Below are 113,453 nucleotides of genomic sequence, written 5' to 3'. Positions count from 1 at the left end.
AAGGCGTGGGGGGGTGAGGAGGGGGACAGGAGAGGGGGAAAAGAAGGACAAAGAAGAAGGGGAAGAGCAGACAGAAAAGGCGAAAAGGAAAGAAGACCTCAGAGGGTGGGGAAAAGCAAGGCTCCTGGGCGGCCCCGGGCAGGGAAGGGGCGGGCGGCGCGCCGAGGAGGGGAGAGCGGCCGCCCTATAAGAGGCACTGCGGGCGGGGGCGCCCGGCAGCGGCAGCGGGGCCGGATCGGGGTCGGGAGTGGGGCCGGAGGGGTGCGCGGAGGAGGAGGAGGAGGAGGAGGCGGCGGCGGCTCCCTCGGGACCGACGGCGGCTGCCGGCCGGGGAGGTAGGAGGTGGTGGAGCCTTGCGGGACGGGGGGGACGCGTCGCGGGCGACTGACGGGGAGGCTTCCCTCTTGTCCCCGCTCCGCCCGGAGCAAGCGGCACAAAGCGAGAGGAAAAAAAAAAAACGAGTAGGATGGTTGGGGTGGGGTTTTTTTATTGTTTTGGTTGGGGGGGGAGGGGGTATATTGTTTTGAGGGTTTTTTTTTTTCGTCTTCCGACGTGGTGGCACTCGCTGTGCCCAGCGTGTCGGGAGCGCGGCTCGGAGGATGGTTTTTCGGCGTAGCGGCGGATCGGAAGGGGGCTGATAGTGCATGTGTGCGAGTTGTGTGTGCTTTTTTTTTTTTGCCTTTTCTTTTTCTTTTTTTTTTTTTTTTTTTTTTTAATAGTTACATTATTTCAGCTTATCCTGAGCCAGGCGACTCTGACTTGGCAGCACTCGTTCACCTTACTGCCGCCTCTCCCTGCCCCGGTGGGCTCTAGAAGATAACGGGAGGGTTTTCATCCCCTTCACCCCTACGTGAATCCTATAAAGTCGCGGGGGTGGGATAAGGGGACGGCCGTGGGATGAGGGGGCGTGTAAAAATAAAAAAAAATATCTATCTGGCCGCCTTTACGATGGGCAGGAGGCTCAGTTGCATGCAACAAATCATGCTGCTGCGTGCCAGACTGTTGTGAAGTCTGGACTGTTACACTGCAATCTATTATCAGGCTGTTGTTACAAAAGACTGGAGCTGCACGGCAGCCCAGATGCTTAAAACGTGCCTGGAAAGATACTCTGATTCTAAATTCAAAGCTCATATTAAACGTCATTTTTGCTTGTTTTTAACCAGGGGTGCCCCATCTCCCCCAGCTGTTGACCTTGGATATATTAAAGGCTGTACAAATAACATATTTGAAGGATATGGATTGACACATTAAAATTTATTTTGGAGGTGCTTTTGGAAATGAGTTGGTGCTTGTACTGCAGAAAACAGCAGTGTCTTGGGGATGTTCCATTGACAACAGATGGTCAAGCCTGCTGTCGAAAGGCTATTGTAATTGAGCAGTCTTGCTCAGTTTTGAAAGGGGGTCATGGTAGTAAACATTCTGTGCAAATGCTTTTTGTTCCTCGCCCTTGTGGCACAGCTTGCCTCCCTAACAAGTGGGAATGGCAGTGTATGCTCAGACTTTCCCGTAACACAAATCAGTGTGTGATGCCCCAGCTGGCCATTAAGCTAAATGAGTAGTACCTGGGACTCTGCGGTGTCTTACTGATGTAATAGATAAAAATAGTGTTGGTGGGTCTTCACGGTTCATTGTGCAAATTTAAAGTTCAGTTTATGTAAGAGTTGTGTGATAGAGTCTGTATCTGGTATGGTCTGGACAAGTAAGGAGTTTGATGCCTTCACTCATGACATGGAGCACCTTGTTTCCCATGTAATCATAATTTGGTAAGGCTGATTATGGTAAAAATTAAAGTCAGCTCTTAACAAAAAAAGTGTGGGTCACATGAAACACAAGTGTTGCATGATAGAATTTAAGTTGAAACTGTGAAGTTGAGAATACTTAGCATGAAATAATAAAGTTTGATTTTTTTTTTTTTTTTTTTTAATGCTCGCTTTAGGTGTTCTGAGGTGTTACCAGCTGGCCTCTGGACTGCAAGAGATGACAACTTGCTGTAATTTGGGGTTAGAATGGGATAATTCAACAGCTAGCCCAAACTATTCACAATAACTGTCCCCTGACAAGTTGCTGCAGAAGGACACGTAGCTGTGTGATAGGTGAAATAAACACCTTGGGTGCAGCTATATATAAGGTTCTGGCATTTCCAGGAGTCATGGTAGTCTTTTGGATGTTTGTTCAAAATTTCTTCTGAATAGAGCTGCTTAGCAGTGCAAGCAGGTAATCGAATGTTTCTTAATGGTCTCTTCATTGAGGCACATTTATAAATCAGTTTGCCACAGGCAACGGCTGGCAAACCTTTTTTGTACTGCTAAATATTTTTCAAACCCAAGTCTCATTCAGTGGTGTGATCAGAGGCTTGATCTGGCACCAAATTCAGCATGTACCATCATGGTGTATATAAAGAGTAGCTCCTGGTCAAATGCTGAACTACAGAAGATGGAACACCATGAGCTTAAAAAAGGGTCAGTGAACTTATTTTGGCCTTTGTTCCTGGAGTGGCCTTTTTTGTAGCATTCCTTAGGCTAAACTTCTCCCTGACTGTGTGCAGGTAGACCAGGCTTCTGTGATTCAGGAATAAGCCTTAGTGGCTTTGGGAAAGTGACGGCAGGTCTTCTGTGCAGGATCTGGGTTGGAGCATTCTCACCTGTTAATCAAGTGTAATACATTTCAGAAAGCAAGTCCTCCCTTGCCTTCACCTCTGCAAGCCTGGTATCTCACCAACGAGTTCACCTGGCAGAATTAGACCCACAGAGACAGAGCAGGAGGAGGATTGGTACTAACTCATGCATCTGTGGCTAAATATGATCAGCTCTGCTAGTGTTTATTATGTGCATTGCACCATGCAGGCACAATATTTCTTAGGGTGTGGTTTCTTCAGAACTTTAATCCAGAGTAATTGAAGGTTACCAGTGAACTAGTACTGGACCTGCTTTATTTTCCCTGGTCTGCTTGCTCTTTTTTTCTCTCCCCGTCTATTTCATCCTTTGTGCTGGCACTGGAGTTCACCAGCTCAGGGTGAGTAATTGAGAACAAACTCTTCTTTTTGTTTGGTGATTTTTTTTTATTTTTTTTTTTTTTTTTACCCCAGCATCCTGTGCTCAACATCTTCTCATGGCTTTGTGAGCACTGGCTGCACAAAGATGATGACAGAAGAGGAGCAGAAAGGGAACCAGACTACCACTTTGTTTAAGAAACCTTGAAGCAAGCACCCATGATGTTTATATAGATCTTCTAGGCTGGGCAACACACCAAATCTTGGAATGAGTCCAGAGGCCATGGCTGACTAAACACCAGCATGTTTTGATTAGGCTGGTTATTCCTGATGATTCCTGTGAGAGGGGCTAGAGTAAGAACCTAATGTTTAGTAAAATACATTTCATACATAAAATATATTTTTCTTGATCATCAGAGGCTGCTAGGGACTCTGCCCACTTTCTCCATGTCTGATGTGTTAGAAATTCACTCTCTCTGTGATTATCTCATATTTATGCCAGCTGAGGATTTTAATTATGAATAGTTGAAAGTGTTTTGTGTAATTGATGAGCATGCACGTCTGCAGTTACTTGTATTATGAGTATAGATAAAAAATACTGTGGTCAGACTCTGCTTCTAGTGTTCAAAAGATGATCACCACGAAAAAAAAAAGCTTCACATTCTGAAGCTGCATGTTTTGCTTCTGTTGATTGTACAAAATCATACAGATCCACTCAGAAGAACTACCATGACTAAAACTACTGAATGGACTACCTGGCATACACTGTTTTCTTTTTTTTAAAATTGGTGGCAGCAAAGCTAGTCCTGTCTTTTTTAGCATTTGTAGTTGGGAGGAAAAGCATGTGAGCTCGCCTCAGACTGGGAGCAAGACAGAGTAGGATGGAAAACTGTTGATGCAGCCTTCCTGACACAGCAGGCTAACATGGTAGGAAAAATGGGAGCATTCAGGTCTTTATTCATTGGGTTATTAGCAAAAAAGCTTAATCATAGATAATAAAGATGCCTGTTGGTTTGAATGGCATAAATATTCACATACAAGCTGACCTTTTTCCTCTTCTGTTATTTTCTGGAGGAGTGTTGCCTAGCAGAGCTCTGTCTTATTCAGTGAGATTGGTTTGTCTTATGCTGACTTTGTTAGAGAACAATTGGAGTTAGGCAGAAAAAGGAGAGCAAAAGAGCCTTTACAGGACTGTTCTGGTTTGGGCTAGATAGCAAGGTTATTCTCTGTGAAAGAACAAAGTCCAAGCCTTTGACCGCACAGTTCAGAGATAATTCTGGGGATCTGGTTTCCTTTGTAGCAAATTTAGCCAGGGCTGTGTGGAGGATAGAGGTGGCCAAAACCTGTTACCACTCTGCTTGCTTGACTCTCTGAAACACTTTGCAGTTTTCCTAGCCCAGTTCCAAGTGGAATGGTTATTCCTGGGAGCAAGCAAGCAAACCGTGCAACAGATATTTATTAGTGCAGTAGTTTGTTGTCAGCTTAGTAAAATTCAAAATTAAGCCATGTGGAAGGTCTCAGAGCAGCAGTTCTGGTGGTGTAGGTGACAAGAGCAGGGCTGGGGACCAGGAGAACCTGGATCTCAGCACCTGTACCCATCTTTTAATGACTTGATTAATTTCCTCTTATCTGCTTTCAGCATTATTATAATAATGACATGACCAAAGTTTATACTCTCTATGGTAGAAGTGAAAGCATGTTTGTTTTTTTTTTTTTTCCTCACCAGCAGCAGGTAACACTTCTTAAAGACTATGGGCCTAAAGACTATGGGCCGTGTTGCTAATGTCAGCAACCTGAGTTTAAGTCCAAGGTTTTCAGAGGTATGACTGCTTTTACAGGTGGATTTTTTGTGCCTTAAAAAGAAACAAGCAAGTTACCATAAGTGTTCTTTTTGGCTGAGAGCTGTATTTATGAGGAATATATTGATATTTTGGGGATCTATTGGTGGGGTTTTTTTCTCTTCCCCTTATCTTAATTATGCTCCCATAACAAGAATTTGGCTATGACTGACAGTAAAAGCAGAGTATGGACCAAATTTGGATGGATTAAAAAAACTCCAGACTCTCCTCATCCAAACAATAAAGCAGCACTGACTTTTTCTGAGTGCAGATACATGGACATTTCATTCTGGTTCAGTACAGGAGTCAAAATTCAAAACCTACTCCTCCCCTGAATGCAGTGTTCCTATTTAATAAACTAAATTGATCCCTCAATTGTATTTTTGTTCTACCAAAGGTGCTTTTAATCTAATTTATTTGTTTTAAAGTATTTTAGATATTTAATTATTCTTTACCTTATTAAATCAGAGTAGCAATTCTTACTGCGTTGTTTCCCAGCTCTCTCAAACTTGTATTTAAATATTCATTGTAAAGTAAGCAAAAGGAGTTTTTCCTACTGTCTTTGGAGAGATCTGGACTTGCTTCCTTCTTCTAGCAAACTGATACCATCACCTGTACACCCTCTGTTTTCAGGCTTTTTCAGATGTTATTTTTCCCAGTACTTTTTTCATTCTCCTGATTGCCAAGTCTCCCTGTTCTTGTGACATAGTCTTAATATTCCACATCACTATACGTATCCTCCCAGTTGTGTTTATATATAAACCCAGACACAATTGCAAAACTGGGTTGTCTGACGGAGTGTGCTTTGGTTCCAGTGGAACTTTCCCAGCACAGTTAATGATATTTAAACTCAACATAAAAAAATATATTTTGAATCCTATATCCATTTAAAAACTTGCAAAGCTTCTTTTTGCTCACCTAGCTCTCCTGCAAGGTTATTGCTTTTTCCTTTAGCATTTCATGCTACTTCTGCACTTGCTTGAAGTGTTTTCTGTTCAAGCCATTTGGCTGAAATTTAGTTGAACACCTCTGTGCTTGGTCCGTTGAACCTTTTGGAGAAAACTGATGGAACTCTGTCCTGAACCTTTCTGCGTCTTGAAACGTACCTTAGGACACGAACAAATTCTGTCATCCTTCTTTCCTGGATATGTGTGTGCATGATGTTAAATTAGGCGTGCACTAGCCTGCTTTGTGTGCCTGCTAAGTGCCATGCTGGCCCTGGGGACTGAAGCTCCAGCAGCGGGGTATGGGCTGTACGGCTGGAGCTGGAGAATAGAAAGTGTGTGGAACAGCTGTTTGCTCAGTGGATCAGGCAAAACGGGAAGATTGGCACACACTTCCTGGCAGTGTGCCCAGCTAACTGCACTGTGCCACACCTGACCCAGCAGGTATTCAGGCTGCCTTATCATGTGCCCGCTATTTTCATATTCTTCTATGAATAACTTTGGAGATAAGTGGTTATTAAAGTCTGCATGGGTTGCCGAGATTGATCAGAAATTCGTTCCTTGTCATAGCTGACACTCACTGCTTTTGAAAGTACTTGGACATCTCTTTATCACTTCAATGAATTACCAGCTTCTGTATCAGCACTGTTGGATGGTAGCCATGTGGGAGCCGAGGTCCTGTTGTGGCCCTATCTGTTGTAGGCTTTGTAGACTCAAACTCTGCTCAAGCTGACAGTGGCTGCTAAATACTGACTTTGCCAGTTTATTGCTTTCTTTTGTCAGTGTCATTTCCTTGCATTGTGCTAGAGGCTTTTTCTTGGCTGCTGTTTTTCTGCATCGTGCAGGGTTATTTTTGTTTCATTTGCTGTTACTTAAAGCTGGGGCACAGATATCAGTGCAGCTGTGTAGATATCCAGCTTAACAGACAGCTTATTCTTTATGCTTATGAATCTCAAGGGCACCACTGGGATGTTTATGACATGATAGGCCGTGTTGTTTTCTGCTCTGTTACTGAATACATGCACTGGTTTTTGGCATGATGTTCCCAAATAGCAAAGGTGGAAAGGAAAGTAACGGTACAACTTCTTTTGATGTTACGGGACAGGCATACATCTCAAACTGCAGCTTAATCTTGTACTGGACACAGTTTGTGTCCTTCTCTTCTCCTGAGATGAAAGGAACAAGTTACAAACACGAGATGCAGGACAAGACACTCCTTTCCAAAACAATCCTAAAGAATGTGATGGGAAAGCTGCAAGGCTTGATATCTTTGCTCAGTAGAAGATAGAAGTGATGCTCCAGCGACTCTGCAGTAGGATGGTGGAGCACCTGTCAGCATTGCACTCTGTTAAACCAGATCTGTGGCTGATTAGTGTAAATGACTCAGTGACCAGGAAGGGGTGTGGAAGGGGTGGTGGTCAAAAGTGTTTCTGTCCTAACTGCCATCCGAGCTTGTGGATTTCTTTTGGGAAAAGCTGCTTTCTTGGGAAAGCTGTGCCTTCCTTTTCCCCTTTGAGGTTGCTGCCAAGCAGAAAAGTACCTTTTGCAATGTGAAATTCTTTACCCTTTCTCCTAGTTGCAGATGTAATGTCCTTAAACAGGATGTGCCAACAGCTGGAAAAAGTGACTGAGGCTGTGTAACACAGCTTTTTGCAGAGTGTGTACTGACAATACTATACTTACTCAGAGATCAAAGCTTAATGGCATGAATTGTGCTCAGATGTCGCAATTATTGTTTTAGCAGGATGTTCTGTTATTTCTAAAGCCCACTAGAAAAGAGCCATTCTTTGAGAGCCCAGGGAAAAAAAAAATCATCTGCTAATATGGACTATGGATTTTTGGACATTGGCCGTGATAAAGTAAATCACATTTTGTGTTTGTTTTTGCCAAGGAATGGACTAGATTTTTGCCTTTTTATTTTTTTTTTCCCTCCCGTGGGGAAAGTAGAGGACATTCAGTGTAATGTTTAAAGTTGAAATGCTTCACGTATTTCACAACCTTCCAATTTTTTTAGCTATTTGAAGCTATTTTTTTTTTTTTTTTGGTAAAATAGATGACTGGATTTCATCTTGCGTCTTATACTTGACACTTAAGCAATTCCTCTTGCCTAAGTGCATGCCACGTTCCCTTGCATGTGCATTCCTTTAGGTCAGTCCAGCTGTGGTGCATGCAAACTAGACACCTTCCATTGCATTGGAGCTGTGCTTGTTTTCATCGACGAGCCTTTTAAGCGTGCTAGAAGTAATGAGAACCAGCTGTTTTGGTGATTCTGGGAAGCTGAGCTGTGACAGGTTCTTCAGAATGACTTGGCATGTTGTGTCAAAAGGAAACGTTATAAAACAGCAGCCGTTTTTGAAAATATGTATCCATGTAAATGTGTAAGGAGGCACTGAGGACTCTGGAAAATGTAGTCAGGCCTGTATTTATGGAGTACTTTAACTGGTGCTGACTCTGGAGGGAATTGTCCCATATGGCTTGTTTCTGACTGGTAAGGGTAGGCCCACCAGTGTCCCAGAAATACATCTTGGGAGTTTGGCTTTGACAGGAGAGGCAGGTTAAGTACTCTGAAGAGTTTAGGGCCAGGAATGTCAGTGCTCGTTGTGTTAAATCTAGGCGAGGTCTTTCAAAATTATCATCTGCTCATGTGTTCATAGTAGAGCATTCAAAAGGGCTCAGCACACAAAATACTGACTTGTGAAAAATCAGTTCTCTCAGTTCTCATGCCAAGGCTAAATACCTTTAGAAACCACTTGCCATTTTGCGTAAAGAGTTGGGAAGTCAGGTTTCTGCTCCTAACGTGACATTATGTTAAGCCCAAGTCTTGTCTGAGCGAGATCTAAGCTCACTTCAATGTGTAGTACCTCATGCAGCAAACGGAACCCAATATAGGGCTTGGTTTTTGTCACTAGTTGCTTTGGTAACAGCAGTTCAAGCAGGTTGTGAATAGGTATTTTATTGTCAGCCTGTTGCTAAAATTATTTCTTTTCCACTGATTGCCTCCAATTTTCTGTGAGGTTGGAGCCCCCTTAAATAATACAGTAATTTACTTAGTGTTTTATAGCTGTGTGCTTGCTGCCTTAAGGATCCAGTGGATGAGTGGGAGGCTCTTTGTCTTGGACCAGAGGTGGCAGGTCGCTGGAGGTGTTCCATGAGACTCTTCCATCAGCTTCCTGATATTTTGGCTTTATTCTTTAAATTGTGGTTTTACAAAATTTTACAGGCTCCTCAAGGAGGGAAAATGAGTTCAACTGGTGGTGAATTATCACAAAGATGGATCCTTAAAATTGTGCCTGTCATACAAATCACTGTTATTTAGAGGGCTGATGTGGCTGGCCATGTTGAAAGCAATATATTAGTTGCCTTCAGTATTGGTAAGCACTGGAGAACAAGGCCAGTTTACTACCTAACCTAAGAGTGGGTAGTCAGTGTGTGAACTGAAGTAAACTAGTAGGGGATCTTGCCAAGAATTGCCACTAAAATGCTGTTGTTTGTTGTCCTAATTCTTGCCTGCTGACCCAGAAGCTCTCCAATCACATTCTTAGGGACAAGGAGTTGGTGTAAACTCTGTGACATGACCTAGGTGATTTTTGAAGAGGAAAGCACTTCTCTGTGAATGACTCTTTAAACGGAATAGGAAACTTTGTGTCCTGTATTCGTTTGGCAAATAGGAGAGAAATGTCCTCTGTGGGGAGATTATGAAAGACCTGCTTTTAGTGTTTGTGTGGCTCCACTGATAATGATCCTGTGTCCCAGGCAGAAGGCTCTAGGTTCAAAGCTCAAACCTCCACTGCTGATCCTGCATTGGTTGTGATTGCTACAGAGTCCAGCCGTGCTTAACCCAGGAGATGGACGTGTGAGATCTGCAGGTTTTATTCTAATCTCTGCTTTTGTGTGCTTGTGGCCCCAGGTGAGTTGCTTGAACTCTGTGCTGCTGATGCTTTATATGGCACCTCTTTGTAACCTAGTTCAGGCTCTTTGGCTTAAAACATTAAAAGGTCAATACTGTCATTTATATAAAACTATCATTATTTAGGTGGCAGTTTCCCCTCTTTCTGAGAGCCCCAGTAGGTGCTGTTAAGCTTTTTGACTGCTCAAAAGTTTTAGAGATGGGAATGTCAGATTTGTCCCTTTGGGTTTTGCAAGCTTTGTGTGAGTTTTGATCATGATGGACATTACTTCTGGTTCTTTATGCATTTCCTTTTTTTTCCTATGGATATTAGCTCCAACTAGATGATTAGCAGCAGGATAAAAAATTATTTGCATTTATCCACAGCTGCTCTTTATCTGGCCTAATCTTAACAGAATCTGGATTAATACTGTTTTTTCCTCTTCCTTTAGTCTCATTTGAAGTTGCATCTATGCAAAGTACTTTCTGGGAATTGAGGAAGTAACAATGAAAACACCTTCCCAATACTTATGCCTTGAGAGCTTTTTATGGCCTTGCACAGTTTTAAGTTCTACAAAGTGGATGCAGTTGTGTAAGAGTAAGTCTCTTGGTTACAGCTGCCATGCTGGAAGAAGGGAAATCCTGGTGTTTGGCAGAGAAGTGGCCAAGACACTAGACCTTGATTTGGGAGACGGGGGTTTGATTCTGGACTCTTGGCTTAATCTGTACCTCTGTTACACTAATCCCCATCCAGGCTGCTAGTTCCTTTGGTGATTTGTCTTATGAGAGTCAGAATGTCAGTTCATAAGGGAGACACTTCCATCCTGTCTTTGTGTGTACAGCCCTTGTGGGGACCTGATCTCAACTGATGGCATATGGGTCACTGGGCTTTGCAGAATTCACATGGCTCATGATCCTGTTTCCTTCACAAAACAGCCTGACACTACCTAAAAGAAATTGAATGATAAGACATCTATCAGCATTCACAAAGAGGACTGTATTTCTGCTGAAGTATGATGTTTGTGCCTTAGTTGCTTCTTTTCTTTGAAAGTGGGTCTCATTAGACAAGATCTGTTGGAGTTAAGCAGATGTACAACTTTTTGTCTGGGGCAGAAAGCCTGAAGTGCCAGATCATGTCTACTTGTGGCAGAGGAAAGCACTGGCTCTAGGAGCTCAAACCCGTGCTGTGTCCAGCAAATAATACCTATTTTGCCCTCATAAAGGCAAAAATCATATGTAGGCATCAGATTGGCACTCTCCATGGCCGCTTGATCTGTGGAGAGTTGCCAGTGGTGGTAGTTTCTGTGATGTGGAAAATCTGAGAGGACAGAGGCTGCTAACTGATTTCACAGAGGCCACTGAACCTTCTTCAACTAATAAAAGCTTTTTAGCTCTGCTGACAAGGACTTAGTTAAAGTTGTCCATAGTCTCTTGCCAGAATCATGAAATGTTCCAGTCTCAAAGTTTAAGTTCATTTTGTTCCCTCTTGAAATAATGATTTTTTTTAAAAAAAATTTTTTTTCTCCAGGGGAAAGAGTTTTTTGCCCCCCCTCCCCCCTCCAAGAAAGCAAACAGCTGCATTGTTTGCAGAAAGCTGCTTTTGAAGGCCATTTTATGTTTACTTAGTACGGACACCAGGCATGGGGGTGGAGAACGGATTCTCTGCCACTTGAGGTTTTTCCTCTCTAAATCTACAGCTGTAAAAATACATTTCTTTGTATTTAAGGTGGATTAGATCTGGAGACTGTTGGTATAGCAGCTAATGGACTTTTCCACAGCCATTGTATTTCTAAGTGGTGGATGGCACTGCTCTAGAAATAAAGGGTTGGCCAAAGACTGTGTTTCTCTGTCATTGTTTTCAGAGGTTGCCCTGTAGCCTAACTTTCTTTTGAGAGCAATTTTCTGAATTGCACACTGAGTTGAAATAGGTCTGGAGGCTGTGCAGGTTTTTTGCAGCAGGGCAAAATGTCGTGTGCAGGGAGTCTTCTGCAAAGGCAGACCATGGGACAAGTGTGTGGAATCATTGCTTTAATTGTGCCAGTCTGTGTTGTACTGTGGTACTTTACACCACAGAAAACTAATGCTGTGGGGATGATTTTTTGAAGCTTTTCTTACCTTAGACAGAAACAGTATTTCTGCTTCAGATAGTTCTGGGTGAGCGTCAGGAGTGATCACTGATAGTTACTGTTAGCTCAAAATTTTATGTAGGTGAGGCACAAAAGAATGAACTGGAAACAAGCTGTGTTTTGGCACTGCAGTGCTAATTGGCAAGTTGGATTTCCCAGCTGTGTTGAACTTATCAGGCTGGTCTGAAACTGAGATAAAGATGGACTTCAGCTCTAACTGAGCTGGAAGTGTTGAGTCTATCGCTTTTTTCTGCATTTCTGTCTTACAGTTCTTGCCTGTTGTGAGCTGGATGAACATCTGAAAGGTTGCTAACCCATTTTGCTCTGATATTCTTAGTTTGCAGAGCGCTTTCTGATGGATTAGTAATTCAGCAGACCTAGTTAACTTGTGTCAGCAGTGAACCAAATATGTCAGCCTTTGTGGATGAAAATCAGAGGCGGCCCTAGGCATTAACAAACCTGTGTTACCCAGTTTGTAACAGGTACTGGGGCACACAGTGTCATTGCAGCTGTCATCCAGCATGGCTGGAAGAAGAACTGGATATGCTTCAGGTTCAGGTGTTGTGCTCTTGGTGGTTAGTCCAGTGTTAGGCTCCATGGCCTGGTTTAATGCAGGGACTTAACTGGTGTGCCTCCAACTGGGCAGTCCTTAAAAGTCAGTATTTTTACATCATATGAAACCTATATCCAGGGAAACTGGTCTTATTTGAAGGCCAGGACATATGCTTTGTTCCCAGTAAAGTCTAGCCCAACTCCAGAGAGCTGAAGTTCAAGCAGAGGCGGCACAGCTGAGTCTTCCTGGCTGTGCAGGCTTCTGCTCATCAGCTGAGACAAGCTGATTGATCAAATACTTGCCCTCTCTCACTGCAGTCTGCTAGTGTGATGGGAATGCTACAACCTCTATAAAGCAGTATTTCCGTGTTCTGGATCCCGTGGGCTGACTGCGAGGGATAAATATTTGGATTTTCACTGATAGACTGCCCTGACATTTGCTCAAACGTCCCACAGACCACTTCAACTTTTATTTTGCCTCTGTGCAGAGTATTAAGGTGCAGGAGTAGGGCCTAGTTCCACTGAGGAGAATGCCAAAGGCCTCTTTGACTCCCAGTGGGATCCTTCTCGTACTCTTCCTGTGGCACGTCATACGCAGGGATTTTGGTGTTTATCTTCAGTTGTTGGAAAGCATTGGAAGTCAGCTTATTGCAGAGAGTTAACAATATTGGGGGGCTGGGGTTGAAATATAGAGTGGGTACTCTGAAACACTCTTCTGAAGATTAAAAAAACCCCCTGTTACATAAATACCACTGATTGTAGAAGGCCGTACAGTGGCTTCCTGTCCTCTACTCCTGTATGCCAAACTTTTGCAGTGGCCACAGGATCAGATTCAGGAAGAAAGGATTATGTTTCGTGGCATGTTGGACAGCACAGCAAACCAGTACCAGCACCCTTGTGGAAAATACTTGAAAAGATTAATTCTCCCAGTGTTTTGTAAAGTGATTTTGCACCAAGTTAGTGGTTGCAGCGTGCCTGTGTACTATGTGAGTAGCAATCCAGGTTTCTCAGTAGTGTGAGTAAAAGTGTTGCCAAATCCCCCAAATCCTAAGCAGAAATGGGACAGTGGAGGAGGTACAAAGAAGAGGTGATAATATTCCCCGCTTAGTTCTGTTGCTAGGTTACATGTTAATTGCAGCTTGAAATGTGTAGTACTGACATGCAGAGGAGGTGCTGCAGCCCTTCCAAACCTGTAAGCAAAGGTGTGCTTTGGGTCCACGAGCATGTGTGCAGTCATCACCAGCCGGGGTTTGTCCTCTGAGATTTCCCCACAAAGAGCAGGGTCTTTTTCCCTGCTGTGGCCTGTCAAGTGCCTCACTCTAAGCATGTCTGAGAATTCTATCAGCCAGATGTGCATGCAGCTGGAACGTGTTACTGTCAGGGTGCTCCAGCCAGCAGCAAGCACTGTGCAGGGAAGGATGGCTCTCCTGCCAGATTAGTTTTGGGCATCCCTCTGTGAAGAAGCATCTGTAGAGGTCATGTCAGTGAGTTACAGCAGCACGTAGCAGAAGTTAATGAGCCCATGCTGACTGTACACTCAGCTGCCTGTGTGCTGACATGAGGTTCGATTTGTAGGGTTTTGTAGGCATCTGTTATTGTTCTTTGGTTCTCTGTGCTGGCATTAGGAAGCACAGTTGTCTTGTTGTGATACTATAGTGTAATTATCTGTAGAACTCAGTGTAATGGGTTTAATTTATTTTGTTAGTCATGTTAAGGAAATATTTTTGTGACACAGGCCTGTATTATTAAGGGAAGTTTTCATCCCACAAGTCATTGTAATAATGGAATTTACTTTTGGATGAGACTTAAAGATCACAAATTGTTCATCAAAGCTCACATCCAGAATTGCCATTTAACATATAATCTTAACTCCAGTGTGGGGCTGGTCAGAGCATTTCCCGAGGAAGTGTTACGTTCCTAGTACATTTATGAACTTTGGGAACCTTCTCAAAGCAGTTTGCAGTCAGGGAGGCAACTCTGAATCATAGCACTAGGGTACTGGTATGTGGGACACCAAAATCAAAAGCATGTGTGTTCCCAGTTTAACAGGTGTTTGAAGGAATGATTCTCTTGCTGTGTTTTTGGATCAGCCGCTAGTTGTCTTGTTAACACAGAGTCTGTCAACAGAGTATATTCAGGCACATAAATCAGAATTAATTTAATGTGGATTAACTGAATTCTCGTGTGAACACTTACTCAGAATTAAACTACTCTTGATTTGAAGTGGTCTTAAACTCAGAAGTAAATTAAACTATACCAAAATGATTCTGGAAAGAAAGGTTTAATGACATTTAACTAATGTATTATAAGCTCACCTTTCCGTATGATTGAGTTTTCCTGGAAGGCTGTGTACCCAAGCCTATACCATGCTATTATTAATAGCTACCAAAGAGATTAATGTATTTTTTAACCCTTTATACTCTCATACTCTAACAAGATGCATGCTTAATGCACCTAATTCTCAGTAGTGCTGGAGGCCAGGTGTTCGCAAAACCTGAACGCTGACTCAACAGCAATTTTCCATTCATTTTATCCAGATATTAACAAGTCTGGGGTCATTCTTAGTCAATTATCTTCGAGGAAATGAACATTTCTGCCTTGCTTGTTAAATGCAAAACACTTTCTCCTACAAGTGGTGGTGTTGGCTGGACTTCAAAACAAAGGCTTTGCTAATTTGGCAGCAGGCTTTTCACCATTATAAAAGTAAATATGGAAAGAAGCATTTAGAAAAAGGGTTGAAATGTATGATTCTATCTCATTCAGAGGGGTCTTTAACTCAGCTTTCAAATAGTAGTATTTTTCTTATTCTGGGCTATTCTTGCTTTTGGAATTCTTGGGGCAGAAGAGAAGAAAATTGTCTTGCAGAGTGGTGCTTTGGAGCTCTGAGGTAAGAGACAGCATGTCTAGATCTAAGCCTACTGAGACCCATGAGATTTGGCTGGAGTGCATGGGATAAGAAGGCAGCAGGGAGTGCCATGTGGGGGCTCCAAGGTCACAGAGTGCAGCCTCTTGTCTTTCCCTGTCTTGTTGCCTTTTCTCTTGTGACTCCCTTTCAGCGTTTTTCCTGTTTTTGTTTTCTATCCTTAGTTAATGCCTGGCCACAAACATCTGTGCTGTGTACTGCTGCTGCTGCACAAAGGAAGCTTCTAGGCTTTACTTAGGGAAGATGGCTTTCTGGACGCAGCTGGGATTGCTGCTATGGAAGAACTTCACCTACAGAAGAAGACAGACTGTAAGTATTAACCAAAGGGTGTTTTGAGACCTTAAGCTGTAGCCTTTTAGCTTACTTTTCAAGCAAAATGGGGAAACATCCTGTGTCTTACTTACTGTCTTTCCTCTGGTGGTCCCTGGCTGAGCAAACTGGCTTTGGAAAGACCCAGTTCAAACTGAAGAGAGTGACGGGTGTACAAAAACCAGAGGGCTTGAAGGAGCTCAAGACTTCTGTCCTGAATTCCAGTGTGGGAGAGTGTTGGAGTACTGAACCACTCATGTCAGATCAGGCAGAGAGGGTATATGACTGCTGTGTGCAGCAAGGAAGATGTGAAATAAAAACCTGTGCTGTGACCCACTCCACTCTGGGTGAGGCTGTGGGGATGTGCCGATGAGTCTAAAAGCTTTGGAATATTGCAAGCTGCAACAACAGCAACAAAATTCTGCCACTTCTTAATGGCAGAAATGGTGGAGACAATAGCAGGCATCTCCACTCACTTTTTAACCAGGGAGAGAATCCCAAACCCGTTATGTAACTTTACAACAGGAGAAATAGATTGAGTCAGTGGCATGAAGCATGTTCTTGTATTGGCATGGGGATAAGCCTAGGCAACTGATATTTTTCTACTAAGGTGTGTTCTGAGTCGTTTTAAGTGCTAGCCTCACCATCTGTTAACTGTGTGGAAATGTACCTGTTCAGATAGGCAGTACCTAAGAAGAGCTTCTCCTTGCAATAACAAGGGCACTGGAATGTGAATCCAGCATGGTGTTCTTAAAATTCTTTTGCCTTTAGGTTAATGAGACCTCATAGAATGCTGTAACTCTTGCAGATAGCTAAAAGCCAGAGAAGACATGCTACTGGACATAGGCACTTAGGGAATAGTTGTGTTGGATAAGGGCATGTCCTGTGCAATAGGCTTGTTCAGAGGATCCAGAATGTTAGATCTGACCTTGAGGAGACATGAGTAGGGAACGTGAAAGGAACATGAGGCACTGAGGTGGTGAGTGGAAAAGTGGTCTCTCTGATAAGCTTTCTGAACCCTCCAAATGTCAGGGTGCTTGCCAGCTGGTTGGGTTGGGTTGTTTTAGAAACTCAGTGTCACAAGGGAGGGGAAGCTATCATATTCACCACTGGGGACAGTGACAGTCCTGAAAGCCTTCACTCAGGTGTCTGAGGCTTGTTTTTATTGGACTTGTGGGGTCATTTTAGTACTGGAATTAGTCCATTCTTAAATAAAACAAAGGTGCCTCGTGGCATCTTTGACTTTTCCTGTATACCTCTGTGGTTAGAGAGCTGACAGTGAGGACAAAGTTTTTGTTTTGCGTGTTTTTTCCCTTGCTTCACAAGTCTTGATCTCCCAGGACAGAACTGCCTCCCCAGAGAGGTCATGGACCATATCATCTGCAAGGATGAGGTTATCTGCTCTCTGGATGCCTGGGCTGGCATCCTGACCTTGTGAACAGCCTCTTAGTTTATAAAAAAGTTACAAATGAGCTGGGGAAAGCAGTCTGGAAATTTGCTATAGCCCCTTAAGATTGGCTCTTCTCAGCTATTGCCTATGTAACCTAGGCTCTTGGAGCTAAAAACATCCTTCCTCCCTTACTACTAGGGGTCTTACTCTTGACTCCTCCAAAGCTGCCTTTTGAATGTAGGGGAACTCTAGGATGTTGTGGGATTTTTCTGGAGCAATGCTTAAACCAGGAGGATATTTCAGAGGAGCTGAGTTTTACACTGAGGATGATGGCTTTTTTTTGTGTCAGGATCTTCTGAAAATAATAGAATCACAGAATCATTAAGGTTGGGAAAGACCTCCAAGATCATCAAGTTCAGCCTTTGGCCAAATACCACCATGCCAACTAAACTATAGCGCCAAGTGCCACGTCCAGTCATTTCTTGAACTCCTCCAGGGACAGTGACTTCACCACCTCCCTGGGCAGCCCGTTCCAGTGCATGACCACCCTTTCAGTGAAAAAATTATTCCTGATGTCCAACCTGACCCCTAGCACAGCTTGAGACTATGTCCTCTTGTCCTCTTGCTAGTTTCTTGGGAGAGGAGAACAACCTCCATCTTGCTACAACCTTCTCTCACATAGTTGTAAAGAGCAGATAAGTTCTCCCCGAGCCTCCTTTTCTCCAGGCTAAATAGCCCCAGTGTTGCATCAGGTTTGAAGGTTTCTTGAAGAGGTCTGAGTTTAGCGTGGATGCCATGTCAAAGTAGGTGTAGGCTAGCTTACTGGGCAGCAGAGATGCATTTGTGTCCTTTGGTGATGCCACAAAAGCGCATCAGAATGGCTAACCATTCCGGATCTGCTCAGCTGTGTCTTGGTACCTTCCAGCAGCTTCGGTACCAGTTTCCCATCAAGTACCCCAGAGGGCCTGAAACTCTATTCCACCCTGCTGCTATTAGTAATTTCACAATGAAGGTCTAGGACGTGGCTTGTTTTCTTGGGATTCCTCGTATTTGTGGGGTTTTCTCATTAACAGTTCCCATTTGAGCTTTACCTGAAAATGTCAGGAGGGGAAGGCCACTTAACAGGAAATTGCAGAAAAGCAGCAGAACACCTCTTCTCGCCGTGCTATTGTGATGTCTGCACAGTTGTTCATCTGTTTGTTTTCCTGTTAGGACACCATTGTCCTTGAGCTGAGTGTGCTGATGAAGGCTCTCTCTCATTTGTACTTAGTGAAGATGTAGCCCAAAAGTGGTTTGATCCTTGCTCTTCTTCCCACACGCTAGCCTTGGCTTCCCCCTGAGCCCCCTTGTTGGCTGCTGTGAGTTTGGGCTGCATTGCGAAAGCTGGGTTCAAAGCTCAGCCTGACGTGTGCAGTTCAAGTGTTACTTTGTACTGGATAACTTCCAGCACCGCCGGAGTGGGGGGAGGGAGTCTACAGGGGGTGGGAGAGAGAGGAAAGAAAAATCGTGTTCAGGGATCGTTGTTTTAAAAACATTTCTCTCCCTGCTTTTTTTTGCAAATGAGGGGACACCCCAAACTTGCATGGAAAGACTGGTCAGCTGCTGGTAGCTCCCTGCATTTGAAACTGGACCATAAAGGTGGCGAGGGGGGTTGGCAGTAAATGGGGTCATAGCTTAGTTCTTGCTCAACAGATTTCCTGTTGACACAGTGTAGAGCTCAATATTTGATGGCATCCTGCATCATCAGGCAACTGGTATAAATTTGGTGTGCTTCAGGGATTAGCCTCGGTAAAATAAGGAGCAGTTTGTTCTTGGCTGAGTGTTGCTGCTGAATTCACCTGCTATGTGCAAATGGGATGTTCCTCCTTCAGCTCCCAATGGAGCAGGGATAACAGAGGGGTTGGGTGCTTGAAGATTGATTTCAGTATTAACCAGGATTCTCTAGTAGTTGCAGCACAAAAGTCGGTGAGGAGGCTTGGCTTTTCACTATCTGCTTAGTGTGAACATCAGTGAGATATGTCCCCTTTAGTATCTTCGTGTCCTCATCTGCAAAGGCCACAGTAGATGAAAAGTGCTGTCACAGCAAGATCAGGAAGGAACCTGCTGACTTTTGCAAGCAAAGGAAGGTAATTCGGTTTTTGTTCAACAGCACAAAAGGCTGGACAAGGAGTCTCTGAGATGCTGCTGACACTCTGAGCTTGGCTCTGTGCAAGCCTCTGGTGCAGCAGTTGCCAGCTCCTTGTCATTAAGTAGCACTTTGGTCTCTGCCATGATGCAGCAGCCTTCAGCTGTAGAGGTGCAACTTGGTCAGTCCAAGCTGCATCCCTCCTTTCTCTGTCCTCTCTGAACCTGCCAGGTTAGGCTTGTTGTGTGTGGGGAGGCACACAGCCCTGAGCATGCAGCCCACATGTGGTTACCTTCGTGACTCTGTAGTTACCCATAACCAGGCAGGCAGCAGGAGCTGCGTGTATGGGTGGCCAGTTCCCCCTTCAGCAGCAGGGCCATTTGGGCACTACTGTCCCACCCCTGTGTGGTGTGGCTGAGGTTGGTACTTCTCTGAGCAAGCCAGGGCTTGAACCCAAGGGCAGTATTTTCTCACTGGTTCTGTAGCAGTTGCAGGGCTGAGAGAGGCTCTCTGGCTTCATTGGTCACCCCCAGAAGCCCCCAAAAGCCCAGCTGACACTGCCCTTCCCCAAACAGTGTAGTGGCAGTTGCTTGGGGTACACGCTGCTCACCTACAGCCAGGGTGGCAGAGGGCTCTCACTTGTGCCAGGGCGTGGCCATTGATGCTGGTGGGCTTGTCTTGGTTTCACAGCCACCCTTCTGTCAAGAGGAGGAAAAGTCCTGCTATGCCATCCTGGAAGCAGCTTTAAGGGGATCCTGAAAACAGAAGGCGTAGACAAGTTGTCAGTGCCCTAGCTCTGAGCATCTTTGATCTCTGGGGGCCAGAGCACTGTTTAATGCGGAACAAATCAGGCTGTCCATGTTAAGGGCTGAGTGTGTGCTGCCACTACATTGCATATTGTAATAGGACAGACCAAGGATGCTGAGTCATCTTTCTGGCACCTTTGTTAGTGTGGTCTCTTTCTTATCCAGTAGTCATACAGTGTGTGCATGAAAATAACAGATCACAGAATATTTTGAGTTCAGATGAGCCACAGGGATCATCAAGTCCAAGCCTTAAGCGAATGGCCCATACGGGGATAGAATCTGCAACATTGTGATACTAGTACCATGCTCTAACCAATTGAGCTAATCTCAAGGTCCAGTGGGTAACAATATCTCAAAATTATCTTGCAGAGACTGGTGCTGTTATCAGGAGTGCCTGGGAGACTCTGATGCTCAATTTTTGCCTTTCAGATAGAGTTGCTGTTTGGTTTGATGTTAGCCCTCAAGGGTATCTATGAAAAGCTATCCTACGTAGTTTCCTCTGCTGGATCAAGTGGCCTTTGTTTGAATGGTCTGTTTTTACAATGTGAGCTTATTTTGAGGTACAGTAGTCACCTAGAAGCCTCACCTCAATGTTTGCATGGAGTGCCTTGTGCTGAGTGCCAAGAGTCCAATTTTAGCTGTTAATGATGGAACATGGGAAAACATGTTTGTGTGGGGGATTCTGTCTCCTACTGGAGTGCAGGTCTGGCTCTTAAGGAGAATAATGTAGACCTCTTATTAGAAAAGACTGAGTTTTCCAGGAGAGAAAAGGAAAAGAATTTTCTTTACTTGACCAAGAAAACACTGTTTTCCTACTTCCAATGACTGAAAAGTGAAAGAAGTGGCAGCATAAAAAGCTTTTGGTTTTTCCTTGTCTCGTGGCTTTCTGAAAATCCATGTTTGGGCAGTCTTTATGGAGTGGGAAAAGATGGGTGTGGCTGGGGAAGCTCAAGTCTGGGAAGCCTCAGCTTGTATCTCAGAAGCTCTAGGCCGAAGAGTTGCTTTGTCCACGTGGTTCTGTGGGATGTGACACATCTCAGTGAATTTTTCTGCACTTCAATTCTCTGTTTAAGAAATGCTATGCACTTAATATCAGGCCTTTCTTTTCCTTGTCCAGTTCCTCTAAATTACTGAGTTATTCCTTTATTTACCTGACACTCCCTGCCTGTCTGTAGATAACCTGGACCAGTGGGTGCCTACCTTGGGCAACAAAGGTACATACATTAGGACAAAACAATAACTAGATATGAGCTTAAGTTTAATAGTTTTTCTTTCCTGATACCAATATACTTCTGCAGCACTGAAAGATTTGGCATAGCTGTGCATCAGCACAGTTTCCATGCCTGATGTGTTAAGAGTAGAAGCTTGGTGGTTTATTATGAGAAGGGCATATAAGTACCTCCCACTACCTCAAAATTATGAGGCAAAAAATTTAGCTTATTGCTGGGAAGATTCATTGGAAAGTTTTTTTCAGTCAGGGGACAAAAAGAACTATAAAAAGAAGCCAAAAATAGCCCTTAAACCATATATCTAGTTTAGTCCAATAACGGCACGTTTTAATGAGAAAAGCCTGTAATTCTTTGCAGATTATCCTCTGATGCTGGAGGAACAAACTTCTTGATCCTGGAATGCATAGGCAAATCAAAATGAGACAGTGCTCACAAAACTATTCTGGCTTACAAGTGGACTGTCCTGGAACCTCTGTTCTGACCTGTCTTTTGAATATGATGTCTTAATACTCTGTCTTTATTGTTTCCAGTTCCAGCTGCTGATCGAAGTTGCCTGGCCCCTGTTTATCTTCTTCATCCTGATCTCTGTAAGACTTTCATATCCGCCCTACGAGCAGCATGAATGTAAGTACCAAACACAGCAGCTGCACCCAGAATGGCTGTTGTTTCATGGCTAGAAGGTAATAATAATGCAGCTGGAAAGATGCAAAGAGCAGTGATTCTCTACTTCAGTTGGAAATCCGTAGGGAGGTCTTAATAGCTCCTTTGCTTCCCCCTCGAGGACTGCAGTGTCTTCTGACATGTTAATGTTGCTCCAGGACTGTACTTTGCTGCTCTTTTTCTTTCTGTTTCTTGTTTTTTCCATTTATAATGAATTACCTGAGAATTTGCTGTAGAACTGTGACTAATCTGTAAAACCCACACAGAACACAAATCTTATTTTTCACTGTTGATCTGTATGTGACTTAGCATGAAAGAATGCAGTGTTCTGATCTCTAAGAAAGCAATCTCATTTCCAGGCAGTAATGTGCATTAATGTATTATAAAAAGCACAAGTGCAATTCCGTTCCATCTAACCATTAGGGTGTCAGCTCTGCATTTAGCAGATTCAGCAGTCACACATTGCTGAGGAAAAGTTGTTCTACTTTTTTCTTTATACCATAAATGGACACAATTCTGCTTTTCTTTCAAAGGATGCTTGTTCTTTATAAATGACAATCTGTAGGCTTATTTGGTTGGCATTTGATTTAGGAAGCACGACTTGTTTATTAGGAACATGCTTTGTTCTACTGTGTTTGGTGACAGCTTCATACTGCAATTAGCTGACTCTGGAAGAGCTCTTTGTTTATCTTTCCTTGGCCTGATTGCTGCAAGGTAAGGTTTAAGGGTCAGCAAAACATGTTTCTGAAGGGCACTCTGAAGCATTTTGTTCTTAAAACAGGGCATTTTGTGCTGTTTGCTAGATGTTCAAGCTAGTAAGGGTCCTTTTAAAGCTGAGGTGTTAGTGTGTGCAGTTTCCCATTACACTTCAGGCTCTGCTGGTCCCATGTACTGCCTAACTCACTTTCTTCAGTGCTCAGCAGGGTAATTGAACCTTCCCTAAATTAAATCTCATACTTTATGTAACATTTGAATTGCCTCTTCTGACTGAATGTTACAGTGACATTAGGAGAGGTACCTGTAATATAGACAAGAAGCTGAAGAGAAGCAATAAGCAGTCTACTCAGCTGGTATAAAAAACTAGCAGCTTTGATAGTAGTTCATTTCAACTGTGGCAGTGCTGTATATAAACTCAAACCTAGCAAGAGCTGCAATTTCACAGAGCTATTTAGATTGATCTTGTTAGTCCCCTTGTAAATCATTTGCTCTGGCACCCTGGTGTCACAAGCAGAGTTTTGAGTCTTCCACCTGCACCCCTTTTTCCTTCCCATTTATGCTGAGTGTTATTGCTTTGTCTGCTTTCTTAGTGTCCCCAGGAATTGTAGAGTATAGGACATCTAGTAACTTTTTAATTAACTTTTATGATTAACTCCTCTTCATTTTTCTAAAAGGTTCTGTGAATAGGTTTCTAAATTACATTTTTGGCATCTGGATTGGTTTCACTGAACATTCACTCATATGCTGACAAATGTGGATGTGTTGTTGTAAAATAAAACAATTTTTGCTGAACTGTGAGCAGAGATAGAAAGAAGCTTTGGGTTTGTGGCAAACTCTTTGGCAACTCTGTGGATGCCTTAAGGGAAGTAAGATTGTTATCTGTAGTAGCAGTGCTGTATGCTGTTATGAAATCACTTGAGGTAATGCCTGGTGATAACAGTAACAGAGCTGCATGCAAGTGCTTTGTAGCCTCCAGATAGCCTCAGTATTTTAATGGTAGTCTTTTCCAACAAACAAGTAAAATTTTCAGTTTTCTTTTCCTATTTGAGAAGAACCAAGGATTGGACTTGTTATCTTCTCAGGATTTCTTATTTCTAGCAGCTTGGCTTAGTGTGAGGAACTTTGAAGACATGGGGGAAAATTTTGCTAACTTTGAACTGATAGTTATGTGGCTTTCACCAGATCAGTCAGAGAAGATCTCTCTTAGATTGCTATTGAGCCAGATTGCTGACTTGTGTCTTCTAGAGCTTTTCTGTTCCTGTCACCCCTTAAGGTATTCAAAATGCACTTTACTGGGGGCAGGCAGAGGGAAACTGACAACAAGGGACTTTAATCTCTACTGAAAAGCTAGGTGTTTGAAGCAATGTAATTGAAAATGGTGTGCTGTTGCACTGTGTTTCCTGTGTAACATGTGATTTAAAACTGGCAGATTCCTGCTTTACTCTTGGAGAAACTGCTGTCACATGCATCACTATGTGTAAAAAGTTGCCATAAGCTCTTGTGCACCATTTCTTTCCATATTGCTCTTAATAGTTTCTTGGAGTTCTTAACCATGTAAAATGAAAGGCATGGAGGAGAGAGAAGGTGATTCTCCGGGAAATTTTACAAAAAAGGTTCTGAAAGTCTTAGCTGTTTTTTTTTGTCCCTCCCACCTCCCAAGCCCCTCAGCCAAGAAGAACAAAAAACCAAAACGAAACAAAAGCCAGAGAGCTCAGGTAAACAGCTCTTCTATTTTAAACAGAGAACTAGGAACAAGAACTCTCTGAGTACTGGAAAAAATGAACTTTCGATTCCTCCACCTTTCTCCTGGACAGAGTCCTTGGCTTTCTCCCAGGAGGGCTGATAATACTCCCATCTTTCTTCAGCCATGTACATTAATCAGCCTTGCTGTAATTCAGCAGCTTTGATACTTCTTCCTCCTGGGGCTTTGGTACCTCCATTGATGCTGTGGGGGTAGGGAGCCAACCCCCTGAGTGATCAAGGCACGCTGGGAGGACGAGATGGGCACCGGAGAGGAGAATGTGCAGCTCATCATCAGAGTCTTGAGCTTTGAGATACTGAGGAAGGGGATAGCCTTCCTCCAGGCTTCCCTCCCTAGTGTGGGGGTGAGGAAGGGAGCTCCTGGCAGAAAGTAGCTGGACAGCTCATCTAAGGTGCAGGATTATACAAGGGAAGCCTTTCTTCCCCTTCAATGGTGGGTGAGGGACTCGCAGGTACCTGAGCCACATACTGCTGGAGATCTGCCATGAGTAGGGTATTACTGCTTTGTGCTTAAACAGGCTGTAAACTCTGGCCTATGACTTCAGTAGTTCTGTAGTAGAAAGATTCAGAAAGATTGAGCAGAAAGATTTGCAATATGGCAGGCAGATGGCTAAACATTTTAGAGACTCTAAAAGTTTTAAGACTATTTGAGAGTCAAGCCAATATGGGACATGCTTATCTCAGGGAAACAGTGTAGGCACCCACCCTTTGTTTGGTCTTTACTGTGTGTGTAATTGGAGTGAGCAGATTTTGAAAACCAAAAGTACTGAATAGAAATACTGTGGATCTTCAGAACCTAGACCCTGGCTATGGCTGTCCCTGTGGCCTCAAACCAAATCCTTGTGTTAGTTAAGGCTGTAAATCCAGAGCAGCATGGCTGGTTTGGAAGCATGTATGCATGCATGAGCTCACCACTGCCAGTCTTTGAAGTTTCCTGTTGTTAGGCATTAATCAGCAAGAAGTACTTTATTCCCATCAGCATGGCCAAAAACAATGCTGCACAGCTGAGAGCAGCGAAGAGCTTCTCCTACAGGTTTAACAAGGTTTTGTTTTTCAGCTGAGGAGGCTAGAGAAGTGTGGAGAACCTAACATGAGCTCAGCCCTTCTTAGTGTTGGCTGCTCTGCTCTCTCGTGAGCACTTTGGGACAATAACCAGCACAGAGTTATCACTGCCCTTCAGATTCAATGGTGTGTAGCAGAGGCTTGTATCGTGTGTTTGTTTCCTAACTCCCCTGCTTCTGTTCTAGGTCATTTTCCAAATAAAGCTATGCCTTCAGCAGGCACCTTGCCATGGATACAGGGGATCATCTGCAATGCCAACAACCCTTGTTTCCGCTACCCGACTCCTGGGGAATCCCCTGGTATTGTTGGAAACTTCAATGCCTCCATGTGAGTCTCTCTGCTTTTGCCTCAACTCTGTTCTTGGGGGGAACATAATGTAAAGGGATATTTGGAAGTCACCAACTAGTTGTAAAACCATACAATATCAAGGGTTTTGCAGTTTCTACCACCACTGAAGTACCAAATTCTTCAGCTACCAAGTTCAGAGGGACTAGCAGACAGCTGGTAGGTGTGCAGTATCTTCAAGTCCAAGCAGTTGAAGCTCTTGGTGAATGAAAAGCTCTGCCTTGATGAGAACTGAGTCCATTTGCTTATTGGGACTCAGAATTTGGCCCATAAAAAGGTACTGCTTTTTAAGATGCTCTTTTTTTCAGAGCATCTCTTTCCCTGGTTAATGAACCTCTGAACAATGCAGAGTAAGAGGTAGTTGAAGGACAGGTCTGGGGGATACTCCCTGGCATTTGTCATTTATTACTGGCTAATGTGAAACAGAGTTTATGGCCAGCTTCCCTATACCTTGTCTTACTTTCTACATTAATACTGTCAGGTGAGTTAGGCTTGATGCAGAGTATAATGTGTCTGCAACCTGGAGAAACATTTGAAAGGAGCAAGGACATACTTAAATTATTGTGCTTCCGAGGAGTAGTTTGCAGGCAGCAGGAGTCCCTCTCTATCCCAGTCTTAAAAATGCTTTAAAATGCATGGATGTTCCCAATGTAACTTAGTTTGACCTTCCTTCAGCAGACATCTTTTATTAGGGTCCTTGGATTGTCCTAGTGGAGACAGGGTTTTTTGTGCTGGAGTGGCATAACTGAAAAAGACTATAAAGTTTGGAATTGGTATGTAAAACTGTGTCTGTGGATGCTGGCTCACAGAGCTGATGACTGCTGCGTGTTTTTCTCTTTTCCCATCCCCAGTGTCTCCCGCCTGTTCTCAGATGCCAAGAGGTTACTGTTGTACAGCCAACAGGACACAAGTATAAAGGATGTCCAGAAGGTCCTGGGAAAACTACGCAAGTTGGGAAACTCCTCTGGCTTAGGTAAGAGAATGGCAAAAAAGAACCACCTACATCTGGCACTTCTGGTCTGGTTAATTCTGCATGTGTGTAAATTTCAGAAAGGTACCGTAATGGGAATGTGCATGATTACAACTTACAGCTCATCAAACCCTTTCCAATCCTGTAGAAGTACCTTAAGCTTCTCCTGTGTCAGAGAGGTTTGTATGCTCCTTAGCTTATTTGGTGGAAGTGAAAAGGGATGGTGTGCAATGCCAAGAACAGCAGCTGTTCTGGATGTGAAATTAAAATCCTCAACACACTGAAGTTAGTCAAAATGCTGGCTTTCTCAAGGAGAACAAGTAGTGTTTCTTTTGTGAAAGTTATGTTGATATTTTGTCAAGCAGTGCACACACAATGTAGCTGCAGTTTAGTGTCCTAACCCCTGAGCTCCAGAGGGAAGTGTGCTGGAAGAACACAGATGATGTTGGCCTCCAGTTTACAAACTTGAAGCTGGTTATTGTCTGACAAAGAAGTATCCATTTCCCTTCTTGTATTTTGTTTTGGAGGGGTTTTTTTTGTTTCTATATGACTGTTTGGTGTAGTATAGTTCATTCTCTTCTATTGTCTGGCAGGATTTTGAATGGCAAAGTACGGAAGAAAATTTTTTTTGTTTTGCACAACCCTATTTACCTTGAAAAATTAGAATCCTTATGTTGTGTGAGAAGATCTGCTGTTCCTTCCTGTACTGTGCAGATGAATGAATGACCAGTATGAGATCTCATGGGAAGCTTGCAGCACACCTGGGACATGAAAGAGCTCTGCCCAGTCTTGGGAAATGTGGCAGGTTGCTGGTTGCTTGTTGTTGCCAGGACTCTCTGATATGGCAATTTGTAAAAGTTTTTTGGGATATTTTTTTTCTGAAAGGTTATTTATATTGGCTTCTGTGTTAGTGCTGCACGAGTCTCGTGGAAGTGATGGAAAGTAATGGTTTAGAAGGAAATACAGCAGGAAAATAGAGCAGGGAGAACAACCATTGACTGTCCTCCTCTACAGCATTTATCCAGGCATATGGAGCTCTTTGAATGTGGGTAGTATTTTAGTGCTTTGTGTGAAAATTGTCCTTGGTTTTATGCCTCTCGTTCTTCCCAGCTCTTTTCATTTGAGCATGTCTCAGGCAGGCTGCAGGAAGAAAAACACTTGACTTGATGTGATGTGAGTAGTTCCATGTAGTCTGATGTGTGCTGAGCACACTTAAAGAAGAGATGGCGTTTTTACATCCTTTCCTGTGTTGCTCAGTACATTGCAGGTCACTTTGAAATAATCTGTATTGTTAGTGGTTGGCAGATACGTGTTGAATGTATACCATGTCACCAGGCCTTCTGTCTTTTTTCCTCGGAGGACCTGGCAAGTGGCATCCTCACGCTTTTACCAAGATCTGCAGCAGCATTAGGGGGGAGAGCCTGCAAAGTGAACCCTTTTGCGTGGAGATGGACACATAATGAGCACAGCCAAAATGAGCTAAGATGGTTATTTGCTGAGGGGAAGTTTGACACTGTTTTCATGGAGGCCATAAAATGCTTGATTTGATTTGGTCGTTGTGTGGGAACGAGCTCTCTCCATCAGAATGACAGATACTGCTGTTAGTGGATTTTACACTTCGTGCTTGCAGCAGCATCTGCAAGGTAACTCTTCCAAAAACAGTAGATACAGGTGTTTTGTATTGAAACATACAGTGAACATCAGACATGGACATTTAGAGGGAAACTAGCAAAGCCATAAGCTGAAGATCTCCTTGCTGGTAAGGTTTGAGGGGGAGTAGTGATTCCAAGAAGCGTTTTACACGCAGTATTGTACAAGTTGAAAGTCAGAAGGCTCATGTTTCTCTATACTGTAAAGATTAGCTGACTAAATTGCAAAAACAATACTCAGACCCAGTCATCACAGATCATAATTCTAGAATAAAATATTTCAAATGTGTAATCAGAAAATCAAACCTCTGAGTCATCAGAATGACAGAATGCCCATTGTTGGTAAGGCTTGTGGACAACAAAGCCTGTTTGTCCTTCTTATGGTCAGCTACAAAGCCTCCAACTTGGGCATCCCTGCTGCCCTTTCCTGCTGTGTGATTTGTTCTCTGACAGAATGCATGCATCCTCTAATCTTAGAACTATTTACATATTTATACTTAGTATTGCTTAGATTCATGTGCAAGGAAGGTCAGTCAGCCCTTCAGTTGCTGTTGACAGTGAGGTGTGAGAGATGCAAATCCTCTCCACTCTGGGGCATTTGCTCTAGTGACTGGAAACCTAAGAAGACAGTTGGAGTGGATGTTAGCTGGATGTAAGAACACCCCCAAACCTCAAAGTACCATCTTTATACAGTTGTTTCCCTAATTAGCAGGAGGGCTAATTACCTGATGAGCCTAACTGAAAACATTGTAATACCCTCTGTGTTGTAGCTCTGGCCTGGACCTGAAGTTGTGTCAGTCGGTGGTGCTCAGGGGTGCAGCTTTGCACCTTCCCCTGTGGAAGGGACTGTGTGCTCCCTGCTGTGTGATGTGGGCTCTGTTGGAGTGTCTGCAGCTCCCTCATCCCCTCACACACTGCTCTCACTAGTGCCTGATGATTTTGAAACAGGTTTCCAGGAGGTGATCTTCTATTGCTGGTGTATAAACTGGAGCTGTGGTATAGATATTTTTTCCTAATGTTGGTCATACAGAACATGCGTGTCTGTGTTTGGCTTCTGATGTCTGAATCGGTTCAGAGAGCATTTGCTAAAATCCTTTCACCTGAAGCTTCTTTCAAACAGCCCTCACAAACTAATGTTCAAGGTGTGACTCTTAGAGTCATCTGATCTGAAATTAGGCATGCACTGAACCCTGGGGAGATTTATTTAATGTGGCAGGTTGCTTGCACAAGTATGTGAAAGTGAATGTCTTGTCTTCATTAAAGACAAGGTAGGTCACTAAGATTTTTGTTCTCATGCCAACATGCTTTGTGTCTCAGGCACTTCTTGATGCAGTGTGAGGTAAAATCCTTCATAACATAATCCTGTTTGTGCAGGAGTTTGAAGGGGAGCAGCATGGAAGAGCTCTCTCATGGAGAGAGGGGAAGGTGTTATCAGTAAGGAACAGTCCACTGTTTCTTAATGTAGCACCTTTTGTGGCCAGGATGAAGTACTAACCGTGGTGTGAAGGAGTTCAGCACAGTTAAATGGCCGCTTTCAGAAAGACCTGAGCAGTGAAATCTACGTGCAGGCACACACATACCTTAACATAATCAATTTTGCAGGCAGGTGCCAGGTGCCCTCTCCGTCCCAGCATTTGTTACATCTCTGTCCAGCAATATCACCAAGGTCTTCTACACTCATGATAAGGGCAGAGTGCAAATCAGAACAGAGAGTCAAAGACCTTAGTGACAGCACTTCCAAGAGCACGACATGGCTGCTGGGATTGCCAGCTGCAGTTGGTTTGGGTCACTGCTTGCAGGCACTGCATTTGCAACTGGCCTCAGTACCACTTTAGCAGATAAAGTGTTTGCAAGAAATAAGCTTTTGGTCTGTTTTGAAAGGTGGAGATACAGCTTGCTGTTGACTCTGAGGCACACTTTCTTTATTTCTTCATTCCCTCTACAGGGCTCCCAAATACTTTGTTCTGCAGTGCCACGGGGTAATAAATCAACGGATATAATTAAAGCCACCTTCTTTGGTTGTTGCTAACAGTTGCACATATAAGCCAGTCTGGCTGGTATTTACTTCATTGCTCTCAGTTTTCAGTGATCCCAAAGGAAATGTTTCTATTTTTCTGGAAAGCAACCCAACCAAACAAAAATGAAGCAATGAAATAGGCAGAAGGAAACAAACATCGCCTAAGAAATTGCATCAGATCTCAGATTATTGTTCCACACGTGCCCTGCCTGTCTCGAGTTGTTTGCTGGATTAGTATTGCTCATGGCAGAGGAGAAACATAACTGGGTGGCATTCTCTGCTTGTGTTGCACCTTGCTGCACAGACCGATGCTGAGACTGAAGGAGTTTGCAGCCTGTCTGGTCAGTTCTATTAGTGCTTCTTTCATTTAACAGGTAAAGAATGATGGAGGGCTTGGGCTAAAGAGCAGCCTTGGAGGAGGCTTTCTGGCGGCTGTGTCCTACTGTATGATTACAGGGTGTTCAGGGAAACAGGATCTTGTACATTGTCTGCTGGGTGACATTAGGTGATGGCTAACTCCCTCTTCAGTGTTGTGTCCCTAACAAAATTGACCCCACACCCTCAAGCTAAACATTTAGATTGAGTCTTATACCTGCCTACGCCTCCCTAATTGAACTGGTTTCCTCCCTCGCTTCCCTTGGGAAGAATCCTAGCAAAAGCCACCCAGGCTAGAATGAGGACTAGCAAACCATATGTTCAGGTGGCCTTCACCCCTGGAAACACCTGCAGGCACCAACTGTGGCAAGGTGGCATTCCTGTTGCTGTACATAAATATACAGCTGTGTTCTCTGATACTGTGCTCCATAGTGGCATACACATCCATACATATCCTTTCCTTTCCTTTACGCCGGGGGGGGGGTGGTGGTGGTGTAAAAACGTTGCCAAAAATGCTGCCCTGTGGTATCAGTAGAGAGATCTTGACTCACAGGGGCAGGTAGGAAGGACACTTTACGTCTCTTACTACAGGTAGTGGACAAAGTCTGTGTGAATCCAATGTGTCCTTTTTTTTCCTTTTGATTTTATCTTAAACTGAAACTGGGAGGCTGACAGTCAAGAAATATGCAAAGGTAGAAAAGACTTCTAATGGCAGTGTTAGTCCCAGGGTTTTGTTGGGCAGTTAGGTATGTAGCTTTTATTAATGAGGTGGAATATTATTGGCATAATTCAGAAAATATCATAGTATAACTATAATACAACTGCATATGCTGTCACCATTTTCAACAGCCTACTTCTGCTTTCCTTAATATTCTGAAGCCAAAGACGAGATTAAACTAATAAAATGATCTTGGTAGAGGTTAAGGTACAAAGGTATGCTGTAGCATTAAATCTGTTCCCAGGAGAATCATGCTTGTTTCACAGGGGACTGTTCATGAACAGTTTTTACTACATGACTTAGCTTAGAGGTTGAGATGGGTAAATGTATGATTAGATAATGTGTACTGCCATCTTCTGATTCTGTAGAACTGGACTTTGGTGCTTCCTTTTGGTCTTAACGTCCTTGCTGCTGAGACACTTTTGAAGTGAGAAGTTTTAGAATTATGCCAGCTTGGATTCTAGGTCGGTCTGTATGGATGTGAAAGGGCAAGACTGCAATCTCTTTGAATAGGGAATTAAAAAAAGCCATGCAGAGTTATGTTAAATCTGGCCTTGCTGTAGCATTTGCACTTTACTAGGTGACACGAGCTTGAGAAAAACATTTCTGAGAATCCTATCACAGAATATTGTGTGAACCCTCTTAAAAACACACAAGTGGAATAGCAAGTTTGTCAGCATAAGCCTGCAGTGACAGTAGGTTACTTCAGGACTGGCTAACCGGATGGTGCCAGCTAATAGCTTGACTTCATGTAAGGAAGTTAACAGTGCCTGTAACTACAATTAGCAAAAGAGCTATTCCAACAGAAACCAAATTGCCCTACTTTAAAGGCACCATCTTTATCTTGCCGTTAATTTGCCTTAGATAAAGACACAATGATAAAGAAAGCAAGAATTGCTTACTGTGCTTGTCAGTAATTAATATTAGCATGTGCTGCAGAAGCAGGACAGTATTAAAAAGTTCTGGGTGCTCTTTTTAGTCTTTAGCTGACTTTTTAGTCTTAACACTGACTTCTATTTTAAACCAGCAAATAAAATGGAGAGTGTTACGTGAACAATTACACCTTTCACATTTTGCTATTATCTCCCTCTTTTTGTATGCAGCCTTGTTGGTACAGCTTGCTAATACCAGGATTATGTTGCTGAAATTTAAACTGGATTAACTTCAATTTGCATTTTTTTCTATGTTTTCCACTCTGACAAAATTTCTAGATTTGTTCTCATTAATTTCTAATCTCAGAATTCTCAGTAAATTGCCTGATTTGTGGAAGATTGCAATTGGTTTATTTAAGCTACAGTCTGAAGTTGGTTGAGACAGCAGGGTAGAGACTTTTCACATGGAGCTTGGTGTTCGTAGTCCCCTAGGAAATTTGTAACACTGTTATCTGGTGAAAAGTTCAGCTTTCTCGGGGGATTTCCATGGGCCTGAGCTCTCATGAGAGTGGTGATTATGAAATTGTCCCATTTGGAAAAAGCCCTGTCCACTTCTGTGTCTGATTGGTATTGAGGCCAGAGTGTGTAATCTGGATCTGACCTCCCATATCTTTCAAGTTAATATTCAGCTTTGGAGCCATCTCTAGTAATAATACATTTTATCTTCAGCATGCGTTACAAACTCTTATTACCTAATTTTTACAGCATTCCTGTGATCTAAGTAAATAAACAGCTTCTAAGGAATTCTGAATCACAGTGGGATGTGGCAGTTTTCAGTGCAGTCAGGATGCAATAAAAGGTGATGGCTTTGAAATGTTGATGCTGAATCAAATTTATTTTTAGACAGGCAAGAGGACAGAGCACTGCTTGACTGAATTTTTTTGAAAATCCATGTCAGTTCAATTTTTGTGGGCAGCCTTTTTCGTGGGAAACAGATGCTGTTCTATTTAAATATTTTTAGTCATTAGATGAGCGAGTGTTAATACCAGGATCCTGGCTTATTCTACCACCTGTTGCTGAATTTTCTTGCAGTTTCAGCAAACTGCAATATTCTTCACTTCCAACCCTAGGTTTTTTTTTTTTTTGTTCTGCTGTGTTGTATTGAGTATTGGTTGGGTCTTGTTTGAGATACATTTTTAGTTCACTTTACAGTTTTTATGCTTATACTTTGCATATGTTTTGTTTCCAAAATTGTGGGAAAATCCTTTGAAATTAATTGCAACAGCTGCAGAATTAAAAAGTGCACATCCTTATGTATTTACTAAGTGTTAATAATTAACTGAGTTTGTAAAAACTGCATATTGCTTAGGCCTGTGTGGAATCAAATCCTCAGCTGATGAAAAAATGGTGTAGCTCTGAAAACTTAGTGGAATGTAGCTCATCTGTTAGCTGAAGATCTTGCCCTAGCTTTTTTTTTTTTTTTTATGCTGATCTGGCAGGATTCTTATGTGCTATATGTAGAGGAGATTCAGCCTGTTCTGTGACACACATCCTCTGGAAACAGCCAGAGTTTCCTTCCCTTTCTAATTTAGCTTTAGTTTTAAGGATGGTGCAATAAAAGACTCTATTAAGGAATTTTAAATAAGACCTTTTGCTGTGAGTTTTGATGTTTTGTGGTGGGTATCGTCCCCTCCCTGAACCTTTCTGTTCTTCTAAACATATCTTTTTAGAGGCAAATATTATCTGAGTTAGTATTTGCATGTATTTTTGCTAGACAGTGTCAGAAGGTTTGTGTGACCTCTCAGGAGGTCCTTTCCTTGTGCTTCTCAATCTATTTTAATAAGTGCAGCTGAAACATAACTGGACCCTGTCTGAGGCTGACTGAGCATACACATGTGCCAGAAGGAGATTTGCTGATGGGACAAAGCTTACTGCAAAGATAGCAATATCTGAAGTCTGAGTGCTTGTTCTGGCTCGTGCCAGCCAGCTCCTTAGGAAAGCAGCAGCTGCTGCCTACCCACCAAAAGTGCTATTTCAGAACAGTAGGGGAAAAAAAAAGTGCTTTGCCACTTGAGACAAGATGTGGACACCAAAGTTCTTTGTCCCAACAACTTTTGTTACAGCAAAGGCACAACTGTGTGACAACATGGTCAGCAGCCATGGCATGTATTATTATCCTGCTCTGTTCACATGCCCACTGCCTAGCAGGTGGAGAAAAGTGTGCTGTATAGCCAGAGAACACAAATCAAGACAGTGAAATAGCCCTTCAAGACCACAAGTGTCTTTGCATGCTTGGTCTCTTTCCTTCTTTTTCATGTTATCTCTGCTTCTGCCTTAAAGTGCAAAGAATTTTACCAGTGTATCCATAGAAATAACACAGAATCTGGTACACAGAACCAGGTTCCTGAAGTACCAGGAGGCACTGCTGTTCTGTGTCTAGTAGTAATGTTCCAGTCCTCTGTCTGAGACACAGTGGTGCAAATACTCCGTGTATTTTCAGCTTGCAAGTTATGTCAGTACTGAAGGGAAGGAATGGTTAGTATATTGACAGTCCAGAAGAAAACCAACCTGAAGTGTGAGCTCCTGAGACTACCAAGGCAGGGGCTGTTGGGAGCATCCTGATGTGAACAGCAGTGTAGCATCGCACTTAGGATATAAGAGACATGATCTCCAGCCAAGCCGTTATGTCAATTTGGGCAATCCTTATCTATTAAGCATCTGTTTTTCAGTCTTTCCCAAAGACTCAAAAAGTTCTTCAGCTATTTTGAAGTGGTGTTGCTCAACAGCCTGTTTTATAGTAGTGAAGGGTTTGAGTGGTTGCAAAGGTTGCCCTAAACTAGGCAGAGAAACCATAATCTTTTCTTTTAGTGCTGAAGCTTGAGGGTTTTTTCCTTTCTGTTGGACTTGAGACTCAAAACCCAAATTACTATCCATAAGGGTAACTTCGCAGTGACCAGCTAAACTGAAATGTAAGAAGCAATCGTGGGAGATTGAAATAATCTAGATGTAGGTATATTTTCAGTGGACATAAAGAGTTGTTCTGGTTAAACTAGTTGCACTATAATAATTTGCTTATTGTGGTTAATCTTTAGCATTTTTCGGATTGGTTTGACTCTTTGTTCTGGAGGTGGCTTCTGCTGTAGTGTGCTAGATAAGGAGCATTAGGACTTGGCAATTAGTCTGGAAGTGACAGGTCTTCCTGAAGATAGGAAAAGCAAGAGCCACTATGATCTGCTCACTGCAGGCTTGATATGTTGTTAAACTTTAGAATATGTCAGGTGTGAGTCAGGTTCCCCAAACTTGTGGCAAGTGAGAGGAAGGGATATCTGGCAGGATGAGTCTTCACACCCAAGGGAGGGGGTGGCTTTTTCACTTCTTGTCAACCTTTCTGCGTAAGGAGGGGCAAACACAAGCACAGCATGGTCGGGGAGCTTCAGTCCTGGGAAGCTCTGCCTGCCATTTTGCTTCAGGTTCACCATAACCACGCCAATTTCATGGGGGAAGCTCTTCCAACTGTACAGCTGGTGCTGTGATATGTTCCAAGTAGGAGGATACTGCTGGGTTGGTTCTGCCTGCTTGTTTAGGGGACTCAGAATGGTTCTGATATGAGTGTCTTCTGTTTACATTTGAACCAGCAATCTCCCAGATGCATGCTTACATGAACAGCTTTCAAAAACACTTCTGCTGTTAATAATGGTCATTTGATTAAAATGTCCAGCCCTGCTTTTTCCTGTTACTTGAATTTCCACTAAATTTAAGGTCACTTGTTCAAGTACAAGGAATTCTGGACAGGGTCCTCTTTGGTCACAGCTTATTCTTTCAACTTCTATTTAGCTGCATGCTTTTTTAATGGCATAATGCCATTGCTTGCATGCTCACACCAGTGCTTGCCATTAGAGTAGCAGTATGTGGCTGGATGTGACCATGGCATTTGGTTTTCAGCCTGTCTGTTGACTTTTATTTTTTTTCCCCCAATGTGTTTTACTGTCTGAGTTTATGCTTTGAAACACCTAAAAGCTGCATATTATCTAGGGCATAATACTCCTAGTGCAATGAAAATCCAATCCTAACAGCAAAGCCTTACTTTCTGCCTCTTTACCAGGATCTATCTTGCCCTGAGCTGGATTTGACTTTTAGAGGACCTTCTCTGCAGCCTGTACCATCCCTAAATGTGTTCTGTTTACCACTCCTGGAAATAATTTTGTTGAAATAATGAAGTATTGTATCTGGTCACATCTGTGGTCTGCCATCTCTGTGACTGACAAGCCAGTTCGGAGGCTGACAAGTTTGCAGTTTGTCCTTATTTTGTGAAAATTAGTGTGAGAATTTTCAGCCAGTTATAGCACCACACGATTTGGAGCTCTGCTCAGGACTTGCTTCTGAAGTGATAGAATGAATGTACTTAAGGTGTTTCCTTGAAGCCTGTTTCATTTTTTTGCACTGGTAGAAGCCTGCATAATTTTTTTTCCTGCTTTTTTCATTGGCAAGCTGTATTTCACAGTTGTCTGTGCTGATAACAGACTTTGGCTTGCAGCAGGGAAAGCCACGAGAATATCTCTTCTGTGGCATTACATGGGGCTTAGGGAGGTGTTTGGGTGTGCCCCTCCATAGGCAGGAGGTCTGCAGGCTGTTTTTGCTGGCAGGGCTGCTGGTGCCCAGCCTGCAGCTTTTGCTTCTGGGCTTTGTGTCTTGGCTTTCTGATGCAGAGTCATGTGTGTCTTACTGGAGGAGGGCCTGATGGCTTTTGGGACTTCAATAACTGCACAAAGGGAGGTATGAGCCTTGCGTTGGCTGCTGGCTTTCCACGGAGAGCAGAGGTGGGATCTCAGCTGGCTTAAATGGGCTCTGCATCCTTGAAGTCACCCCCAGTGAAGGCTAACTGAGGATTGTGTCATGTATGTGACTAGTGTAGGCTGTGAGCTGTGCTTTTGCCAGAGTCATTGTGCTGGCCACTACATTTAAAGCTCTTCTAAGCAGAAATAGTGACTTATAGAGGACTGGAGGTGGTCCCAATGTTTACACTCCCAAGATGAGAGAGAAGACCTGGGCTTGTTTCCCTTTCTCTCAGGAGAGATCCCAGCTGCTGGAGATGGATGGCAGGCTGCCTCCTCTCTACTCAGATCACCATTTGGCATGGCAAATATATGAAGACAATGGGCTCTGGTTAAGGGGGTGCTCATTTAAGGGGGTGCTCACTTTGGTGTTATCTAATGTCTGCAGAGGCAGCACTGTTGGATATCTGATGGCCTTGGAGCAGAGAGCTGCAGCCCACTGTAAAAACAGGGCAAGCCATGGCTGCACAAAGAGCAGCACTTCGACCGTGAGCAAATTAGGCTTGTATTTTCCCACTAGTCAATCCTGCACAACAGGCCTGCTGAGCTGCTTGATTTCTTGTCAGCAAATCAGGGTATGGCTGTCCAACTTTTTCCAGAGTGCAGTTTTAGCTCTTGCCAGCATCAGTAGGTACACGGGCAGCTCTGAGAGCTGTTCCCACCACACAGGGGGAAGGCTGCCCTGGAAGAAAAGAGCAATTAAAACCCAGTAATTGCTTAAAAAAGAAAAAAGCCAGCTTAAGAAATGTTACTTTATCATGCTCTCTGGATGTGTTGTCCAAGGTTAGGAGTATGATGAAGGCGGGTGAAACTGTTCCATCTGAAAGGTTTCCTTTTTTCACTGTCAGTTGGGGTCATTGGCTCACTAGGGTACAGTGCAGTAACGTGGTTCACCATTAGGAGATTGTTGTGTCCTCTGGATGGTTGTCAGTTTACTGCAGATGATTGTCAATTTACAAGTTCAGTTTTTGGTTTCCTGTTGAAGTTGTTTGAAAGCCTTTTTTTTTTTTTTTTTTCCCCAATGGGAAGTAGCTTCAGACTGTAGATCTTCTGTCTACAAATCAGTGTTGGGTAATGAGTGTGACAGTCAGTCCAGGTGTTCAAGTGCACCCATCACCTATGCATGAGGAATATTTCTCAGATAATGAAAGTTAATACAAAATTCCAGTGTACAAGGTAACTGTGTGACAGCATTTGGTTTGCTTGCCCTGGTCCTGTCACCGTGTGAGGGTTTGCTGAAAGGTAAGGCAGGCTTCTAGCCAGAGACTTTGTGGTGGTCATGTGTGCTACCAGTAAATGCTCTCAGCTGCTGGAGCTGGAGCTTCAGCTCTTGCTCTTGGCTTCAGCCTCTTCATGTGCTTGCAAAAACTCCTGTTGCTGGAAGTGTGACTAGTGAACAAGCAATGCCCTGGGTGAAGCAGGCCTGTGTGACCAGGCTGCCTCGTGACCTAGTTCTTCAGTTGTGCCTGGGCACTGTGGAATAGTTTTGCACAAGCCTGACGGCCAGCTGTGTGATCAGGCTGGGCCTTCCCTTGCTGTAGAAGCATGGCTTTACCTGAGTGGAGAACTGTGAATATGAACTCTTTAAAAAGGGAGAAGAAACTGCAGGTGCCTCTGACTCTGCTGTGCTGGGAACCTACTTCTCTTTTTTGTCTCCTTTGGGCACTAGCTGAAACCTGCTGACTCTAAAGAATGAAACTAAAGCTTCTCATGCCTCATCCTGTCTCGCTTTTCATCTTGCTGTGATGCCTTCATGTTGCTTTTACAAAAATGATTGGGTTACCCTATGGTCAGTCTCTGTGGTGAGAAATAAGAGTCAGAATTTAACATCAGCTTCTCTGTTGCCTTGATACTTGGCTATTATGAATACAGGCTTAGCCAAAGGAATGAATATAAAGAAAATAACATAGCTGTTTTCAGCCTTGCATGTTCCATCAGTAGAGAGTGAAATCCCCTGATGATAAGTTGTCGTGTCTGTAGATCAGACACACTGCCCTGCTTTCCTCTTGGCTGTTGAATTATCTTTCGGCATGAAGCCCCTTCTCCTTTTTCCTGCACCCAGTTCTTCGTAGGAAGTCAAGATATATGAGGCTGTGAAGAAGATTTGACTGTCACAGTGTTTTCACTGAGCTTGTTAGCCTTAAACTGTCTGAAAGTTGGTATATTGCAGATTACAGGCACAAACCCTTTGGGCAGAAACCCCACAAATTAAAGTCAGACCTGGTGAGCTTTGTACTCTACAGCAGACTGAGATATGTTGAAATAACACTTGCATGCCTTTTATTTTTAGAAGGCAGTGTTCAGGATATGAAAAACGTAGCCACAATTTCCGTGGGGTTTTGTTTTTCCACCCTATTGTTTCATCATGACAGACAGTGCACCATTAAGTTTCTGGAGGAAGGTATGGGCCTTCTCTGCTTTCAAGTGAAGCAGGAAAGAATGAGAGAGAAGTTTGAGGAGAAAGGTCTTGTTCTGTAACCTGCCTCTGGAGGCCTTTTTGTTCTGCTTGCTTGTGGATCTTCCCAGTATTGTTGGAAATTGTCACTGCTTACTGTGGGACCTGTTACAGTCATCCTTGCAGTAAGATCAGCAAATTAAAACTTGTTCCTAGCCGTGGTTTCTCTTGCTCCTTGATCCACCTTTTGAGGTTGCAGAAGTAACTAGGGAGGTGTTTCTGAAACGAGGACACTAAAAACGTGTGGCTTTTGGACCACAGGTACTTCACTGCACAGTCAGTGCTTCAGTTCTGGTCTGCATGGAACAGAGACCTCACATAGCACTGACTTGCTGTTTTTCTATAATGCACATTTTCATTTTGATGTTCCATGTAATCAATAATTTAGTGAGCACAGAGGTTGTTTTTCTTCACTAATTCATGTGACTATCTTGAGCTGCTTGAGCAGGTTTTTTTTTTCTCTTTTTTTCTATTGTCACAAAGTTTTGGCTCTCGAGCAGAGACTGATTGACCTACCATTGTGCTCAGGAATGAAGGTGCTGGAAAAAATTAGGCTGTCAGAAAAATGTAAATCTTAAAAATATTTAAAACAGTGTTACAGTCCCGTAGGAGATGCTCTGCAGTCTGAAAGTCCAAGAGTTTCTAGTTTCAATGCCCAGAATGCAGCCCCAAAGGTTCTTTTGAACTGTGTGGAAATGAAGGACAGCTGTGCCTTTCACGAAGACAATATCCGTGAAATGCTGCCACGTGTGATTCTCTAACCCTGACTCTCTAACCCTGACCGGTGACTTCAGGGAGGAAGGAAGGTTTTGTGGTTAAAAGGCACAAGACCTCCAGAATCTAACAACTCTCAATTCTGCTGGAAGCTTCCTTATGTGACCATATGAAGGATCTTTCTCCCTGCCCTGCATGGGAATTGGACTTCCTTCTGCTTGTTTCATGTGAATAGGGGCAGTCTACTGTTGTGCTGCCACACTGTGCCCAAACTAGTTAGAACAAAAGCACTTCATCCCTGCCAGACCTGCTGGCATTGGGGAGGGGGTTATTTGCATGATTTATATGCAAAGTCTCTGCTTTACTATCTTTGTTCTGCTGTTGCTCCCTTAGTGTCAGGACTGAAACTGTAAAAGTAATCTGCCATGGGGAAAGGCTGTCTCAGTATTACTTCTGCAGACATTTATCCCACCACTGAATAAACCTGATGGTTCACATTAGATCTGACAGTCCTGGAGTGTGTTTGTTCAGTCTGACCTGAGGTTCATCTCCACACTTATGCCTGGGGCTTGGCTTGCTTGCTGGGACCTGTGGTTACAGCCACAGGCCATACCCTGCTGCAGGACTGCAGCTCCTTTGGTTTTGCCTTGAAGGTGAAGGCAAGAGGGAAGGAAAGGCTGCATGTCTTTGTCGGGAGGCCTGTGGAGAGACTGCTCTCTGATGTGCTGCCTGGATGCTGCAGCTGCATTTTTCTGTGCCCATCAGCTTGCAAGGGCTGACCATAAGGATGCTCTTGGGGAGATGTGTGAGTTAAAACGTGTTTGAGCTGACATTTTGCCTCACGTTTGAGTTACTTGATAGGGTGTCTGAACTTTTTTGGCAGGAAAATACTGCCGTAGTAGGCTCATGGTGGTAAAATGAGTTCTTTCACTCGAGGTGTTTGCATTATTAGGTAAGCTTGGTATTAGCCTTCAAAAAACTCGCCTGTTTCTTTTGTTTCTAATTTTTGAGGAGTTCTTTTAAATAGCCCTCTTGTATTTCCTCAAGTCCTAGTGGGCAGGCGGTTGCGTCGGAGGGGAATGGCTGTTTCCAAGAGGAAGCCTTTATTAACTCTTGACTTTTTGAGTTATCCTGGGAAGGAATTTAGATATTGCAGTGTTCGGTGCTCTTCTGTGGTTTCATGTGCAAGTCGTTTTGCGTGCCTCTGTGGTTGAGACGGGTTGCATAAGACACTGACCCACAAGTCCTGGAAGTAGGACCACATGGGATGGGGGAGGAAAATGCATGGTAAGAAAAGGCTAGCTTTTTGCTTAGGGCACTGCAGCCAGGATCGTGGTGTTGGGATTTAGCTCCTTGGTCTCGCAGAGCTTTTGTGTGTGGCCTTGGGTTAGTGAGCACGGGTTCGTGATCAGCTGGCTGGAATCCAAGCATTGTCCCACAGTTTTGGTAACTTCATGTTCTGTTTCCTTCGTGTTTTCCTCCAAATGATGATGAAAACTCCTTCAGATGTTTGTAGGCGTTCCTTGGAAGGCAGCTTTGATTTTCAGCAAATTCTAATGTTGAGCAAGTCTGAAAATGCTAGGCATGACAAAAAAGGCAGGGGATAAGTGCTGTGTTAATGCTGGGCTGGTTAATTATAGCTGTGGAAGATGGCAGGCTCTTTGTTACTCCTCGTCATGATTATAGACCGGCCAGCAGGAATCTCAGTGTAGTTCAGGTTGCTCTCCTGCAATTGCCTATAGAATATGTCCCCTACCAAGAAAATCCTGCTTCCATGTGGCAAAGAAACCTCCAAACCAAACCCACAAACAAAATAGCCTCGGCAAACCCCAAAGCAGCAAAACACTGTGGAAACAGAAAAGTGGGGGAATCGTTGCCTTTTTTTTTTTTTTTTTAAAGAAAAGGTGTGTGGCCCTTTAAGAGAAGCTTGAAAAATATCTTAAATGGGGACAGATTAAATGAAAAAGCTTGCGAACATCTGATCTCTGCATGCCAGTGTGCTTTCAGCCAGCCACCCCTTTGTCCATCTGAGTTTCTGAACAGTAGATGATCTCACCAAAAAATAAACAAGCTGCAGAAGTGCTTAGGGAGTTTGGCGCATTTAGGAATTAACCAAGGAATCGGGGTGGGGGGGGAATTTTTCCTCCAGCTACGGCGAAGCAGGGTGCTTCAGCTGGAAAGAAAAGGACGTTTTTGTTATTGCAGAAGCCGGCTCTTTTACCAGCCTTTCCCCGGGCTGGGAGTGGGGGGTGATGGTTGATTTTTTTTTTTTTTTTTTTTGGGGGGGGGGAGTGGGGCGTTTGCACGGCCTCAAACCCGGCACGTTCACGAGTGGGTCCTGCTGCGTGGGGAGAGAGAGAGGAGGGGGCGAGGGAGGAACTCTTTCGCCCCAGAGTAACCTCCGCGCCGCCTCTGCTGAGGCGGGTGATTTACTTTTTTTCGCCGTGGAACAAAAAAAGGCAGCGGGGAATTTGTAACTGGATATGTGGATGAGGGAGCAATGACCGTCAGTAACCCCGCGCGCTTCGTGCCGCAGGAGCGGAGCGTGTGGATTCATTCCTTGGATTCGTTCCTCCCCCCGACGGCTGCTCCGCCTGGCTCCGGCCGGGAAGCAGAAGTGGCACCCGAACCACCGGTCCCCCTGGTACAGCTGTTCTCTATAGGACGAGGGGGGAAGTGCAAACTCTTAGTTCTCCCATGTCATTACTTTCTCTTTAGGGCCGGCTCGTTGTTTCCCCACTGTTTGCTCTGGGCTGCGCGCGTCCTCCTTTCCTAGAGTGGTAAAAAAACCAACCAACCAACCAACCAAAAAAAAAAAACCAGCCTTGCTGGTTTTGTCTTAGCTCAGCCTGGAAATCTTCACCCTGGTAAATCCTGTGGTGCTTGCTCTCTCTGCCTCCTCCTGGCATAGCTGCTTTGCTCATCGCTGCTTGTTTGCAGAATCACAGAATATTCTGAGTGGAAAGGGACCCGCAGGGATCATCATGTCCAGCTCTTAAGTGAGGCCCATGGGGGGGTCAAGCCTTCTGTCTTGGTTTTATTAGCACCATCATGAAGGTAATAGTGTCCTCTCTCTCTTAAAGAAAATAACCAAACCAAAACACAAAAAAACAAAAAGAAAGAAAGAAAAAACAACAAAAAAAACCCAAACAAAACACACACACCCCAAAAAAAACCAAAAAAACCCCCACCAACAAAACCCCCAAAACCCAACAAAGAAACCCCCCTCAAACAAACAAAAAACCAAAACTACCCCCCTCCCCCCAACTGAAAAAAGTAACCAAACCCAAACCGCAAGACGAAAATCCAAAACAGTGTTTGAGGGTCAGTTTCTTAAGATCCAGGTTTACGACTTCAGTAGTGTGCTTGAATTACAATTTCCCTATGGTTCCCCTCTTCTGTGGTGAAGATACGAATTTGTTTTAAAGCCAGGAGGTGAAAAGGTTGGCTTGAGAAGGTGAAGCTTTTGGGAGAGAAATTGGAAAAAATCCTGCAAATGGTTTTTTTAATTCCAAGTGGTTAAGATCGTTTGCTAGATCTTTGTGCAATTCTATATCATACCTGTGTGTCTGCATATGTCAGACTTAGAAATTTGTGGTAGAGTACATTTACTATTAACATAATTGACTGTGGGATGGTAGATCCCTTGATGGTCCATGCACCAGCTCAGTCTCATGTTCTGTAACAACACAGGGATTAAGTGCTAATGCTGGGTTTCAGCCCAGATGAGGGGAAAAGCTTGGTGTATCTTGCTTCTGTGTACATATGTGCAAATTGAGCTGAACTAATGGTGTTAAAGGGAGCTGTTTCTAAAGGTGGGTTGTTGGGGGTTTTGTTGGAGTTTTGAATTTGTGGGAGTTTTTTTGTTTGTTTGTTCGTTTGTTTTTTTTTATTGGGGGGTGGGGGAGAGGGGGTTGAGGTCAAGACATCATGGATTGACATTTCTGAAGTCTGCAAAGCTTCACAACACTTTGCCAGCAGCTCCTCTTTTCCCTTTGTGCCATGGTTTGTGTAATTCCCTATCCTCCATTTGTCAGCTTTGCTTTTCCTGTTCAGAGCTCTCACATGAGTTTCCTTTTGGCTTTGCCCTGACCAGAATGTTGCTTGTTTTGTCACTTTCCAGACCTGAAACTTCGGGATTTCCTGGTTGACAATGAGACATTCTCAGACTTCCTCCACCATAATGTGTCCATGCCATCATCTGCAGTAGAGGAGTTACTGAATGCAGGGGTCAACCTCCAGCAGGTAAAGAGCACTTTCAACCACTAACATAATGGTTGTCTGTTGTTTGTTTAGCCATAGTGCCAAGATCCACAGTGCAGAAACCCTCTGAGATAGATGTTGTACAAACACAGAGGAAAATGTATTCCCTGCTTCTCTCTTCCATCCTGCCCTCTCAATTTACTGTCTTATTTGATTGTAAGCTGTAAAAGGACACTGGGAACACATGGGCAAATGTTTTGGTCTGCCTGAGATCTCAGGCTAAACTGAATTCCTTCTTTTCTTTTTTTTTTAGTGTAAGTAAAACATTAATTAGGTTGCTTGTGCTGTTCTAACTGTTTGGTCACTCAGCTTGGACTTGAGCAGGGTTTCTGTGTGCTGCTCTGCCTTATAGTCCTGTGCAGGAGAAGGAGGCATGCTTTTAGGTTTGTGGCCAACTCTTCAAGACAGACACACTGTATATTATGTACTACAGGAGTCCTGATATCAAATGAGATTCCTGAGCGCTCCCATGGAGCCGTAAACACAGCCATTGGTGACAGTGGGCTGGAGCCCCTGTATTATGATGGCTGTCTGCCATTGTCAGGTTCATAACATCTTTTTTGCTAGGCTTGATGCATTAGTCCACCAGCATCCTTTCCAATGCAGAAGTCAGAAGAGACTTCAAAGAAGACCCATGGTTCTCTTGAGGCAGTGCAAAAGATGATATGCAAAAGGAGAAGGAAATCCATTCTGCCTCCCAACTCCGTATCAGATCTTTTCATTGAAGTGGGATGGATTAATAGTCCTTTTAGTCTTTGTTTTCATGTAGTTACAGATGCTGTGCTGCTTTGCACAAGTCATGTTGTTCTTCAGTAAATTCTACCAAGCCATCTGTTTTAGTGCAGCTTGATAGTTAATCCTGTAAGTTAAGGATATGTTCTACTAAAAAAAAAATGTGGAAAAAATTTCTCACTCATTTTAGGGTGCAAGTTTTGTTTTATTTGAAACTAATTTGCCTGAAATTCAAGCTAGATTAAGACAGAATCATGGTACGGATGGTTCTGGAATGATAGCTGGAAGACTTCAGCAACAGCAACATAGCCATTCTTCCTAAACTGGTGTGGAGAGGCTTTTAAAGCATGCAAAAAATCCAGCTGTCACACTTAGGTTGTGTGGCTGCCACGTTGTATCGGTTGTACAGGGCAAAGCCAGTGGAAGGCGAAAAAAGCTTAGCTTTCATCTATGTAACATGCCTGAAGGGCAGTCAAGGGGTGATTGGTCATCTAGTTCTTCCTTGAATGATTTAAGCTGCGTTCTTGTTTATGTAATTCTTGAGCTCGTTCTGCTAGGGCACTGGGAGTGAGGCTGTTAAATCTTAACAGTGTTTCGTGCTCGGGGATGGCAGGGAGAGCTGACAGGGCAAGAGGGCAGTAAGCTGCAGAGCAGTGGCCCACCAGATTTTCTTTTGAGCACTTTTCTAACAGAGACAGTAACTAGAGATGTAGAGCTCTCTCCTCCTGCAGAATGACTTTATCTGAGTCACAAAATGGACCCCTTTGATTTTGTGGGAGATCTGGGTTGTAGATCTGACCTTGCTGCTGAGCTGACTTCAGCATTAGTAGGCAGTAGTTATTAGGTCTCTGTATGGGTGGGTCATATAGAAGGGCCTATGCAGAGTATGCAAAGCTCTCACAGGAAATATAGCTGCCTTCTGTGGTCTGTTTGTGTCCTAGGGTTGTTCAACAAGGCAGGAAGTTATGATATGCTAGCAAGTAAGGAACTGAAGTCACCAAGGAGATGAGACTGTTCACTGGTGTTACTGTGATGACGGTGCTCCAATGTGCCAAGCTGGGCTGTGTGTCCAGCATGCTGAAATAAGTGCAAATAGATAAGAGCCACCAAAACCTTCTCTTGATGGGCCTGTTGCTTCCTGGGGCAGAGTGGCTCAACACTGTTTCTCCAATAGTGGCAGCTGAGGGATTTGGAAGGCTCCTGGATCAGCAGTGGGCAGGCAGCTGTCTAACCAAGTCTAATATGCTGCTGTTGTCCAGGTGTGGCCAGACAGCTCTTAATGTGGCTTGGAGGCAGGAGTAGGTCCTGTCCCTCCAAAAAGTTGGAGGCACAGTGAGGTCCTGGGCCAGGGCTGCAGCATGATGTATTGAATGGCAGTGAGGAGTGAATAACAATGGCCAGTGCATATTCTGCTTGGAGCAAATCTCCCTGTTTCAGGAAGCAGGCGCAGTCCTAGGAGAGAATGATGTGACCTGTGAACAAAAACAGTGACCTGTGACTACTTTCAGACACGACCCTGGCATTTTGAGAGTCCTTAGGGGACTTAGTCTGTAACTTAGGATGTATTTTTGCCTGTTGAAGATGCTATGAGTTCAGATGACTGCAGATGGTTAGAGAACCGGCTGGCTTAGCATGACTGGGTGTTTTAGTTTGGGGTGGATGGGCAGAGCCTTAGATTTAAGGTCTTGTGCTGTGGACCTCAGCATTTGGAAGGGGCAGCTTCTCTCCAAAAGAGTTTAAAATCTGAGTGAAAATAGTTGGGCATACTCAGGATGGTGGAAGGGTTGGTCACCTTCAGTTTTTGTGGGTAACGCTGAGACACTAGGAGACACTGGTTTTCTATATGCAGGGAAGCTGGTTTAGACTAATTCCAGGTCTCTGGAGTGTTATTTCCATACCCTATGAATATCTCCTTTTCAACATGGCTATAACACTGGTAGTATCTCTGCTGTCCAAAAAAAAAACCCAACAAAACAAACCAACCACAACAACAAAAAAGAAAAAAAAAATCCCCCCAAAGAACCTCCAAAATTTTTCAGAAGTCCAGCCTTTTTGATGAGAGAGAGCTGATTTATTCAGCTGAGTGTACAGCACTGAAATATCCTATTTTTGGCATATGGACACAGACCAGAGTTAAATGTTTGCACAAGTGTTGCGTGAAAAATCTTTTGCCTCTCCTGTCAGTTCCATTTGCTTGTTTTCTGAACATAATGTGCTTTTTCCCCTAGATGGTTGATACCCCTTTGGTTTTGAAAGGTGAGAAAGTTTTCAGACTTACCAGCACTGTTCAGGAGCTGGTAACTCTTCTGGGATGTAGATCAATCCTCCTGAGTTGTTACTGGAAACTGGGCAATGCATGCCAGGTATTATTAAAGAATAGAAAGAAGAAATGATGTCTAAAGCTATTGTTACCTGTGCATTTACAATAAAATTGTTCCTTCTGTCTAGCCCCATGGCAAACAAAAAATTCCTGCCAGCAGTAGATTCTGCATTTTCCTTGTTTATCACCTTTCTGAAGCGTGCAGCTTTTTTGACATGGACCTGTTTGTTGTTCAGCAACCCTAAATTCTGTAACTAACCTGATTAGAAGAATCTAGGCTGTAAGGTCCGAAAGGGTCTGATGGTAACACAGAGGGATTTTATCAATTTCTTTCATTAATAAGGTGGTTACTTGTGGGTTAAGAAACATTATCGACAAGCAAACCATTACCTTAAGTAGAATTTGCCTGCGAGGGAAGACTCTTATCTTGTCTCTTGCAGCCAGTAAGATAACTTTTTTCATTGATATGTTATCTGCTCAAAAACACTGCAAAAGGTTTGTCTCAGCACTTAGTGAAGAGATATTTCAGAGCTAAGGGAGAAGATGGTTCTGATCCAGAACTACACAGCAGATGTGGCTGGCAGATATGTCTGAGGAGTTTGGGACATAGGTCTTTTGCCCTTCGCATACATTTGCCAGACTTGTGTCTAGTCACAACCCTTGTTTTTGTCTCTGTGGCTCAGTTCCCAGAAGACTGAAGGTTAGGCAATGCATGTACCCTTGGTTGGAGGAAATGGCTGTCCTGTGGAGGACAGGATCACTGCTGCTCTGTGCATGTTTGTGGAGAAGTGAAGAGAGACCTTCCTCCCCCAGCATTTCTCTCCCATTTTCTTCAGTGGGGAAAAGTTTTTCTTGGAACTGAGTTGTGTATGAGTCAGGGCTGCTCAACCTGTAGAGCAGAATGCCCTCTTACCTCTATCTGGAAATGTTATGAGTGTTTTCTTTTGTCTAGGCAATAACCAGTTTTTTGCTTGGAGTCTTATTTGAAGGGAGACTGACATGCCTTCCTCACTTTTCTAGGTCATCGTGTCTGGTTATCGAATGCGACTGCGAGATCTCTGCAATAACTCAACGTCATCCGAATATCTTAAAATCCAAAATCAGACGGTGGCCATGGACTCTGAAGCCTTAATTTGCACCTTGTCAAAGGAAAAACTCCATGCAGCTGAGCAAGCCTTCCGTGCTAACCTGAATCCTTTGAAGCCCCTTCAGGTGAGTTCACTGGTCCTGCCTGTGAGAGTCTGTCACTGACACAGTGGCATTTTCCAGAGCTTTCAGTCTAGGAACTCATTCGTATGTTTCCAGAGTGAACTGTTCATTGGCAGTAAGAAAGAAGATTGTCTTTATTACTGGAGTGTGAAGAGCATTGCTTCTTCCTGTCATTCTTACCCTTCCTGTTGCAGTCTGCTACTTGTGGAGCATAAATGTGTGTGGTCTGCAGTTCAGTTTGTCAAGAGGAAAGTGTTTATGCTGCATAGTAACAAACAGGCTCTTGGTTGTCCCTGTGTTTTAGTCAGATATTGTGTCTTGACTGGAATGGGCCCGGATATTAGACCATCTTGTGCTGAGTGCTAAAACCATCACCCTCTGTCCTTAGCATGAGGCCACTGAGAGTAGAAGTTTCCAGCCACTGATAAGCCACAACCTTTAAACAGGTTTAATTCGTACAAACTAGAGTCAAGTTTTAAAGTCCTGTTTCAAAAATTGACCAACTGAATGGGTTCTGGATCAAGAACTCGTTGAGCTTCAAGAAAATACATTATTTACAGGGTAATTGGAGGCTGGAGCAGACTTGATCTGGGAAAATCTAGTGATGTTTTGCTACAGATCCACAATATCTGTGAAAATACAGAAGTCTGAGGAATTCAGTGCTGAAAACAACAGTAGAGTGAAGAACAGACCACAGAACCCACTTTGTTACCCACTAAAACAAACATTCTGTTGTCTGCTGTGGAAGAAATAAACACTTCGGCTGTGTGAGTTTTCAGATTTGATGAGCCTTTCAGGACTGAGAGTCATGTACCCCTTGCTTGGCTTTGTCCCCAGTCAAAGAGGGTCATTATTGAGTACTGGAATCATGTGAGTCTTCTGTGCAGCATGTAGTGCTCAGTGACTTCTCTCCACAACTCATCTTCTGTTTTCCATGTGTCCTCCATCTGCATTTTTTCTTTCCTTCTGGAAGAATAAGATAATCATAAGCATGAAAAGATGAGGTAACAGCACTAAAACTGTCCCCATAACAAAGATGGGCTCTTTGGAGAGGAATGGCTGTATGCAGTTTCTTGTCTTCAGTTATATGTATGTGTGCACATCTATATATATATTGCTTTAAGCCATTCAGTGATGCTAGAATTTCGGGGTCTGAAGAGGATGAAAACAGCCAGCTGTTGTACCACTCAGTATTGGCTTTCTGGGCCCTGTGGAGACTCAGTTTTGCTTTTCTCATTTACGGAAATTCCTGCAGGATTGCTGACAGAAGTGGGTACTGAGTGTGTCTGTGCCATTAGTCTGTGTTGGTTGTTGGTGAGATAAAGCAGTCGTAAACCACTCTGTGCCACTTGGCAACAGCAATATAGATTTAAGACATTTATGTGCAATTGTAGGGGACTTCTGAGAAGCTGGCTCATTATCTTGTCTACAAAGGGAAAAAAAGCTGGAGTACAGAGGCCAGCAGTTCTAAACCTGCTGTGTGTTACTGTCTGGTAAAGGCCCACAGTTTTTCCTTAGAAAAATGTCACAGTGTACCATCTAGTTAAGCTGCTGTAATGCATCAGTGAGTGAAATAAAAACTAACTGGCTTCAATGTGTCCGGGCAAAGCGAATAAATTAACTCTAGGATCACGACCAACACGTTTGAAACTTGTGTCTCTAAAGACCAAAAAGTGCGCTGACCTGCAGTAACATCTTTGAACAAAGAGAGAACTTTCTGTTCGTGAACAAAGGAGGCTTTTGACACAGCTTATTGAAAGCACTGTGTGTCAAATCTTGGACATGCACACTGAAGATAGCTTGTACCATATCTACTACAGAGTCTGTAAACCAATAACAACAGTTTGCCCAGAGATTAATTTTTTTTCCCCCTAATCTCTTTGATGTACTTCACAGCAAGTCATTTCAGTAAGTAGAGTAAGAGCCAAGTCAAGTGCAGGTACAACAGCAATTTGGAGGCAGGTTTTTAGTTTGTGTAATGGGACCTGGGCTTCACTGGTTGCACCATTTTGTGACTTATGGAGTGGCAGCATCTTAGTGCAAGTAGGGTAGTACAAGGACTGGAAGCTGTGTGCAGGAACTGTGTAAATTCCACACCAAGGGCTTGAGTAGTAAACCAGGAGTTTGAGCCCCTCGGATATATGCGCAGTAAAGTGGCTGTGGTTTCTTGAACTGTCTTAATCCTGAAGACTTCAACTCCTCCTTGTTTCTGTCCCTGTGCATTCCTGTTGTTATTCCATCTACAAGATGATGGCAGTAAATTACATCATGGAATTGATCCAAGAGGCACCTGACTGGGTGCTTACACAAACATTTGTGCTGAAATATGAAGAGGAGGGTGCAATATTGAGAGTGCAGTGATAAGGGAGTGTGTGTGTGGCCTGTGACCCTGATGATGACTCCTGCTGGCTTAAAGTGTGTGTGCATTTGAAGCCTCAGAGAAACTACCGGTGTTCTAGGTAACTCTTGAAAACTCAGTAATTATTAACAAATTATGGCTTTAAAAAAGAAAAGTGCTTGCTTGGTGAATTGCTTGAGCTGTAAATGCCACAGCACTGTTAAGGACTTTTTTTTAAAAAGAAAGGCAAAAAATAAGCACTTTATATACCTGCTCATCAGTTCTATCCAGAACACCTTGAGTGTTGCCCCAAGTGCAGCGGTACAGTTAAAACAAAGAAGAACTTCTAATTAAAATTTTCCACTAGGATTTCTAGCTCCGTCACTCATCCTTTGTATTACTTCAATTTAGCCTTCTCTGCGCTATGAGAAAGCAGATCCAAGCACATAGATGCATAGTAGGAGGGTTAAAGGGTGTCTCCTTATTCTTTTTTTTTATGTAAGAACCTATTTGAGACAGGCTGTTTAGATCAAAACCCAGCAAAATATCTGGAAGTGATTGCAGGGCAGCAAGGCAGAGGATCAGCTTTCCTGATCCCACGTCTTAGTCTGCATTCATTCTCTGAAGCCTTTTGACCAACAATAAGTACTGTGGGATATGGGACATGTTGTACAAGATGCAGACACATCTTCTCTTTTTGGGGTTTGCCTTGTGCACTGGGTGTAGTGAGTGGGACTGAGGTAGGAGAAGCAGGTTTGAGAACAACAGTGAAGCAGTAAGGTTGTAAGCACTCCAAATTTCCTTTCCATCTTTCTCCCAGTGGTAGGCCAGCAGTTGTCCCATGGAAGAACTACACAGTTTGGGAAAGATTTGCAGGAGCAATAAGTCCCCACCCATCCCAACACAGTCCAGTGGGACACCTCTGACTGTCTTATATCATAGAAATACCTGTTTAGATTTCCCTCTGCAAGTTCTCCCCAGTTTAGAATATGATTTGAGGGGGAGGGGAAGGTTTAATGACAATTCAAATTCATCCTGTAGGATTTCATCTCTGCAGCACTGCCTAAGAAGGGCTTTGCCACACTCAATTCCAGTGAGTAATAAGCCATAAATATGTTGTGGCTTGTGTACTGTAGTGGTCCTTGAATGAGTGTGGGTGAGCACATGAAAATCCAGTTGTTTTTTCTCCCTTCGTAATATGGGTGGTATTTTGTCAAAAGGTTAGCATGAACTAAGTGTTAGATAATAAATGGCTTTTAGAAAAGGTCTCTCAATGTAAATATGTGCTGCAACTGAACTTGTGGCTTTCCTTGCTCTTTTGATAGCATTTTCAGTCAAGCACAGTGATATCATCCTTTTAAGCAGCAGTAGTTTGGGACTTCTGGGAAACAAAAGCAGAAGCTTAAAGCACATGATTTTTCTGCAGAGGCCAGTAAAAAGTTTCTGCTGAGATCAGTATGGAGTTGCAATAACTATTTCAAAGCAAATGTGGCAGAGTGGTCTTTATGAAGCAGAAACAGTTAGCTGTATGATGCAGACTGAATTTTGGTGGAATTTTGTTATGACTTTTCAACACTTTAAAACACATGCACTCTCATGTATGTTAGCAAATTGGATTTTTCCATCCCCAGTAAGTCTCAGGTGGATTTATTCCAGGCTTTTCTTGATTGTGCAGTCAACTCCAGTCATCTGAAGTATTTTTCACTATTTTAAATCTTGTAGCGTGCACATACGAGCACACAAAGTCCCCTCAGAGCACTCTGTGTCTTGAGAGTATTATGATGTTGGCTGCCCCAGAAGACAAGCCTAGTGACTTGCTAGACACTAACACAGTAATCATACAGGGTAGTTGTGCTCAAAACCTGCTAGAACTTTGTCTTTCCACGGTGTGCCTAGAATGGACAGTCGATGTTTTTGCAGCGCTTCACCAGAACATGAGTCATTGCCCCTCAGCCCCAGGATGTAGTGCAGACACCTGCTAAAGCCAGCCTCACAGTAGGACCAATCTTACTGAAGCTGCCCTGAACCATCTAGAGGTTTCTTATTTATGGAGTGATCTACTTAATGAGCCCCTACAAAGTTTTATATTGCAGGGAAATCAGTGACATGCTCATCTGTTCGAAGAAGACTGGCCTCTGTGACTGATTTTTGTCATTGTCTCTGGAGATGACTTGTGAGAGGCTACCTGAGTGGGCTTTAGCATGCAAGAGGTGGTAAAGAAAATAAAATTTCCTCCATGTCAATGATACCATTGCAAGTTATGGTGAGAAATGAACTTGAAGTGACGTGAATTTGTTAGGGAAGAAAAATCAGGGTACTGTGGTGTGAAAGGATAGGTTGGCTGCTCCTCATGTTTCAGAGTAAGGTTTGCAAGCTCCTTGAATCTCCTAAGACTGACATACTGAGTCAGGACAAAGTCTTGTTAAGCTCAGTGTCATTGAGTGATAGCCCTTAATGGAGGCATGTGACAGAATGCAGCCATGGGGCAAATATGTAATATTTCCTCAGTATAAAGTCCTGTTCTTCAGTAGCTTGCAACTCAGACTTTGTCAGCTACTGCTAGGATCTTGGTGTTCAATAGCATTTGGTAAGATTTTTATGTTTAATGAGTTCTTTTAAGCCTTTCTCAAACTCACAATACCCTCAGGATTGCATAATAGCTACTGATTTTTTTTTTTCCATTTTGACTAAGTTGCATATGCAGAAGCTTCTTTTGGTTTTGCTTTAGACTAGTCATTTCACTGGAAGTCCTCCAGTCCTGTAATGTGAGGCACAGTGAACAATCATCCCCAGTTTCCATTCTCCATCCCACTTGTAATTCTGCAGACCTCTCATAACCTGTGTTTGTCCTTACAGATCCCATTGGAAGAATTGTGGTCTTATTGTTCTTCCAACGAAAACCATTCTTGCCTTGAGTCACACTTGTGGCCTTTGTTCCTTCAGAGACGGAGAACCTAAAGTTGCACGTAGTTCTTGAGAACCAGGACTTGCAGTGTGGATTTATATTGATGTTGATCTGTTTTATCACTGTAATTCTAAGATCTCCCTTTCTGAGTGGCACTAGCTCATTCAGAGTCATAGAAGCGTATCTTAAGGTTCTTCTCCCTTATGTACTTTACTTTGCAGTACCGAATTATGTTTGGCACTTTGTAACAGTGTGTCAGCATGAAGTTGTTCGCTGATCCTTTGCAATTGGATTTTGACTCTTCACTGCTCTGAACCAGTTAGTGTCATCTGAAAACTCTTCGTCATCCACGCTGTTCCTGAATCCCTCTGAATGCAGTGAGCAACACAAAACTATGTAGATTGAGGTATATGGAGCAGAACAAGCACATCTATTGTTATGCAGGAACCTAGGACCTTCCAAGTCGTTGCTAAAGTGGTAGAGCAGATATGTAGCTTTGGTATCTGCTAACTGAATTTCTTTAAATGTGTCTTGAAGGTCTAAGCCTGTGGGAATTTTGAATTGCTTTTCTTCTACACCAGTGATGTGGGTTTTATTTATCCAAACTTTAAGGCTCCAAAGCAACTGGCTTTGGAGCGAACACTAACTGTGCACTCAGAAAAATTATCTGAGTCTTAAATGTCCCAGCAGAGCAGTGCCCATTTACACCAGCTGATGCTGACCAGGTCTTAGCAGCCTCCAGCAGATCAACTAGAATAAGTGAAAGCCTCCAGGCTTTGTTTCCAGGACTTACTCCAGGAAAGATGTGAAAAGGAAAAGATTCAGCTCAAAAGTTGTGTGCTGGAATGAAGGGCTTGGCTGTTCAATGTGTCACAATGTAACTTCAGTATGCTTTCAGATGCCATGACATGTAGCTACTAATGTGAAATCTTAAGAAATTACTTTAATCTTCATTCCCTTGAAACAAAGATTGCGGTCCAAATGTTTCTATGCATGATAATACAGATATGTGAACAGAAGGGCAAAAGAACCCCACAGCCCAAAATCCAGGCCTGCTAGTTACATGTAGAGCAACTGGAAACAAGGAGTTGTCTTCACTGTAACTCCCTGCTAGAGCAAATAATTTCCTGAAAGCTATGCCTTCCACTTCCAGAAACCTGTCAGTCTTGCTCTTGGTGAATGGTGCATGTCAGCTGTTTCCTGGAAACTGGTTGTTTTTGAATAGGCCACTGGTTTAGATAAAAACCATCAAGGCCTGATGGGGGGACTTGAATAGTGCTGATATACACTGTAGTAAGGAGTTCTTTGTATGTGAGCTGGTATCTGTGTGGTCTCACTGAAAACTTGTGCCTACCAAATCATTTTGACAATATCCTCCGTTGTACTGATTTTGTACATCCCCTTCTTAGTACTGGCTTGCAGGATTTCAGGTCTGTCCACGCGCTGTGCTTGCTTTGTGACCTGGAATGCAAGTCATCCTTTGCACTGTTAAGTGTGTGTGCATGCATATAACATTTTATTGGTATGGTTCTGGTTATGGCATCTGTACCTCAACCTGTGAGGAGGGAAAGGAGTGATCCTATCACATTGCAGGGTGCAGACGCCCGAGGTATTTTAAGTTCAAGGTTGCACAGAAAGCCAGCTCTGCTTTCCCCATCAAGAAAGTTGCTGTGTAAGCAGTCCTTACTACTCTATACAAGAATGTTTGTAAGAGTTTAATAATCTTGGTGCCTCGCAGTAACTTTTAGTTTCTTTTTCTGTCTTCCTGCAGAGACAACTTTCTTTCAATTCCTCCTTGTGGGATCTATCAGAAACTGTGGAAACTTTGAGAGAAAGCATTGGGAAGCTTGTTAAAGAGGTAAGGAGCACCTTTCTGTCACAACACATTACTATTGTGATGAAGTTGCTGTCTTAGCCCGCCATGGAGCACAGAGGCACGGGTGTCCTTAGAGCAACTCTTCAGTCAAATCCCTGGCTTGTTTTGAAAACCTTGCCCATCCTACAGCTGTGTCAGTGCAGGCAGCGCTCTCTTTGCAACCCCTTGGCACTCCCAAGTTACAAACACCATAGCAGGAGTTCAGATGTTTTCTGTAGTGTTTTGCTTCTCAGCAGTGGCACAACTGTTGCCCTTGCAGTACATCTGCTGCCCAGCAGTGCCTTACAAGCTGTATGTGGAGGCTTTTCACTCTGATTTTCTTCACTCAGTTGCCAGCCATGTCAGGGTTATTATTTGGTTGTATCTACTGGTTTTTGGGTGCGGTTAGGGTATGGCATGTGGAAAAGATGTTGTGGCTGTTCTAATCTAAACTAGTAGCTCTAGGCTACTGTTACCTCTTTGTCTAACTAGCTTTTTGGGGCAGAGATTGTTTTCCAGTCTTGAGGGGCACTCGACAGAACGACATGACAACACTAAACATTAACAGAGATTTGCAGAGCCAAACTGACATTCTCGAGACTGCAAGTATTTGTTTTTGCAGGTGAAACGATGGATCAAGGAAAAAAAGCCCTGCGTACCTTAGTGTGAGTCAGAAGTCCAAATCTGGCGGGGTGGGGGGTGCTGAGCCAGAAACTTATCCTAGTTTTTTTGGCTGACTCTGACTTTGAAGTGCTGCTATTAGTCAAAAACATTCTCTCCCTGGAGCAGAAATCACAACCATCTAAGCTAAACAATGCCGCCTCCGTGTAAGCTAAACAATGCCGCCGCCTCCTCCTCCCCTTCGCTAGTCTTCCGTCTTCTGCATCAGAGCAGGAGAGCTCAGCGGCTGTGAACGGCAGTAACCTCTGAGAGCAAGCACAAGAGCGGGTCACTTCAGGTTAGCAAGCGCCTCACTCCCACGGAGGGGCAGCTGCCGGGAGCCTGCGCCGTGCCAGCCAACAATTCCTGGCACGCATCCTTCCCCGAGTCCTCCAACCTGCCGCTGAGCCCCATTTGCATTGAAATTAAGACTATTCCAGGATCAGCTTCAGCTAGGACCGACCATGGCAGAGCTTTTGCTGCCACCAGGGAGGCTGCCCTTCAGAGTTTGATTACAGCTGTTTCCTGTTACGTCACTTCAGCTTGCGTTTTTTTTTCTTGTCTGGGATAAAAGTAATTGAAACCATGTGATACTCAGTTCGCTGATGTGGACGAAAACGTCCCACAGTAACGTGCCTTTTGCTTGGCAGCTGCTTTGGGTAGGACTACCTTTTATTTTGCCCTACTGCTCTGCAAACAAAGGCAACTTTTTGCCCTGTGTACGATATGAGCTGCTCCAGATGGCTTGACCGAAAGTTACTCCTTATTGTCTGTCAGGCGGATTTCTGTGTGAAAAGGAGGGACTTGCTCCCTTGTTTCAAAGGGCAGCAGCTTGAGGGGGTTGAGAGAACTATTGTTTGTGCCATGTCTAGGAGCCTTTCTAGCAGGGAATTTTAATTAGAAAATGGTCTGAACAAAATATTTGTCTTGGAGTGTGGGGGTTGATTGGGTATATGTCCTTGAACTCTTCAAATCAAGGTCTAGGAAGGCAGATTAGACACCAAGAGCAAGGGCAACTATTAAGAAACACTTACAGAGCCAGGTCTGATGTCTGGGAAAAGAAATAGCTTAATAACCCTTCATGCATGAGATGCTTGTTTCCAGTGGTGTAAAAAGAGCAACTCTGCATGTAAATTGTGAAGTTGCTGGTGCCAAAGATGAAACAAAGCTCCTTGCTCAGGCTGTTTTAAAATTATATGTAAAAATGTATTTGCCAATGTACTCCCTCTGTAAGATGATTAACACTTCATGTGTTCATGGGAATTAACTGCACTTCCTATTTGTGCACCTTTGGTCCTCATATTTTGGAGTTTGTGGTACTTAGCTAAAGCAGTTGACTTTTTGCTGAGCTAAATTGAGCTGTTTTGCCTAAAGTATCAATACTCCTTAAGGGGTCTCTTTGAACTGTACTCTGAAACTGTAACACGTCTGAAATGCAGCCTTGGCCTCTTGGGTAGGGAATCATCAAATCCGAAAGGCCACATGAGCATGTGTAACAAATGAAGGCTGTTATGTGACACTTCTTTTCCATCAATGTCCCATGATGCCAGGGTCCTGTCAGTCTCCCTGAACCTGTGGAGTCAGGTTGAGTGGCACCAGGGTGCAGACAAAGGCAGCAGTGAGGAAATGAGAGCACACTTGAACCAGTCACTCTGGACACACGTACTGAATCCTCAGGCTTTAGCTGTTCTCACAGCTGTCTTCCATCAGATCAGTGTGTCATGTGTTTTTAGGCAGCTAAAAATAGAGGCTCCTCGTGTAGATGACACATAGTAGCTGTAGTTTAGCATAAAAGAATTTTTGTCCAGATGTTGGCACATCCAGAGGATGCACAGCACTGCAGATGAACACAAAGGGTCAGGTTTGCTTCCCACTGTAAGGCCAGAGACTCTTGAGTGCACTTTCATTGGGTGATCTTGGATTGAGTTGTTCTAGCACACTGCTGCTTTTCAGCATTGTTGCTGGCTGGCTTTACCAGCTGTCTTAGACTTGGGTTACCTGCATTTTAAACAAAGGTGACAGAACCAATACACAGTGAGCAAAATTGGCAAATGGTCTTTGATTGACTCCGTCCCGTTTTCAGAGACGGTAACAGTTGGGCCACAGCATCTAAAGTTTGTTTCTAAAATGCTGCTTGATGAGCAGTTACAAATAGGTGTCTCAGCAGCTCTCCTTCCCTTTATTAGTGCATGTGGCCGTTTTGGGCAGCATGGTAAAAACATCCAAGTTAATGTCACCTGATAGTTCATAGCAGTCAAGAAATCAATTAAAATGCCGGAAAACATTTAAAATGGGATAGAGAACCTTTTACCGTTTGATATGGAACACAGACGTAGGCCCTTAATCTCCAAAAAAGGATATCAGAATTGGAAAAAAACATTCAGAAAAGGGCAGTTAGGACATTTAGAAGTGGAATGACTTGCACACAAAGAACAAGGGAATAGGCTGAGACTGGACAGCTTGGAAAAGAGACGAGCTGGGGATATGACAGAGGGCTATAAAGTTGTGTGGCACATGAAAGAGATAGGAATGGAATGTTAACTGTCTCTTCCAGTAAAACAAACAAACAAAAACAAAACAAAAAAAAAAACCCCACAAAAAAGACACCAAAGGGAGCTAACCATAGCCAAATTAAGGAAGGGGATAGAAGGTTCTTTTGAGTGATACAGTGATGTGTTGGATGTTAAACACTTGTGGATGTTCAAAACTCTAGGAGCTGATCATGGAAGAAATTCATTGAGGGTTAAGAAATAAAAGTTCCTGGAGCTGAAAATAAATGGAAGGTGGAAGGTTACTTGGGGGAAGTATCCTACATTCTTGCCTTTTTCTTGTTTTTTCAAAACATCACTTACTGTCACCATCACAGAGGTGTTGTTCTTGTGTCTTGAGACAAGGAGTCTGAGAGCAATGCTCCAGTGTAGCATGAAGTGGAACCCACTCAGGGAAGTGGGTTGCTTTTCCTCTTGTGGTAAGCTTAGCCATACCCAAGTATGGCCACATTAATGCAGTGAGTGTCTCAGACTGAGGGCCTGGTGCTTTTATTCATGACACATTGCAGACACATTGTCTGGCTTATGCCAGACAAATGAGTCTGGAGGTACCAATTTTCCTGACTGGTTGTATGTTGTCACCCCAAGCCTGGTGCCAGATCAGCTGGGCAGAAGACTCCTTGCTGTGGCTGGCTGCATGCACAGCTTGAGCTGTAATCAGGCTCCAGCCTGCAGCAGGGCTTGTTTTCAGGCGTTTTCTGGGAATGCTGTTGACGATGGGACAGGGAGTTTCTGGGGCAGGGATAAGCGATACCAATCTGAGTGGTCAAACTGGCTGCCAGGTGTAAATCAGTGGAGGCTTGCTGACCTCTATGGAATTGTGCCAGGTGACACTGCTGTGGCCTGCAGCTCACCCAGCCTGTGCCTCCTGAGCTGCACTCACTGTGTGTTGTTCCTTTAATCCCTGTTCTGACTCAATGCACCCCACCCCACCAGTCCTTGTGAGGGGACTCCACTGGAACGTGAGCCATTGTGCAACCGGGAGGAGAAGCAGCTTCCACGTGAGAGGACAGGGAGGGCAGGAACCACCCAAAGCACTGGAGGAGAAAACTCAAGAGTAAAGAACTTGGCAAGGATACATTCCAAGTGCTTGCACAGAAGAGACTTCCTTCTATATTCTCCTGCTGTAGAAGGGGGGGAATGTTATCCCTGGTCCTTACCCTTGGTGTTGTGTTCAAGGGCATTCCCATCTGTTCAAAACCAGATGTGTGATTTGAAGGAGCACGGCAAGACCTTTTCCTTTCATTAATCCTGTTCTGTACTTGCTTCCATTCTTTTCTACCCTCTTCCCCTCCAGTTGCTGACTATGAGGAGCTGGAGTGACATGAGGCAAGAGGTGATGTTCCTGACCAACGTGAACGCCTCAGACTCCTCTACACAGATCTACCAGGCTGTGTCACGCATCGTGTGCGGCCACCCTGAAGGTGGAGGGCTCAAAATTAAATCCCTTAACTGGTATGAGGACAACAATTACAAAGCACTGTTTGGAGGCAACAGCACTGAAGATGATGTAATTAACTTCTATGATAACTCCACAAGTAAGTGTAACCCTGGCGTGGCCCACGGTCCCGTCTACTTCATGGTTGTCACCACTGGTGTTTCCCAAACTTCCACAGATGAAAGCAGGTGGTCCTGAGGGACAGTATACTCTGTTGTTTCAGAAAGGCATGTGCATGTCATCCTGCACGTGCCCTTAAGTTCAGTGGAGGTGCCAACATGCAGAAATTCCCAAGGCCCTTCTGGAGAGTCCACAGAAAGCTGTGCAGTGGGCTTCCTTCATGGGGAGAGGGAGCACAGTCATGTGCAGCCTTCGGAAATCTGTCCTTTTTGGGACAGATCTTGCTTGTGCGGTGCAGTGGGGTTGTTGAGAGCATTGCAGAACTACTACTGTGGCTTTTAATGATGGAGGCGAGCTGGTTGCTCCGTGTTCACTGGGCAGGCTTGGGCTGAAAGGGGCTTTGGGGCTTTTTGCAGAGCTTTGTAGTAGAGGAGGGGTTTTGTGTCTGAAAAATGCTATGCTTTCAGTTGTGACTGTCCTTGAAGCCCACACTAGTGGGGTTTATGCCTTCTGCAGTTGTCACTGTCCTCTTCAGCCACTCACTCTTGTGCTCTCTTAATCAGCACCCTACTGCAATGAGCTAATGAAGAACCTGGAATCCAGCCCGCTTTCCAGGATTATCTGGAGGGCTTTGAAACCCTTGCTGATTGGGAAGATCTTGTACACTCCAGACACACCAGCTGTAAGGAAGGTCATGTCTGAGGTAACTATAGCCCTGTCCTCTGATACGTAGCACAAGCTATGTCCTCTGGCTGTGCAGCTGATCTGGTCTAGTTATATTGGGCCCAAACATGAGCCTAGAAAGGATTGGCTGCAAAAGCAGAGCTTCCTTAGCCTCTCACCTCCCATGCACTTACTCTTGAAGGCTCAATGCACCCTCTCAGCCCACAGTGGGTCTCTGCCAGATTTTGGAAATAAACTTCCTCTCCTCTTTGTGACAGGTGAACAGGACATTCCAGGAGCTGGGTGTGTTTCGTGACCTCGGGGGAATGTGGGAGGAGATAAGCCCAAAGATTTGGACATTTATGGAAAGTAGTCAGGAAATGGATCTCGTTCGGGTCAGTATGCTGTCCTTGCCAGAACCACTACTGTTGTTTTTTGCAATAAGTGATGAAATATTTATTTTAGATGATGCTTCATGGTCCTTCAGAGCTGGATTGGGCAGATAAATAGTATGGATGGGACCGCTTCTCGAAGCAGATTGTGATTGTACTAATCCTGCATTATGCTTGACATTCCTTCCTTCATGTAACAATCTCCTGCAAATGGGAGTAGTGGACGTTTAAAACCTGTTTCTAATCTGCCTCTGTTGGGAAATGGATTGTTTCATCCACAGCATTGCCCTAACAAGTTATGAGTACATCACCATGGTCCCTCACGTGCAGCTCTGAGGGGTGGAGCTTTGCACCCTGTGCTGATGTCTTTGGAAGCACAGCAATGTAAAACTGGGGTCGAGCAACTGAGGGACAACTGTAGAGGAGCTTTTCCAGTGGTCTCTGCGAGGCAGCTGGTTGGGTATCACAGTGCAGCTGTTTGTGTACAGAGACCTCCCCAGGTCTTAAAAGCCTTGAAATTCTTTCCTTTTTTTACTCCAGTGTAGTGCTGTGCTGAATAATCTATGACCTGTCCTGTTGTACTTTCCCATGAACATGGCATACTGGAGTGTCAGCCTCCTGTACCTCTCTTGGCTTTATGAAAGTTAGTGCTGTAGATGGGTAGCATCAGAGGTGAGAAGTGTGGCCATTAACTGTAAGCTCAACAGTTTGTTGCAGAGTTCAGGTGGAAAGTCAAGGTCCAAAACTTTGATTTGCAGTCATGTCCTGGGAAAAATGAATGTTTGTGGGTTTTTTTGTTTGTTTTGATGTTTTTTTAATGGGCCCTGTGCTTTTCTGGTTTCCTGTTTTGTGTTGCTTGTTAACTCTGCTGTCTCTGGTAGTTAATTCTTGATCTTCCCAGCAACCTCTCTTCTGTATTGGTGTAGTAACGGGAGTTCCTTTGTTGTTCACCTATTGATGATCACACAAGCAAGAGTACTTCACTGTCAGTGCCCAGGCAGCTCCCAGACAGCATCCCACTCAGTTTAGAGGTGCAGCACGGATCATTTGCACCTTGAGGACATGGAGGTGCTGGAGCATTTCCCAGGAAGGGCAACAGAGCTGATGAAGGGAGTGGAGCACAAGTCTTGTGAGGACCAGCTGAGCAAGCTGGGGTTGTTTATTCTGGAGCAAAGGAGGCTTGGGGAGACCTTATTGCTCTCTGCAACTACCTGAAAGAAAGTTGGAGCCAGGTGGAGGTTGGTCTCTTTTCCCAGGTAGTAAGAATGAGAGAAAAGGACTTCAAGTTGTGTCATGAAAGGTTTAGATTAAATATCAGGAAAAATTTCTTCACTGAAAGAGTGGTCAGGTATCAGAACATACTGTCCAGGTGGTGGAATCACCATCCCTAGAAGTGTTCAAAAGGCACTTGGCTGTGGTACTTGAGGACATCAGTTAGTTTGATCTCAGTGATCTTAGAGATGTTTTCCAGATTTAACAAGTGAATAAACTGAAACACAGTTGCCCGTTTGTGGGTGCTTTCAAGAGGGAGGTAGGTCCTTTGCTGGTTTTTAGCCACTGAGGCTGCTATGCTGCTGGGTTTCAACTTTCTGGGTTGCACAATCTCTTTGGCATATTTCTTCCTGCTGAAGTACAGGAATGTGCTTTGCTTGCCCATCTCTGCCACTTCTAGCTTGATGCTAATGTGGCTGCTCACTTCAGGAAGAACAATATGTGCCCTTAGAGTTAAGGAGCTTTTATATGGGCACTGAATGAGATGAGGCTGAGCCACTTCCCTGCAGGTGTGGTGTCCTTTCTGCTGGGGATGGTGGCATAAGCTAACCTTGGGAGGCCAAGTGAGAAGAGAGAGAGCATATCCAATCCCTGTTTGCTTGGATTTCCCTTTTGTGTGTTTTCCTTTGCTAGCTTGGTCTGTTCTGTTTCTCCAGTTTGCAGTGCTGTTTTTATAAGTGTGTGACCCACTACCTTCTGGTTTGTGGGTAACAGCAGAGCATGGGGAAGCTCTCCCTGCTTCATTTTTTCTTGGGGCAGAAAATCCATTTCCTGTTTTTATTCATATGGATTTTTGCAGTTTTTTCTCTTGTGCAGGCTTTTTTAAATTTTTTTTTCCTCATCTCCCTGACTTCAGTTCAACTATGTCCTTTGCAATTAATGCTCCCTTCCTGCCTGGTCATATATTGTCTGCCCAGTGGACTGGTGTCTGCTTCAGTGACAGGCTGGAATTGCACTTGTGTGAGGTGTTGAGCATACAATAGCCTGTCCTCAGAAAACTGAAGTTAAACGAGATGAAAAAAGCACTGTCCCAGCCAGGAGAACAAAGGCAGTACCTCATGGCTGTACAGGACTGCTTCAGCCAGCCCTGGTGACACAATAGCATAATATGTAAGAAAATCACCTGGCCTCTGGTGCTGGTATTTCTGCTCAGCACCGTGACTGTTGAGCCTTCTTCCATGCCACAGTCCCTCTCCATCCCAGCTAGGAGCAGAAGCTTGGCAACCAGCATAAGCTGAGTGGGTTTCTGCTGAGCACGCACCTCCCTCTTCCCTGGTTTGCATTTGTAGGGCTGTGCATGGCTCTCTGCTGCCCTCTCCTTGGGAGAGGGGTGGCAGGACATGGAGGCAGCCAACCAGCCTGCAAAGCACACCCGATGGTGTAGCTGTACCTGGGGAGGCATGTCCTTCACAATGGGAGAGTGAGAGGAAGGACCCCACTGTGCTGATCCTCCCAGTATGACAGGGCCTCTCCCTGCACCTTTTTAACAGGTGTTTTCCATGGTAGCACGTGTTTCCATTATGAGAGAGGAGACCTAACATTAATTCTCATAAGTGCTTCTCCTTTGAAAACGAAATGTTTGCAGACGCTGCTGAAAGGCAAAGCCCTCTGGGACCTGCACTTGCCAGCGTCCAACTGGACAGTGGAGGACGTTGCCCGTTTCCTGTCAAACCATCCGGAGGACTTTGGGGCAGAAGATGGCTCTGTGTATACCTGGGTGGATGCCTTCAATGAGACAGACCGGGCTATCCAGACCATCTCCCGCTTCATGGAGGTGAGATCCTGCTGCTGTGAGAAGGAAGCTGGGGGGATGGCAGGAGCTTGATCTCCACCCGTGCAGTGGGGTGTTCTGGAAAGGGAAGTTCCTCAGTCCATTTTCTGGGCGCTACCAGGAGTTAGCAGGGCTCAGTACACAGCGTATGAGGAAGTTATCATTTATTCAGGTGCCTAATATAGATTTAGGGACCTAGCTGTAGGCCTTGTTCTTGAAGCTTTTGCTTTGGCTCCTGTGTGTGGTTTCCTGCCTTCCTGTTATTGAGTGACTGAGAGTTGCTGCTGTCTCTGGCAGTGTAACAGCTCCTGTTTTGGTCTGAGGTTTAGCTGGGGACCACAGTGAAGCCAGCAGCTGCTTTAAACTGAGGGAAGACAGCGAGTAACAAAATTAGTTCTACTTGTTGCCTGATCATCCTGGGAGATGAGTGCAAACAGAAACAGGCCATGGTCTGTCAGGGACCTGGTCCAAAGCCTTCAGATCTCTCCATGATATTTAGAGGCTTTGAATGACTGGTTTATTGGTAGAAGAGGAACTAAGACTGTGTATGGAAACTGATACTTGGATGAGGTCCTGTAGGTAATGCTGCTAGTGCTACCTAACCTCTTGTACAGAAAATACCTTTGCTGGGGTATCTGTCACTAATAGGTGACCATCAAACAGGCAGAAGTGACATCTCTTGCAACTTGCTGGGCTACTATAACCCATAGCAAAATAGTCCAATGCTGTCTCTTCCTTGGGCATGGAATTGCCATTACAGAGTTCTCTTTTTTTCCTCCATCCCAAATGTAAACAAAGTACATTCTGGTTTAGTAATGTATCCAGTAAATGCTTCCAATTCTGCTCCTGTCTAGTGTGTCAACTTGGACAAACTGGAGCCTGTGGCCACAGAAGTCCGGCTTATAAACAAGTCCTTGGAACTTCTGGATCAAAGGAGGTTCTGGGCTGGCATAGTCTTCAATGAAATAGCTCCTGACAGCACAGACCTCCCTCAACATGTGAAATACAAGATACGCATGGACATTGATAATGTGGAAAGGACCAACAAGATCAAGGATGGGTGAGCCCTGACATCCTGCCCGATGGAACATTTCTTATGACAGATGTGGTGATGAAGATTTCTCATGGAAAGGTCTTGTTCCCTTGGTGCAGGTACTGGGATCCTGGTCCCCGTGCTGACCCCTTTGAGGACATGCGCTATGTCTGGGGAGGCTTTGCCTATCTGCAGGATGTGGTGGAACAGGCTATCATCAGGGTGCAGACAGGCACGGAGAAGAAGACAGGAGTTTATGTGCAGCAGATGCCCTACCCGTGTTATGTGGATGACATGTATGTATGCAGGCTGCTTCGAAACCTCCCAGGGGGAGCAGTCTGGGAGGCATGGGCTCGTGTCACTCCTCAGGCATGGTTTATGTCCCTGTTATCAGTGAGGAGGCAGTCTCCATAGTGTTCCTAATCCCTGGAATTAGGGCGTACAAAGTACATTCCTGAGGTGTGACCATATCCCTGCACCTGATGCAAACAAAAATAGCCCTGGGGAAAAAAGCAAACACATATGCACAGGAGAGTGGAAAGAGGACACTTGAGAGCAGTCCCCAGGCAAGGCAGGTCTTTGCACCCACTCTTTCACCTGGTGATAGTTGTAGCTCCAGCTCCCACTCCTAACTAGCAATGTGCTCCAAACCCATCAGCCTCACCTCATGGTGATCACACTGATCCTGTGTCAGGCTCTGCACATCAGCTGCTGTGTGCAGTGAAGCCCTGGCTGTCACCATGCTTTGATAGCCCTTGAGTGATACTGCAGTTTCAGTGATGTTTCTCACTGTGCTCTCCTGGTCCTTTCCCTTCACTTTCTCAGATTTCTGCGTGTCATGAGCCGCTCCATGCCCCTCTTCATGACACTAGCCTGGATCTATTCAGTGGCTGTGATAATTAAGGGTATTGTGTATGAGAAGGAAGCCCGGCTGAAAGAGACAATGAGGATTATGGGACTTGACAATGGCATCCTTTGGTTAAGCTGGTTCATTAGCAGCCTAGTCCCTCTCCTGATGAGTGCAGGACTGCTGGTGCTGATCCTGAAGGTGAGTTGTCTGTTTTTTCCTGTGGCAGCAGACCCTAGAGCCTTTAGAGCCTGCTTAAGCAGTGGTCTGCACTGACATGCTGGGGAGGAGTTAATGATGTGTCTCGACCAGTCACTTTTTGGGAACAATGTTCTGGAGCAAAACAGGACTGAGTGGCTGAAAACAAAAGGAGGGGATGTAGTAGATTCAGTGCTCTTGAAAAGATGCCTCTGGTACTGCCCCACTTCTGGGAAAGCTGTTGTGCAAATTGCAGGAAGCCCAGCTTCCCCTGAGCAGCAGCTTTGCAGGCTTGCTTATAGTAAAGCTGCCTTGGAGAGCCCTTTTAAAGCCTAATGCACTTGTTGTTCTCCTGCCAGATGGGGAATCTGCTGCCTTACAGCGACCCTAGTGTGGTGTTTGTTTTCCTCTCGATCTTCGCCATTGTGACCATCCTGCAGTGCTTCCTCATCAGCACAGTGTTCTCCAGGGCCAACCTGGCAGCTGCCTGTGGGGGCATTGTCTATTTCACCCTGTACCTGCCTTACGTGCTGTGTGTTGCCTGGCAGGACCACATCAGCTTCTCACTCAAGATTTTTGCGGTAAGTCTTGATGAAACGATCCTGAGTACTGGGCCTCCACCAGTGTGACACTCAGCAGCTCTCCAGCTGGACTCTCTTGGAAGGGGGAAAGTGGCAATGGGAGGATAATTTCCAGTGTAAGAGACTACCAGGGCTGGGCTTAATGAAGCAGTTCACTGAACCTGCTAGAAGGTTCTGGGAGGGTTTTGTTGGCTTTGGTTGTAGAAGCAATGTGGCTGGACTAAGTTGCCTTGATCTCTGTATGCTGTGATGCTGTACCACCAGATATGCAGGCTGAAGGAACCAGCTGCCTTTCCTCTGCACAGCACTTCTTACCTGTCTGGAGAAGGTGACTGTCAGTGACCTATTCACTTGCATGAAAATCCAAAGAGGAAGCGAAAGAAGAGAGGGAAACAATCAATTCTGGAGGGAGGTCTAGCAGAGATTTCAGGACTTGCTGGAACCAAGACCAAATATGCCATTCTCTCTCTGCAAATACAGTGATGCTCCTTGGAACTTTGACTTTTCACAGGGATGATGTCCCTTAGCCTTGTACTAGAACTGAGCTGCCTAGTTGGAGAGTAGATGTGAAAAACTCAAATGCCTGTTTGTGCTTCCCATTTGCAGAGCCTGCTGTCTCCAGTAGCCTTTGGTTTTGGTTGTGAGTACTTTGCACTGTTTGAGGAGCAGGGTGTTGGTGTTCAGTGGGACAACTTCTTTGAGAGCCCATTGGAAGAAGATGGCTTTAGCATCACCACATCTGCCGTCATGATGCTCTTTGATACGTTCCTGTATGGAGTCATGACCTGGTACATCGAATCTGTCTTCCCAGGTGAGGTGTGCTTCTGAGGTTGGGTCGTGTCTTCAGGCTTTTAAATAAATCCTTTCACCCTACTTGCTTGCTAAGGTGCAGATTTGTCCCGTTTTTAACCAGAGCTGCAGAAAGGTCGTGGAGGAAAACTACAGATCAGCATCACAGCAAAGCTGTTGCTTGCTGTTAGTGGTGAATGTTGCCCACCACTGAAGTGTGGCCCCATTGTGGCCACGGCTGAGCTAACCCCAGGAGCTTTGCTGTACTTCAGCTGTTCCCTTCACTGAACTGCTGAGTCCACAGACCCTGTTGCAAGGGAGAATTTAAGAGTATCAGTGCCACATGTGCCACTTAGCGCCTTCCAACACAGCACACTTTAACCCTAAAGTGAAGTTAGATGTCTCTTACCCAAAGTCTGTCAGTGTCTTCATCAAGAAAGATCTCTTCTTAGTCCTGCCTCACCTAGAGGCTTACTGGGGGTGGAGTACTTCCCTTCTTGTCCTGAAAGCTAATAAAAGAAAAGGGACAGATGCAGTCAGGTTCATGTAATGCTTTTCTTTTTAGGCCAGTATGGGATTCCCAGACCCTGGTACTTTCCTTTCACAAAGTCGTATTGGTTTGGTGAGGAACCACAGGACAGGCAGCAGCCTCATCCTGATCAGAAGGGGTCTTCAGAGGGTAAGTGGCTGGACAGAGAGACTTTCTGCAGTGAAGTGTTATGGTCTGCTTTTTTTTAAATGAGTCTGAGGACAGCAGGACTGGCATGGCTAAGGTGAAATTGATTGTCATTTTGTTATCACAGTTTGGGTACACTGATCAGGTGGGTGTATCCAGATAAACCCAAAGTACTTTGCCCACTTGAGAGTGCAGATGTGCACTCAAGCCTCATGGAGTTGCAAAGTCCCCTCCCACTTTTGCTGACCCTGATAACAGTGGAGATCTCCAGATCTCAGATGAGACCAGGAAAGAGAAAAGACTAAAGGATAATTTCTGTGGAAGGTTCCTGTTCCTGAGGAAGAAATGTGGTCAATTCTTCATATAGGTCATTTCTTCTTTGAACTCCACAGTCTGGGGGGGAATGTGATAGCTGTTAGAACTCCCATGCAGTTCCTGTTAAAACCTGTCATATCTTTCTATTGCTGTGTTTTCTTCCAGTCTGCAAGGAGGAAGAGCCGGTGCATTTGAGTCTTGGTGTTTCCATCCAGAACCTGGTCAAGGTTTATCGTGATGGCAAGAAAGTTGCTGTAGATGGTCTCACACTGAACTTCTACGAAGGACAAATCACCTCCTTTCTGGGACATAATGGAGCAGGGAAAACCACTACCATGTAAGAACAAAATAATCCTTTAGGACAGTGGAGGAAGCGACTGCATAGTGCAGTTCCTACCCATATGGTAGAAGTAGCCATACAGCTGCAGTGTGCAAGCTGGTGCAGACTAGTGTGCTTCTGCCGATTTACTCCAATTGTGAGCTGCCTCAGAAGACTTACAGGGGATTGAAACTAGAGGAAGTTCAGGTAGAGAATGGGTCGAATGAATCTGGAGAAAGCATTTTGTAGTAACACCATTTGTGATTCTGACTTACCAGTGTAAGGAAGAAAGTTGGGACTGAAAGAATGAGAAACTCTTAGAAGAAAAAATTTTTCCTTCAAGCAGCCATGTGGGTGTTCTTTGATCACTGTTAAAAACATTGGAGATGATTTTATTTTTTTTTTTTTAATCCATTACTGAGATGTTTTTCAGACTACTTTTTTGATGTGGGAGTTCCCCAGGGCTTCCACCCACTCTTCAGTTCAGCCATCCTGGCATGCACAGCAGCTATTTCCTGGCGGAACCTAGGAACCTGTTAATCTGTTCTGTTTGTCCTTCAGGTCCATCTTGACTGGCTTGTTCCCCCCAACTTCGGGTACAGCCTTCATCCTGGGCAAAGATATCCGCTCTGAGCTCAGCGCCATCAGGCAGAACCTGGGTGTATGTCCACAACACAACGTGCTGTTTGACTTGTGAGTACCATCTGTGAGGCACAGAACTGGTGTTATCCAACAGGCATTTGGGTTCTTAGGAATATAGTAGTGGGCTTTCAGCTTTGATGGTCGTTTTTTGTATGTGTGCATGGTGTGACACAGTGGGGTGGTGTGAGATTGGTACAGGAACGTTTTGTTTACTAGCACGTTCCTATGTGCCTGTGAATGATCAGCAAGAGCCTACACTTTCATCTGTCATGTCTCGTAATAATCTATTCCACTGAACTCAGCTAGGCCAAGTGCTTCCCTGGTGCTTAGTGATTTGGGATGTTTGGGCTACTCTGTCCCTTAAAGGAGGATTATTTACATGGGTGGTGAATAGAGCCACACCCTGAAGTCGGGCCCAAGCAGAGCACTCCCAGTCTGTAGCTCCCTCCTGAGACCTCAGCCTTAAAAGATGTTTTTCTGAGCAAACATATGCCTGTGTAATGCTAATGTAAGTGATGAATCCCAGCATGGTGCTTTCAACCGTTCCCTGAGGCTGCTCCTGTTCCGTAGGCTGACTGTGGAGGAGCACATCTGGTTCTATGCTCGGCTCAAAGGGCTGCCGGAAAAGAAGGTGAAAGAGGAGATGGAGCAGATGGCAACAGATGTTGGTTTGCCTCACAAATTGAAAGCTAGGACAAGCAGACTCTCTGGTAAGGTTCAGCTCTGTTACATTCCTTCCCTCCAGAAATGCTCTGTTGGCTTTTGTAGAGGCTGCATTATGGACCTTGATTGGATCCTGTAATTAGATACAGACTGCTATACAATTAAGCACGTAAGGAAATCAGTTGTTTATTAAGTACCTAATCAGTGTGTCTTAGTAAACTTGCACTGTCTCAAGCTATCTAATGGCCATAAAAAGTATCTCACTTTTTCTGAGTGTTTTGTACTTGTTTCCATCATGATGTAGTCCAGCTGCACATGATATCTGTTCTTCTAAAGCTTATGAGTTTCATGAGTTTAGGTGAGAGTGGCTTAGACCATAATGTCCAAGTCCCTTGCTGTTTCCAAACTGTATGTGCATTCCTTATGCTGACTTGTGCTTCTTCAGTTGGTGACTTGGAGTGTTCTTCTCATTGGTTCAAGAGGAGCTGGATTCCTGTATCATTCTGTACCAGATAGTTGAGAGACTGAGGTGCCTTTGTCTTACTCAACTATCAGTACAGACTGCACTTTTGAGTTTGGGAAGGGAGAGCAGATGACCACAGTTTGCTTTAGTATTGAAGAGTGCAATGTAATTCCTCGCTTCTGCCTCTGGAACGCCTCCATGAGGTCTCATGGGGACCTAATTCTGCAGCTCAAGCTCTGGAGACCTGTGCTCCAAATCCCCAAATATGGTTAGGCCTCCAAGCTGGTGACTTGCTCAGCTTGTGCTGAGATAGATGATTCACTTACGGAAGGGCATGCAAGGCGTGGTTTCCTGCAGCAGGAGGAGAGTTACATCCACTGAGGGAAGACCACCCAGACCAATTATCCACTGTGGAGAAGCTGGTTGGGACCCTGAAGGCCTGAGACAGTAGCAGTACCTGTTCTTCTCAGTCTGCTTTATTTCAGAGAGCTCATTATCCACTGTGCTGCAAGTATTGCTGTTCCACTTGTCACTGCATCAGCCTGAACACCTCTTTCTTCTTGTGCCTGACAGGTGGCATGCAGAGGAAGCTCTCTGTTGCCTTAGCGTTTGTTGGTGGTTCCAAGGTTGTCATTCTGGATGAGCCTACAGCTGGGGTGGATCCTTATTCTCGCAGAGGGATATGGGAACTGCTTCTGAAGTATCGGCAAGGTAAGTACATGTCTTCTTCTTGACTCTTAATGAATGTGTTGTGGAAGGCAAAAGAAAATCAGTCTGTTTCATGACTGTTCTCAAAATAGCCATGTGTCTCTGCAAATCCATTGTTGCCTGCACTGAGGAATGAACAAAGATAATGCAGGACAAGGTTGTTCTGATCTCTCACCTGTCCTCCTCCCTCATCCTATTCATCCTATTCATGTAAGAGCTCAGAACAAAGTTCTTTACTGGGTCATGAGGGCACTTAAAGTCTAAAAGTCACCCTTGGTGTTCAGCAGTGTTCTGTTCTGCTCTGTGCAGCCAGCCTTGCTGACATGAAATTAAACCTGCCTTTGCTGAGCACAACAAAGGTCAGCAGAATAAGCGCGTGACAGCAGTTGTGAACCTTTTCCATACTGCTAGTCTTGTTCAAAGGAGCCAAGCTTGTGGCATCAACCTCCCATCCAACTTCATGAGAAGATGCAGATGGCTGTGGCTTTGGCGTGGGAGCGTAGGTTTGTTTGACTTACAGCAACATCTTCCTTGGTGTCTTTCAGGTCGCACTATCATTCTCTCCACACACCACATGGATGAGGCAGACATTTTGGGGGACCGGATTGCCATCATTTCTCATGGCAAGCTCTGCTGTGTTGGCTCTTCTCTCTTCCTGAAGAACCACCTGGGAACAGGCTATTACTTGACCCTGGTCAAGAAGGATGTGGATTCCTCTCTGAGCTCCTGCAGAAACAGCAGCAGCACAGTGTCCTATCTGAAAAAGGTACAGCTGACCCTTTCTGCTTATGTTTATTTTTTCTTCATGAAATCTCAGGCCTATTAGAAGCAGCAGAAGTGTTACACATTTGATAGGTACTATGCCAGACCATGTCTGGTTAAATTGTTGCATGGGGTGTACATCTACGCTGTAGTTTGTTTCAATGTCCGTGGTCCAAACCTGGTCGGAGGGATACAGAATAGATGAAGTGCATGCTTTTGTAACACTCACTTCTATACCTATGACCTCTTACTTTTATTTCAGCCCTTTGCAGTGGTATGTCACCGTCTGCAGCATCTAGTGGGCCCTGTTTTGATTAAACAGGAGGAAATAATGTTTGTCTTCTCTTTTGTGACCAGGATGACAGTGTTTCCCAGAGCAGCTCTGATGCTGGCCTTGGCAGTGACCATGAAAGTGACACACTTACAATAGGTGAGGCCTGAAAGAGAATTTAAGATTCAGTCCCAGTGCTGACATTGCTCTACAGTTCAGCTTGGACAGCCGTCTTAACCTTGTGCCCCTATGTAGCTACAGTCTTGGGGCAATTATTAAATTTACAGAGATGGTATTTTTAAAGTTGTAAATGTTGGAATGTTTTTCTTGAGTGAGCCATTTTGAATTCAAGCTCTCCTGAGAGTTAATAAGCAAAGATTATGTAGTTGCTAGGGCTGTAATGCTGGTGGACTGTACATCAATGACTTGCAGATCTTCCAGCAGCATGTAAAAGCTCTCCCAAATTCTGCATGTAAAAAGTTATAGCTAGGCTTGGGTCCAGGCTTCCATCCATTGTTAAATGTAAAAAGAAACAAGACTTTCCATGGAAATGAGCTGCTTTTCAGAGATGTCCTCTTTTCCCTCCTTCCTTCTGGCAAGATTTTTCAGACTGAGCTCTTCTTTCCACATAATGAGTAGTAACCAGAAGAAAACTGTCTTTTATGTTTGTTTTTTCTAGATGTCTCTGCAATTTCAAATCTCATTACAAAACATGTTTCTGAGGCCAGACTAGTGGAGGACATTGGCCATGAATTAACCTATGTCTTGCCATACAAGGCTGCTAAAGAGGGAGCTTTTGTGGAGCTGTTCCATGAAATTGATGACCGTCTTTCTGATCTTGGCATTTCCAGCTATGGCATCTCTGAAACTACCCTGGAAGAGGTTAGTGAGTTGACAATTTTCTTCTATCTTAAACTAGGCAAAATGAATCGTGTCACAACTAAGAATGAGATGTAGTCTTACCCGTTCCTGTAAAAGTTTATTATGGAACAGGCTGCTTTGCGTTCCCCTCCAAAATGGATTGTCTTCTGCCCTGTTTAAGTGTGTGCTCATAGAGGGGTGCCCTAAAAACTGGGTCTGTTTCTGAGACATGGGAAAGAGCTCAGGTTCGAGATGCACTGAGAACTGCCATTGGAAAGGGGGAACAGCTGGTATGTGGTAACAGGCTGGCTCCTGGAAACTGGAGAGAAGCCACAAAGTCCATGTCCCTGTCATGCAGGGGGTAAACTATATCCTGTGTTTCCTTTTTGCACCTGTCAGTCTTTTGCTCTCTCATGGCATCTCCTGAAGCAATCCCCACATTGTTGTTCCTTCTTTGATTTTTTTTTTTTTTTTTTCACTGACACTTACCATTGCTTTTTCAGATCTTCCTGAAAGTGGCTGATGATAGTGGTGTGGATGCAGAAACCTCAGGTGGGTCTAGTTGTCACCTGCAGGAGTGACACATCCCCTGCAGGTGTGACAGACCCTGTTTGAGACAGGAGCTCTGGTGTGCTAGTATTTTTAGTGATATAAAATAGCTGTCTTAGTATATTTAATGCATGCTTTTATATACTGTAATCTTCAATTGACTCAGTGGTAGCATATTTATTTTGTAATAGTGAAGAATTTCTACTGTTTGAGTGTATTGAAAATTATTTGACTGACACAACTGTCTACTCTGAGGAACTCTTGACAGGGTCAGACCAAATGAGTTTCTGAGAGCGGATCACTGCACTAAGTGCTTATAACAACATTTCCTGATAAATGAGTGCTAGCAAATTGCACTTGTAGTCATATGCATATCAAGTGAGAATTTTATTATAATGCTGTTTCCCTGCCTACATGGAAAAAAAAAAGGGTCCAGTGCACTAGAAGTTGTTTCTGGAACATCACACAAGATGTGATGCATAAAACATGACCCTTTGCAGAGTGAGGGGCTTGGTTTTACTTTTACCTGCACTGGAGTCACTCCAGATCATCTCCTTGTTTTGCAAATAGAAGACATGTAAAATGAAAATGATATTACTGTGGTTTTTCTGGGGCTAATTGGAGATTACCTGAAGCAGTTCAGCTAACCATAACTGCATTATTTTCAGATGGGACATTGCCAGCCAGAAGGAACAGACGTGTGTTTGGAGATAGACAGAGCTGCCTTCGTCCATTTACAGAAGATGATGCATTTGATCCTAATGATTCAGACATAGATCCAGGTATTGCTGTGTCTTAAGCCTGTTCTTTTCTTGTGGATACTCTTTTCTGTTATAAGTACTGCAGGTCTGAAGGCTGAGGCTGCAAAAGGCGTGGTGCCATATTTGCCTTTAGGAATAGTGAACAGTGCAGGATCCACAGCCTGTTCAGTCCTCTCATCAAGGCTCAGAGAGATAAGGGAGAAAATACATTCATGTAAATTTGTTATCTCTGCTCACCGTGCTCTTTCTTTCTTTTTTGGATGGGTGAGAGTAGCTGCTCCAGCCATCACCTTTTGCCTCCAGCACAGAAGTACCCAGAGAGCATCTCTGAACTTCTGAATGAGGGTCATTTCTTCTTAGCAGAATCCAGAGAGACAGACCTTCTCAGTGGCATGGATGGGAAAGGCTCCTACCAAATGAAGGGCTGGAAGCTCACCCAGCAGCAGTTCATGGCTCTGTTGTGGAAGAGGATGCTTATTGCCAGGAGAAGCCGGAAGGGCTTCTTTGCCCAGGTGAGAGCACCCAACGTGAGCAGAGTCCCTCAGCAGGGACAGCTCTGCACTGTGTTGTAGTCTGAGTGGGTGGTAGGCTGAAAACCTCAAGGGAATGCGAATAACCAAAACTGGTCTTCAGTTGTGAACTGCACACTGCACCTGTGAACAAAAGGAGGCCTGTGCAAGTGAGAGGAATTGTGTGATAACCAGGTGGTTACAGTATTCTTGCACAGCGAGGATGCAGCTGAGGTTCAAATCTAAATTTGGCCTTGAGAGCAGCATTTGCAGGCTGAATCCTCTGAATCCCAAGTCAGTGCCCTGGTTAAATGCCAAGATAAGTCTTGCATTGGTGTCTATCACTGCTTTGGTGAAAACAGTGAAGACATTCCTGGGAAAATTTGAAAAAGTTGTAATCCAGTAAGTGATTCACATGTAACTTCTGATGCCTCTGGGAATGTTTGCTTAAAAAGGGATTTACTCTTTCCTTGCACTTTCAGATTGTGCTGCCAGCTGTCTTTGTGTGTATTGCTCTCATGTTCAGCCTGATTGTTCCTCCTTTTGGGAAGTATCCCAGCCTGGAATTACAACCCTGGATGTACGATGAGCAGTACACTTTTATTAGGTACGTTTCTTGTGGCCTACAAATTCTGTTCTTTTCAGACTTGTGTTACTAAGTTCCTTAACAGGTTATTTAAATTTGGGGTTTGTGCTTATCTCAGAAGCACATTTTAAAGAGAGTACTGTTATTTTCTTTTTGGACCTTTAAATGCCAACTCTGAACTACTGACAAGGCTGTACCCCTTTTTGAATGGTGTTATGACTCTAACAGTTCTGTGTACAGAGACTGGAAGTGTGTGTGTGCTCTAGGCCAAGCATTCTTCAGAGGCAAATCCCCACCCATTATCCTTTCACTGTGTTCTTGGCCTTGCTCTGCTGCTGCTTTTGCTGTGTGCCTGTTAACACACTGACCCAACAATGGTTTTCTGCTGTACCCATAGCAATGATGCTCCTGAAGATGCAGGCACTCAGAAGCTTTTGGATGCCCTTCTTGATAAGCCTGGTTTTGGGACACGCTGTATGCAGGGACATTCCATCCCGTAAGTAGAACTCTGGTCTGGGAAGAGGAAGTCCACCCCCAGGTTCTGGTCACTAGTAGATTTAGTTGGCTTTAGGGAATTGTAGTACTGTGTGGCCAGAGCAGGATTTAAACCAGAAGAGTTGCAATTACATTCAGTTTTTCTGCTGAGAACCTTTTAAATAGTTGCCAGCCCTCAGCATGGTGAGGGAGTGAGGTTTGAGTGCAAGTCCTTGCTGATGGAGATGAAAAGGAGAGAGTAGTCTCTTCCCCCAGATTACTGTTTGGTCCTGAACGTGGTAAAGAACCTGGTTACGTTGCTCTGTGTTGTCGACTGTAGGTATTCCCTACAGGGTGTACATCAGTCTGAGATGGTTGTCTTTAGCCTGGAAGAACTGCAGCTGATGTTCACGGGATGACAGGGAGGGAGGTGTCCAATATACTGGCTAGGGGTGGAAGTTAAGCTGCATCCTTTATAACAGACATGGGAGCTGCATTACTCCACCAATGGGGCATGGGGAGAAAGCTGCCCAGTGATGCTGCCGAGGGGAAAAACAGTCTTTTGGTGCCCCAAAGGCAGAAATGTCATTGAGGAAGTGAGTGTCTGCTGTGATCTTAGAATCACAGGATATCTTGAGTTGGAAGAGGCCCATGAGAATAGAGTCCAAGTACCTGCTCCTCACAGGGCTACTTAGAACTAAACCATATGACTAAGAGCATTGTCTTTGAACTCTGGACACTGTGCATGCTGGGACTGACTGAAATAAAGAACTTAATTATAATACAAAGAAGGGAGTGTCTGACACTACTCAGTGTTGGCCAGCCTCAGTCTCTTTGGCACTGTGATGTCTTAAAAGCTGCAGAGCCAGGTCTGTCACTCTGAGCTGTTTGTCTCAGTGAGGTCAAGCTCCTTTGAGAAACGCTCTGCCTCTTCTGAGGACTGTGACGTTTGATCTTTAAATGGCTTGTAAGCAAAGGCCATCATAGTTGTTTTTAAAACTGCATTTTTCTTCCCTCTTTCCTGACACAGAGACACTCCTTGCACTGTGGGGCAGAAGGAATGGACCACTGCTTTGGTCCCGGAGTCAGTCCAGGACATCTTCTTGAAAGGCAATTGGAGCATGGAGAACCCTTCCCCATCTTGTGAGTGCAGCAATGAGAAGATCAAGAAGATGCTGCCTGTGTGCCCTCCTGGTGCAGGAGGGCTGCCACCGCCACAGGTAGGAGGGAGCTCAGTGGTACTGCAATCAGGAGCAGAATGGCTGGGTGTGATTCTTGTGTGCAAAGCATCGCACAAGGTTTGTTTGGCTCGGCGTCTGTGCTTTCTGACGAGTGTTTATCTGTGTTTTCACCGGTGGCACCAGCGAGAGCAAGACACTGCTGACATCCTCCAGAACCTGACAGGCCGCAATATATCAGACTACCTAGTGAAGACCTACGCGCAGATCATCGGGAAAAGGTAGCTGTTAAACACACTCTCTCCATTCCCTCCCCACCAAATGTTGCTTGCTCTATGGGGGGGTGCATAGATCAGGCAAATAAGCCTGGGCAGCCCAAATTCTTCAGCAGCGAGGCAAATCCACTCAGCTCCTCACATAACCCTGATCCTCAGCTCAAGTGGTGTTTTTGCTTTATTAGTGATGCTGTGTCCTGACCCTTGTAGGCAGAGTATGGGAAAAGCCTGGGTACCAACCCTAGGGATTACGCTGCAGAGGAGTGGTGGGACATGTGACATGCAAGAGGCTGTTGCACTCTTTTCCCTGGCCATGTGCCTGCAACAGTGATGGGTCTGTCTCTTCTCTTGTTCTACATATTATACATCAACTCTCTTTTCTGTCTCTACAGCTTAAAGAATAAGGTCTGGGTGAATGAGTTCAGGTGAGTTACTGCCTTTTCTTTAGCTTGTATGTGTCCACTAACCCTTGAGCACTGTGTTAAGCCTGACACATCCACCCCACTTTGCAGTTTGTTTTATGACTCTTAGCTGCCGGATGTTGAGGGAAGATGTTGAAGGATAAACTGGGAGACAACCCCAGAGTACTGAAAATCATATCTGCCTTATACAGAGTGCAGTATTGGCTTGAAAAGATTTGCATGACCAGCCTGCTGGTACGCTGTCCTGGGAGGTGCTATCCTTCCAACCAAGGGCAGCAGGGAGATGTCCTGCTTTGTCTGCACTTGCAGGAGAGGATAACTGCATTTATTAAATGGGCAGCATGCTCAGCATTCATAATATGGGTATTTAACCCAAGAAACAAAGAGCAGAAGACACCATGGCTAAGCAGCCATGTAGGAAAATCAAAGTCATCCTTTCCTGTACTAGCGGAGACACTTGTGTTGGATGTAGTGCAGGAAGAGGAGGCATCTGGAGAGGGAGGAGGAGCGGTATTTTCTGGATGTCAGTGAATAGTCAGGTCTCAGCATCACTTTCTGTCTGAACTTTCAGGTATGGTGGCTTTTCCTTGGGAGCCAGCAGTTCCCTCGTGCTTCCTCCAAGCCATGAAGTCACCGATGCCATTAAACAGGTGAAGAAAATCTTTGAGCTAGCACAGGTGAGCAACCATCCCCCATAAACCCAGGATGCACTAATATCAGTCTTGTTTCTTGGGAGAGGGCTGGGAAGCCATAAAACAAGGGGTGTGTGTATATGTTAGCTGTGTCCAGTGGCTTCTCCCCACTGTCTCTGAGCTGGGATCTCCCAGGCAGTTGTCTGGGAGTGGCAGGAGGCTTGGAGAGATGCTCAGCTGAAGTTTATGTAGCCCACATTGCTGATGTGGGTTCTGCCCAACACAGTTGCAAGCTGGTGGGGATTGCAGACACCTCTGAGTGTTTTGTGGCAGGACAGGCTGGGCTGTCTCAGGGAATTAACAAGGGGTTGCTGTCTTCTTTCAGTACCCTAGTTTAGCCCTCCTGTACTGAGTCTGCCTTGGCTCAGAAGAGAATTTGGGCCCTGGTTTTCCTCTGAGACTGCTTGCCTGTGGGCTGCAATGTCTCTGAAGGTTGCCTGCAACCTTGTTTAATACATTTTATGGGGAAAAAAACAGGCATGAGGCTGACCTCTTACCGATGAGACCCCAGAAAGGAAAGGGTGGAGGAAAGCTGAAGTTTCTCAGCCTTCTTACCACCTCCACCTTGGTGGGTAGAGGCTTTTGAATGAGAAGAAAACTGTCAGAGCTGTGAAAAACATTGTGTAACCCCTGCTAGACCTTAGGACGTAAATAAGAATACTCTCAGAGGGGAGGTAACTGTCTTTTCCGTTTGCAGGGAAGTTCTGGAGATCGATTTCTCAACAGCTTGTCAAGTTTCATGAAAGGCCTGGATACAAAGAACAATGTGAAGGTAAATTAACTGATCCTCACTGCTGTGCCTGCTGTTTGAAGCTCTGGTGACCTGGTGTCACAGCAGTTTGCCATGGTCAACTGTGCAGAACAGAGTTCCCTGTGGGAACATGAGTAGTTTGCATTCTCGTGTGGGTTTCCTCAAAATCTGTTTCTTCAAAGTCCTGAAAGGAGTTCAGTGCTGGATCATTACTGTCTTCCAGCAGCCTTTTGTACTTACTGATTAAACCCTGTGTTCTGTCCCTGAGCATGCTAGCTGGAAAGATGAGGAAAGAAATTGTATGGCCTGAATAGAGGAAGGGATGTTCTGCAGGGCTCAGGAGCCTGTTGGGTAGATGATGTACCTGGTGCCTTTCTGATGTCGATGTGGTCTCTCGCAGGTGTGGTTTAACAACAAGGGCTGGCATGCCATTGCATCCTTCCTGAATGTGATCAACAATGCCATCCTTCGAGCCAACCTGCAGCAGGGTGAAAACCCCAGTGCCTACGGGATCACTGCCTTCAATCACCCTCTGAACCTCACCAAGCAGCAGCTCTCTGAAGTAGCCCTGTAAGTCCTGATGTGAACATGGGTGGTTTTGGGCTCATCAGCTGCTGATTACTGGAACAGGCAACATGGGAGGTTTTAGCCTCGCTGGTGGACACTCAGTGACCTGTGGCATTTGGGCTCTAATGTGCAGACCTTATTTTCTCTAGTCTGGGCAGGTGGCAACATGTGCTGCTGAGAACTTGGTGTTGAACAGCAAGTGCCAACTTTCTCTGAGTCCCTGGTAGCTGCAGTTTCTAAGAACCAGTGTGATCTTCAGGTCTTCTGCCACTTAGGAAGTTCCTCTCAGCCACCTTCAGAAACTTGTCTCACCATGAATATGGTCATTCTTTTGTCCCAAGGTGCCACCATTTGGCTAGGAATCATTGATAGATCCTGTTCAGTTTTACCCACTGTCTCAGCCTGGGGGGGCACACAGTAATGTGCAGGGTTCGCTTCCCTGAGGCATTGACTAGTCCACTCCTACCACTATCCAAGTCAGGACCTGTCTGCAGGTACATCTTCAAACCTGTAAAGCAGTGGCAGATGACAGGCAGGTATCTCTGAACTTCAAAACAGCACCAAAAAAAAAAAAAAAAAAAAAGATAAACCCCCAAACAACCCCAAGAAATGCATTAGGTGGGAAACAAAATGGTGGTGATAAGGAAAGCAGAAAGCAGTCTATTACACTGAAGTTCTAACCAGTCTGCAGGTTGTGATGTTGTCCTTGAGATGCCAACAGGCTGTGTATGTTCCCTTTGTTATATGGCAGGAGAAGAACTGTGCAATTAGGACAGCCTGGTGTGGTCATCCCTCACCCTGCAGAATAAGAACAGCAGAAGAAGCAGTTTCTGCTTTGCTCTGAATGAGCTGCTTCATTTCATCTCAAAGGAGCCAGCACCAGCATACAAGCATTTTGTTTTCTTCCCTTTTTTTTTTTTGTCCAGGATGACCACCTCTGTGGACGTCCTCGTCTCCATCTGTGTGATCTTTGCCATGTCCTTTGTTCCTGCCAGCTTTGTGGTTTTCCTTATTCAAGAACGTGTCAGCAAGGCCAAACACCTGCAGTTCATCAGTGGTGTGAAGCCTGTGATCTACTGGGTGGCCAACTTTGTCTGGGATATGGTAAGGGCTTTGAGTGTGCTAAACTGTGCTCTCTTCTGTTTTTGCAGGGTGTCTTGCACTGAAGTGCAAAGTGCAGTTTGGGCCAGCAGGCACCACGTTATTTTAGTGAATAACCTCTGTGACCATGACTTTTGTGTTCGCTCTCTTGGGGCAGTGGTTCACTTCAGTAGGGCAAGAAGCACAACAGAGGATGGGAGGACAACCACGGGCTCAGTCATCAGCATTTATTACGTCACGTTAAACTAATTGCCCCAAAATGTTTGCTTGTGTAGTTCCTTGTTCTGCTTTGTCCAAAGCAGGTTTTTATAACATGTGTCCAGAACCTCTGAGAGTCTACTGGCTACTTCTAGAGGGACCAAGAAATGTAAATTCATGTGTACTGGGTTGTAGTTCATACATATGACACTTCTAAGAGTCTCATATTGAAAAGAGCTTTGGGAACACAAAAGAGTTTTGAGAACTGTTGGATTAGAGCAGGAAGGCACCTTTTTTTGTCATTGGGAAAGAAATCTAAAGTCATGCTTTTCCCTTCAAGTGCAACTACATTGTTCCAGCCACATTAGTTGTCATCATCTTCATCTGCTTCCAACAGAAGTCCTATGTATCCTCCTCCAACTTGCCTGTGCTGGCTCTCCTTCTGTTTCTCTATGGGTAAGAGATTTCTCTTTAGAGAGTGACTGGGAAGGCTCTTAGACTCAGCAGGTGCTTACCTGATGCTGCTGCTTTTCTTTTTGCCAGGTGGTCCATCACCCCTCTCATGTATCCAGCCTCCTTCGTGTTCAAAATCCCCAGCACAGCATATGTTGTGCTGACTAGTGTGAATCTCTTCATTGGCATCAATGGCAGTGTGGCCACCTTTGTCCTGGAGCTCTTCACCAACAACGTACGTTTCCCCAGAAGCTCCTCACTGTCTTGTGCTGCTGCAATCTAGTTCCATGTTGGTGCCATGCTGCCTTTAGCAGCCAGTTCTCCAGAAAAGCTAGACCATGGCCTGTACCCTACTTTGGCAGCAGTTTAAACACAGGTTCTGGTGGAAGTGGGTTAAAGCCCAATTCAGCAATGTTCACAGAATGGTTAAGATGGGGAAGGACCTCCTGTGATTGTCTGGTCCAACCTCTGAGCAAGATCAACTACAGTACTTTGCTGAGGGCCATCAGATTTTACATTTCCAGGGATGGAGACTCCATAGTCCCTCTGGGCAACCTCTTTCACTTCTCAGTCTCACTCTTAGGGTAAAAAAACCCCACAAAAACAAAACAACAAAAACCCTCAACCAAACAGATGAAAACCAAACCAAACCAACCAAACAAAAAAAGAAATCCCTCAAACAATTTTCTTGTGTTCAGATGGAATTGTTTGTGTGTTACTAATGAAGGGCAGTTTCCATCTACTAAGTCTGTTTAATCACTCAAGCATTTAGTTGCCCTCAATTTTGCTTCCTGTGGTAGAAACCTCTCTAAATATGTTGGGAACTGACACTCCTCCATTCAGTTTTTCAAAGCCAGATGCCTACTGGGGAAGGTGCAAGTTCCTCCCCTGCTTGTATACAACACAAGATGTCTTAGCCAGCCCCATTTGACCCACAGTGGTGTGAAGTGTTCCTTGTGAGAGGAAGCTCAGGAGACCCTGTGGGAGTTATTTGTTGATTATACCTCTTCCTGTGGGCATAAGGAGGCAAGGAACATTGATGGTGGTTCCTTTTGTTACAAAGCCTGTTTCAGCTCAGTAAAAATAAGTACATGCTGGAAGATAGGTGTCTGGCAGAACAGGAACCCCTCCTCAGGCTGCTATCAGTTCAATCTGTGGGCTAAGCCAACTGGAAGACAACAAAGGAGAAGTCTTAGAGCCTCTAATATGGGATAGGGAGGAGCTGCCCACAGCCACTGACATAACCAGTTTGTGCAAGCCCAACTTCCCCGTCTCCTCAACCTGTAGCCCTTTTACATGTTTGCAGACAGTGCCTTTTAGACTGTGAGTGTTTGGAGAAATCTCTCCTTTTGTTGCAGTTTGCTTGTGTTAATAGAATCTTGAGCAACTCGACAACACTGACTGTTCAGAGGAGCCAAGGCACTGGCCTTTGTGAGAACATTTCTAATCCTTGAATTTTTGTGGAGTGCAGTGTTGAGGAAGGGAGGGAGGAGTCAGACATAACATGGGTCACCCTTGGCAGGTGGTGGCTTCTTTCTTCTCAGGTGGCTCACTGGCATTTGATTTTGTCTTAACAGAAGCTGAAGGACATCAATGACATTCTGAAGTCTGTCTTCCTCATCTTCCCCCACTTCTGCCTGGGGCGGGGACTCATTGACATGGTGAAAAACCAGGCCATGGCTGATGCTCTGGAGAGGTTTGGTGAGTGAAACTATGTATCACAGGGACAATGGCCTGAAAGGAACAGAGAAATCTCGAATCCACTCTGGATGAGCTTCTCTAACTTTTCAGGAACCGAAAGGGCACAATTTGCAGCGCAGATCTGATCAAAGGTGGCAAGTGTCCACAGCCATCCACTTTAGGTTGTTACAAGGACTGAAGAGAACCTGGCAGACAGAACCCCAGTGTTTTGAGTTAAGGGAATTAAATAAAAATGCATAAAGACAATTGTATGGAGAGGACCACTAGGCCAAGTGTGATGAGTGAGTGGCTGAAGTTCTAGAAAGCTGGATTTTTTTTTTCCTGGCGTGCAGATGCCAGGCCTGAGTCATAGTCTTCCTGTGATTCACTAACCTTTTGAAAAGGTGATCCAGCTCTTTGGCAGACTGAATTCTCTGGGCCTAAGTCCCAACTTTGCTACAGTAAGAAATGTGTACACAGCCACAGCTGTCCCCTGTATGGTCTATCCCTTCCCTCTTGCACCTGGCTGATCACCAGTTGTCCCAGTGCCCAACTTGGTGAACGCCGTGGGAAGAAATGCTAGCCCACTCCCCTTGCTCTGGAAAACTGATTGTGTGTCTCGTCTCCTTTTGGCAGGAGAGAACCGTTTTGTGTCCCCTCTGTCGTGGGACCTGGTGGGAAGGAACCTCTTTGCCATGGCAGTAGAGGGTGTTGTTTTTTTTCTCATCACAGTGCTCATCCAGTACAGGTTCTTCATAAAACCCAGGTAGGTTGTCCTGTCCACTGCTCCACTCCATGGGCAGGTGACATTTTCATTGGTGTCCCTTGTGAAATGGGGAGAATGTTATCTGTGAAGGCCCTGTCATCTTCTGCTAAGTATTGTCACATTGTTCTCTCCAGGCCTGTCTATGCCAAGCTGCCTCCTGTGAATGATGAAGATGAGGATGTAACCAGAGAGAGACAGAGGATAATTAGTGGAGGGGGACAGAGTGACATCTTGGAAATCAAGGAGCTAACCAAGGTGACAGAGAACTTCTGCATTCCTACTTGTTGACACAAAACTATGCCGTTCACCATGCCTTATCAGAGGAATTTAGTGGGGTCAAAATTGGATCAAGTATGGAGCGTTAAGTATGTATGGCTCTTGTGAGAGTTCTTTGACATTCTCCTTCTCATTCTTTTTTCTTCTGGTTTCAGATTTACAGAATGAAGCGAAAGCCAGCAGTTGATAGGATATGTGTTGGAATCCCCCCTGGAGAGGTAAGCTTATCTGTCAAATGCATTGTTTTGCTATTACTGCAGCATTTTAAGAGCCACAAGACAGCACAGGGTAGAGTAAGGTCAAAACCCAGTGTATGTTCAAATTACATCAGAAGAAACTGGAAACGGAAGCAGTTTCTGATTCTGTGTATCTCTGCCTTTGAAGAAAATACTGAACTCTGTTTCTGTGACCAAAGGCCAAACTCCAGTATCCAAGGTTTGGTATGGATACACTGTGGTGACAATGTACCAATGTGATACCACAGTTCCTTCATTTTCCCAGCCTAAAGGTTTATACTTAGAATAAAAGCCTAGAAAACTTTTTTTGAAAATGCACTGAAGAGTCTCTCCAGCTGTCCTGAGGATCAAGTTTGCTCCTTCCCCTCTTGTCAGTGCTGAAAGTGATGCAGCTGAATCCTGTTCTCAAACACACTGTACTCTTTTATATCCCCAGTGCTTTGGACTCCTGGGAGTAAATGGTGCTGGCAAGTCATCCACTTTTAAGATGCTAACTGGTGATACAGATGTGACAGGAGGAGAAGCTTTCCTCAAAGGAAACAGGTGAAAGACAATGCATCTTTTCTCTGCTTTGTGTGGAAGTAGGTCCTTTACTGCCTTCTCCTCCAGCTTTTGCAGCAGTTGTTCCACTTCCACATCTAAACTCACTTCCACTTTTTCCTTTTACAACTCCTGTCATCTGTTTCAGCCCTTGTTCAAATCTGGTAAAATACTTCAGTGGCCTTAAGAAAATTGATTTAGTCTGGTAGTCACTTCTGAATACCTGCTCTTTCACATTTAAATGTCCTTTTTTTAAAAAAAGAACTGGAAGAGTGGGAGAGAGAAAACGTGTCTTGGCTGAGATGGACTTCGAGGATCCTGTGTTTTTGTTAGTTCAGTGATTCCAAAACTGCTGTTTCACTTTCCTCCTGTTAACATCTAAAATAGCAGCATGTACTCCTGAAATCCTAACAAAGGGTTTTTTCTTCTACAGTATCCTCTCCAACATTCAAGAAGTCCATCAGAACATGGGCTACTGCCCACAGTTTGATGCTGTTAATGAACTGCTGACAGGGCGAGAGCACCTGGAGTTCTTTGCTCTCCTGAGAGGTGTTCCAGAGAAAGAAGTCTGCAAGGTAAATGAAACACCATAGAACTCACCCCAGTAACCAGTTTGCAAGTTGTTGTGTGCACCCTCACTGCAAGACATAAAATGCCCATGATGTGATGAAAGTGTTGAAGGTACTGTATGGTGAAATCTGCCCCCCTTCCCTTCAGAGCAATCCAAAAGTTGTGTTTTTTCAGTGTTGCCTAGAGAAGTGTACGAAATGGAAGGGCAGATAATTTGGGTCCTGTGTTCTCATAGTGGAAGCCCTTCTCCACTGAATTACTTTCTTTAAAAATTTAAGGGCTGTGGAGTTGCAGGTCTTGCAGAACCTCACCTGCTGTCAAGGGTTAGTTCTTCAAAGTCCCAGGAACCAAACTCTACAGCTTAACAGAAGCCTCATACTGGCTGTTACAGCTTTCCAGTTGATCATACTTCATCATTGAAATGCTGCTATTTCAGCATTCAGATGTGGAGTTACACCAATGGTCTTTAGGCAATTAATCACAGCTGCCAGTACCATACAGCACTCTTCTCAGCACTGTTTCCTTGAGTTAACAGCAGTTTTCACTGTATGAGACCTGGGTGCTACAAAACAGGAACTGCTGAAGGTAGATGTTATATAGGGTGTGTCCAAGTAGCTTGAGTCCCTCTGTAAGAGTAGGCATGATGGGTGAAAATTGCAAGCTCCTTCTCAGATTGCTGCTGAGTTCTTCTGTTTGATATTCCCACCAGCTCCCATAAAGAAAGGGACCCAGGTCTGCATATGATTTGAATAGTAGCTGGATCCCTTCCCCATTTAAGTCTGTAGGGCAACAGTGCCTGTCTACTGGCACCATTAGGAATACTCCTGAATAACAGACAGATCCCATCTGTCTGAAGGGCTAAGATGCACCACGGTGGGATTTGCTGTGTGTCAGTAGTGACCATATCCCTGCTGTAAGCCCACAGGAGCAGGAAAGCTCTCTGAAGCTGGTGCTGCTAAGAGCACTAGACCGGTGGTTAATGTGGCTCAGCTGGTGTTAAACTCATGCTCACTGGCTGATCAGCTGCAGCCATTTAACTTTTCAGGCCTCCCAGGAACAGGATTGCACATATCCTGCTCTAGAGGTGAACAGGGTGCTTCAAAAGCCATATCCGTGCACATCATGTCCTCGGATGAATGGCCCTTCTAAAAACTGCTTTCAAAGCCAAAGCTCGTAAGGAAAATCTCCTTTTGTGGATGTTGCTGTGCTTGATTCGAGATGGTGATGTGCTGTCTGTCGTAGGTTGGCGAGTGGGCAATTCGGAAACTGGGCCTTGTGAAATATGGAGAGAAATACGCTGGGAATTACAGCGGGGGGAACAGGCGCAAGCTCTCCACGGCCATTGCCCTCATTGGAGGGCCACCTGTGGTGTTCCTGGTGAGTCTGCAACCTTTGCTCATTAGCAGTTTTCTTGCAGAATAGAAAAACCGTCCTCAAACGAAGACTAGCTATTTCATGTCCAACTAATGTTTAACTACATCATTAGTCACTTAAACATGAGCAAATAGCACATGGAAATAAATATTCCCTATGTAGGTGCAAGCTATAAAGAGCCTCCGGGCTTCTGTTTCTGGAAAATCACTGTGAAGTGGGGGTCTCAAACATGATGCCAAACCATCAGCAGCTTCAAGATTTCTATGCCTACAAAAATCTACAGCCTTCTTGCTAGACGTGAACAAATCTGATTGTTTTCAATAATCGACTGAAAATTGGAAATAAATATTTTACCATTCCCTAGATTAAAACTGAGGACAGACACTAGAATTAACTGAAGTTCAGAGTGCATGAGAAAGTAGACTTGTGCTGTATTTAAACAAGCTAATTGGCTTCAACTTGTCTTAGAACTGGCTATTTCAACGTGCTGTAATTGCATAATAAGCAGTACTTCTCAGTTCTGAAAAGGATGTGTTTGCTAATTTAAAATCTGGAGCATAAGTTATTTTCTCATTTTAGAAAATGAGTCAAACTTGCTTATTTTTCAGTGTTTCCCGTATGCTTAATCAGAATGGACAGGTCATTTCACAGATGAGGTATTTGTCAGTGCAATGTAGCAGTGTAATCTGGTGTTTTGTACACATATTGCAGGATGAGCCAACGACAGGGATGGATCCCAAAGCACGTCGTTTCTTGTGGAACTGCGCTCTGAGTGTGATCAAGGAGGGGAGATCAGTGGTGCTCACATCTCACAGGTACGTGGCGGCCCACTTGTGTCGTACCCTGGCTTTTGCACCTGCCAGGGCTGGATGCCAAGCTCAGCTTGGCTGCTCTGCCCTTCACTGCTGTTTGCAGTGCTAATGAGGTTACTCTTGCCTGCAGCATGGAAGAATGTGAAGCCCTGTGCACTCGAATGGCGATAATGGTCAACGGGCGGTTCAGGTGTCTGGGCAGCGTCCAGCACCTAAAGAACAGGTACCTGTTTTCTTTTCACTTACACCACAGAGTTGCCTGCATTTTTAGGGAGATACAGTCAGGCTTAATTCCTCGTGCAGCGTTCCCGTTGCTATTCTGACCGTGGGAAATGCTGATGGATTTTAAGCTGCGCTTGTATTTCCGAAGCACTTAAGCCTTGTGCTGGTGTTCTTGTTTGCAGGTTTGGAGATGGTTACACCATAGTGGTGAGAATTGCAGGGGCAAACCCAGACCTGAAGCCTGTTGAGGAGTTCTTTGGGCATGCCTTCCCTGGAAGTGTCCTGAAGGAAAAGCATCGGAATATGCTGCAGTACCAGCTTCCTTCTTCACCATCCTCCCTGGCCAAAATATTCAGTATTCTCTCCCAGAACAAAAAGAGACTCCACATAGAAGACTACTCCGTTTCTCAGACAACACTTGACCAAGTAAGTTTTTAGTAGCCTGGATGCCAAAAGCTTCTTTGTGCAGAGGTAGGAATAAATCCACTAATTTACTGGACCTTTCTTTTAAGGGCATTTCAACAAAGTAGAGTACTGAATCCCAAGACTATTTCAGGATGCCCAGTGTTTAAAATGCCCCAAATTAATGAAAATCCAGGTGTGTGACATGCTCTTTTTTTCCCTGTAGGTATTTGTCAATTTTGCTAAGGACCAAAGCGACGACGACCATAGCAAGGACCTGTCATTACACAAAAACCAGACTGTGGTAGACATTGCAATCCTTAATTCCTTCCTGCAAGATGAGAAGGTAAAAGAAAGTTGTGTGTGAGCCAATTTCATCAAAGAAATGATGAGCAGAATGCAAACTTCCTTTCCCTGGGATAGGATACTCCCAAAGAAGAAGCTAGAGGAAAAGAAACTGGACACTCTACTGATAACCATTCAATGCAATGCAATTCAATGCAATGAAAACAATTCCTTTACAGGGGCAGTGCCTCATGGAGTCGTCTTGTACTGTTTTCAAGTGAAAGACTTGAATTTAGCTCCTTACAGTATAACTCTGAAGCTGTGGTAAAGCACCCACTAGATGCTGTGGGCTTTAAACCATACTGTATCTTGTTCTGCACAGTATGTTTTTCTTAGGGTTGCTAAAATAATTCACTGAGGAGTCAGGGCCAGTGGTTACTTACAGGTATTTTAGACATGCATGTTTCAGTTTTTAGAACGTTCATGTCAGGAGTGGGAATTTGCTGGTGCTACATCCATTGCTGGCAATGAATGTACCAGAACAGTCAGTGGCAAGAAAAGTCACCACCAGTGTTGTAGCCTTAGATTGAGAAAACTTACCTGACCAGCTGCTTTTTCTAGACTGGTATAGATCAGTAGTGACAAATCTGAGGCCACAAAGCAGTACTGTGGAGGTGGGATGGCAAGAGATGGGCCATGATAACCATGTATCTTCATCAGCAAGTTGTGATATGCAGAACTGTGTACCCTCCAAATGCTTATGATTGTCCCACCAGCATCACAATCAATAACACACTCTGACTAGGTGTTTGTGTAGTTAAGTACTTTACTGTTCCTTTGAGGTACTGCAGCAGCTGCATGAATATCTAGTGGGAGGAAGTGGGTGAGAAGCAGACCTAGGGTTTGGACCACAGCAGCGAACTCAGTAGTTGTACAAGCTGCTAATGCCAAGAGCAAATTCTAAGTCATGAGCTGTCACTCAGATTTGTAGTATCTGCTCTTTAACCTCTCACAAGTTCCTGCCTGTTCTCTTGTCCCATTGCTGGGCACCCCCAAGCAGAGCCTGGTCCATCCTCTGACAGACATGGATGAGGTCCCCTCTCAGTGTCTCTTCTCAAGGCTGAACAGCCCCAGCTCCCTCAGCCTTTCCTCATAAGGAGATGCTCCAGTCCCTTTATCATCTCCACAGCCTCTGCTGCACCTGCTCCAGGAGCTTTCTCTTGTCCTGAGGAGCCCAGACCTGGACACAGCAGTGCAGATGTGCCTCACTAGGGCTGAGCAGAGGGGCAGGATCACCCCCTGACCTGCTGGTAATGCTCTTCCCAATGCACCCCAGGATCCAATTGCCCTTCTTGTCCCCCAGGACACAGTGCTGGCTTAGGGACAGCTTGTCCACCAGAACCCCCAGGGCCTTCTTTGCAGAGCTGTTCTCCAGCAGATCAGCCCCAGGCTGTGCTGGTGCCTGGGGCTGTTCCTCCTCAGATGTAGATAAGCAAGAATAAGATGTAGAAAGACAAGTGGTAGATTTATAACTGACCAGTTTACTATGGTGTTTCTAATAAGAAAAAAATACCCAAGCCAAACATACTGCTCGAAGATGTTAGTTTTTTATGTACACCTTTGTCTATAATTTGTCCCTTAGTATTATAAGGTAATTGCAGCTTATAAATCAGCTGGTAACATTTTATCTTCATTCTGCTGGAAGAGACCTTTCTCTTCACTGAAGTAATTACTTTTGACAACAATCCATTGAAGAGATCACTGAAGTCTTCACCAGTTACGTGATTCCAGTCCTTAACTGTAACATGTAATTCCTCTGAAAGAACACAGATAAAAAGTTTATTTTTCAAGACTAGAAAAGTCCTGGTCCTCCTTTGCTGTAGTTTCCAGAAATTTCTGCCCCACTGAAGTCAAATCCAGGGTTCTCTCTTTGGAATCGCTCCAGTGTAAGCTTCCTCTGCATCTGGTCCTGTACCCAAGGATCAGCAGCGTATTCATTTTCTAACAGAGATGTCCAACAGTTTCCAGCATCTCTATTTGTCTTCGTTAGAACAATTCGTATCAGCTGCCTGTCTTCTAATGTCCATGTTCCTTCATCAGTTACTGTAGAGTCAGAAAGTTTACTCTGCAGCAGCTCCCGCCCTTGTGTGGCCAGCGTGATGTCACGGCTGCCCAGGCTGCAGCGCTCGTCCTTGGCGCACACCTTGATGAAAACCTCCTCCTTGGCACACACCTCGATGAAAACCTCCTCCAGCGCCTGGTACCAGCGGCCCCAGGGCGTCCCGCAGGGCACCGCCCCACCGCGCTCCTCGAACGGCACCGATATGGGGCACGGCGGCTCCAGGGGGCACAGCTCGGCACACTTTACCTGCTCTTCAGGCCCTTTAAGGGGTACGAGGGGTCTCTCATCAAACTCACCTCCAGGCAGCCCGTGGGCTTCGTCAGCTTCAACAGCCGCTCCGAGGCAGAGGCGGTGAAGAACGCTCTGAACAGCATCTGCTTCGACCCTGAGATCCCCCGGACACTGCGGCTGGAGTTCGCCAAGGCCAACACCAAGATGGCAAGAGCAAGCTGGTGGGCACCCCAAATCCCAGCACCCCTTTCCCCACCACCGTACCTCAGTTCATCGCCCGGGAGCCCTATGAGCTCACAGTGCCTGCACTTTACCCCAGTAGCCCTGAAGTGTGGGGGCCGTACGCTCTGTACCCAGCGGAATTAGCACCTGCTCTGCCTCCTCCTCACCTATCCCGCTTCGCTGCACTGTCCCAAGAGCTCCCCCATCCCCCCCCCCTTTTTTTTTCTTTTAATAATAATCACCAGTTTTATTATTAAAAAAATTCCCAGAAATAATTATTCCCAGAAGCGGAGTAGACAATGTGGAAGTTTCTCTCCTCTCCCTGAGACAAAGTACAGGAAATAGTTTGTAAACCGCAGGGACCGCTGCCCTCAGCCCCCCATGGCCCCCACCCCGCTGACAGATTTTTTAATTTTGTTTTTAAACAGTATTATTTATGACTTTAAATATGTAGGTAGCATAATTAGGGATTGAAAACACTGTCAGCTGATCTCTGTAGCCACACTATTCCTTCACATTATGCCCCAATGCTATGCTCTCTTTCTATCTATTTGGTGGATAGCTGCATTCATGATGGGGATGATGGAAGACTTCCTGAGGTGCAGGTTGATAGAAAACTTCTGTCTTCTTTAAGCTGACTTCCAGCCCAAAAAGCTCGGCAGCCTCTGCAAAGCAGGATGTTAAAGGCTGCAGAGCTGCTTCTGTGTAAGCAACAAGGGTGGTGGCATCAGCATAAAGCAGCTCCCGGACAAGATGGTTTAAGGTCTTGGTGTGGGCCTTCAGTTGCCTTAGGTTGAAAAGGCCTCCATCAGTACTGTATGGAATGTAGATACCGTCCTGATCCTCGAGGTCTGCCATGGCCCTTTGGAGCATCCTGCTGAAAAAGATTGTGAATAGGGTTGGTGCGAGAACACAGCCTTGTTTCACACCGTTTTTTATTAGAAAGGGCTCAGAAAGTGCATTGCCATATCTGACTTGGCCGTGCTGATCCTCATGGAGTGAGATGATCACTTTAAGGAATTTAGGGGGACAACCTAAACGTTCCAAAATCTGCCACAGACCTTTTCTGCTCACAGTATCAAAAGCCTTGGTGAGGTCAGCAAAGGTTCCATAGAGACCTTTGTTCTGTTCCCTACACTTCTCTTGCAGTTGTCTGAGAACAAACACCATGTCTGTGGTGCTCCTGTTGGCTCTGAAACCACATTGGCTTTCAGGTAGAATTCCTTCTGCAATAGTGGGTATTAGTCTGTTCAAGAGTACTCTTGCCAGGATTTTGCCAGCAATGGAGAGCAGAGTAATACCACGGTAATTTGAGCAGTCTGATTTCATTCCTTTCTTCTTATACAAAGTGATGATGACTGCATCACAAAGGTCTGATGGTAGTTGGCCTAGTTCTCAACAGCATACTGCAAACTCATGACATTTAGCATGGAGTGCAAGGCCCCCATGTTTCCAGACTTCAGGTGGAATTCCATCAATCCCAGCTGCCTTGCCAGTTTTCACCTGCTGTATGGCCTTGAGGGTTTCTCCCATAGTAGGGGCAATATCCAATTCATTCTTCACCAGTTGTTGTGTGATGGACTGAATTGCTGAGTCTTGGACTACATGGCTAGTACTGAAAAGAGTCTGGAAGTGTTCAGACCAAAGATTCAGAATGGAGGTTTTATCTGTCAGAAGCGTTTGACCATCTGTGCTGAGTAGAGGGCTTTGGACCTGGTATGTAGGCCCATATGCTGTTTTCAAGGCCTCATAGAATCCTCTGTGATCACCCATATCTGTGCATAATTGAGTTTTTTCTGCTAGATTGGTCCACCACTTGTTCTGGATGTCACGGAGTTTCTGCTGGAGCTTGCTGCATGCGAGACGAAAGGCAGCTTTTCTTACGTGACAGGATGGCAGTGCAAGGTGTGCTTTGTGAGCAGTTCTCTTCTTCCTCAACAATTCCTGGATCTCTTGATTGTTTTCATCAAACCAGTCCTTGTTCCTCTTGAAGGAGAACCCTAAGAATTCTTCAGAGGACTGCAGGATGCTATTTTTAATATGTTGCCAAAGTGTTTCAGGAGAGGGATCTATAGAATGATTTTCGAGCCTAGTTTGAAGATTTGCCTTAAATCTGTCTCTTACTGTGGCTGTTTGAAGATTGTTAACTTGGAGTCTCCTCCTTGGGATACGTTATACATGTGACAACTGCTTCAGTAAAAATCCCCTTGGAGAACAAGATAGTTTGAAATAGTAGCACTGCAGTTCATCAATCAATTTTTCAAGTTTTACAAGGCCAGAATAATATTAGAGGGGAAATGATATAGTGAGAACAACAAATTCTTGTTCACATTGTACAACAGTCATGGGAAAGTATGCTTTCAGGGCCCCTTTGTCTTGCTTTACTTTCAGAAATGGGTTCAGTAACGAGGTTTGAACCTAAGTGCAGTTCCTGGGCTATTCCTTTGTCATGTCTCTGCCTTAAACACCCACACAGTTTCTGCACTACTTCTTGATGCTACTCCATGAATCAATCATGGACCATTTTCTTCTGTGAATGTTCCTAACAGCCCAGCAAACAATGAAGAGGCTGGCATGAGCCTGAAGAAGGTTGATGACCTATTTCCAAGTACACTTGGTAACACTGACCAACTCAGCATTTTTAAAACACAGTTAAACCAAGTTCCCAGTCTCTCCATGTTCTGTCTTGAGGTGAAGTTAGAGCTTACTCCAGGCTCTGCAGAAGTGCCTTTTCCATACCTTTTTTTTTTTAATCTGTATAATACATAGCTAAAGGGGATTGAGAAAGGAGTGTAAAGGGGATCGGTATACCTCACTTTAAACATACTTTGTTATTACCTTTATAGCATCACTCTATGGGGATGAGTACAGGGTGATGAACACATCAGACTTCCAGGTGCGAAAACAGCTGAGTTACAGCCATTGCTCCATAACAGGCTGCAAGTATGTTGCAGTATCATTGAAACAAGTAGCATGTACTGGATGCTTACCACTGCTAAAAACCACTGTTATGAATCAGCATCAAGTCGCTGAAGTGAAGGGCTTAAAGTTTTGCACTGCACCAAACTAGTGCATGTAGAACTAGAACGAGTTCTAGGAGGATTTGGATTTGGTCCTGAAAGGGCTGTGGTTTGCTCTTGGTAGCTGCTCATTTAAATTATTAATTTATCAGGAAACAACACTTACGTCATCCTCTTTCCTTAGCCAAACAAAAAGATTCTTGATTCCTGTTGCCCTGTGATTGTCATGCTTAAAGGGTCTGCTATCTGTGCTAAAACGTTACAGTGGATATTAACCAAACTATTTCACAGCTCTGATCTGCCTTGTTTGTACTGAACAGACAGCATAATGCAACACTGGCATGAAGATTTGTCATGGAGTAAGTTCAGACAGCCACTAATTTACTCGTTCAAGTATGTGTTGGGGAAAAATCACTCTAGAGACACACGCAGTATATGAACCACTCTTGATAATGAAACTGCACTGAGGTGTTAACTTATTTTAAACTGCAGTACTATTGACATGTTGCATCCCTCTTTGTAGTACATTTGTATTTCAGTAAGGAGTTGTTGGATTTTCCCCTTGGTTAAACCACCACTTTGTGCTTATCTTTCCCTCCTGAATTGTAGTTGGCCCTTCGTTCCAAGCACTTTATGCTATCTGTAATGGGATCTATTTTTGCACTGGAATATCTGTTAACTTTGCAAAAATCTAGAGAGATTTCACAACTGAAATTTCTAAGTTAAATCCTTAAGTGGACATTTTCATTAAAAACAACAAAAAAAGTATATATATTTGTATTTGCTAATATCTGTTATGTGAAGTATTAAAAGGCACTCTGCCTTGTATTAAGTAAAAAATAAAGCTGTTTTAGCACCACTGGTCTTCACAAGTGTCATTTTTACATTTGTTCTTTTGTGGAGCACAGGTTTTGTTTTGTTGTGAATTTTGATGCATAACATTCCAGTATCTCTACAACTTAGCATGGAGTACATACTATTCAGGCAAGCAAGGTGGTACAAAATTTGAAAGGTACATTTAAGCTTCTAAACTTAGTAAATAAAGAGGTCTCTAGCAAGTCATGAAAACAGTGTTTGGTTTATTTGTCAAATCCAGCTGCAGAGCATAACAAATTTCTCTGGATGTTTAAATCCCAACTCAAGTACCTGTCTCTGAATTTTCATTACAGAGATGTAAGTTGTACTTTGGACATAAGCATAATTGCCTATGGCTGTTTTATAGTGCTTTCTGTGAGATCTTAATGCACTTTAAGCAAGCAATAATCATTAGGCGAGCTGCACAAAGGTACCTTTAGTAGAGATATTAAATCAATTGCTCGTTGCAGGTCTGTGATGAACGTCTGGAACGGACTCCCAAGTGCTCTGCAGTTTATAGTCAGTACCTATAAATTGCAGAAGAGGGTGCTCCACACCACCTGACCAGCTCCACTGTAGCATCCAAGTCCAGCCACGTTGATGTTTTACTTTGCTCAGAATTAATAGAGTATCCCAATGAGATGTCTGATTAAAACTTAACTGGGTAAGGTATATGTGGGAGCATTCCTTCTTAAACCAGTATGGAATAACCACGATGTGATAATTATAAGAGGCACCAAAATATGTTAGCAAAGTGATACCACCCCTGACTACAGTGTTGGAAAAGAACACTTAACTTAGTAGGTTTGATAAGGGATCTAGCTATTTGAAAAAGTATTAAGAACTTAGGGGTTAAAATTAAAGACTGGTGAAGTGTGGTTCATGTCATGTGTGATACAGCTCAAGTTCTCTTTCCTGGAGAGGTAGGAACAACATCATAAACTTCTTTTTAACAACTGATAGCAGCATGCTGATTTACACTGCTACTGATCAGCATTTTGCATCCATTTTTGGTCAACTGAAGAACAGCTCAGTTCACTGGGTAGGGGGATCCATGTCACTTGCTGACAGCACTTCCATCTTGTCTCTTGCCATCAGTTACACCCTTTAGAAGAAGGTTATTTCAGCGGTGAGCACTGCAGAGGAATCAGGAGTGCGTTTTGCTGGGACTCCAAGAACCTGACGCTGTCACGCACTGAAATTAAATGCATGTTTAATTAAGACATAACTTCCAATGAGAAGTAATATTTTTCTCAGCATGCATGCAGGTAACATGAGTGAGTTCTCTGGATGCATCATCTCTTACCAGCTGCTACGACTCTGGCATCTTCATGGGCTCTGTGTCTTCCCGCCGCCCGGTTATCTGGGCTCTCATTCCACCACAACACATGGACTGAGAAAGTACAAATAAAGTCAGCTGAATACTGTTATGCTGCAATACAGCATGCACTGTAAGTCCTAGCAATCTGCCTTCATCTGTTAAAAGCCTTGCAGTTAGCAGAAAGAATTCTCCAGGCAAGTCAGTGGTGGGATGATCCTTTACTGAGCTTTTACACAGTTTGACTTTAACATCAGATCTGAGAGACTTTTAAGACTGTGGCAACGAGCTTAAGCCTATTAACCCAACAAACAAAGCTGGGTTCAAGGACTGTTTACAGGACTTTACTGATCTACACCAACGTTTTCAGCAAGCTGGCCAATCCTGATGCAAGACCAGGGCTTGCCCCTCATCCTCTGCCCCTTCCCCTGCCAAAGTCTGTATCAGAAATTGAGTAGTACCTCTGTTAAGTAATCCATATTCTGTATGGAAAACACCAATCAGCTTGGTATAGCCTGTGTTGATGTGAGCATTGATTGCAGCTCGAAATGCTTCACCCCACAATGCTGGCCCACCAGGCTTCATCTGGAAAGTAACCCATTCATATACCCCTAGAAGAGAAGGCAAACACCACCACAGGGAAGGAAATACAAATTAATATGTCAGTTCTGGAACAGTGTGTTATGGCCATGATGTATTTATTGTGAAATGAGTACTGCATTTCCCTGCCATTTGGGGTCAGCAGGAGACTGCCCATTCATGCCAGCACCCGGTGCAAATTTTCAGTGTTGCCTGGAAATTTTGGGAGATTCAGACTACTTTGCAGAAATCACAAGTGCTCATACCTGTCTTCTTTCCGTTCAGGTAGTTACTTCAGATCACAATTGCTGACACTGTAATAGAAAGCCAGACACTTGCTATATGTCTGGTCTCATTCTCCAGCAATGGGCTGGAGATGGACTACAACAGGAACAAAGCGTCTGAAAAGTCATCTCTCCAGATTTAGGAGAAAACTGGACTGCTTTCAAATTCAACTATAACAGCATAAAATTCAGAATCCTGGGGAAATAAAGAATGAAGATTACTGTATGTATGCACATGCTGAGGGCTGAAGAAAGGCCTGTTCCATGCCACTTTATGCAACAAATTCTACAAATGTTCGTAAACTAGGGAATAGCTTTTGCTACAGAGAGAGTTAGAATACATAAGGACAGGACTTTGACACCTAACCTATGACTGTAACAAAGTATGGTTGACTTGCATGTATCTTTAAAAGGTAGGGAATTTTTTTTAAACTGTTATGCAAAAGAATCAAAACAATCAGTAACAAAGCAAATTGATAAAAGAGAAGAATCTCTGTGAAAGAGAGCAATCATTATTCCCAGTATCTCCAGGAAATCCCCTCTCACTGATGGATAGACAAAGGAAGTCTGGGATGACTGCTCTGACCACCACCATGGCACTTCCATTTTGCTCATCCATTTAGCAATTCACAACCCTGACCATCAACAACCTTAACGAGCAAGGCTCTAGTCAGTCCTTGATGTAAGTTAGTGTAAAATCCTTCTTAAAAACTCTGTCCCTTGCCTGTGTTATGTCACCTTTTTCACATGGGTGCACGTACATGTCTTTGTTACATAAGGGGTTATAAAACCAGGCAACAGCTGGTTTAAATGTTAAACCATTTTTTGTTACTATCGGTAACTTTAAACACCAGAAGAAAAGATAAGCTCACCCCCCTCTTTTGGAGGCTTTCCAAGTTGACACCAAGGTACCAGATAAGCGACCTCATTGTGCTGCTTCTCCAGCAAGGGGAGGATTGCAGACATAAGTTTTCCCTGCCAGTCTTTGTCATTGGCTAGTGCTTGCCGGACTGCTGTTCTGTGGGCAAAATTATCTGTAAGAAAGCAAAAGAAAACCCTAGAAAAAAATGCATTTAATGTCACATTAGACTCAATCAAAATGTATAATTACAAGAAGGCAAGCTGCACTTATCTAATTTCAAAACTGGTATTTTTAAACAGAATATTAGCTTGAAGCAGATGTGGCAAGTTTCCTTTAAATTCTGAAAAAAACCACCTTTAAATTCTGCTTTACATCTCAGACTAAAATGGTTTCAAGCCAAGAAAGTTTACAACACAATTAAAATCTGCTAACCAATTTTACAGTTAAAGGACATTTACATATGGCATCCACAGGCACTACTGGATGTGGCAACAGTTACCAAGGATAAGTAGATTCAGAGAAAGCACAGTGGATAAGGAAGCGAAGTGGAAAAAAAAATTCAAGATAAATAATAGCCTACCAAGAAAAAAAATTATTAAAAGTATGGGTTTTTTGCTTATATAAAGTGACATTAAAAGTGTAGAAGGAATGTTTGTGTGTTCAGCTACGTAAAAAGTTGTTAAATCCCCAAAAGCTAAACCTTTTCTTCTTTTTTTCTTAATTAAAACCAAAACTACTTAATTAAGAGTGTCTGATTTTCAACTGGTTAGTCTGCAGTAGCATCTTAAAACAATATATTTATGCAGGCAGCTTCCAATATTATGCAAGAAAAATCCAGCAGCTGAAAAGGGGAAGGAAGAACCTTAAGAAATATCAGTATTTTGGGACTAAGAGGTAAATATACTAATTACTTTTAACTACTAAAAGGGTATAAGCAGGGGCTTGATGAATCAAGGAGAAAGGATGTTGTAACTTAGACAGGTAAAACACTGTTACGAAACAAATAAAAAGTACAGGTTTTTCCTTTGTTTTGTACTTCAAAAGTTTCTCACAGATTATTATTTTTTTTTAGTTAAGAGATAATAACAATAGCCAAGGCTAAAAAGTTCTGAGAAGCAGGACAATTTATTCATCATAGATGCAGGTGAACTCAAAATATTCCTGTTGACAGATGCATGCCCTCTTTGGAAGAAAGGGGAGACACGGCTGCCTGGTCATGACAAAGAACTGAGGTCCTCAGTGACCTTTTTTTGCCTTGGTCTGCAGTGGCAAGTGCTCCAGCCAGACCACCCAGGTCACAGAAGGCAAAGGCAGGGACTGGGAGAACAAAAAACCACCCACTGTAGGAACAGATCAGGTCTGAGACCATTTAAGGAACCTGAAGGTACACAAGCCCATGGGACTCAATAAGATATATCCGTGGGTTCTGAGGGAACCGGCAGCAGAAGTGGCTAAGCCACTATCCATCATGTTTGAGAAGTTATGGCAGTCCATTTTTAAAAAAGGACATAAGGAAGACCTGCCAAACTACAGCCTGGTCAGTGTCACTCACCTCTGTGCCTGGGAAGGTCATGGAGCAGACCCTTCTAGAAACTACGCTAAGGGACATGGAAAACAAGGAGGTGACTGGTGACAGCCAGCATGGTTTCACTAAGGGCAAATCATGCCTGACAAACTTGGTGTTTGGCCTTCTGTCATAGGGTTACAGCATTGGTGGATGAGGGAAGAGTGACTTGACACCATCTACCTGGACTTGTGCAGAGCATTTTACACCGTCCCATACAACATCCCACTCTCTAAACTGTAGAGGCACGGATCTAATGGACAGACCACTCAGTGGATAAGGAACTGGCTGGATGGTCGCACTCAAAGACCTGCAATCAACAGCTCAATGTCCAAGTGGTGCCCCTCAGGGCTCAGTGCTTAAACAGCTCAGTGCTGTTTAACATCTTCCATGGACACAGGAATCGAGTGCACCCTCGGCAAGTTTGCTGATAACACCAAGCTGTGTGGTGCAGTCAACATGTTGGAGGGAAAGGATGCCACACAGGGAACTGGACAGGCTTGAGAGCTGGGCCTGTGAAAACCTCATGAAGTTCAACAAGGCAAAGTGCAAGGTCACACATGTGGGTTTAAGCAATCCCAGTTACAGGATCAGGCCAGGATTGAGAGCAACCCTGAGGAGAAGGACTTGGGGGTGCCAGTGGATGAGAAGTTCGATGTGAATGTGCACTTGCAGCCCAGGAAGCCAATCACATCCCGGGCTCCAGGAAAAGCAGCGTGGCCAGCAGGTCGAGGGAGGTGATTCTGCCCCCAGCATAAGAGGGATATGGACCTGTTGGAGCAACTCCAGAGGAGGAGGCCAGAAAAATGATCCAAGTGCTGAAACATCTATCCTATGAAGACAGGCTGAGAGAGTTGTTCAGCCTGGAAAAGAGAAGGCTCCAGAGGCACCTTAGAGCAGCTTTCCAGTACCTGAAGGGAGCATACAAGACAGCTGGAGAGGAACTTTTTACAAGGGTATGGAGTGACAGGACAAGAGGAAATGGCTTTAAACTGAAAGAGAGTAGATTTAGAATCATAGAATGGTTTGGGTTGGAAGGGACCTTAAAGATCATCTAGTTCCAACTCCCCTGTCATGGGTAGGGACACCTTTCATCAGACCAGGTTGCTCAGACCTCCATCCAATCTGGCCTTGAACACCTCCAGGGATTGGGCAAAATTTAGATTAGATATAATGAAGAAATTCTTCACTCTGAGAGTGGCGAGACACTGGAACAGGTTGCCCAGAGAAGCTGTGGATGCCCCATCCCTGGAAGTGTTCAAGGCCAGGTTGGGGTCCTGAGCAACATGACTGAGAGAAAGGTGTCCCTGGCGATGGCAGGGAGGTTGGAACTATATGATCTTTAAGGTCCTCTCTAATCCAAACTATTCTATGAGTCTGTGATTCTATGACTCATCCTTCCAAAACAAAAGAGGTAATCCTTTACAGGTACTGTGAACATGCTGGACTTTGATGAGCACACTGTCTCAATATGCAGATATACCCTGGACTACAGCTGGTATCCAAGGAAATGATACTGGTGTGCCTTCCCACCTCTCCATTATCCAAGTACCATCTTCCTTTGGTCTCCACAAAAAGCATGGCCAGTGCACCTAGTTTCTGGTGTAAGTGTAGTTTTTCTTGGCTCACCTGCACCTTTCATGTCAGCACCAACTCCAACAACATAAAAAAGTTGATTATACTGCAAAAAACCTATTGTTACCAAGGCTAAAGCTGCAAGAAAACACTGTGTGCTTGAGAAGTCAGAACTGGTTGTCTTCCTATCTCAGCATAGGCCAATTGCAGAAGGAGTTTAAGCATGCAAACTGAGTGCTCACTGTTTTAAGGAAGCTAAAATTTGAGAACAATTACACCGAGCGAAAATTTGTGAACAATTATACACACATATGAACACACATAGAGTGCATATATGTGCATATTTCCTTTATCTCCATTCATTCTGAAATGCTGAAGGCATTTGTGGAGCTGGCCACAAGTTAAAAATATTTACCATGAACGAAACACTCTACCATTCTTCCTCTATTATAACTGTTTTGAGCAGAGACTGCTGCTTTAGAACATTTCTGACTCTCTCATCCCAGCATGTCAAAGTTGTCCTGACAGGCTCTGAAGTTGTTCTTTTCACTAATCAGTACAGGAGTGATTTTTGGGGGGCACCTGTTACAGTAAGAGCAACAAATAAAAGCCAGCACCTTCTTGCCGATGAGACAGGGAACACACAGAGAGCAGAGCAGTGCAAAGAGCTGCTGGTCATACCGTACTTCCAAATGTGGAACACCTTATTCATCGCTCCCAGCTCCGTGTACCAGAATCCCACCAGCTCTGAGTGAGCTGTGCGAAAGTGAATGTACTTGTTGACCATTTCCAAAAACTCCTTCATCTTCGATGGCTTAATATCATATGTGCGAATTTCATAGAAAATGCTGGTATCTTGTCTGGGCCCTGTAGCAAGGAGTGCCTGAAAGAAAACAGTCAGAAAAATAAGTAAAACTAATTATCAAGCCAGAAAGTTGTCTTCTAATTTTTTTTTAATTAGTGAGATGCTATAGAAGGATTTTTTTACTGCAAGCTGGGAGAGGGGTACTTACTTCATGATGTCCAATTCCAAAAAGTTTCTTGCGACATTTTGCTTTGGAAATAGTTCCCACGTGCATTATTTGCTGCCACTCCTTTCAGCAGTGCAACAGACTGTGATGTGCCTCTTATTTGTTGCACTTAATTGTTTAATTATTAGCTTATAACAAAGCAGCATTTTCCTCTTCTCAATCCCTTCCTCAGGAAGTCAGCAGCAAAGAGTCAAAGCAATAAAAAGATATTTGACTAAACACATTATTCAAAAGCAAGGCTGCCAAGATGCCACCAAAGCAGGAGCAACATCAACATCTGCCTTTGTTGCCCTTACCTAACCAGCTCACACCACTGCACTTTGTTTTCTAATTACAATCTTATATCAGTATTAGCAAATTACATATTGTTGGCAAAAGAAAGAAAAAGACACAAACACTTGGGGAAAGAGTGATTCCTTCCAACACAAGCTTTCTTAAGTCTGCATCCTAGCCTCTTACTGGCTGCTTCCCAAGGGCTGGTCAAGAACAGTTCTTCTATTCATGTAACATAAAACACTTTGAAGGCCCCAGACTAAGTGTACTTTTGCAACTGTCTCAATAACCTGGAACTTTCCACTCACCTTAGAAATAAAACTTGAAAAAAGAAGGCCAAAACACATCTCTGGCCTTATCCCATATTTGCACAGAGGTGGCTGCAGGACGGATTTTGGACATGTCTTATTTCACAAGCATCTGCAGGCATGCATACCATACAGCTCAAGCCACAGAACAGAACCCTATAGGTTGGAAATGACCTCTAGGATCCTTTTATCTACCATTAACCCAAGAGCGCCATGTCCACCACTAAACCATATCCTGAAGTGCCATACCCACCTGTTTTTTGAACACTTCCAGGGATGGTGGAAACAATTCCCTGGATAGCCTCTTCCAATGCTTTACAAACCCTTACAGTGAAGAAAAATTTTTCCTAATTTCCAATCTAAACATTCCCTGGCACAACCTCTTGCCACTTCCTCACATCCTGTTAGTTGTTACCTGGGAGAAGAGCCCTACCCTCACCTGGCTACGCTCTCCTTTCAGGTAGTTGAATACCGATGGCCAAGACCAAAGGTTCTTGTTCCCCAATGGCCCTCTGCAGCATGACACATCTAGTATTGGTTCCCATGTGTCACAACTCCTTGGAGGCATTATAAGCCCCCACGGGATCCCGACCGAGCAGTGAGCCTGCAGCAGTGACCCATCCCACGCCGGATTTCTGCAGGAGAAGAGAAGCCCTGATGCTTTCTGCCGCTCAAGTAGGTGCTGGGGTGCTGCAGGACCAGTTCTGTCCAGAGAAGGGCAATGAAGCTGTGAAGGGTCTGAGGCACAGGTCCTGTGAGAAGCAGCTGAGGGAGCTGGGGGGGTTCAGCCTGGAGAAGAGGCAGCTCAGGGGTGACCTTATCGCTCTCTACAACCACCTGAGAGGAGGCTGCAGACAGGTGGGGGTCGGCCTCTTCTCCCAGGCAACCAGCGGCAGGACAAGAGGGCACGGTCTTAAGCTGTGCCAGGGGAGGTTTAGGTTGGACATCAGGAAGAAGTTCCTCACAGAAAGGGTGATTAGACACTGGAATGGGCCGCCCAGGGAGGTGCTGGAGTCACCGTCCCTGGAGGTGTTTAAGGAAAGACTGGACGTGGCACTGACTGCTGCGGTCTGGCTGACACGAACGATCGTGTTCGGTCACAGGTTGTGGACTCGACTATCTCGGAGGTCTTTTTTTTTTTCCCCCAACTTAAAACGACTCCGATTCTCCCGCCCAAACGACGCGCCACAGCCGGCCCGAGTGCATGTCGCGACACTGACAGCTCGAGACCCGCCCCCCCCCCCCGGACCACAACACCACAACACACACCCACACCCACACCCCCATACACACACCCACACACACACCCACACCCACCCACACCCACACCCACACCCACACACACACCCACACCCACACACACACCCACACCCACACCCACACACCCCCACCCCCACACCCACCCACACCCACACCCACACACACACCCACACCCACACACACCCACACCCCCACACCCACACCCACCCACACCCACACCCACACACACACCCACACCCACACACCCCCCCACACCCACACCCACCCACACACCCACACCCACACCCACCCACACCCACACCCACACCCACCCACACACACACCCCCCCCCCACACACACCCCCCCACACCCCCCCACACCCCCCCACACACCCACACCCACCCACACACCCACACCCACACCCACACCCCCACACACCCACACCCACACCCACACCCCCACACCCACACACACACCCACACCCCCACACCCACACACACACCCACCCACACACACACCCACACACACACCCACACCCCCACACCCCCACACCCACACCCCCACACCCACACACACCCACACCCACACACCCACATCCACCCACCCACACCCACACCCACCCACACCCACACCCACACCCACACCCACACCCACACCCACACACACACCCACCCACACACACACCCACACCCTCACACCCACACACACACCCCCACACACACACTCACACACCCACCCACACACACACCCACACCCACACCCACACACCCACATCCACCCACCCACACCCACACCCACCCACACCCACACCCACACCCACACCCACACCCACACCCACACACACACCCCCACACACACACTCACACACCCACCCACACACACACCCACACCCACACCCACACCCACACACCCACACCCACACACACACCCACCCACACCCACACACCCACACCCACACACCCACCCACACACACACCCACACCCACACCCACACCCACACCCCCCCCCCCCCACACACACACCCCCAACACACACCCCCACACATACACACACCCAACACACACACCCACACACACACACACACCCCCACACACACACTCACACACCCACCCCCACCCACACACACCCACACACCCACACACACACACACACCCACCCCTCCCCGGGGACTCCGCGGGCCCCACGCCCACCCTCCCCCCACTCCCCCGGCGGCTCCCCCGCCGCTACCTGAGGGCCGGCCCGGGCCCGGGCCAGGCGGGCGGCGGCGGGGAGGGCCCGGCGGAGCAGGGCCGGGGGCAGCATGACGGGCCCGGCGGAGGCGGCGGGCAGGCGGGACAGGGCGGAAGGGACGCGCGGGCCCCGGGACGGAGGGCGGGCCGGGGGCGGCCCCGGGGCGGGGCGCTGGAGCCTCCCGGGGGCGGGGAGCGCCTCAGCTTAGCCGCCCGGCCCCGCCGGCGGGGTCAGGGCCCGACCGCCCCCTCACGGGCTCTGAGCGGCGAAGGCACCGCTGAGGAGAATTACTCGTCCGAAACACCAGGCACCAGTGCCCGAAACGTGTTATCTGCGCCTCTGCCCGTGCGCCGGAACGCAAGAAGAAGCATCCTGATTGCTCGAGGAGACCTGGGGCTCTTTGTTCCCCACAGGCTGCACTGGGACAGGTCACTCTCAGGAAATCACATCCCCCGGCCCCCCTACCCCGCCGCCCGGGAACGAACTTCAGACTGATCAAACTGATATCACAGAATCACAGAATCATAGAATCATAGAATCAGCTGGGTTGGAGGGGACCTCAGAGATCATCAAGTCCAGCCCTTGATCCACTACCGCTGCGGTTACTAGACCATGGCACTGATGCCACATCCAGTCTCTTTTTAAAAATCTCCAGGGACCAAGAATCCACTACTTCCCTGGGCAGCCCATTCCAATGTCTGATCACCCTCTCTGTAAAGAATTTCTTTCTAATATCTAACCTAAACCTCCCCTGGCACAACTTGAGACCGAGCCCTCCTGTCTTGCTGATAGTTGCCTGGGAAAAGAGACCAACCCCCACCTGGCTACAACCTCCTTTCAGGGAGTTGCAGAGAGTGATGAGGTCTCCCCTGAGCCTCCTCTTCTCCAGGCTGAACAGCCCCAGCTCCCTCAGCCTCTCCTTATAGGACTTGTGCTTCAGTCCCTTCACCAGCCTTGTTGCCCTCCTCTGGACCTGCTCCAGGACTTCAATATCCTTCCTGAACTGAGGGGCCCAGAACTGGACACAGCACTCCAGGGGTGGCCTCACCAGTGCTGAGTACAGGGGACGAATCACATCCTTGGACCTGCTGGCCACACTGTTCCTGATCCTCCTTTGCGGGCTCAAACTCCGACTTGTGCAGACACAACCTCTCCACCTCTATAAGAAAGCCCCGTGGCGTTCCTCTGTGGCATTCCTTTGGGTAAATCCAGGGGTGCTCAGCACCAAGCGCTGTCACCCCATCACAGCTCTCTGCCCAAGTGTGTACTTGTTCCTGCCACACAGTTTCCAAGGGGTGGGATTATGTGATGGCTGAGACTGTATATCTTTGCAGAGATAATTATTGGCTAAGGCGAATGTAAAGGTAAAATTTCTTCTGGTGTCAGTGCAATCCAGTGTTTGACCAGTGGGAGTCAAATCAGCTCCTAGCAAAGGATAGTTTATGGGGCACTACCTAAACTAATAAGACGTCTTTTATGATTCCTCATAATAGGGGCAGCACACACCGTCCTGCACACCAAACTGAGGGTCTCTGCGTGGAATTAAACGTGAAGAGGAAAATTATGAATTCATGCCTATGGAGCTTTCATGCTTTTTCTCTTGTTAAGGAAAAATTCAGGAAGAAAGACTGTCTTTCCATTAAAACGAGATAGAAAGAGCCATAACAAACAATTTAAAAGTGTGGTGCGGAAAGAATGAAGCATCTAAACTGCATATGTCATGTCATTTTGCAAATGGTTACATTTGTTATAGCAGCATGAATATTTCAGATAGTTTTTACAGCAGAATCACAGAATCACATGTAGTGTGATTATGGATGCAGTTGCTGCTGGTTTAAAATTGGTTTAAGATGGAGTTTTTGTTCACTTATGAGCAAATTGTGCTTCAGCTGAGGGCAGGGAATGAGATGGCATTCTCCATTTAAGGTTCTCTGTTGTTTATCTTATTGTATGGATAAAGTAAGGCTCTTCATAAAGATGTTGTACTGGAATATTCCTTCACATTTGTAAAAGATTTTATTTTTATTGTTTGAACATTTTCTGTGTTTGCTTTCTCATCAGTAATGATCACACAAGCCAGGATTCGAATTGAGTAGTCATAAAAAGCAGGTTTTGTTCTTGGTAACCTGAATAGCCAAAAAGAAGCTTTGATTTTATCTTTACTGTTGTGTAATCAGGGAATAGAAAGGTGAACATGATTTTCATAATTGAGCAAAACAGTTCATGACAGCACAGAGCTAAAATGTCCAAAATTGCACTAGATTTCAGTGAAGGCGTGAAATGATTCCCTGAAACAATTCAGCAAATTATTTTGTAGAGCAAGTAAATCTGAGAAAACTGCAGTTCAGGAAGTGACTAAGATAAATTTGTTGAGCAGAACGTTCTTTGCAATTTTGCCTGGAACTGGGGCTCACTTTTACTTCCTGGTATTTTCTCATTCATGTTCTTCTAGAAGTCTAGAGGTGTCTCTGTCTTTCCACGTGTATGTGGCAGAGAGTGGTGAAGTGAGAGGATTGTACCTCCAGTTCTTGCCTGCCACTCGAAGGTCTGCCTACCAATACACAGAATGGTGAACAGGAGCTGTGCTTTGTAGACACAGATGGTACTGAACATCTGGGAATGGCAGCGTTGATCTTGTAGAAGAACCCATAGAGAATAGTATCTGTTACAAACGCTTTTTGGTGGGAAGCTTTTATTTTGGTACTGAAGTGATGAATTGTATGAAATCTTCAATTTATGTAGCTGAGACTGGCAGAGCTGCCTGAGTACAAGTTGTCTATTAAAAACTGTTCTAACTGTTGGAAGCCAAAGCTCCATGGAGGCAAAAATGTAAGAAGGTGATTTGTGTGCATTAGTCCATTTATGTGTTGTACTCCCTGCATGAAACCTTTTCATCCATTCTCATTTTCCCATGGAACAGGAAACACTTTTAATCTCATCTGCATGTGTCTTGTTAATGTGGGCAAGGACTGGATAGGGGTTTTTTAATTTGCTTTATCCTCTAAGTGAGATGGTGATAATGAAAGAAAGGTAACCATCTATACCAGAAGGTTTAATGCTTTCAAAAGCAGCTTAAACTTTGTCATATTTGCTTAAACACAGAGGCAGTGACTCAGAGTTTTGGAAAAGGAGGAAGAACAGTACCTGTTCCTTTGCTAGGCAGATTTTCCCATTTGTGTACCCCAGCTTTCAGTTTCATATCACATGAATGATAAAACAAGAAATTTTCCTTGTATTTCCTCATAAATCCTTTGGCTTAAATTCTTTCCTCAGAAAGGCAGTTTTCAAAAGTACAGGAGGGTGTAGCTCACCACACATTTTCTTTCAATGGCAGTAGTGTTTCCATTACATAGTGCTGTGCTGTTTATAGGCTTGAGAAAGGTGTGCAACAAGCTCGTTCAGTGAAATTGTTGGACACAAGCTTTCCACTGTTAGGTTTTCACGGATCTCTCATACTGAGTGCTTCCCTTCCTCTGCTGGGTGAGCAAGCAACAAGTGGTTTCCTGCTTTGCACACAAGGCAACATTCCTGAATGTAATACAGCCTCTTGGTCTGTTCCCAGTAGGCCAGAACATGTAAATATCCTCTCGTTTCCATTCTCTCAGCTGTTCCATATGAAAATCTGGATAACAACTTAGCAAACTTGGTATTTTCTTCCCTGTTTTTTCTCACCAGTTTGCATTCCTCATCTCATTAAAACAATCTACATCATGTATAAATATTTATTGTGTAGAACTGATCAGAATGCCTACAAGAACCAGTGTCATCTCTGTGTTTACCAGTGGTAAGAATCATGTCAGTGTCCTTTGTACCTAGAGCCTCGGGACATTGTTGAACCATAGTCATGTTCAGGTGCCCTACCAGGCAGTGAATGAGCTTCAGGAAAATTGGTTCCATGTTTTTGCTTTGCTGGGGAAGGCAGTGGGAGAGCAACATAGCACTTTATGTCTCTGAGAGGCAGGTTTATGTTGTTCACTCTGGATTTACCCACTCCACACCCAAATACGAGCTGACATCTGATGCAGCCCCTGACCATGCCAGCATGGAGCCCATTAGCTGATTTGGCCTGGCTGAGAGACTGCCAGCTTCCAAAGCTGCACAGTGGGAAGATAAAGGGCAGAGCAGGTGCTTATGGTTACATGGAAGGGAATTAAAGAGCTGCTTCATACTGCTTGTTTTTTTTTAAACACTTAGGCCTGATGTTTGACCTAATGGCACCTTGTGTCAGTGCTTATATCAGCCCTTGAAGGAGATAAATTCTACTGTATCAAAATGTTCTCTGCTCATCTTGCAAGTAGCTTTAGCACAAACCTGGTAACAGGCCACTATGTCTGTTTGAATTAAGTTCAAAAGAAAACATTCAGATATGTTCTCTGTTCTTTTTTTAGAAGACCTGTTTCTTAGAATCTTCGTTAATGGATTTTCCTTTCTTTTTTTTTTTTTTTTCCCTGCAAAATCTGTAATAGTTTAATGATTCCAGAAGAAGGAACATGTTAAAGGTAACACACAGAAACTGAAATCATCAGTCGTTTCTGTACAGGAAAATGATTTTATTCAAAAACTCTGAATTAAAAAAAAAACACTTTCCTGTCAACAGGCTAGAAATATTACAGTATTTAAAAACTATATAAATTGCTAATACATTTTACCTGGCCACTGTAATTGCAGTTGTTCCCCTCAAGTATCTACTTGGGCTTTGTGAATTATATTTTTAAAAGCTGAGAGTGAAATACTCCTTTTAGTCAATCCATTTTTAGTTAATTAGGCAAAAGACAAATGCTCTGCCTGCATGTTTTCACAGATGGGGTGACATAAGGTAGCTTCTGACACTGTGGATATTTAAAGCACAATTCAGCTAAGAACTGGGAAGTCAGGGCTACAAAGAGCACGGGAAAGAGACAACATGAGATAGAGGTTTACACAAAGAAGATCTGGGTGGGTTGACTTTTTACTTCACAGGTACTAACTAAAGTAGCTCAATTAACATCTTCCCTAATAAAAGTAAGACTTGAAAGCATGGTGATAAACTGCCAAGATCCTCTTTCCTCAGTTAAAATTGTCTACAGGCATCTCTTATTTGCTTCTCTTTTAGGTATACGATAAGCTGTCTTCTGGAGGTGGGGAGTGAGATTTTCTCTAGGATTTAGCCAAAGTTGCACTTGTGTTCTTCTTATCCCTAATTTGGGCTTGCTGCCCAGTGTGCAGTGCCAATTTACACACCGACACAAGGTGTTTCTATTTCTTTGTTCCATTTTGCACAAAGTAGGGAGCTGAATGGTAACCCACAAAGGGCTGTCTCCCCAGTCATCAAAACCTTACTCTATTTATACACTTTAACAAACAAATAAATCACTGTTCGTTGACTACAAGTTATGTAGTTCTCTTATTAATTAATATTATATCCTCTACTGGTTAAATGATTTTCTCGCTTCTCATGCTAATTAGTCTGGATGCTCAGTCGTCCTCTTCTTTTGAGTCAGTGGGTTTCTTGAGTCAGTGGTCACAATCTCCCTCTGCCAGAATTACCTTTTATGCAGTTGGAGCTGATTTCAGCACAGTTGCTGAGTTGGCTTTTTCAGTTTCTTCCTTATCTTGAGAGCTCTGCCAAAAGTCGTTGTGGCCTGTAAATTCTGCATTCTTCATGTCCACTATCAGCAGTAGATTCTTCTTCTCAAGCTTTGTTAACTTCCCTCCAGGTCTGAGGTCACTGAAACATGTCAAGCCCTAAACCTTAACAAGGCAATTCTACCGACAAATAACTTATCTTTCTAACACTTGGACATCATTCTGAACCCATGTTTTCTTGCAGAGAACTGAGTGTAAGATAGCAGCTAAATATTGCTTTGAGGTAGGCTCTAATTTCTCGAGTATGAAAGCAGGTAAAGCCAGGTGGCAGAGATCATTATTTCAGGGACACTCCACCATTCCTTGGGCAGGTATTTTCTATGTTTTCTACTTGGTCTTCTACACACAGACCTAGACATGTTTAACTTGGAAAAATCCTGGATTATTTCAGCTGAGGAACAATACCGTGCCTCCTAACCTCCTAATCTGTCTGAGGCCTTATGTGATAGAGGAGACAAGCAAAAGTACCCATTGCATCAGATTTATATGAAGGAAGATGGAGTCAAACATAAGGCAGCTAACTGGGAAAAGCATCTTCTTACTTTGCAGTGCCATGCTGGGCCCAGCCCAGAGGTGGAGAAAACATATGATCCTGTGCAGGCATAAGAGAGGGGGTGGAGGGTGGGGGAGCTGACCCTGCAGTGCCCCAAGTCAAAGGAGAGCACTGCTGGTTTACTGTGGGACTCATTAACTTGGGTGGAGAACCATCAATGCTGGCACATAGCAAACATCTAATTTCTAGGTATTTTGTTCTTTATCTCTTTATCTGTGACCTACTGTAATACCAGTAATACTACTTATGACATTGACCCACACAGCCTGCAGCCAAAGTCCCAATGGTTATGTTCATGAAAGAAACTCCCTCATGGCTGCCCTTGCCCTCCTTGGGGTTAGAGGCAGCAAGCTGTGTTGCTTTTCAGTTGTGAGCAAGCTCCTCTGCCATAATTCAGCTCCTGATTTGGGCTAAAGTCCTGGAAGATTTTTCAAAAATGAAAAGCCAAAAATAATGAGTGAGATTTCTAAGCAAGGCTGAATAACTCCAGTAACTCAACTCTCCTAATTATCAATGCATTGCTTAGATAAACATCTCTTTCCTGTAGAAAAACAGTCCTGCCCCAGTTGCCTAGAAAGGTTGTTCCTTCTTCCACTCTCTGTAAATAACTTCTTTCAAAGCTTCCTTTGCCTGGAGTTGCATTGAAATGAGTACTGATAATAGGAGTCTGTTTCTGCCTTGGTTGCTCTTCCCTCAAGCTCTACAAAACTTGCTTTTCTTGGTACTGCAAGATGAGAGGTTCCCCTGTTATACAATGCCTCCTGCCAAAATTCAAGAGGCACTGCTGGTCTTTGGGGAAAGGAGCTGCAGGTCTGTGCTAATCACACAGGGCAGATTTGCAGCAGTACTTGTCAGCTACCTCAGCATTGTCTGGCATGGCATCAGCCCCATCTCTGTCCTTCTGATCTGAATCCTTGTGCAACAAGCACAGCTGAAGGCTGAACTATTTCATCTGCCTGTAAGTGAGCTATGGTTAACACAGGTTGAACATGCTGAGCAGGGT

The 113,453-nt window shown here is 44.6% G+C and overlaps 3 protein-coding genes across 6 annotated transcripts; 1 reads left to right on the top strand and 2 right to left on the bottom strand.

The window, feature by feature from the left end:
- Positions 1 to 210: 210 nt before the first annotated feature.
- On the top strand, positions 211 to 96,012 carry ABCA1 (ATP binding cassette subfamily A member 1). 3 transcript variants are annotated; one of them, XM_064642314.1, is made up of 50 exons: positions 211 to 335; positions 15,423 to 15,567; positions 21,648 to 21,741; positions 25,503 to 25,644; positions 26,514 to 26,635; positions 44,388 to 44,509; positions 48,600 to 48,791; positions 55,803 to 55,889; positions 60,393 to 60,633; positions 61,217 to 61,356; positions 61,595 to 61,711; positions 64,566 to 64,754; positions 65,606 to 65,811; positions 65,904 to 66,080; positions 66,610 to 66,832; positions 67,189 to 67,410; positions 68,017 to 68,221; positions 68,765 to 68,878; positions 69,356 to 69,527; positions 70,071 to 70,202; positions 70,722 to 70,861; positions 71,851 to 71,988; positions 72,531 to 72,751; positions 73,105 to 73,177; positions 73,698 to 73,900; positions 74,383 to 74,431; positions 75,097 to 75,210; positions 75,553 to 75,701; positions 76,181 to 76,305; positions 76,682 to 76,780; positions 77,789 to 77,978; positions 78,123 to 78,217; positions 78,604 to 78,636; positions 79,205 to 79,310; positions 80,023 to 80,097; positions 80,477 to 80,646; positions 81,570 to 81,747; positions 82,283 to 82,398; positions 82,486 to 82,630; positions 83,973 to 84,096; positions 84,712 to 84,841; positions 84,976 to 85,096; positions 85,273 to 85,335; positions 85,790 to 85,896; positions 86,327 to 86,468; positions 87,706 to 87,840; positions 88,549 to 88,652; positions 88,780 to 88,872; positions 89,054 to 89,297; positions 89,500 to 96,012. In XM_064642314.1, the coding sequence occupies exons 2-50, from the start codon at positions 15,502 to 15,504 to the stop codon at positions 89,638 to 89,640; spliced, it is 6,786 nt and encodes a 2,261-aa protein (XP_064498384.1). In that variant the 5' UTR covers positions 211 to 335; positions 15,423 to 15,501; the 3' UTR covers positions 89,641 to 96,012. The 3 variants fall into 3 exon arrangements, with proteins under 3 accessions (XP_064498384.1, XP_064498382.1, XP_064498383.1); XM_064642312.1 differs by having other exon boundaries at positions 75,550 to 75,701; XM_064642313.1 differs by lacking the exon at positions 211 to 335 and adding an exon at positions 9,318 to 9,678 and having other exon boundaries at positions 75,550 to 75,701.
- Positions 91,147 to 92,991, bottom strand: LOC135407813 (nudC domain-containing protein 2-like). The gene is given in 4 exon segments (XM_064643177.1): positions 91,147 to 91,421; positions 91,423 to 91,761; positions 91,792 to 92,129; positions 92,967 to 92,991. Coding segments are annotated over 4 exon segments (726 nt in total). The 3' UTR covers positions 91,147 to 91,397.
- A 200-nt stretch (positions 96,013 to 96,212) lies between the features above and the next one.
- NIPSNAP3A (nipsnap homolog 3A) lies at positions 96,213 to 106,418 on the bottom strand. Of its 2 annotated transcripts, none has more exons than XM_064642326.1 (6): positions 106,270 to 106,418; positions 102,872 to 103,073; positions 99,062 to 99,223; positions 97,788 to 97,937; positions 97,315 to 97,401; positions 96,213 to 97,203 (listed from the first exon to the last, which is right to left on the bottom strand). In XM_064642326.1, exons 1-6 carry the CDS (start codon positions 106,342 to 106,344, stop codon positions 97,127 to 97,129), a joined length of 753 nt encoding a protein of 250 aa, XP_064498396.1. In that variant the 5' UTR covers positions 106,345 to 106,418; the 3' UTR covers positions 96,213 to 97,126. The 2 variants fall into 2 exon arrangements, with proteins under 2 accessions (XP_064498396.1, XP_064498397.1); XM_064642327.1 differs by lacking the exon at positions 106,270 to 106,418 and adding an exon at positions 103,204 to 103,374.
- Positions 106,419 to 113,453: the final 7,035 nt, after the last annotated feature.

The sequence above is a fragment of the Pseudopipra pipra genome, chromosome Z (assembly GCF_036250125.1).
Source record: "Pseudopipra pipra isolate bDixPip1 chromosome Z, bDixPip1.hap1, whole genome shotgun sequence".
Lineage (NCBI taxonomy): Eukaryota > Metazoa > Chordata > Aves > Passeriformes > Pipridae > Pseudopipra > Pseudopipra pipra.
This window is presented reverse-complemented; position numbering and strand designations above follow the sequence as displayed.

Excerpts from the sequence above, each read along its gene's own strand:
- NIPSNAP3A (XM_064642326.1), bottom strand. The coding sequence starts at position 106,344 with ATGCTGCCCCCGGCCCTGCTCCGCCGGGCCCTCCCCGCCGCCGCCCGC. Across the intron at positions 103,074-106,269 it reads GGGCCCGGGCCGGCCCTCAG|GCACTCCTTGCTACAGGGCC; the intron begins GTAGCGGCGGGG and ends GTTTTCTTTCAG. Across the intron at positions 97,938-99,061 it reads AAAGCCTCCAAAAGAGGGGG|GGGTATATGAATGGGTTACT; the intron begins GTGAGCTTATCT and ends CTTCTCTTCTAG.
- ABCA1 (XM_064642312.1), top strand. The coding sequence starts at position 15,502 with ATGGCTTTCTGGACGCAGCTGGGATTGCTGCTATGGAAGAACTTCACC. Across the intron at positions 21,742-25,502 it reads GCCCTACGAGCAGCATGAAT|GTCATTTTCCAAATAAAGCT; the intron begins GTAAGTACCAAA and ends CTTCTGTTCTAG. Across the intron at positions 76,306-76,681 it reads GAGCAGTACACTTTTATTAG|CAATGATGCTCCTGAAGATG; the intron begins GTACGTTTCTTG and ends CTGTACCCATAG.